At 41.0% G+C, this 144,179-nt stretch overlaps 3 protein-coding genes across 7 annotated transcripts in view; all 3 read left to right on the plus strand.

Annotated features, from left to right (window-relative positions):
* The first annotated feature begins 9,705 nt into the window (after nucleotides 1-9,705).
* ZNF81 (zinc finger protein 81) lies at nucleotides 9,706-114,060 on the plus strand. Of its 5 annotated transcripts, none has more exons than XM_032426598.1 (6): nucleotides 9,706-9,890; nucleotides 11,803-11,830; nucleotides 16,263-16,506; nucleotides 82,590-82,716; nucleotides 90,563-90,658; nucleotides 105,936-114,060. In XM_032426598.1, exons 3-6 carry the CDS (start codon nucleotides 16,420-16,422, stop codon nucleotides 107,642-107,644), a joined length of 2,019 nt encoding a protein of 672 aa, XP_032282489.1. In that variant the 5' UTR covers nucleotides 9,706-9,890; nucleotides 11,803-11,830; nucleotides 16,263-16,419; the 3' UTR covers nucleotides 107,645-114,060. The 5 variants fall into 5 exon arrangements, with proteins under 5 accessions (XP_032282489.1, XP_032282488.1, XP_032282484.1 ...); XM_032426597.1 differs by having other exon boundaries at nucleotides 9,706-9,863; XM_032426593.1 differs by lacking the exon at nucleotides 9,706-9,890 and adding an exon at nucleotides 10,128-10,216.
* LOC116645976 (calponin-1-like) lies at nucleotides 80,316-81,746 on the plus strand. The gene has a single exon (XM_032426471.1). It carries the CDS (start codon nucleotides 80,649-80,651, stop codon nucleotides 81,744-81,746), a length of 1,098 nt encoding a protein of 365 aa, XP_032282362.1. The 5' UTR covers nucleotides 80,316-80,648.
* A 24,053-nt stretch (nucleotides 114,061-138,113) lies between the features above and the next one.
* LOC116646035 overlaps nucleotides 138,114-144,179 on the plus strand; it is a 6,670-nt gene continuing 604 nt past the window's right edge. The window contains exons 1-4 of the mRNA XM_032426501.1: nucleotides 138,114-138,179; nucleotides 139,144-139,451; nucleotides 140,626-140,780; nucleotides 142,372-142,497. Coding sequence (XP_032282392.1) covers nucleotides 138,114-138,179; nucleotides 139,144-139,451; nucleotides 140,626-140,780; nucleotides 142,372-142,481 — 639 coding nt within the window. The 3' untranslated portion in view covers nucleotides 142,482-142,497. The remainder of the gene's footprint in view (nucleotides 138,180-139,143; nucleotides 139,452-140,625; nucleotides 140,781-142,371; nucleotides 142,498-144,179) is intronic.

The raw sequence follows: 144,179 nt of genomic DNA on the forward strand, positions 1-144,179 counted from the left end.
TACAATTGCATTCAATTACAACTCAGAAACGACATTTCTGGGACTCTATTCCAGGAATACACCTATACATGTTTGGAAGGTATATTGCAAGATGGCCCATTGTGGCATTGTTTGAAATAGAAAAATATAGAAAAATCCAAGTGTTCATCAGCAGGACTCAAAGAAATCAATGAAATCAAATCATCAGCATGATTCCATTCAGTAGACCCAAGAAGCATCAAGATGTAACATTAGAAGTAAGAATAAACATGGTTTCAGAGCAAGGCAAAGAAAGACCTGGGGACCAGTATGTATGACAAATTGTAACTGGGGAAGGAAACTGGAACCAATGAGTACAGGTTGTGTCTGGGGTTCTAGTAAGATGTTATGATAGTACTTACTGTCCATTAAATGCACTGATATTTCTTGTGCACTAATTGTGTGTTATGTAATGTATCTGCAAATACATTATGATGCTGGCACACGAATATAATAATTCTCGGCAAACGAACATGCAAGAGGAAGGAAAGCTCTTTACAGAACAATGTCAACTAATAATTATAGAAAGACATAGAATTAGAAAACCACCATCTGCAAACCCCAAGTTAGTCATTGTTTTAAGCAAAGATCATCAATGGATGATAAAACGATCTTGTGAATGCTTACTGAGTGTTTTGGGCTGAATTGTGTTCCCCCAAAATTCATATGTGAAGCCCTAACCCTCAGTATCTGAGAATGTGACATATTTGGAGATAGGGCCTTTGAAGAGGCGATTAAGTTACAATGATGCCCTTAGGGTGAGCACTGATCCAATCTGACTGGCGTCTTTATAAGAAGAGATTAGGATTTACAGAGAGACACCGAACATGAACATGCATAGCTGAGGAACCCTGTGAAAATGCAGCAAGGGAGGGGCCATATGCAAGCCGAGGAGAGAGGCCTCAGGACAAACCAAACCTGCCAACACCTTGTTCTTGGACTTCTAGCCTCCACAACTATGAGAAAATAATTTCTGTTATTTAAGCCACCCAATTTATAGTATTAGGCTATGGCAGCCCTAGCAAACAAATACATTGGGTGAACAGATTATTCACATGGTCCCTAAAGAATTACCCCATAGAAAAATAATGAAATACAAAAGAAAAAAGATTTCTGGGGCACCTGGGTGGTTCAGTCAGTTAAGCATCCGACTTCTGATTTCGGCTCAGGTCGTGATCTCAGGGTCATGAGATCCAGCCCCTCCAAGGGCTCTGAGCTCAGCCAGGAGCCTGCTGGAGATTCTCTCTCCCTCTCCCTCTCCCCCTCCCCGTTCTCTCTCTAAAATAAATAAATAAATCTTTAAAAAAAAAAAGAAAAGAAAAAATATTTCTTTACAATGAAGAAATTAAACTTAGCCGTTACCAAATATAAAATGCATGGAAACATGTTTCCAGACATGACTCACCGATAGGGACAAATCACCCATACAGATTTCTTTCCCAAGCTGTTTGACCTAAATCTATTCATGAGGAAACAATTAGAAATGCAGAAACATCTACGCCACAATTGGCAAACTCTCTTCAAAAATACCAAGGTCGTGACAGACAAAACAGGCTGGGAAAATGCTCTTAGATTAAAAAGAGATTAGAAAAAAAAATAATAAAAATAAAAAGAGATTAGAGACTAAAGAGATGAGATGACGTGAACGATGCCAAATGCCAGGCATGAACCCTAATAGTATTTGGGATTTTAAAAAGTTGTAAAGAAATTTGAGGGTAATTAGAAACATTTGAATTTGGGATGCACACTATTATTTTATCATTGTTAATTTCTTAAGTGTGATGAGGTTTTCGGGAGGCGTTGGGGGAGGTGATGGAACTGTCTGTAATCCGATGGTGGTGGTGGTTATACAAATCTGTACGTTTATTCAAATTAATGAACCGTACACCAAGAATTTAATTTTACTATATGATAATTTTTAAATAAAATTGAAAGTCGGAGTGCCTGGGTGGCTCAGTCAGTTAAGCGTTTGACTTTGGCTCAAGTCTTGATCTCAGGGTCCTGGATTGAGCCCCAGGTTGGGCTCCCTGCTCAGAGCGAAGTCTGCTTCTCCCTCTCCCTCTGCCCCTCCCTTCACTCATGCGTGTATGTGTGTGTGCTCGCACATGCGTGTGCATACACACGCGTGTGTGCACACACTCTCAGATAAATAAATAAAATCTTTTTTTTTTTTTTTTTTTTTTAAAGATTTTATTTATTTATTTGAGAGAGACTGAGAGAGAGAGCACATGAGAGGGGGGAGGGTCCGGAGGGTCAGAGGGAGAAGCAGACTCCCTGCCGAGCAGGGAGCCCGATGCGGGACTCGATCCAGGGACTCCAGGATCATGACCTGAGCCGAAGGCAGTCGCTTAACCAACTGAGCCACCCAGGCGCCCTAAATAAAATCTTTTTTAAAAACTGAAAATTGTATCTCGGATTTCTTAGATGTGGGAATGGGCTTGTGGCTCTGAAAAAAAAAAAAAAAAAAAGTCCTATTCTTAGGAGTGTGGAAATATACAAAGATGACCCAAATGGGGACAGAGACTACAGAGCTTTCTATAGCAAGGGAGGCAGTCAGCATCACGTATAGTGAAAAAAGGAAAGACTTCAGGTATGCCCTGTGGAAATAAATGAAGACAAACCAAATGAGAAAAGCAAAGGACATTCATTCTGAACTTGCTCTAGCAAGGAAATCAGACACTGTCACTTGCCTTTTGGCAGAGACTCAAAGGCAGACAGAGGGGGTAAAGCTTGATTGTAAAAAAAAAAAAAGGAAGGAAGGCTTCAGGTGTGTTCGAATTGGAAAGCTGTTGGCATGCGGAAGCTGTAGGCAGGCTAATAACTAGAAGCCGGGCATCCTAGGTGATTGGTTTGGGGAGCAGATTTGGTTTTCTCTGGATGGACCTGAGTTGGAAGTGGAGAGTGGGGGCAAAAAATGAGGAGGTTGGTGGTCATTGACTAAGTCCTGGCCATCTAGACCCATTGCTGCAGAGGTAATGGTTTGGCTTCTCAAGATTATTGCTATAGAAGTTGTAGGTCAGAATTCTATTGTCATAATACAGTTGACCCTTGAACAACGCTGGGCTTAGGGGCACTGCTCCCGCCAACACGCACACAGTGGAATAACTTTTGATTCCCTCCAAATTTAACTACTAATAGCCTACCGTTGACTAGAAGCCTTACTGATAATGTAAATAGTTGATTAACACATATTTTGTATGTTCTATGTATTATATACTGTATTCTTTTTTTTTTAAGATTTTTTTTTTTTAAAGATTTGATTTATTTGATAGAGAGAGACACAGAGAGAGCGGGAACACAAGCAGGGGGAGTGGGAGAGGGAGAAGCAGGCTTCCCGCTGAGCAGGGAGCCCGATGCGGGGCTCGATCCCAGGACCCTGGGATCATGACCTGAGCCGAAGGCAGACGCCTAACGACTGAGCCACCCAGGTGCCCCTATATACTGTATTCTTACAATAAAGTAAGCTAGCGAAAAGAATGGTATTAAAATCGTAAGAGAAAATGCATTAACAATACTGTACTGTATTTATCAAGAAAATTCTGCCTATAGGTGGACCTGTGCAGTTAAAACTCCTTTGTTCAAGGATCAACTCTATATGGTCTGGCCATTGTCCATTTGTATATTCAGTCCCTCAGGAGATACATGCTGAGTATTTAGCTTTTAGAGAGCATAATGTTTGCAGTTTACTGTAGAAAGGTATTATAAAACAAACATGCTGGAGTCATTTCTTTCTTTCTTTTGCTATCTATCCTTCCCCTTCCACATGAACTTTGACTAGTGGATAAGCCACAAGGCTTACAAAAACAATTCTCAGAAAGTACTGTTCTGATGGTATGGGGCTCTGTTCGGGAGAGGGGCTCAAAAACTAGAACAATCCCCTAACTGTGAGCTTCCCTTAAGGTAAAAAAAACCTATCACCTAAGCCCAAACTGCAAAGACACATATCCAACTTTCCCCTATATAAACCCTAATCATGCTTCAATCTGGGGTCAGAGGTGGGGGTGGGGTTATCTGATGCCCATCAGTTGAATATAGCCTTTAACCTCTACTTCAGTTACTTAAATAATTTTCTTTGGACATTTTATTTATTTATTTATTTATTTATTTATTTATTTATTTATTTATGACATTATTTTTAAATGATGGGGCCTGTATGTATGTACAGAAAGAGATTATGCAAATGTAGCGAAAGTTAACAGTTGTTATATCCAGGTGGAGGGCATTTGTATGTTCCTAGTACAATTCTTTCAACTTTTGTGTAGTGTAAAATTTTCCAAAAAAGTTGGGTGTAAGGGGCGCCTAGGTGGCTCAGTCGGTGAAGCATCTGCCTTCGGCTCAGGTCATGATCTCAGGGTCCTGGGATCGAGCCCCGCATCGGGCTCCCTGCTCAGCGGGGAGCCTGCTTCTCCTTCTTCCTCTGCCATTCCCTCTGCTTGTGCTCTCTGGCTCTCTCTATCTCTCTGTCAAATAAATAAATAAAATCTTTAAAAAACAAAAAAAAAACCTTAAAAAATTTGGGTGTAAAATAAATAAGCTATCATTGCCTGCTGTCTCCTGACATATGTAAATGGTTGTGGCTTTGGTCCAGAGGTCCCTGCTTAGCCATTGAACCTGATACTTTTATGAAGTTTTCCTCTACCTCTGTCAGTGGAAGACAGATAATATTTTACCATATTGTAAGATATTTTTCATCTACTGAAGGAAGAAGGCATGCAAGACAAGGCTGATGGGAAGACCGTGGATACCACTCTTTGCATTTACCTAATAGGATAAAAAGGTGCTCATCATTATGTCTTTAGCTGCAGATGTGTAAATATTCTGACCTTGCATTCTTCCTTGTTTTCAACTGGTTGCCAGCATAAATGTGAAGATTCACAACTGGCCTGCTCCAGGATTCAGGACAGTCAGTTGTAGAATTATTTTTATTTTATTTTACTTTATTTTTTTCTTTAAAGATTTTCTTTATTTATTTGTCAGAGAGAGAGAGCGCACAAGCAGGGGGATCGGCAGGCAGAGGGAGAAGCAGGTCCCCGCTGAGCAAGGAGCCCGATGCAGGACTCGATCCCAGGACCCCGGGATCATGACCTGAGCCGAAGGCAGACACTTAACCCACTGAGCCGCTCAAGCATTCCCAGTTGTAGAGTTTAAAAGGAGACTCTGATCTCTCTATTTGAAGTGGCAGCCCCCTCCCCCAATATTTCTAACTCACATTAGTGCCCCATCCACCCCCTTTAGCAGTTATCAACTATTGACAAACAGTGTTTATTGCCCTCTTCCCCACTAGGATGTTGGGCTCATGAAACTAGGAGTTTGGGGTCTGTTTTGTTTTACCCAATATCAAGTACCAAGAGCAGTGACTGGTGATCAATAAATATTTGATGGATGAACAAATAGGGTCTTAAATACTTATAAGTTCTGCATCTTTTTAGCATTTCCTGCCTTACTCCTACCAAATCAATTTTATAATTAGTTGTGTCATCCAGAGATGCCTGCAGAGTCTTTTGAAGGGAATAATCTTTTAAGACAATGACCCTGCTTGCATGTGTTTTACTGCTCTCTACATGTGTGGTACAGCTACCAAAAATAAAGCAGTCAATTACTGCACATATATGAGAAGCAGAAATCACTTCCGTATCAGCATGAACAAGTAAATGAGTGAACAGTAAATGAATAAGATCATTCTGAAAAAACAGAAGGCTACGAAGAAAACTAAGGCATGGTGAGGAGCTAGAGAGTAGTGGGGGTAGGTCGGGGAAGGAAGACATCTAAAGAAAAGACACTGGAGCAGGTATGATGATGGAGTGAGCCATGGAGCCAGAGCATCTTTGGCAGGGGCTTCAGTAAGTGTCAAGGTCATGGGCCTCCTGCCTCTCTGCTCATCCCACCACTGGATGGCGTCTCTGGGCTGGGGCTAACGATTTTCTTGCCCTACTCAGGGAAGGGATGGCACTTTTCTCCATGCAGACTTTGTCTTTTTACATTTAGATATTTACCTAACAGCTTAATTTTCCCAATTAATTTAAATAGTATTTATTTATTTTTATTTTATTTATTTCAAAGATTTTATTTATTTGAGAGAGAGAGAGAGAGAGAGCACGAGCAAGGGGGAGGGGCAGAGGGAGAGGGAGAAGCAGGCTCCCCGCTGAGCAGGGAGCCAACGCGGGGCTCGATCCCAGGACCCCAGGGTCATGACCTGAGCCGAAGGCAGACGCTCAACCGACTGAGCCACCCAGGTGCCCCTAATTTAAATAGTTTTGATAGTAAAGTTAGCACTTAATGTGCCTACCACCCTTTGTACGGCCTTGATGATAACCTGCATCTATCCATGTGGTCCCCCAATTCATTGCCCTGCCTCCCCTTAACTGAGGTAAACATCATCCTGAATCCCAAGTTCATAAACCTTTTATTTTTTAAAGTAATTTTCTTGCAATTACATACAGTCCTAAATAGTTTATGTTCTTTATGTTAGTAGCTTTTATTTTTATAAAAGTGTGTTATGCTTTATATAATCTTTCGGGAATTACAGGGGTTTTTTTCTTTAATGTTCATCCATATTGTTGAGTATTATTCTAGTTTATTCATTTTGACTCCTGTTGATGAGCATCCAGTTTTGTTTCTAGGTTTTTCTGTCGTGAACGGATTGTCAAGCATATCCTAGGTTTCAGGTGGGAATATTCCTTTTTGTTTGTTTGTTTGACAAAGAGAGGGTGTGTGGGGGGGAAGGGGTGGAGGGAGAGGGAGAGAGAGAATCTTTTATTTATTTATTTTTATTTAAAAAAAATTTTTTTTTAAGATTTTATTTATTTGTGAGAGAGAGAATGAGAGACAGAGAGCATGAGAGGGAGGAGGGTCAGAGGGAGAAGCAGACTCCCCGCTGAGCAGGGAGCCCGATGTGGGACTCGATCCCGGGACTCCGGGACCACGACCCCCGGGACCACGACCCGAGCCAAAGGCAGTTGCCCAACCAACTGAGCCACCCAGGCGCCCGAGAGAGAGAATCTTAAGCAGGCTCCATGCCCAGTACAGAGCCTGAACTCAGGGCTCGATTTCACGACCCTGAGATGATGACCTGAGCCGAAATCAAGGGTCGGATGCTTAACTGACTGAGCCAGCCAGGCGCCCTACCCTCTTTTGGATACATTCCTACGAGTGGACTGGCTGGATTGTGAGGTATGTAAATATTCACTTGTAGGAGGGAATGCCTATTTTCTAAAGCGGTGTCATAAGCACCCTATGAAGGTGCACACACGAGTTGTGTCTTTCCACAATGTCAGCTTTATTCAATCATAAAGCAAAGTTTATCACCATTATAAAGCAGGTTCGGGACTCCAAACTCAGTGACATTTCACCATGTGATTAAACCTGGCTTCTTACACAGCACACAGAGCAGGACGGAAGACCAACCACGCAACGAACAAGATAACAGAAGGGTGTAGGAAGTTAAGGAATGAAACACAAAGTCAGTCTGCGAGCATGCAATTGAGATAAGGCCTCCGCCCAATCTGGGGCCGCTCTTGGCACCTGCTGCTTCTTGCGTTCAAGCAGTGAAGGATCTCAGTTCTGTTTGGAGATCAATCGGGCACAGCTATCAGAGGCAGCTGCCTTTTCTAAGTGGTCGGACATAGAGGGGTCACGTCTGAAGAGTCTGACAGCTTGCTGCCAGAATCCTTCCCTTTTTAAAGGGATTTAATTGGTTTCGGGTCCCTGCAGACCTCCTCTGGTTCTGCTCGTTATCAGTTCTGGGGTGTCGGCTGATGCTGGTCCCGGCCATCCCTCCTAGCTGCAGTACCTTCACCTACTTGCGTCATTGCTCGACGTGGGCTCCTGCTTGACACGACAGACTCCATTTTGCTCTCTACAAGCTGTTACACTGATTCACATTCCTTCCACAGGGCAAAACGATCCTGTGGGTGCACATCCTCTTCCATACTGGGTATTGTCAGACTGAAATTTTTGTGAATTGAGTGGGTATAAAATGTCATCTCATCATGTCCTGATTTGTATTTGCCTGATAGCTAATGACTTTGAACACCTCCTCATATGCTTATTGGCTCTATCTTTCCTTCTTCTCTGAAATGGTCTAACGGGTCTATTATTTTTTTGAAATATAACTGTAGTACTATTAAGATGCTCAACAACATGAACAGTGATTCTTGAAACTCTATATAGAAGCACGTCAGACAAGCTACCAGTGATTCAATTCCTTCTTCGTTTCTTCATTCAGTAAACTCTCAGACCAGGGCTGTATATGTAGAAAGAGAATTTGGAATACTTAGAGTCCAACCCTCTAAGAAAGCAAAAAGTAGCTCGGACTATAAAAATCTACCCTGCCATTCATCAGGCTAGGAGAACAATCACAGATAAAGTCAGATGCAAAGTTATCGGGAAACATTATTTCTCCCAAGGACATGCTGCCGCTGTTAATGCCATAAAGAACTCTACTTTGAATGACTAGTGCTTTCTCAGTCACTGGGAAACTTCCTTCTCTACAATCACGGACTATCAGAAAGCTGCTATTTGAAATGGTATCAGTACAAACGAAACATCCTACTCTTGCTGGAGACTCTAAGTCACTTAGACACAAAGAAGCAGCCAGGATTTCCAACCCTGACCAGAGATAAGGGGTATCTAGACACAACATTTTATATCTATCTTAACTTTATTGTTTTCAGGAAAACAGGACTCAAGTTCACTTTGCGGTTCACATACAGCTCCATTTTGCCTTAAGGTCACCAAAACACTGCTTCATTTCTATTTGATCTGAACTTCACCATTCCTCCGAATCCTGTAACTCTATCTTTTCCTTTGTTTAGTGGTTCCATGGTTCCTCTGGTGTGTGGTCTCCCTCATTGACTGATGGATCTGTCAGACTACAAATTAGTCCCAGATGGTCTTAGGCTGAGTAGGGCACTCTTACATTCCAGATTGTGAAACTGAGCAGAGGGGATGTGATTGGACTGAGAGCATCCAGTAAGTCCATACCTGAGCCTGTGTCGGGTCCCTTCCTCACCTGAGGATTCAGAGAAACCTTCAGTGGGGTACAGAGCCTTCTGCCTGTAGGAGGACTTCTGCCTGTAGGACTCCCTGGAGGAGGTGATATTTGAACTTGGTGTTGAAGGGAAAGTAGGCATTCCCAGGTAAAGGGCAACAGGACTTCTTCCCTTTCTACCCCAGTGACACGTCCTAGAAGGGTATGGGCATCTAATATAGAAGGGAATTTCTGTATTAGAAGTAATATTAGGGACAGCAAACTGGTTGAAGGGCAGAATCAGTCTTGTCTTAAAGCTACATTTTCAAAAGGGCACTATCACAGTGCAGATTTTATTTTATGTGGAAATAAAAATAATAGTTTCCTGAAGATGCTTTTATTGACGTAATGCTTTAGATTAAGGAAAAATAAAAAAGTATTATTTGTTCATATTTTATTTCATCTGGGGTTGCTGGAGTGGGAGATAATGTAGACTATGGGAGCATTCAGACCCCGCAGCCAACCCCTACAAGCACAACAGAGGGGACTCTGACACCGACTTCCCCTTTATCCCTCAGTGCTATGTCCTAGGAGGCCTGCACACCCCCAATTTCTTCCCCTTCTTCGCTCGTGGTACGTTCCAGGAGAGCACTGTAAACCAGTCTGACTTCTCCCCCGCTTTCACATCGTGTGGTATCTGCCAGGAGAGCACAGCCGCTAGCACGTCTGCGTCTTTCCAGAGGCCCTTCAGCTTCTCTGAACATTATTACACAGATCCAGAGTACAGCTCCAAAGACCCCCTCCTCCAGGAAGACCGCCCAAAAGAACGTCGCCACCCATGCTCCCCGCCACCGAGACAGCTCCGCCGCTCTGCTCTGTGAGTTTAGAGGCTTCCTCACCCTCGGTACGGAATGGTCACTCCTCCAACATGGCGCACCCCACGGGGAAGCGCGACCTGGGCGCGGCCACGTTCCCCGCCTGGCAACGCGGCCTAGGGGCACTGAACGCCCCAGAGCACCGATTCCGTAACATTCCCATGTTGACTCTGGGCGGACAGCGGCTTCGAATGTAGTTTTGCGCGTGTGCAGGACCACGCCCCCTTCGTTCGTCGCCCCAAACCCTGAGAAGGGGCGGTGCTAGGGGGTGGTGACCGGAAGCGGCTCCGGTTCTCAGCGGTGGTTTAATAGTTGTCAGGAGGATCTCAATGCTCTGTGTCGGAGGGATGTGGAGGTGATGGGGCCCCGGGGAGCGTGAGTGTTGGGGAATTCTGTGTGGTCAGTGATGGAATCGGTTGTCTAACGGATTGGATGATTCGATCATTATTTTGCAGGCTTTCCTCTTCTCTCAACGTTAAGGTCCTGAAGTTCACTCTTAGACCCCCAAGGTTCGGTCCATTATGTTCTAAGTGAACCCTAAGAGTTGATTTTTCTTCTGCCCACGAGTTATTTAGAAGTGCGTTTTTAGTTTCCAAAAGTTTATCTTTTTAATAGATTTCTAGCCTTAGTTTTCTGTGGTCAGAAAAATGTCTACGTGAAGCTCACTCCTCGAAACAGGAGAAGACTCATGGCCTAGGCCGTGGTGAATTTTTATAAATGTTCCATATTTTAATCAAAAATAGTATTTAGTTGTTTAGTTGTCAACTGTGTCGTACAAAATTTACACTCTTTGTTGTCCTTGTCTCCTGTTCCTGAGGAGAGAGAAATTCTCCAGTGTGTTGGTGATTGGTCCGTTTCTCCTTCCTGCTGTTCGTGGTGCATTTTGAGTTCAGTGTTGTATCAAGTGTGAGACTTAGGTTGAAGCTCATCTGTTTGAATGTTCAATTACTCAAGCACCATCTGTTGAAGACTATCCTTCCTTCTTTGACTTGTTTTGCACCTTTGTGAAAAATAAATTGCACATACTTGTGTGGGGCTATTTTTAGGTTCTTTATTCTGTTCCATTGATCTATGTGTCTATTTAGTTTTATCATGAATGGGTGTTGAAATTTGTCAATACTGTATGAATTTATATGATCTTGTGATTTTTCTTCTTTAGCTTGTTAATATGGGAGAATGCACTGATTGATTTCTGAATGTTGAACCAGCCTTACATTCCTGGAATAAATCTCACTTGGTTGTGGTGTATAATTCTTTTTATATGTTGCAGGAATGGATTAGCTACTGCCTTTTTTTTTTTTTTTTTTTGAGGATTTTCTGTAACTCGGTTTATGAAAGATATTGGCCTACAGTTTTAGTTTTTTGTAGTGTTTTTGTCTGGTTTTAGTATTAGGGTAGTACTGGCCTCATAGAATGAGGTAAGAAGTATTCTCTTCTTTTGTATTTTCTGGAAGAGATTATGTAGAATTATGCTAATTTTTCCTTTAACTGGTTGAATCCTCCAGTGAAACCATCTGGGCCTGGACATTTCCTTTTGGAAGCTTTTTGATGATGGCTTCAAATTCTGTAGTAGTTATATGATTTCAGATTATCTATTTAATTTTTTTCAGAGTGTATATTTAGTAGTGGGTGAGTTGTGGAAGTTTGTGTTTTATGGAAGTTGTTGAATTTATGTGTATTTAAGTTGTTTGTGGTAATCCCTTACTTTCATTTTAATGGCTGCAGCATCTGTAGTTATATCTTGTGTTTCAGTTCTGGTATTGGTAATTCGTATCTTGTTTCTTTTTATCTTTATCAGTCTTGCCTGAGGATTACCACTTTTATCAATCTTTTCAAAGAACCAGCTTTTGGTTTCAGTGATTGTTCTGTATTGTTTATCTGTTTTCAATTTCTTTTTTTCTGTATTTACATATATATTTTATCTCAACTATTTTTTTTCAGGTGTACAATAGAGTGATTCAACAATTTGGTAAGTGTTTTCAGTTTCACTGATTTATGCTCTTACATCTATTCCTTCCTTCCTTCTGCTTGCTTTGGGTTTACTTTGTTCTTTTTCTAGTTTCTTGAGATGGGAGCTTAAATTATTGATTTAAGACCTTAATTCTTTTCTCATATAAACATTTAGTACTATAAATTTCCCTCTCGACACTGCTTTATCTTCATCCCCCAAATTTTGATCTGTTGTGTTTTTATTTTCATTTGTGACTTTTTAATTTGCCTTGAGACCACCTCTTTAATCCATGGATGATATAGAAATGTATTGTTTAATTTTCAAGTGTTTGGAGACTTTCCTGTTATCTTTCTGTTATTGATTTCTAGTTTGGTGATATTAGAGGACATATATCATATGATTTCAATTTATGGAGGTTTGTTTTATGACCCTGGGTGTGGTATGTCTTGGAGAATGTTGCATGGGTGCTTGAAGAGAATGTGTATTTTTTTTAAGATTTTATTTATCTATTTGACAGAGATCGAGGCAGCAAGAGAGGGAACGCAAGCAGGGGGAGTGGGAGAGGGAGAAGCAGGCTTCCCGCTGAGCAGGGAGCCCAATGCAGGGCTTGATCCTAGGACCCTGAGATCATGACCTGAGCTGAAGGCAGATGCTTAACGACTGAGCCACCCAGCTCCCCGAGAATGTGTATTCTGTTAGTATTGGCTGGAATGGGGTGGTATGTTTAGTTAGGCTACCCTCTTCTTGGTCCTGTGATTAAGGGAAGCAGGCATTTCTCAGAGCTTTTTCATCTCTGCCTGTTGACAGTTCTGAGTTATAAACTTCTCCAGTGTTCTGTTTGTGATATATGGGAGGAAAAGGAAACCTAGGGAACTCACCAGTGTGTTGTTCCTCAGCCCCTGAGATCCATGGGCTATTTACCTTTCCTTTCTACGTGTCAGAGTCTTACTATTTGTATTTGTTGTCTCATGTCATTTTTTTCTGGTCTCTTCTACATTTTTTGTTCTCTTCTGTTTTTTCCTGTATTAACTTTGTTAATTTACACCTTGCTAGGGAAGGTACTATTTCACATCAGTATTAAAACATGTTGCTATATACAGGTATGTATTATATCCCACAATAACTACTTTGAAACACTGCCCTGAGAAAGATTTTCCATATATATATATACGTATGTATATGTATGTATATATATACGTGTATATATATATATATATATACATACACACATATATATATGTGTATATATATATATTTTAAACTCTTCTCCTTGGAGCACCTGGGTGGCTCAGTTGGTTGTGCATCTGCCTTGGCTCAGGTCATGGTCTTGGGGTCCTGGGATCGAGCCCCGTGTTGGGCTCCCTGTTCAGTGGGAAGCCTGCTTCTCCCTCTCCCTCTGCAGCTCCCCCTGCTTGTGCTCTCTCTCTCACACACACTCTCTCTCTTAAATAAATAAATAAAATCTTAAAAAAAACCCAACTCTTCTCCTTTATCTGGTTTGCTAGGGGTTATCTATGACATTGGTCATTTCAAAGGACCAGCTCTTTGTTTTCTTTAAACCCCCTATTATATTTATTTGAATTATTTAAGATTTTATTTTTATTAATGATTAGTTTATTTGGGGGGGGGGCTTTGCCTAGTTTTGTTTTTCCTAATTCTAATGTTTTAGGCTGAATACATAGCTCTTTTTTGTTATATTTATTTTTAATTAAAATCAAACCATTTAAAGCTATAAATTTCACTCTGTATGACTTTAGTGTGTTCCATGACTTCTGGTAATAATTGTGTAGCTTCTGTATTGACTTCCCACTTTGATCTTGGGTTATTTAGGCAAGTCTTCCTTTTCTTTTAAAGATTTTATTTATTTATTTGACAGAGAGGGAGATAGCGAGAGCAGGAACACAAGCAGGGGGAGTGGGAGAGGGAGAAGCAGGCTTCCTGCCGAGCAGGGAGCCCAATGCGGGACTTGATCCCAGGACCCTGGGATCATGACCTGAGCCCAAGGCAGCCGCTTAACGACTGAGCCACCCAGGTGCCCTTGTCTTCCTTTTCTTTTAAAACAGATTTATTTAGATATACAAAATAGATTTAGATATATTCCAGTACCATAAAATTCATCCATTCAGAGCATACAGTTCAGAGGTTATTAGTACATTCACAGAGTTGTACAGTCATCACCACAATCTAATTTTAGGACATTTTCAGTACCTCTGAAAAGAAACCTTATACACCTTAGCAGACATTCCCCTTCCTGCCATCCCACACCCCCAGACTAGGCAACTACTAACCAATTTTCTGTGTCTATGTATTTACCTATTCTGAATATTTCACAGAAATGGAATCATAAAATATGTGGTCTTTTGTGACTGGCTTCTTTCACATAAGATAATGACTTCAAGGGGGGGCGCCTGGGTGGCTCAGTCATTAAGCGTCTGCCTTCAGCTCAGGTCATGATCCCAGGGTCCTGGGATCAAGCCCCGCATCGGGCTCCCTGCTCGGCAGGAAGCCTGCTTCTCCCTCTCCCACTCCCCCTGCTTGTGTTCCCTCTCTCGCTGTGTCTCTCTCTGTCAAATAAATAAATAAAATCTTTAAAAAAAAAAAAAAGATGAGTTCAAGGTTTATTCATGTTGTAGCATGTATCAATACTTCTTTTTGATTGTAAAATAATATTCCATTTTATGGATATACTAAATTTTGTTTCTCCATTTTCAGTTGATGGACATTTAGGTGATTTCCACTTTTTGGCTACTATGAATAATACTGCTGTGAATAGTTGTGTATGTAAGTTTTGGAGTGGACATGTGTTTCCATTTCTCTTGGCAAGGTACCTAGGAGTGGAATTGCTGGATCATATGGTGACTCTGTGGGTAACATTTTGAGGAACTGCCAAACTGTCAGAGTGGCTATACCATTTTCCATTTCTACCAGCAATATATGAGAGCTCCAATTTATTCACATCTCACCAATACCTGTTACTGTCTTTTTTTACCCCTTATTTTAGCCATCCTCATGGATGTGAAGTGGTCTCCTAATGAATGGAATATTTTGGTTTTGCTTTGCATTTCCGTAATGACTAATGATATTGAACGTCTTATGTTACGATCAGACCATGTAGCCTGTCAATTCCCAACATTAAAACATCTGCGAGATTTTCTTTTTTTTAAGATTTATTTATTAGAGAGAGAGAGTAAGCGAGGGGAGGGTCAGAGGGAGAGAATCTTTCAAGCAACCTCCCTACAGAGCACAGAGCCCTACATGGGGCTCGATCCCAAGACCCATGAGATCATGACCTGAGCCGGAACCAAGAGTCAGTTGCTTAACTTAAGCGACTGAGCCACCCAGGTCCCCTTACCAGATTTTCTTCATGGCCAAGTTATTTAATGGAATTCTGTACAATTTCCATGGGCATAAGGAAAGAAAGCATAGTCTCTCTTTGATATAACATCATGTTTATGTGTTTAAAATTCAGCTTGTTCATGCCTTTTATTTTATTCCTTACTTACTTTCTTGTTTCCTCTTTATCCCATTTCTTACTTCTGTTTTTCTTAATTAAGTTCCTCTTCATTTTATAAAGGATACTTCCCCTTTCCCAACAATAATGACTAAATCTGTAGTGCTTTTATTAGTTGATCAGAATAAAATTGTTTCTAAATATAGACACAGAGACACCCTCTCTTCCCTAGGTCCTGTAAAAGGAGAAACAGTTTTACCTCTGCATATTTTGAGGTAGTTAAGACATTGGAGTCTCAGGCTATTAGCATTTTCCTTATGGCCTATTTCTTCTGTTTTAAGAAACTCTACTTTTTTTTAGTTCCAAATCGCAGTCATGTTTTCAACATCTGTTAAACAGAACCATGTTTATTTTAAGCCTACCACACAAAAGGTACTGAGTATTATAGTGTTGAGAATGTAAATTTTGAAGCCAGGTAGACTGGCTTTGACTTAGTATCACTAGGCCTCTGTTTCTGTGTGCATAAAATGAAATAATAATAATTATGGCAACACATGGGTGAGAGGATCGTTGTGCAAATTAAGTGAGGTACCTCCTTCTGCATGTTACCTGATCCCTTGTAATGACAATACTTGCTAATCTGAATTAAATGTTTCCTGGGGCCAGCCTGCTGCCAAGTGCCTTATAAACGTCATCTCATTTAATTTTCACAACCCCTTGAGGTGAATAGTTTTGACTCATTTTGAAAAGAAAAGTGAAGAAGCATTTTTATATTCTCATAGCTAAAAGTTGGCAGAGCGAGAATTTAAGGCTTAAAGAATGTTTGTCCAAATGTCATGGTCTTGCTCATATTCCATTTTGATGAATGACTAGAATAGGTGTTGGCTGGACTTCGTCTATCCCACAATATCCAAGGCCAGGAACTGTACCTTGGTGCCCCCAGGAAGCATTTGTGGGGTCAATGCTAAATGACTGACCATGTGGACACTGTCTTTCCAGGTTTCTTGGAGTCTCTGTTGAACCTGTGGGCCAGACCCCACAGTGGAGGCTGCAGGAACTGTCTTCTGGCCCCAGCAGCTCAGCTCTGATTGAGTCCACGGAGCCCACTTGGCTTCAGGCTCGTGGGAGGAGCATCAGCAAGAGAGCTGGAGGGCTGATGCCCAGCAGGAACATGCCAGCCAACTGGAGCTCTCCTGGGCCATCCCTGGCTCGAGCTGTGGGGAGATGTGACAACCCCCGTGAGGTGAGGAGGAAGAGGTACCCAGGGCCAGGAATCTAGAATGAAAGATAGTAACTCATTAATTTGTATGACTTGTTCTTTAAGCAAGCAGCATAATCAGGGAAGTTTTATTGGTCATTCTTCCCTTGTGTGAATTTTCTTCTCTTGCCCATTGCTGCTTTATTTATCTTAGCTTATGGATTTCTTTATGGAAGGATAACTAACATACCATGTTATATTGTTTGCAGATGTACAACATATTTTTTTTAGAGGGGGGTTGCGGAGAGGGGCAGAGGGAAAGAGAGAATCTTAAGCAGGCTCCACGCCCGGCGTGGAGCCCAACGCGAGGCTCAGTCTTACAACCCTGTGATCATGACCTGAGCTGAAATCAAGAGTCAGACGTTTAACTGCCTGTTTAACCCAGGTGCCCCTCAGATGTGCAACATATTGATTGGAAAGTTTTATACGTTACTAAATACCACAATAAGTGTAATCACCATCTGTCACCATACGATGTTATTACAGTGTTATTGATTCTGTTGCCTAGGCTGTACCTTTCATTCCTATGACTTATTTATTTTACACCTGGAAGTTTGTACTCTTAATCCCCCTTATCTATTTTGCCATTACCCCATCGACCTCTCTTCTGGCAACCATCAGTTTGTTTTCTGTATTTAAGGATCTTTTTTCAGTTTTTTGATTTGTTTGTTTTATTTATTTTTTTATTTTTTTAAAGATTTTATTTATTTATTTGACAGAGAGAGACACAGCAAGAGAGGGAACGCAAGCAGAGGGAGTGGGAGAGGGAGAAGCAGGCTTCCCGCAGAGCAGGGAGCCCGATGCGGGGCTCGATCCCAGGACCCTGGGATCATGACCTGAGCCGAAGGCAGACGCTCAACGACTGAGCCACCCAGGCACCCCGTAAATGTGTAGATTGCTTTGGGTAGTAAAGACATTTTAATAATGTTTGTTCTTCCAATCCATGAGCATGGAATGCTTTCCCATTTCTTTGTGTCCTCTTCAATTTCCTTCCTAAGTGTTCTATAGTTTTCAGAGTACAGATCCTTTACCTCTTTGGTTAGGTTTATTCCTAGGTATCTTAGGGTTTTTGTGCAATTGTAAATGGGGTCGATTTCTTGATTTCTCTTTCTGCTGCTTCATTATTGGTGTATAGAAATGCAACAGATTTCTGTATGTTGGTTTTGTATCCTGTGACTTTACTGAATTTGTATATCAGTTCTAGCAATTTTATGGTGGAGTCTTTCAGGTTTTCTACATACAGTATCATGTTGTCTGCAAATAGTGAAAGTTTGACTTCTTCCTTGCCGATTTGGATGCCTTTTATTTCTTTTTGTTGTCTGACTGCTGAGACTAGAACTTCCAGTACTATGTTAAATAACATTGGTGAGAGTGGGCATCCCCGTCTTGTTTCTGACGTTAGGGGTTAAACTCTCAGTTTTCCCCCATTGAGGATGACGTTAGCTCTGGGTCTTTCATATATGACCTTTATGATGTTGAGGTATGTTCCTTCTACCCTACTTTCTTGAGTGTTTTTATCAAGATAGGGTGCTGTATTTTGTCACATTATTTTTCTGCATCTATTGACAGGATCATATGGTTTTTACCCTTTCGTTTTTTAATGTGGTGTATCATGTTGATTGATTTGCAGTTATTGAGCTACCCTTGCAGCCCAGGAATAAATCCCACTTGATCGTGGTGAATGATTCCTTTAAGGTACTGTTGGATTTGATTTGCTAGTATGTTGTTGAGAATTTTTGCATCCATGTTCATCAGGGATATTGGCCTGTAATTCTTTTTAGTGGGGTCTTTGGTTTTGGAATCAAGGTAATACTGGCCTTGTAGAATAAGTTTGGAAGTTTTCCTTCCATTTATATTTTTTGGGATAGTTTTTGAAGAGTAGCTATTAACTCTTCTTTAAATGTCTGGTAGAATTCCCCTGGGAAGCCATCTGGCCCTGGTTTTGTTTATTGGGAGATTTTTTGATTCCTGATTCAATTTGTTTGCTGGTTATTGGTCTGTTCAAATTTTCTCTTTCTTCCTGTTTCAGTTTTGGTTAGGAATCTATCTGTTTCTTCCAGATTGCCCAATTTGTTGGCATATAATTTTTCATAATATTCTCTTATAATTGTTTGTATTTCTGTGGTATTTGTTGTGATCCCTCCTCTCTCATTTGTGATTTTATTTGAGTCCATTCTCTTCTTTTTGACAAGTCTGGCTAGGGGTTTATCAATTTTGTTAATTCTTTGAAAGAACCAGCTCCTAGGTTCATTGATCTATTCTACCTTTTTTTTGTTTCTATATCATTTATTTCTGCTCTAATCTTTATTACTTCCCTTCTTCAGCTGGCTTTAGACTTCATTTGCCATTCTTTTTCTAGCTCCTTTAGGTGTGAGGTTAGGTTCTATATTTGAGATTTTTCTTGCTTCTGGGGGTAGGCCTGTATTGCTCTATACTTCCTTCTTAGGACTGCTTTTGCTGCAGAGGTTTTGGACTAATGTGTTTTCATTTTCATTTGGTTCCATTTATTTTTTAAATTCTTCTTTAATTTCCTGGTTAACTCATTCATTCTTTAGTAGGACGTTCTTTAACCTCCATTTATTTGTCTTCTTTCCACATTTTTTCTTGTGGTTGACTTCAAGTTTCACAGTGTTGTGGTCTGAAAATATGCATGGTACGATCTAAATCTCTTTGTACTGCTTAAGGCCTGATTTGTGACCCAGTATGTGATCTATTCTGGAGAATGTCCCATATGCACTCGAAGAGAATGTATATTTGGCTGCTTTAGGATGAAATGTTTTGAATAGATCTGTTAAGTCCATCTGGTCCAGTGTGTTATTCAAAGCCCTTCTTTCCTTGTTGATCTTCTGCTTAGATGATCTGTCCATTGCTGTAAGTGGGGTGTTAAAGTCCCCTACTGTTATTATATTATTATCAATGAGCTTCTTTATGTTTGTTATTAATTGATTTATATATTTGGGTGCTCCCAGGTTGGGGGCATAAATACTTACAATTGTTAGATCTTCGTGATGGATAGACCCCTTAATTATTATTTAATGCCCTTCTTCATCTCTTGTTACAGTCTTTGTTTTAAAATCTAGCTTGTCTGATATAAGTATGGCTACTCCAGCTTTTTTTGATGTCTATCAGCATGATAAATGGTTCCCCACTCCCTCCCTTTTAATCCGGTGGTGTCTTTGGGTCTAAAATGACTGTCTTGTTTTTTTTTTTTATCCATTCTGATACCCCATGTCTCTTGATCGGGGCATGTAGCCCATTGACATTCAGAGTGATTATTGATATATATGAATTTGTTGCCATTGTATTATTTGTTAAGTAGTTGTTTCTGGAGCTTTTCTCTTTTCCTTTCTAGTCTTTGTTGCTTTTGGTCTGTCTTTCCCACACAAAGAGTCCCCTTTAATATTTCTTGCAGGGCTGGTTTAGTGGTCTCGAACTCCTTTAGTTTTCGTTTGTCTGGGAAACTCTTTATCTCTCCTTCTGTTCTGAATGACAGCCTCGCTGGATAGAGTATTCTTGGCTGCATATTTTTCCCATTTAGCACATTGACTATATCCTGCCCCTCTCTTCTGGCCTGCCAGGTTTCCGTGGCAAGATCTGCCGCTAACCTTATTTGTCTTCCCTTACAAGTTAGGGACTTCTTTTCCCTTGCTGCTTTTAGGATTTTTTTCCTTATCTCTGTATTTTGCAAATTTTACTACAATGTGTCTTGGTGTTGGCCTGCTTTTGTTGATTTTGATGGAGTTCTCTGTGCCTTCTGGATTTGGATGTCTGTTTCCTTCCCCAGATTAAGGAAGTTTTCACCTATAATTTCTTCAAATAAACCTCTCCCCATTTTCTCTCTCTTCTTCTTCTGGGACTCCTATAATATGAATGTTATCATGCTTCATGGAGTTGCTGAGTTCCCAATTCTACATTCATGATCCAATATTTTTCTTTCCCTATTTTCAGCTTTATTATTTTCCATAATTTTATCTTCTGTATCATTTATTCATTTCCCTGCTTCTTCCATCCTTGTGGTCATTACATCCAATCCATTTCACATCTCAGTTATAGCATTTTTTATTTTGGCCTGACTACTTTTTAGGTCAAGGTTTCTCAAGCCCAGCTAGTTTCCTTATGATTGTTGCTTTGAATCCTGGGTCAGGCATATTACTTTATGTCCATTTCAATTAGATTCCTGGACGTGACCTTGTCTTGTTCTTTCTTTTGGGATGAATCCTCCATCTTGGCATTTCATCTAGGTCTCTGGTTTTTTTTTTTTAAGATTTTATTTATTTAGTTGAGACAGAGAGAGAGAGCACGAGCAGTGGGGAGGGGCAGAGGGAGAGGGAGAAGCAGACTCCCCGCTGAGTGCAGAGCCCGATGCGGGGCTCTATCCCAGGACCCTGAGATCGTGACCTGAGCTGAAAGCAGACGCTTAACTGACTGAGCCACCCAGGCGCCCCTCGATCTCTGTTTTCTTCTGTGTGTTAGGAGAGCCTGTAATGTTTCTTGCTTCCGAGAGTAATGGCTTAATGAAGAAGAGGTCATGCACTGTCTAGGGCCTGGTGCTTCAGGAAGTGTCCCTCGTGTATACTGTTTGCAGTCTGCGGCTGTGTTTTCACTGCTCTTCCCCTCCAGTCAGTCCTCTGCAGAGTTTCTCCTTGCCTGCAGTTGGGAGGGGGGGAGTGTTTGGACCTTGGCCAGAGTATGGCGAGTTTTAACTAGGTGTGCTCCAGGGTCTGCTTGTTAAAAGAGACCTGATGCTATTTCCAGTAGAGCTGAAGCTTTGCAGCACTCTGTGGTCAGGAGATGTATATGTGGGGGGGTTGTGCTGGTCTTCTGGGGGAGGGGCCTGCTGCTCTGGGTCTCAGGCACACTTGCCCTAGTAAAGAAGCACCTGCTGAGCAGAGAGGGGCGGGGCTTGGTGTAAGCGGCTCAGGCCTCCACTGTTGGCTGATGCTGATGGGCAGGGGAGAAAAATCGCACCAGTCCTCTCCCTCATCCCCGGAGAGGGGAGTTCATGCCCGTTGCTGTCTGGGAAGCCCTCACAGAAGAGCAAACACTCTCCCCTCATGTGTCCCAGGTGTCCCTCAGATCCCTGCTTTCACCCTGTCAGTGTCCGGGCTACCTGCCTGCCCGGCAGATCAGTGCACCTGTCTTTTATCCCAGGCAAGTCGGCTGAGTTCCAAAACTCCAAAGTGTAGGGACCCAGCATGGTGTGGTCCTTCACCAGTCTGCTGGGGGTGGGTCTTGATGCACTGGGGCTGGTGCCAGTTTGTCCCAAAAGGGCATTCGCACCAGTGCACAGGAGCTTGGAGTTTAGCACAAAACGCAACAAAATGCTAGTGTCCAGGTTAGCCGCGCTCAGCAGGTGTCTCTGCCCCTACGCTAAGTGGCAGGGGAGCATGTTGGTGCCTGCTGGCTCTTTTGTCCCCTGAGAGGCAAGGCCACCTCTCCCAGATGCCCTCCAAGAAGGGGAACCGTCTCTCCCAGTGTGTCCCAGGGAATCCTCAGAGCATGCTGTGAGCCCTGAGGCCTCCACCCTCCTTCTCTGCAGGAACACTGTAGCCCCTGCTGGGCTCCACACCAGCCATGGCTCAGACCTCTAAAACTCCAGTCTTTGAGCTCCACTGCTTGTAAGAACGCACAATAATCAGCCCCTCGCATTTTCCCAGTCAGTGGCTCTGGGGAAGTGTTTTCCTTGTGTGATCTCCTGTCCATTCTTTTTTTTTAAGATTTTATTTTTAAGTAATCTCTATACCCAATATGGGGCTCGAACCCATAACCCCAAGATCGAGTCACAGCCCCTACCAATGGACCCAGCCAGGAGCCCCAGGATTTCATTCTTTTTTATGGCTGAGTAATATTCCAGTGTGTGTGTGTGTGTGTGTGTGTGTGTGTGTGTGTGTACCACATCTTCTTTATCCATTCATTTATTGATGGACACTTGGGCTGCTTCCTTAATCTTAACTATTGTAAATAATGTTTCAATAAACATAGGGGTGCACATATCTTTCTGAATAAGTATTTTCATTTTCTTTGGGTACATACCCAGTAGTGGCATCCATGGATCATGGAGAGTAGTTCTATTTTTAATTTTTTGAGTAACCTCCGTACTTTCTACCACGGTGATTGCACCCATTTCCGTTCCCACCAACAGTGCACGAAGGGTCCCTTTTCTCCACAGCCTCACCCACACTTGTTATTTCTTGTCTTTTTGATTCTAGCCATTCTGACTGGTGTGAGGTGGTATCTCATTGTGGTTTTGATGGGCACTTTCCTGATAATTAGTGATGTTGAGCATCTTTTCATGTGCCAATTGGCCATCTGTATGTCTTTTTTTTGGAAAAGTATCTATTCAGGTCCTCTTCCCAATTTTTAATAGGTGATTTTGGGATTTTTTGGTGTTGAATTGTATAAATTCTTTGTATATTTTGGATATTAACCCCTTATTGGACTATTATATATTTGCCATATCCTTTCCTGTTCACTAGTTTGCCTTCTTGTTTTGTTGATGATTTCCTTTGCTGTGCAAGAACTTTTTATTTTGGTATAGTCCCAATAGTGTATTTTGCTTTTGTTTCTTTTGCCTCAGGAGACATATCCATAAATATGTTGCTAAGGGCAGTCAATGTCCAAGAGATTACTACCTGTGTTTTCTTTTAGGAGTTTTGTGGTTTCAGGTCTCACATTTAGATCTTTAATCCATTTTGAGTTTATTTTTATGTATGTTGTAAGAAAGTTGCCCATTTTCATTCCTTTGCATGTAGCTATCTAGTTTTCTGAGCACCATTTACTGAAAACAGACGGTTTTCTCCCCATTCTATGTTCTTACCTCCCTTTGTTATAAATCAGTTGACCATATAGGTGTGGGTTTATTTCTGGGCTCTCTATCCTGTTCTGTTGATCTATGTGTCTATTTTTGTGCCAGTACTATTTTGTTTTGATTACTACAGCCTTGTAGTATATATTGAAATCTGGGATTGTGATACCTCTAGCTTTGTTCTTCTTTCTCAAGGATGCTTTGACTATTTGGGGCCTTTTGTGGTTCCATGCAAAGTTTAGGATTATTTGAGTTCCATGAAAAGTACCTGGTATTTTGATAGGGATTGCCTTGAATCTGTAGCTCACTTTGGTTAATATGGACATTTTAACAATATTAATTCTTCCAGTCCATGAGCTTAGTGTGTCATTCCTTTTGTTTGTGTTATGTTCAGTTTTTTAAATCAATGTTTTATAGTTTTCAAAGTATGGATCTTTTACCTCCTTGGTAAAATTTTTTCCCAGGTACTTTATTCTTTCTGGTGCAATTATAAATGGGATTGTTTTCTCAATTTCTCCTTCTGCTACATCATTATTAGTGTATGGAAATGTAACAGATTTCTGTATATTGATTTTTATATCCTGCGACTTTACTGAATTTATCAGTTCTAGTAGTTTTTTGGTGAAGTCTTTAGGGTTTTCTGTATATGGTATGTCATCTGCAAATAGTGACATTTTACTTCTTTGGATGTCTTTTATTTCTTTTTATTGTCTGATTGCTATGGCTGGGATTTCTAGGATGTTGAATGAAAGTGGTAAGAGTGGGGGTGCCTGGGTGGCTCAGTCAGTTAAGCGTCTGCCTTCAGCTCAGGTCATAATCCCAGGGTCCTGGGTTCGAGCCCCACAGCGGGCTCCCTGCTCAGCAGGATTCTACTTCTCCTTCTCCCTCTGCTCCACCCCACTTGTACTCTCTCTCTCTCCCTCTCTCAAATAAATAAATAAAATCTTTTACAAAAAGTGGTGAGAGCAGATATCCTGTCTTGTTCCCGATCTTAGAGGAAAAGCTTTCAGGTTTTCACCATTAACTATGATGTTAGCTGTGAGTTTTTTATATATGGCCTTTATTATGTTGAAGCATGTTCCCTCTAAACCCACTTTATTGAGAGTTTTTGTTATGAATGGATGTTGTACTTCGTCAAATGCTTTTTCTGCATCTGTTGAAATGATCATATGGTTTTTACCCTTTCTCTTGTTAATGTGGTATATGACACTCACTGGTTTGTGAATATTAAACTACCATTGCATCCCTGGAATAAATTTCACTTGACTGTGGATTAGGGTTAGGGTTAGGACTTTTATTTATTTATTTTTATTTTTTTAAAGATTTTTATTTATTTATTTGTCAGAGAGAGAGAGAGCACAAGTGGGGGGAGCAGCAGAGGGAGAGGGAGAAGCAGGGTCCCCACTGAGCAGGGAGCGCGATGTGGGACTCAATCCCAGGACTCTGGGATCATGACCTGAGCTGAAAGCAGATGCTTAATGACTGAGCCACCCAGGCGTCCCAGGGTTAGGATTTTTTTAAATATATTGTTGGATTCAGTTTGCTAATATTTTGTCGAGGATTTTTGCATCTATGTTCATCAGAGATATTGGCCTGTAGTTCTCTTTTTTTGTAGTGTCGTTGTCTGGTTTTGGTATCAGGGAAGTGCTGGCCTTGTAGAATGAATTTGGAAGTTTTCCTTCCTCTTCTACTTTTTAGAATAGTTTGAAAGGAATAGTTTTATTTTTTTAAAGATTTATTTATTTATTTATTTATTTATTTGAGAGAGAGTGTGTGTGTAGGGGCGGGGGAGGTGGGGGAGAGAGAATCTTAAACAGACTCTGTGCTGAGTGTGGAGCCTGATGAGGGGCTCCATCCCATGACCTTGAGATCACAACCTGAGCCGAAACCAAGAGTTGGAAGCTTAACCGACTGCACCACCCAGGCGCCCCAGTAGTAACTCTTTTTTAAATGTTTGGTAGAATTCACCTGTGAAGCCATCTGGTTCTGGACTTTTGTTTGTTGGGAGTTTTTTGATTACTGCTTCAATTTCCTTGCTGGTTATGGGTCTGTTCAAATTTTCTGTTTCTTCCTGAATCAATTTTGGGAGATTATGTTTCTAGGAATGTATCTATTTCTTCTAGGTTGTCCAATTTGTTGGCATATAATTTTTCATAATACTCTCTTATGATCAGAGGGACACATCCTTGGGTGAGGACATAGAGTCACTGTAGGTCCATGCCTGGCCTTCTTTTATTTTACTTGCTTAAATTTCATTATACTGTTCTCCCTAAAAAATAAAAAATTATAACATAAAAAAGAATATTTCTGTGAGTTCACTTGTTATGTCTCCTTTTTCATTTCTGATTTTATTTATTTGAGTATTCTCTTCTTGATGAGATCAAGGTTTATCAATTTTGTTGATCTTTTCAAAGAAGCAGCTCTTAGTTTCATTGCCCTTTACTATTTTTTTTTTTTTTTAGTCTTTATCTCATTTATTTCTGCTCTACTATTTATTATTTCCTTCCTTCTCTAGCTTTGGGCTTTGCTTGTTCTTCTTTTTCTAGCTCCTTTAGGTGTAAGGTTGGGTTATTTATTTGAGATTTTTCTTGCTTCTTGAGATAGGCCTGTATCTCTATACACTTCCCTCTTAGAACTGTTTTTGCTGAGTCCCAAAGATTTGGAACCATTGTGTTTTCATTTTCATCTGTCTATATGTATTTTTTGATTTCCTCCTTGATTTCTTAATTGACCCATTTGTGGTTCAGGAGCATGTTGTTTATTTTTTTTTTAAGATTTTATTTATTTATTTGAGAGAGTGAGAGAGAGACAGCATGAGAGGGGGGAGGGTCAGAGGGAGAAGCAGACTCCCCACTGAGCTGGGAGCCCGATGCGGGGCTCGATCCCAGGACCCCAGGATCATGACCTGAGCCGAAGGCAGATGCTTAACCGACTGAGCCACCCAGGCACCCCCAGGAGCATGTTGTTTAGTCTCCATGTGTTTGTGTGCTTTCCAGAGTTTTTCTTCTACTTGATTTCTGGTTTCATAGCTTATGGATTTTTAAAGGTTTTTTTTTTAAATATTAGGGTTCATGACTCATTATGGTTCTTGTATATTTTTGCGAATATTTTTTGCCACTTTGTAATTTGAAATTAGTTTTTAGTTTTATGTACAAGTGGTAAAGGGTGGCAAACAGTTCTCTAAGTCGTTTTTTATTTACTTATTTATTTATTTTTAAAGATTTTATTTATTTATTTGACAGAGAGATAGAGAGCACAAGTAGGCAGAGTGGCAGGCAGAGGGAGAGGGAGAAGCAGGCTCTCCACTGAACAGGGATCCAGACGTGGGGCTCGATCCCAGGACCCCAGGATCATGACCTGAGCCGAAGGCAGCCGTTCAACCGACTGAGCCACCCAGGCGCCCCTAAGTCATCTTAACCAACTGAGCCACCCAGGCGCCCCAAGCCCCTAAGTCATCTTTTAAAAATGGCTCTTCCCTGCTTTGTTTTTTGCCAGATTCTGGCTCACTGGAGGCAAGCACTCTTAATCTCTTTAATGGATTCGATTTTTTTTTCTAAGTTTTGGCCATTATCTATTGACTTTCTGTTATGGAAGGCAGAGATTTAACTTTTCCATGCACCCCCACTAACATACATATTTGCCTATAAATATTGTTGTTTTGATCAGATTCCTCATCAGTGTTTATTACTGTGACTGTTTGTAGTTGAGTCATGTAGTATCTAGAAGCTGTGATTACTATTTCTGCACAACTCTTTCTTTTCCCTGGAATTTTTTTTTTAAGATTTTATTTATTTATTTGACAGAGAGAGCACAAGCAGGGGGAGTGGGAGAGGGAGAAGCAGGCTCCCTGCTCAGCAAGGGAACCCGATATGGATCTTGATCCCAGGACCCTGGGATCATGACCTGAGCCGAAGGCAGATGCTTAACTGACTGAGCCACCCAGGCACCCCTCTTTTCCCTGGAATTAATAATTTTCTGGCTTGGTCATTTCTTCGCTTTACTAGATACATATCAGTGATTCAACTTCAAATTCTTCACAGTTGTCTAAATCTCCTCTCTGCATATTCAAACATATTAGGTAATAATCATAATAACAATAATTATAAACACTCATGTTTACTATGTACCAGCAGTGTTATATGCACACAACAAATACTAAGTCATCTTCTTTTTTTTTTTTTTTTTTAAAGATTTTATTTATTTATTTCGCAGAGAGACACAGCAAGAGAGGGAACACAAGCAGGAAGTGGGAGAGGGAGAAGCAGGCTTCCAGCTGAGCAGGGAGCCCGATGCAGGGCTCGATCCCAGGACCCTGGGATCATGACCTGAGCCAAAGGCAGACACTTAACGACTGAGCCACCCAGGCGCCCCCTAAGTCATCTTCATAACAACCTTGAGAAGTAGGTGCCATTGTTATTCCCATTTTATAGAAGAGGAAACTGAGGCATAGAGTAAAGGTATCTGGCCCACGTTCACACAGCTAGTAATAGGTGGAGATGGTCTCAACTCTAGGCATCAATGGCCGGTCTTTGAAGTCTCTCCTGGAGCTGGTTGACTTGCTGAAGACTGGTCAGGTGGCTCTCAGCTTCACACGTAGCTATTACTGTGGTGCCTTCCCTTTGCCATCCCCCAAGAAATCCTTTTCACCTCTGTCTTGTGTCAGATCCCCTTTTTTGGGATCCTCTGTCTTCCTTCCTGTTTCCTGTGTCTTCCTCTTTCTTGATTTACCCCCTCATTTTGTGGGAGCACGTCCTCCAGTATATCCTTGAGAATGAATGCATGACAGGTAGATTTTAATGAAACTTTGTATGTTTGACAATGTCATGCAAGAATGTGTTATTTAATATATATATATATATATAATTGTGTAAATATATTTATAGAAATAAAAGAGTAATATATGCCATGGAAATATATTTACTTGACCCTGATGCTAAATTTATATTTTTGGCTGGGTGTAGAATTCTAGGTGGGAAATCATTTTTGTGCAGAATTTTAAAAGCCTAGTTTCCATTTTAGTCCTTTTCTATTCACACACACACATTTTTCTCTGCCTTCCAAAAAACTCTTATTTGGTTGTTGATATTCCATTTTAAAAAATTCTTTGTTCTACTGATTTCCATTTCTTTCTCTTTTGCTGTTGTTGCTAGTAGTTTTTTTTACAAACCATCTTCCAATTCTTCTTTTGTGTCTCTCATTATTGCTCTTATATAATTTTATTCCAAATAGCTCTTTTTGTTTTCAGAATTTTTTTTAAATTTTATTTTATTCTGTTAATATTAGTCACCATACAATACATCATTAGTTTTTGATGTAGTGATCCACGCTTCATTGTTTTCGTATAACACCCAGTGCTCCATGCAGAATTTTTTAATAGCACACTGTTTTTGTTTTTGTTTTAAGATTTATTTATTTTAGAGAGAGAGAGAGTGAATGTGGGGGAGGGGCAGAGGGAGAGAGAGAGAGAGAGAGGGAGAGAATCTCCTGCAGACTCCCCGCTTGAATGAGGAGCCTGACACAGGGCTCAATCTCACAACCCTGAGATCATGAACTGAGCCAAAATCAAGAGTCGGACGCTTAACCAACTGAGCCACCCAGGTGCCCCACATGCTGTTTTTATGTTATGGATGCACTATCTTATCACTGTAAGGATATTAGTAAGTTTTTTAGTCTAATTTTTTGAATAATGAGATAGACACATGGCTCAAAAATTTAAAAAATATACAACTATATAAAATTTAAAAATATAGAAGTATACAGTCTAAGTTATCTTTCTCCTCTCAGCTCAGTTCTCTCTAATACATTTAACCAGGTTAGTTTTCTTTATATGATTAGGGGTTTTTTATGCAAATAAAAGCAGCTGAAAACACATTCTTATTTTATCCTTTTTATTTCACAAAACCTGTTTTGTGAAATAAAATCTACACAGTGAAAAATCTACACAGAGGAAGAAGCAGACTCCCCGCTCAGCAGGGAGCCCGATGCGGGACTCGATCCCGGGACTCCAGGATCATGACCTGAGCCGAAGGCAGTCGCTTAACCAAGTGAGCCACCCAGGTGCCCCTCAATTCTGTTACTTTTGGTGAAATATAATATGAACTACAAACAATGCTGCCGTGAACATTTTTTATCATGTCCCCTCAAATACATGTGTACCCCTGTCTCTTAACTGTATACATAGTGGTGGAGTTAATGGGTCATAGATTAAGCCTATCTTTAAAAGATTTTTCTTGTAAAATACAACATACGTACAGCAAAGCGTACAAGACAGACATGTATAGCTCAGTGATTTTTCACTCTGTAGATCTAGAAAGTATCCAGAGTTAGCATTCCAGAGTCCTCCTACTCCCAAAGATAACTACTATCCTGATAAGTGATAACTACTATCACTTCCATTAAGAAGATCATAAGCCACAGAGTGGGAGAAGAGATAGACAAGACAGGACTTATACCCAGCATATATAAAGAACAACAAAACAATAAGAAAAAGCAGACTACCCAGTAGTCAGAGGCCTTATTTGAACAGACATGTAACAAAAGAAGATATCCAAATAGCTAATAAACACCTGAGATGGTGCTCAATCTCATTAGTCATCAGGGAAATGCACAATTTAAACCACAATGTAATACCACTACACTTTCACCAGAATGGCTAAAATTTAGAAGACTAAGGGGCGCCTGGGTGGCTCAGTCAGTTAAGCGTCTGCCTTTGGCTCAGGCCATGATCTCTGGGTCCCGGGATCAAGCCCTGCATTGGGCTCCTGGCTCAGCCGGGAGTCTGCTTCTCCCTCTCCCTCTGCCTCCCCCCGGGCTCATGCATGTGCTCTCTCTCTCTCTCTCTTTCTCAAATAAAAATCTTAAAAAAAATTAAGACTGACAATGCCAAGTGTTGGGAGGATGTAGAGCCGTATCAGCAGCTCGTATGCTCATGTCAGCACATACAGCTGTTGATATATTAGCTCATATCTGCAGTTCTGTGCTGCTGGTGGGGCCATAAATTGGCACAATCTCTTTGGAAAACATTTTAGCCTTCTTCATCCAGGTACGTGTAGACCACATGAAGAAACAATTCTCCTCGGAAAATACGCAACAGAAATCCTTGGCTGATATACCAGGACACATGTATAAATGCTCACTGTAACACTGTTTGTAACAGCCAGAACCTAGAAATAACTTAAATGTCCATTAATGGTAGACTGGATAAATAAGTTGAGCACAATATTGAGTGAAAGAAGCCAGACACAAAAGAATTTGTATTATTTCAATTTGCAAAAATTTTAAGACAGGCCAAACGAATCCGTATTGTACAGGGGGGTATAGGGAGGTGGTAAACTAGAAAGCAAAACAGGGAAGTGTTTACCCTCAGAGGCAGGACAGTGGTTTTCTTGATTGGTGGTGGTTGGGGGTTGGGGGTTGGGGGAGGAGAAGAGGCCTGAGGAAGGCTTCTGGGCAAGGAGCTGGCAATGTTTTGTTTCCACACCAGGGTGAGAATTAGGTAGGTATTTGCCTTGAATAATTAGTAAGCCAAGTATTTATGTTTCCTATATTTTTACATGAATATTATATCTCATAATGAAAATCTTTTGAAAAGGAAAAACATATGTACCCTCTAATTGTTTTACTAAGTTTTTAATTTTAATTCTAGTATTGTTAACATACAGTGTTATATAAGTTTCAGGTATCCAATATAGGGATTCAACAATTCTGTACATTACTCAGTGCTCATCATGATAAGTGTGCTCTTAATCCCCTTCACCTATTTCACTCATCCCACCACCCATCTCCCCTCTGGTAACCATCAGTTTGTTCTCTACAGTTGAGAGTCTATTTCTTGGTTTGTCTCTCTCCTCTCTCTTTTTTTCCTTTGCTCGTTTGTTTTGTTTCTTAAATTCTGCATATGAGTGAAGTCATAGTCATATGGTATTTGTCTTTCTCTGACTGGCTTATTTCACTTACCACTGTACTTTCTAGATCCATCCATGTTGTTGCAAATGGCAAGATTTCATTCTTTTTTATGGTGGAATAATATTCCATTATATATATATACACACACACACACCACATCTTTATCCCTTCATCTATGGATGGATACTTGGGTTGCTTTCATAATTTGGCTATTGTAAATAATGCTGCAATAAACACAGCGGTGCATGTATCTCTTTGAATTAGCGTTTTTGTATTTTGGGGGTAAATACCCAGCAGTGTGATTACTGGATCATAGGATAGTTCTATTTTTAACTTTTTGAGGAGCCCCCATCCTGTTTTCCACAGTGGCTGCACAGTTTGCATTCCCACCAACAGTGCATGACTGTACCCTCTGATTTTGACCCCAGTCTCCCATATACACTTTGCAAAGGCAGACACACACACACACACACACCCATTTTTACACTTCCAACACTTGCTTTTCTTATTTAATAACAAATCTTGGTGATCATTCAGTGTAATGAGTTACTTTTTCTTTTTTTTTAAAGACTTATTTGAGAGAGAGAGAACATGAGCATGAGCAGGGGGAGGGGCAGAGGGAAAGAATCTCGAGCAGACTCCCTGCTGAGCATGGAGCCCGACGCGGGTCTCGATTTCATGACCCTGAGATCATGACCTGAGCTAAAACCAAGAGTTGGACGCTTAACCAACTGAGCCACCCAGGCACCCCTAGTTCCTTGTTCTTTTTAAAGGCTGAACTGGAATCTTACTCCAATATATGGGTATATCAAAATATTACTACTCCCCTCTTAATAGACATTTAAGGTATTTCCAGTCTTTTGCTATTATAATGCTGCAGTGAAAGTCCTTATACATATTTCACTTAACACAAAAGGGAGTATGTTTGAAGAGAAATTTCTGCAAATGGAATTCTCAGGACAAATGATATATGCATTTTCATTTTTGATAGATACAGCAAAGTGGCCTTCCTTGTGGGTTGTATCAGTTATAGAAGAGTGCCTGTTTTTACCATACCCTGTGGAGCAGTGTCTTGTCATACTCATTTTTTCTTTTTGGCACATCAGATAGGTTAAAATATGGTATCTCGGTACAGATTTAATTTGCATTTCTATGGCCAAGGTTAAATATATTTGACTGTGTTTAAAGAGCCATTTATATTATTTTTCCTGAGCTGATATAAATTTCCTTTGCTCATTTTTCCATTGGGTTGTTGTTATTTATATATTAAGGAAAGTAGCTCTTTTATAGGGGACCCAAATATTTTTCCTCAACTTCTCATTTGTCTTTTAAATGAAAATTTTTAGTGTTTTCTCCATGCGTTTCACATAATTGTGTTTATGAATCTCTTATGTCCTCCAAGTTTTGTGTCAGAACTAGAAGGGCCTTCCCCAGTGCTCAACTATGCTTAATAAAAACTCCCGTGGTTTTTTTTTTTTTTTTTTTAGTACTTTCATGTCTTTAGTTTTATTTTTTTTATTTTTTTTTTAAATATTTATTTATTTGAGAGAGCGAGAATGAGAGAGAGAAAGATTACATGAGAGGGGGGAGGGTTAGAGGGAGAAGCAGACTCCTCGCCAAGCAGGGAGCCCGATGCGGGACTCGATCCAGGGACTCCAGGATCATGACCTGAGCCGAAGGCAGTTGCTTAACCAACTGAGCCACCCAGGCACCCCTCATGTCTTTAGTTTTAACCTTTACTTTCCTCACTATCTAGATTTTTGGTGGTGGTTGTAAAAGCCTTAGCTAGGGATCAATTTTCATTTTCTTTTTTTAAAAAGATTTATTTATTTATTTGAGAGAGAGAGATCATGCACATGTGTGAGTAGGGGAGGGGCAAAGGGAGAGGGAGGGAATCTCAGGCAGACTCCCAACTCAGGGCTCGATCTCACCACCAATGAAATCATGACCTGAGCTGAAATCATGAGTTCGACGCTTAGCCGACTGAGCCACCCATGCGCCCCTCCATTTTCATTTTCTTCAAGATGCCTACTCATCTGTCCCAACACCATTTATTGAATAACCTGTATTTTCCCCACTAACATACAATACTACAGTAGTGTATATATACATTCCAATATATAACTCTGGTTGTATTTATGGACCTTATTCTGTGCCATTGATCTAATAATAGTCATAATCGTAATGAATCACTAAATTCTACTCCTGAAGCCAATATTATACTACATGTTAACTAACTAGAATTTAAATAAAAACTTGAAACAAAAAACAAAAAATAGTAATAATAGTCCTAATCTTTATGATTCTAATTGCTCTATATTCATAACTTATTCTAATAGATTGTAGGACTAAGTCTCTGATTGCCCTTTTTCAGAAATTTACCATTTTCTTGATTGTTTTCATTTCTGTACACAATTTGTAATCAGCTTACCAAATTTTTAAAAACAAATGTCCTTGCTGCTGTCAGCGAGCTTGCATTACATTTATATTTTAAGAATCATTTGTCTCTTTATGACAGTTCAGATTTCCTGCTAAAGAATAAGGTATGTCGCCTGTACTTTTTCAAGTAATCTTTGCATTTCCCATTAGTGTGTTAATATTTTCTTCAAATAGATATATGTTTATATATTTTAAAGATTTTATGTTTTTATTAGAGAGGGAGAATGCAAGCGAGAGGAAGAGAGAGAGCACAAGCAGGGTGAGGGGCAGAGGGAGAGGGAGAAGCAGACTCCCTGCTGAGCACGGAGCCCGATGCGGGGCTTGATCCCAGGACCCTGGGATCATGACCTGAGCTGAAGGCAGACTTAAATCTTAAGGACTGAGCCACCCAGGTGCCCCATCTTCAAATATATTTTTGACATCAGTTTTTGTTTCTGTTATCTAAAGGAAAAAACGCAATGCAAATATATATGAGTGTATATTACAAATTGGAACTAAAATTACAATTATATACACAAGAGGTAGTTGGAGAGTGAGTGAAAGGAAAAACAGAAAATACTATGGTTCTCTTAGTCTTGTTTAGGAGACGGATATGGATATTGATAGAGCTTATTAAAGAAACATTCATATAATTATGGTCTTAGGCTGGAATAAGTAGGCAGAAGAATAAAATAGAATGGGTAATTTTTGAATGAGCATTAAGTGGGGAAACACCCAAAATTTGATTTGTCAAGGAGATTAAAGGAAATGAAAGGAACTATATAAATAGTAGAAATCAGTCCTAGTTTTACAGTAATGACATATTATGAATGGGTTATAATCATTCCTTAAAAGAGATTCTCAGACCAGATGGGGGAAAAAAAAAAGCAAAAACTGTCCAAGGTCAAGCATTATTTTATCAACTTTTAATTACACTTAAAATGAAAAGACCCAGGAACTGTGAAAATAAAGGGACAGAAAAATGATACACTTGGTAAACAAGAACCAATGGAAATCTGGGGTTGCATTTTTAATATCAGACCAGAGGGAATGGAAAAACATCACAAGGGATGAAGGTAAATGGTTCAAACTATTAAATACTAAGAAATATAAAAATTATCAGCACGCATATAGCTAATGATATATATCCTTAAACTATGTAAAATTAAAGCTAGCAGAAATAGTTAATTCTACCCTTAACCGTTTAAACCTACCCTTGATCATGCAAAGAAAAATAATCTAAAGCTTTGCTATAACGTAGATTATCATATTCTATAACCACAGGGAATTAAATTCAAAATAAAAAATAAAAAGCTAGCAAAAATAAATCATGTCTACAAACATTAAAATATTTTACAAGAATATGTGTTAAATAGAAAACATGTAATTTCACAAAATACTTAGAGGTTGTCTTGACTCGAGCTGCCATAACGAGATATCAGACTCGGTGGCTTAAGCAACAGAAATTTTTTTTTTCCCTCACAGTTCTGGAGGTTGGAAGTCTAAGATCCTGGTGCAGCAGGGTCGGGTTCTGGTGAGGACCCTCCTCCTGGCTTGTAGGTGGCCACCATGTCACTGTCTTCCTATGATCTCTGTGCACGCGGAGGGGGACTGTAGAGAGCAAGCAGGTTCTCTGGTATTTCTTATAAGGGCGGTTATAGGAAGGCCCCAGTCTAAATCCCATCCTGAGGGCCCCATCCTCATGACCTCACATAATCCTCATTACCTCCCAAAGGCTCCATCTCATTGGGGTTAGGGCTTCAGCATACGAATTTTAGGAGGACACAAGCCTCCAGTCCATAACAGAGGTGAACTTCAAGTGACACATTTTAAAGTTTATGCACTAAAGCAAAACTTGTGGGTAGAAGGAAAATGATAGATTTGAATGCCTTTACTTACTCCTTCCCTATTCCCACGAACTTTCCTTCCTGTTAAAAAGAAATGAGCTCTCCACTGAACCCCTTCCCCCCCTCCCATCCCTTTAGTTATCCTCTCTTTCCTATATCACCACTTTTCCCCTTCTGTGCTGGTACCTTCCCAGGGCATATAACATGCAGTAATATTTTTCATCTCAAAAAAATCTTCCCTTGACTGCTGATACACTTCCAGCCAAGGTGTTTCACTGGATAAGTAATTCCTGCAAGCTTACAAACTAAACCTTCTGCTCTGTATATGTTTAATGCCCTCTCCTGTTGGTTGGGTTTTTGGCCAAGGATTTGCTTCCTCCAACTGGGGTGGGGGGTCACTCCCCCTAAACCCGCCCCCCCCATACAGTTCTTCTCTGCAGATCCTGGGAGTCCCCATTAAGCCAACCCCTAGCCCTTAACTCTTCCTTTCTTATGCTCTAAGCCTCTGTTCCTACTACCTAGTCTACATCCTTGCCAGAATCTTGCTTTCCCGAGGGTTTCTTACACTCTCTGCTTAATGTTTTGGTACAGAAGCCTGACAAAGGGAACACCAATTACAGATCATTCTCACTTGTGAATAGTGACAGGGCAATTATAAATGAAATATCATCAAACAGAATCTAGCAGTTCCTTAAAAAAGCTTTCATTCTGAGCACATGGTTCAGTATTAAAAAATCTCTATGTAATTCACCAGTATTAACATATCATTGGAGAAAAGCGATTTGATAAAATTCAACATCTGTGTTTGATTTTAAAAAGTATCAAAGTTGAGCACTTCACACTTCAGTTCCTTACCGAAACTCACAGTAGGGATTGTCACTGATGCAATGGGGATTGATTAATAACATCCAGAATTCTTCATTTTGAATTGAGTCCTTTATCTTTATAAATTGTCTTCCTTAGTCTTGTTTAATACTTTTCCAGAATTCTCCTCTGACTGATATTAAAACAGAGACCTTGCTTCCTTTCTGTGGGCACTTCCTTATACGTTGATGATATCCAGAATTCTTTATTTTGGATTGAGTCTTTTATCTTTATGAAGTGTCTTGCTCTGTCTTATTTAATTTTTTGTTCCAGAATTCTACTCTGATTGATATTAAAATGGAGACCTTGCTTCCTTTCTGCTGGCTCTTCCTGATACACCTTTGCTCATTCTTTTTACCATCGTCTTTGTGCATTTTTCCTATACAACATTTGAAAAGGCATGTTTATATTATGCCTTCTTGTTTTCATGCTGCTTTTTAAAAATATCTTTCACTATGTGCTCTATTTTGCTTTGTTTGGGGTTCCTTCTAGTAATTTGAAAGGGTTGAATTCTTTTTTGGTTCTTTCTGTGGTTACCTTTATAACATTAATGTTATAAAAGATAATTAATATTGTAATTATTGAAACAGTGTCTGTTAACTGTCCAGTATGAATAATGACAAGATTTGTATACTGCTATTTAAAGAGTTATTTTATTTGTTGTAAGCTTTCCTTGAACTCTGAGAGCTTGTCTGTTCAATTTGTTTGGGTCAATCTAGGGACACAAATGATATGCGTATTGAATTTCCTCTCTTCCATAGTTTTGTCATTTTTTCTCTATTATATTTTATAGTCTTGATTCATTTCCACTTCACTTTGTTTACTAGTCATAATTCTTTGTTTGTCCCGTACTCTCTGGGCAGGAACTGTTAAAGACTTCATTTCTGTATTGTTTTTTTTTTCCACTTTTTTATTGAGGTCTGCCAGCATATTACACAAATTTTTAAGACAGCTCAAGCAAATGTCTTTTCAAAGTTGGTTACTTCAAATCAGAATCCAAATGAAGTCCACACATTGCATTTTTTTAAGTTTTTAATCCCAGTTAACGTACAGTGTCATATAAGTTTCAGGTGTACAATATAGTGATTCAGCACTTCCATATAACACCCAGTGCTCGTCACAAGTGTCCTCCTTAATCCCCATCCCCTGTTTCACCCATTCCCCACCCACCTCCCCTTAGTAACCATCAGTTTGTTTGCTATGATTAAGAATTTGTTTCTTTTGTTTATAAAGATTTTATTTATTTATTTGACAGAGACACAGCGAGAGAGGGAACACAAGCAGGGAGAGTGGGAGAGGGAGAAGCAGGCTTCCCACCCAGCAGGGAGCCCCATGCGGGGCTCAATCCAGGACCCTGGGATCATGACCTGAGCCACCCAGGCGCCCCAAGAGTTTGTTTCTTGGTTTGTCCCTCTCTCTTTTTCTCCCCTCTGCTCATTTGTCTTCTTTCTTCCTTCCTTCCTTCCTTCCTTCCTTTCTTTCTTAAAAAGAATTTTATTTATTTGAGAGAGAGAGAGCACTAGAGAGAGAGCAAGCACGAGTCGGGGGCAGAGGGAGAGGGAGAAGCAGGCTCCCGGCTGAGCAGGGAGCCTGATTCGGGGCTCGATCCCAGGACCCTGGGATCATGACCTGAGCCGAAGGCAGATGCTTAACCAACTGGGCCACCCAGGCGCCCCCATTTGTCTTGTTTCTTAAATTCCACATATAAGTGAAATCATATGGTATTTATCTCTCTCTGGCTTATTTCACTTAGCATCATACTCTCTAGCTCCATCCGTGTTATTACATTTTGTTCCTGTGTCTCTGTCAAGAACTGGGGAGGGTCTGAGATTTTATCCTACTTGCAAGCTAACCAGTGAGCCTGCCACAGTGGTCTGGGTGCTGGTGGAAGACTCGAGCTCCTGGGTCAGAGAAAGAGGACCTAACGCCCATGGCAATACTCGCCCGCATCTTAGCACGTGTACCAGTTCCCTCCAGGGGGACCCGAAGAGGCCCGCGTGGCATCTGCACACAGAGCGGGTTCCTTAGATTACCTGAATCTTTTATAATGAGTAGTAAGCAAACCTGTCCTTTGCCCTGGAGGATGGCACAAATGCGTTGCAAGGCTGTTTGCCTTGCGAACATCCTCGAAAAGATAGTCCGGAACAGAGGGCAGTCTGTGCCTGTGCTCACTAGGCATGCAGAAGCGGGAGAGTTCCATGGAGAATTGCCCCCCAACAGTATCCACCGGATAGCCATTGCACATCCGCAGTACCCAGTATCGTTTCTATATTGCCTTGCCTTTTGCAGATTTTCTCATGGGTACACTACTCCGTTGGCCACTCGGATTCATTTGGCGAGGGCCAAATCTGTTGTCTCCTGCAGCATTTGATTAAAGCTGTTACGCACAGGACTCCAAGTGGTAGAATGAGGCCATGCTGCAGTATTTTGCTCAACCAGGACCTCCAGGATTCCAGACTCAAGCCGCTGAACAGATCCCAGAAGTCATTAAGGTTCAGCGTACAAAGCCGGGTGCTTTTCTCCTTTAGCTGCTATCCTGACCTTTCCACTTGGCCCGAGGCACCAGTGCAGGGGCAGCCTCCCGTATTAGCAATTGCACAGATTCTGCCTTGGCCCAGTGGTGGGGCGATTCCATCATCTGTAAGAGCCCTGGACAAGTAAGGTGAGGCTGACCAGAATGCCTTCCAGGGCCAAGGTAGTATGAATGATCACCTCGGCTAAAATCAGGGACACATGTCTTACCACCTTTTCTAATTGGATGATCCCTGTTATAGGAATAACTGCCCTCAGGGTGCACATCAATATACAAGCCATTTATCCTTCTAGGAAGCTCCTCAGAGCAAACCCAGGGTAGCTTCCTTCTGGAGAGATCTCCAGAGTTATTTAAGGGCTACCTCAACCACCAGTCTCCACCTTAAACACTTGGAGGTCACTTATGACCACTCCCAAGATGCAAATCACTATGATTTTTTTTTGGAGGAGAGGCAAGTTAATGTCTGGCTTCCGCACATAAAGTACAATTCCGGGGTGTCCCCCCAAGATGAAAGTGGTGTTTACAATGGCCCTCTAAATAGGACCCCTAGCAGTCAGGGGACACAGGTTGAGATTGCCTCCAATGTCACCTGTCAGCCTCCTGATAGTCTTTAACTGTTAAAGACAAAACTGAACAAGGAAAGAAATTGAATATGTTCAGGCTGTGGCAGTGAGGAGAGCACCTCAGATCTGAAGATCAGATCGTCTCAGTAGGGTGGTTTTGCCTTTTACTCTCATAGGGAGGAGTAGACGAGTTATAGTAGGGTGATTTGCAAGTGTGATTTTTTTCTGCATTCAGGGGAAGTCTCAGCTTAAAAGAAAATATTTATCTCTGTGTCTAGCTACTTTATGTGGGACAGACAGCCAATGTCAGTTAATCATTCATGAGACAAAGAATGGGGGAGTTGGAGGGTCTGTGTTTGGCCTTTCAGCAGGTTCAACAAAAGGGGAAAGGTCTGTGTTTGGCCTTGTCACAGGTAGACCCAGGAGTCTTATGGGGGTCATGAGAACAAGTGGGCAGCAAGTCTTATCTTAAGCATACGGGGAAAGGTGTTCTTTGCCATAAGTCATTTCCAAGAGCACAAAAGGGTGAGATGGTTTCTTAACTATTGCTGTTTTCAGGGCTCAAATGGAATTCACCATTGTCAGATCCCCTCTTGTTCAAGATCACCATAAGGTTGTCCTTGAACAGTTATGTCTGGAAACAAGGCAGTATGGGAATGCCTGGGACTATACGATTGTCAATCCACATTTGGTCTCTACATGCAAAGCTGTCAGTTCCATTTTCACCTCTGTATGCAGAGTCAGTTGGAGGTGGTGTTGTTTTCAGATCTGCTGGATTATGATATGTTGTTGAATCATTTGGCAAGAGTGGCTGAATAGTAGCATTGAAGACTATGGGAAGGATGCATCCCCAACCGCAAGGCAGAAGATTATGAACAGAAGGATCAATAATCCTTGCAATATACCTCAAAGCCAGGATCCTATATTCTGGCCAGGAGAGCATGTTTCATAAGCCGTTCATATCAACCTTAGAAAGCCAAGTCCCCTTCTTGAATTTAGTGACTACCTGTCCTGTTTGGCCTGTGGTATACGTCCAAGCGCGACGAGATGTGTTGTCGGCCACGGCACAGATGCCTCCCTGACGAGGAAGGAAGTCAAGAGTCACACGATTATCCATCACGACTTGGGCCAGTGAGTTTACATTTATTTATTGTGCTCCTAAGGTAGAAGTGGGATCATTTATTACTTCCGCAAAGGTGAAGGAGAGATTTTGAACTACTTTTTTCTAGTTGTACAATTCCCTTGGTGGTGAAATGGCCCTCATAAAGAGGCGGTGCATAAAGAGAGAATTGCTGATTTCCCAGGGAAGTTCAAGAACACCCTGTAGTTGCCTCATTTTGGAGTGACTGTATAAATCTCCAAAGGGGCACGTGGTCCGCAGGTGGGGTGGTGGTTTTCAACATTTGAAGGTCCCAGCCAAGGATTGCAAAGACACAGGAAAGATTGGTGTGAGGAAGGCAGAGGTAGACTGGCAGCCACATAAAAAGTAGTATCATACGGGTCACACACAGTGTTTGCATTATTCATAAATGGTTGTGGTTAACCTTGGCCGTGGCCCCTCAGGAGGGAAGAGGCTTTGGGTAGAACTAAGCAAAGTCCATAAGGCTGATTGGAAAGTGGTAGGGGAGAAAATGGTGGTTATTCAGGGATGAAAAGCGCTCATATATATATATATATATATATATATATATATATATATATACACATATACATATGTATGTATGTTTATACCCAGTCTTGAGGAAGTGGAGTTATGGAGTTTGGAGATTTCAAGAGAAGCATCAATTATGTTGGGGGATAAGGTATATGCTGAAAGGTTGGGGTTGATGGGGTGGGGTGGTTTAAACACCAATATGGGCCATTAAGGGCAATGTTGGATCAGAGATGATTGGGTCAGAGGTCAATGGAAGAGAAGGAGAAATATAACAAAGAGGCATGATGGCAGGGGTTAAGTAATTTTAACTGAGAGAAAACCAAATTCTAATTTTGCATCAGTATAATATTTGATGCTAAAACTCTTCTTAAAAACCTTACAAATAGGATATTATGCTGAGCAAAATAAGTCAATCAGAGAAAGACATGTATCATATGATCTCACTGATATGAGGAATTCTTAATCTCAGGAAACAAACTGAGGCTTGCTGGAGTGGTGGGGGGTGGGAGGGATGGGGTGGCTGGGTGATAGACATCGGGGAGGGTATGTGCTATGGTGAGCACTGTGAATTGTGTAAGACTGTTGAATCACAGACCTGTACCTCTGAAACAAATAATACATTATATGTTAAAAAAAAGAAGATAGTAGGAAGGGAAAAATGAAGGGGGGGAAATTGGAGGGGGAGACGAACCATGAAAGACTATGGACTCTGAGAAACAAACTGAGGGTTCTAGAAGGGAGGGGGGTGAGGGGATGGGTTAGCCTGGTGATGGATATTAAGAGGGCACGTATTGAATGCAGCACTGGGTGTTATATGCAAACAGTGAATCATGGAACACTACATCAAAAACTAATGATGTAATGTGTAGTGATTAACATAACATAATAAAATAAAATAAAATAAAATCTTACAAATAAACTTATGAAACCTTAGCCAACTTTGATCACAACTAATAAAATTCCCTTTCTGTGCATTTTCTACAACTTTCTGTGTCCATTCAGGTTTTGTCCTATGTTTTCCTCTTTCTCATGCTGGAACAACCAGTCATTTTACTTTAGGACAAAATTGCTTGCTTTTTCCTTAACAAAAGCATACCCTGCATACCTTGCATACAAAGTTATCTCTCTCTGCCACTGTTGCTCCTAGTAGTCTCATTCACGTATATTGATTACAACTTTCTTTTAAAGATTTTATTTTTTCTTCCAAGATTTTATTTAAATTCAAGTTAGTTAACATACAGTGTAGTATTGGTTTCATGAGTACAGTTTAGTGATTCATCACTTACATGGAACACCCGGTGCTCATCACAACAATTGCCCTTCTTAATGTCCATCACCTGTTTAGCCCATCCTCCCACCCACCTCCCCTCCAACAGCCCTCGGTTAGTTCTCTGTAGTGAAGAGTCTCTTGTGGTTTGGTTTGTCTCCTTCTCTGTTTTCATCTTATTTTTCCTTCCCTTCCCCTATGTTCATCTGTTTTGTTTCTTAAATTGCATATATGAGTGAAATCATACGGTATCTGTCTTTCTCTGATTGACTTATTTAACTTAGCATAATACCCTCTTGCTCCATCCACGTCATTGCAAATGGCAAGATTCCATGCTGTTTATGGCTCAGTAATATTCCATTGTATATATATACCACATCTGCTTTATCCGTTCATCTGTTGATGGACATTTGGGCTCTTTCCATAATTGGCGATTATTGATAGTGCTGCTATAAACATTGGGGTGAATGTGCCCCTTTGAATCAGTATTTTTGTATCCTTCGGATAAATACCTAGTAGTGCAATTGCTGGGTCATACGGTAGTTCTATTTTTAACTTTTTGAGGAACCTCCGTACTGTTTTCCAGAGTGGCTGTACCAGCTTGCGTTCCCACCAACAGTGCACATCCTTTTTCCACATCCTCACCAACATCTGTTGTTTCCTGTGTTGTTAATCTTAGCCATTCTGAGAGGTGTGAGGTGGTATCTCACTGTGGTTTCAATTTGTATTTCCCTGATGATGAGTGATGTTGAGCATCTTTTCATGTGTCTGTTAGCCATCTGGATGTCTTCTTTGGAGAAATGTCTCTTCATGTCTTCTGCCCATTTCTTAATTGGATTATTTATTTTTGGGGTGTGGAGTTTCATAAATTCTTTATAGATTTTGGATACTAGCCCTTTATCTGATATGTCATTTGCAAATATCTTCTCCCATTCTGTAGGTTGCCTTTTAGTTTTTTTGACTGTTTCCTTTGCTGTGCAGAACTTTTTCTCTTAATGAAGTCCCAGTAGTTCATTTTTGCTTTTGTTTCCCTTGCCTCCAGGGACATGTCTAGTAAGAAGTTGCTGTGGCCAAGGTCAAAGAGGTTGCTACCTGTGTTCTCCTTTAGGATTTTTATGGATTCCTGTCTCACATTTAGGTCTTTCATCCATTTTGAGTTTATTTTTGTGGATGGTGTAAGAAAGTGGTCCAGTTTCATTCTTCTGCATGTTGCTGTCCAGTTTTCCCAGCACCATTTCTTGAAGAGACTGTCTTTTTTCCATTGGATATTCTTTCCTGCTTTGTTGAAGATTAGTTGGCCATATAGTTGTGGATCAGTTTCTGGGTTCCGTCTTCTGTTCCATTGGTCTTTGTGTCTGGTTTTGTGCCGGTACCATACTGTCTTGATCACTACAACTTTGTAATATAGCTTGAAGTACAGAATTGTGATGCCTCCAGTTTTGGTTTTCTTTTTCAACACTACTTTGGCTCTCTGGGGTCTTTCTGGTTCTATACAAATTTTAGGATTATTTGTTCTAACTCTGTGAAAAATGCCATTGGTATTTTGATAGGGATTGCATTGAATGTGTAGATTGCTTTGGGTAGTATAGACATTTTAACAATATTTGTTCTTCCAATCCATGAGCATGGAGTGTTTTTCCATTTTTTTTGGGTCATCTTCAATTTCTTTCATAAGATAGTTTTCAGAGTACAGGTCTTTTACCTCTTTGGTTAGTTTTATTCCTAAGTATCTTATGGTTTTTGGTGCAATTATAAGTGGGATCGATTCCTTGATTTCTCTTTCTGCTGCTTTATTATTGGTTGTGTAGAAATGCAACCGATTTCTGTACATTGATTTTATATCCTGCGACTTTGCTGAATTCATGTATCGGTTCTAGCAATTTTTTGGTGGAGTCTTTCGTGTTTTCTACGTAGAGTATCATGTCCCTGTGAAGAGTGAAAGTTTGACACTTCCTTGCTGATTTGGATGCCTTTTATTTCTTTTTGTTGTCTGATTGCTGAGGCTAGAACTTCCAGTACTATGTTGAACAACAGTGGTGAGAGTAGACATCCCTGTTGTGTTCCTGACTTTAGGGGAGAAGCTCTCAGTTTTTCCTCATTGAGGATGATATTCGCTGTGGGTCTTTCATATATGGTCTTCATGATGTTGAGGTATGTTCCTTCTATCCCTACTTTCTTGAGGCTTTTTATCAAGAAAAGGTGCTGTATTTTGTCAAATGCTTTTTCTGCATCTATTGAGAGGATCATATGATTCTTACCCTTTCTCTTATTAATGTGGTGTATCACGTTGATTGATTTGTGGATATTGACCCACCCCTGCAGCCCAGGAATAAATCCCACTTGATCATGGTGAATAATTCTTTTAAGGTACTGTTGGATTCAATTTGCTAGTATTTTGTTGAAAATTTTTGCATCCATGTTCATCAGGGATATTGGCCTGTAATTCTCCTTTTTAGTGGAGTCTTTGTCTGATTTTGGAATCAATAACGCTGGCCTCACAGAATGAGTTTGGAAGTTTTCCTTCCACTTCTATTTTTTGGAACAGCTTGAGAAGACTAGGTATTAACTCTTCTTTAACTGTCTGGTAGAATTCCCCTGGGAAGCCATCTGGCCCAGGACTTCTGTTTGTTGGGAGATTCTTGATTACTGATTCAACTTTTTTTTTTTTTAAAGATTTTATTTATTCAGGGATGCCTGGGTGGCTCAGGCGTTAAGCATCTGCCTTCGGCTCAGGTCATGATCCCAGGGTCCTGGGATCGAGCCCCGCATCGGGCTCCCTGCTCAGCGGGAAGCCTGCTTCTCCCTCTCCCACTCCCCCTGCTTATGTTCCCTCTCTCGCTGTCTCTCTCTCTGTCAGATAAATAAATAAAATCTTAAAAAAAAAGATTTTATTTATTCATCTGAGAGAGAGAGAGACAGAGCACACAAGCAGGGCGACAGGCAGAGGGAGAGGGAGAAGCAGGCTCCCTGCTGAGCCAACCAGGAGCCCGACGTGGGGCTTGATCCCAGGACCCGGAGATCATGACCTGAGCCGAAGACATACGCCTAATCATCTGAGCCACCCAGGCACCCCTACTGATTCAATTTCTTTGCTGGTTATGGGTCTGTTCAAATTTTTTTATTTCTTCCTGTTTCAGTTTTGGTAGTTTGTAAGTTTCTAGGAATCTATCCATTTCTTCCAGATTGCCCAATTTTTTGGAATATAATCTTTCATAGTATTCTCATAATTGTATTTCTATGGTGTTGGTTGTGATCTCTCCTCTTTTGTTCGGGATTTTATTTATTTGAGTCCATTCTCTTTTCTTTTTGCTAAGTCTGGCTCAGGGTTTATCAGTTTTTTTAATTCATTTGAAGAACCAATTCTTAGTTTCGTTAATCTGTTCTACTGGGTTTTCTTGTTTCAGTATCATTTATTTCTGCTCTTATCTTTATTATTTCCCTTCTTCTCGGGTTTTAGGCTTTATTTGCTGTTCTTTTTCCAGCTCCTTTAGGTGTAAGGTGAAGTTGTGTATTTTAGACTTCTTGTTTCTTGAGGAAGGGCTATATTGCTATATACTTCCCTCTTAGGACTGCCCTTGATGCATCCCAAAGGTTTTGGACTGTTGTATTTTCATTTTCATTTGCTTCTAAGTATTTTTCATTTCTTCTTTAATTTCCTGGCTAACCCATTCATTCTCTAGTAAGATGTTCTTTAACCTCCATGTATTTGTGGTCTTTCCACGTTTTTTCTCGTGGTTGACTTCAAGTTTCACAACGTTGTGGTCTGAAAATACGCATGATATGATCTCAGTCTTTTTGTACTTGTTGAGGCCTGATTTGTGACCCAGTATGTGATCTATTGTGGAGAATGTTCATGTGCACTCAAAAAGAATGTGTATTCTACTGCTTTAGACTGAAATGTTTTATCTGTTAAGTCCATATGGTCCAGTGTATCATTCAAAGCCATTATTTCATTGTTGATCTTCTGCTTAGATGATGTGTATTACTGTGAGTGGGGTGTTAAAGTCCCCTACTATTATTGTATTATTATCAATGAGTTTCTTTAAGTTTGTTATTAATTGTTTTATATATTTGGCTGCTCCCAAGTTGGGGGCATACATATTTACTTATAATTGTTAGATCTTCTTTTTTTTTTTTTTAAAGATTTTATTTATTTATTTGAGACAGAATGAGAGAGAGAGAGAGAGCACATGAGAGGGGGGAGGGTCAGAGGGAGAAGCAGACCCCCTGCCAAGCAGGGAGCCCGATGCGGGACTCGATCCAGGGACTCCAGGATCATGACCTGAGCCGAAGGCAGTCGCTTAACCAACTGAGCCACCCAGGCGCCCCAATTGTTAGATCTTCTTGATGGATAGACCCCTTTATTATGAATTAACGTCCTTCTTCTCTTATTACAGTCTTTAGTTTAAAATCTAGTTTGTCTGATATAAGTATGGCTACTCCAGCATTTTTTTTGATGTTCATTAGCATGATAAATGGTTCTCCACTCCCTCATTTTTAATCTGGAGGTATCTTTGGGTCTAAAATGTGTGTCTTGTTTTTTTATCCATTCTGATACCCTGTGTCTTTTGATTGGAGCATTTAGTCCATTTACATTCAGAGTAATTATTGATAGATATGAATTTTGTACCGTTGTATTACGTGTAAAGTCACTGTTCCTATAGGTTGTCTCTGTCCTTTCTAGTCTTTGTTCTTTTGTTCTCTCTTTCCCACTCAGAGGGTCCCCTTTAATTAATTTCTTGCAGAGCTGGTTTAGTGTTCACAAACTCCTTTAGTATTTTGCTTGTCTTAGAAACTTTTATCTCTCCTTCTATTCTGAATGACAGCCTTGCTGAATAAAGTATTCTTGGTTGCATATTTTTCCCATTTACCCTGGTGAATATATCATGCCACTCCTTTCTGGCCTGCCATGTTTCTGTGGACGGCTCTGCTGCTAACCTTATATGTCTACCCTTGTAGGTTAAGGACCTTTTGTCCCTAGTTGCTTTCAGAATTCTCTCTTTATCTTTGTATTTTACAAGTTTCACTTGATATGTCTTGGTGTTCACCTGTTTTTGTTGATTTTGAGGGGAGTTCTCTTTGCCTCTTGGACTTGAATGCCTGTTTCCCTCCCCAGATTAGGGAAGTTCTCAGCTATAATTTGTTCAAATAAACCTTCTGCCCCCTTTTCCCTCTCTTCTTCTATTGGGACTCCTATGATACGGATGGTTATTACACTTTATGGAATCACTGAGTTTCCTAAGTCTATATTTGTGATATAATATTTTTCTTGCCCTATTCTTTTCAGCTTCATTATTTTCCACAATTTTATCTTCTATATCACAATTCCTCTCATCTGCCTCTTCCATCCTCATTGTGATTACATCCAGTCAGTTTTGCATCTCATTTATAGTATTTTTTATTTTGGCCTGACTAGTTTTTAGGTCTTTTATCTCTGCAGCAAGGTTTCTCTGGTGTCTTCTATTCTTTTTTCAAGCCCAGCTAGTATTTTTATGACTGTTCTTCTAAATTCTTATTCATATATATTTCATATATCTGTTTTGAGCAAATCCCTGGCTGTGATTTCTTCTTGATCTTTCTTTTGGGGTGAATTCCTCCATCTTGTCATTATATCTAGGTTTCTGCCTTTTGCATGTTATGAAAGCTTGTTATGTTTCCTGCTCCTGAGAGTAATGCTATATTAAGAAGGGGTCATACACTGTCCAGGGCCTGGTGCTTCAGAAAGTGTTTCTGGTGTGTGCTGTGTGCACTCTGCTGCTGTGTTTTGGCTGCTCTTCCCCACAGATCAGTCCTCTGCAGAGTTCTTCCTTGCTTGCAGTGGGGAGTGTTTGGACCTTTAACTAGTTGTGCTTTGATTTTTTGTTAAAATAAGCCTCTTTGTCTCCTGCTTAACGTACTACCTTGCTCAAACTCAAGGAAAGTTCACTGATGATTACTGTGCTAGTAAACTCCTTGGAAGCGAAGAGTGGCTACCATCTTAAGATTTTATTTTTAAGTAATCTCTATAACCAACATGGGGCTCGAACTCACAACCCCAAGATCAAGAGTTGCATACTCCACCAACTGAGCCAGCGAGACACCTCTATTGATTACCAACTTTTAACTACAAAACTTCTATTTCAAAGAAAACTAGGAGCTGTAAATAACTGAATTGTCTGCCCCCCACCAACATTTCATAGCTGAGTAGCACATCTTATGAATATACATCTCACAGTTTTTCATAGCCATTAACAGCCTTTGTAGTACAACTTCTCACACTGGCAAAACTGAACATGTTCGTTAACAGAATCAATATATGTAGCCTCCCTGTACCGTATAAAAATAAGATGCAAAAGGTATGTAAACTTAAAGTTATGCTTAATGTTTCAGTTTTCTGTCTTAACCTTTAAATGATATAGGTATCTAATGGATATCCATTAACTTAATTTAACATAAGTCTAAGGTTATAAGTTACCTAAAGATATCGGAAACTATCTTCAAGCTAACACTACAAAACATAATTACCATTGAAGTAAAGTTTGTCAGAATGATGGTTCAATTTGGTTAAGTACAGATTTACATTTTTCATAACCTTAAACTTCTGGTAGATGTAATGCTAGCTTATGCACTCAGTAAACATGGTAAATTTAGAAAGAATATACCCAAGCAGAATAAAAATACATGTTTTTATTCGATCTCAGTTTTTGATGTAGAAAATCATTTGAAAGGAAGTTCTTAGATCACTCATGGATTTCAGTTTTTTAGTGCTATAGCTATGTCCACTCTTTTTTTTTTTCATTTTTCAAGTTTTTATTTAAATCCCAGTTAGTTAGGGACACCAGGGTGGCTCAGTTGGTTAAGCGTCTGCCTTCAACTCAGGTCATGATCCCGGGGTCCTGGGATCGAACCCTGCATTGGGCTCCCTGCTCAGTGGGGAGCCTGCTTCTCCCTCTCCCTCTGCCCCTACCCCTGCTTGTGCTCGCACTTTCTCTCTCTCTCTCAAATAAATAAATCTTTTAAAAAAATAAATTCTAATTACTTAACATACAGTGTAATATTAGTTTCAGGAGTAGAATTTAGTGATTCATCACTTACATACAACACCTACTGCTCATCACAACAAGTGCACTCCTTAATCCCCATCACCTGTTTAACCCATTTCCTCCCACCCAGCTCCCCTCCAGTAACCATCAGTTTGTTCTCTATAGTTGAGAGTCTGTTTTCTGGTTTGTGTCTCTTTTTTTCCCCTATGTTCATCTGTTTTGTTTATTAAATTCTGCATGTGAGTGAAATCATATGGTATTTGTCTTTCTCTGACTGACTTATTTCATTTATCATAATATTCTCTTGCTCCATCCACATCATTGCAAATGGCAAGATTTTGTTATTTTTATGGCTGAGTAATATTCCATTGTATATATATACACCACATCATCTTTATCCATTCATCAGTTGATGGACATCTGGGCTCTTTCCATTGTTTGGCTATTGTTGATAATGCTGCTATAAATATCAGAGTGCATATATCCCTTTGAATCAGTATTTTTGTATCCTTTGGGTAAATGCCTACTAGTGCAATTGCTAGGTTATAGGGTAGTTCTATTTTTGACTTTCTGAGGAACCTCCATTCTGTTTTCCAGAGTGGCTGCACCAGCTTGCATTCCCACCAACAGTGTAAGAGGGTTCCCCTTTCTCCACATCCTCGCCAACATCTGTTGTTTCCTGTGTTGTTTATTTTAGCCATTCTGACTGGTGTGAGGTGATACCTCATTGTGGTTTTGATTTGTATTTTCCTGATGATGAGTGATGCTGAGCATCTTTTCATGTGTCTGTTGGCCATCTGGATGTTTTCTTTGGAAAAATGTCTATTCATGTCTTCTGCCTAGCCATGTCCACCCTTAACAGGAGTAAGAGTCAGTTAGCCTCCAGGGGACTAAAAAGAAGTCAGTGATCTTGTGATTGATGGTAATTTGGAATGAAAAGTAAGGTGGCAATTGTACACAAAGTACTGATGTGCTGAGAACCTCCCCAATAATGCTGCTTGATGAACAGAGAAAGATGCTCAGTTTGTAGACTTCAATTAGATTCTTCAGGCAAACATTTTATCTAATGGAAAATGACATTACAGCCTATTGCTTTGCTTGCCCTTCTAGGCAATCTAGCAAATAGAGCAAAGGATTTCAAACATGTTTTAAAGGGTTAATTGAGTCTTTTTCCAAACATTTTGAACTATGATGCAGGGGGAGAAGTACATTTTACATGGTGACCAGTATATACACCCTGACTGTATCCACACACGTGCACACATTGTACACACACACACACACATACTAGAAACCAAAGTTTTAGAAGCAGTACCCTTTAGAAATAATGTGCTGGGATATTTTCTCTTCTTTTCTCCTCTACTCTATATCATTAAAAATAAAAACTGGTTGCAATTTAAAAAAAAAAGTATGTTTGTGTTATACTTGATGCCGGTAATGTAGAAGACATGGCTGTTTTTTATTAACTGACAATATTAAACTAGTCTCATTTGTCAAAGATTTACCTCAATTATTTGAACTTGAATCCTTAAAAATATTTGAGTTAGTTTCTGTAAGAATACTTGGTTCTGAGCACATTGAAAGTATTAGAAGTTCCAAGTTACCTAATTTGGGGGAATTTTAGGACTATTCATTTTTCCCTAGAGGTAGGAAGATATTACTTACTCATAGACACGTGAACACACATATGGACACAAATAGAGAGCTTATAGCTCCCTGGTTCATGTAAAAGAGCTGTTTTTTCCCAAGGGGCTTACTGCGGTAATGGAGCTAAGCAGAACCCTGTGCTGGGTACTGAGAGAACCTGGTAAGACAGAAGGAGGTTTAGATAGAAGGAAGTCGTGTTGCACATTATCCAGTTCCACCACAGGTATGATTAGTATATTCCGAGGGAGGGCAATAGGAGAATAAGAAGTGTTAGTAGTATAATGTGTTGCCTGGCTTCTACTAGCAAGGTGGTAGGATGTCCATGGCTCGGGGGTGATTATTTCCCCTCGCACACTGAGTCAGTTGTGGGCGCAAAGTGGGAAGGTTCCTTTGAGGAAAGCCATCAGGGAGAGGGATCTGGGGACTCTTGTTCCCTTTTGTATTGTAAGGCCAAGAAATCCCAAGTCTAGTGCCCCTCTCCTTTTCTGTAATAATGGTATCTGCGAGTGTCCCTGTCTGTGGAGGTTTTGTGGGGAACAGATTGCCCTGGTTTGTGTCCTTCTAATTATTTAAGTTGAAAAGTCATGGGTTTGCATTGTGTTGACTTGTGGAGTCCTTTATGGTGTTGAGCTAGTGTATGTATTTAGGAGAGAAGAGTAGTTCACCAGTTTACATTATGTTTTTGGATAATGTCTGTAATTTCTGGTTGTAAGCCATGAACTGTAAGTGGCCAAGGTGGGTGCGGGTTGATTGTCGAGAGCAAGACCAGAGTAATCTTTTCAAATATTTTCTAATCTGTGTCTGTAGTTAGAGATCAATTCATCTCTTTGTTGTCTCTAATCTTGTATCTTTGACTAGTAAATTTTTGAGGGGAAGACAGTGGGAATGGATTCTGAAAGTCTCTCCCCAACAGAGTGATTCAACTTCTCTGTACATTATGCTGTGCGCACCACCAGTGTAGCTCCCATCTGTCACCAGGCAACACTATTACAATTCCATTGGCTGTATTCCCTGTGCTGTGCTTTTTATTCCCCTGATCGATTCCATAACTGGAAACCTGTATCTCCCACTCACCTTCACCCACTTTGCCCATCCTCTCACTCTGCTCCCCTCTGGCAACCATCAGTTTGTTCTCTGTATTTATAGGTCTAATTCTGCCTTTTGTTTATTCATTTTTTATTAGATTCCACATATGAGTGAAAGCATATGGTATTTGTCTTTCTCTGATGGACTTCTTTCACTTAGCATAATACCCTCTGGGTCCACCCATGTTGTTGCAAATGGCATAATCTCATCCTTTTTTATAGTTGCATAATATTCCAGTGTGTATGTGTACATATATTTATATATACACAAAATCTTCCTTATCCATTTATTAATGGACATTTAGGTTGCTTCCATATCTTGGCTATTATAAATAATGCTGTAATGAACATAGGGGTACATACATCTTTTCAAATTAGTGTTTTTGTTTTCTTGGGGTAAATAGCCAGTAGTGGAATTACTGGATCATATGGTATTTCTATTTTTAATTTTTTGAGGAGCCTCCATACGGTTTTCCACAGTGGATGCACCAGCTTGAATTCCCACCAATAGTGCATGAGGGTTCCTTTTTCTCCACATCCTTGCCAACAGCTGTTATTTCTGTTTTTTGATTCTAAATGTTCTGGCAGGTATAAGGTGATATCTCATTGTAATTTTGATATGCATTTCCCCAGTGATTAGTGATGCTGAGTGTCTTTTCATGTATCTGTTGGCCATCTGTCTGTCTTCTATTCAAGTTCTCTGCCCATTTTTTAATTGGGCTGTTTGTTTTTTTGGTGTTGAATTGTATGTTTTTTAAGTATTTTGGATATTAACCCCTTACTGGATATATCATTTGCAAATATCTTCTCCCATTCAGTAGGTTACCTTTTTGTTTTGTTGATGGTTTCCTTTCCTATGCAAAACTTTTTATTTTGGTGTAGTCCTAAAAGCTTTTGTTTTTGTCTCCCTTGCCTGAAGAGAAGTATCTAGAAAAATGTTGCTACGGCTGATGTTAGAGAAATTACTGTGTTCTCTCCTTGGATTTTTATGGTTTCAGGTCTTACATTTAGGTCTTTTTTTTTAAGATTTTATTTATTTATTTGACAGAGAGAGACATAGCAAGAGAGGGAACACAAACAGGGGGAGTGGGAGAGGGAGAAGCAGGTTCCCGCGGAGCAGGGAGCCCGATGTGGGGCTCGATCCCAGGACCCTGGGATCATGACCTGAGCCGAAGGCAGACGCTTAACGACTGAGCCACCCAGGCGCCCCTACATTTAGGTCTTTAATCCATTTTGAGTTTATTTTTGTGAATGATGTTAGAAAGTGGTCCAGTTTCATTCTTCTGAAGGTAGCCGTCCAGTTTCCCCAACACCATTTATTGAAGAGACTGTCTTTGGCCCACTGTATATTCTTGCTTCCTTTGCTAGAAATTAATTGACCGTATAATTGTGGGTTTATTTCTGGGCTCTCTTCTGTTCTATTGATCTATGTGTCTTTTTGTGCTAGTGCTATAGTGTTTTGATTTCTACAGCTTTGTAGTAAATCTTGAAATCTGGGATTGTGATAACCTTCAGCATTGTTCTTCTTTCTCAAGATTGCTTTGGCCATTCAGGGTCTTTTGTGATTCTGTATGAATTTTAGGATTATTTGTTCTAGTTTTGTGGAAAATGCTATTGGTATTTTGATAGGGATTGCATTGAATCTGTAGATTGCTTTGCTCTCTGCTATGGTTTTAACTTGCATGTTAGCCTCGGAGGTATTCTGATTTTTTGAAGGTCCATCTTTGGGTCCCACTAGCAGTTTCATTAGTTGATATAAATTAGGGAACCCAGGAGACTATCCCTCACAGGCCAGTCTGAACTGATTACTAAATTCTTCTTTATTCTTACAGGGGTCTGGAAAGTTTTTAACAATAGCATGTAGATCTGAACAAGAGCAGGCCTTGTTCAGCTAGGCACTCAGGTTGTTGACCTTCCAGCACAGTTGGAGAGGGGCAGTAATCTAGGTTAGGGTGGGTATTTGGGAGCCGGAGAGTTTAACGGAGCCACAGAGGGTAGAAGAGGGGGAGTAGGGGCTGAAGTGGGGATAAAAGGAATCTACAGAATAAGGAGGAATAGTGAGTAGGGGAAAGGACTGGGGTGGCACCCATGAGAGTTCTGGTGAGGAAAGGGTTGTGAGGTTTAGTTGGGGGTGAAGCAGGAACAAGAGGGGTGGACTGGTAGTGAGAGATAGTCCTTAAGGGACTTCCCAGTTTGGGATAGATTGGATGTATTTTCTCATTTTCAACCTCTTTGTACCAAACAAAATAAGCCGACTATTGGTGAAAAGAGAGCTTAGAGCCCCAAGATTTGAGGGTGCTTCAGAAAGGAACACATTTAGGGAGATCTCAAATGCCCCAAAAGGGGACATTGGAGTTCTCAGTTGTCCTTAGTTATAAAATTAGGCTATTTTGGGAGGCAGTGAATTGTTGCCATAGCAGTGAGGCATATAATTGGCAGGACTTTTATGAAGAAGTAGAGAACTGGATTGAGAGTTTCCAATGAGTACCAAGGTTAAACAAAATCCGGCAACAAAATAAAACCAAGAGACGAATGAAAATCACATCCTTAGTGTAGAACCACGGATGGTGCCCAGAGCACAGGGTTGAGGAGCTGAACTCATCATGGGACCCGTGGATCACCAGTCAGGGAAGGAACACAGTGTGCTTGTAGTGGTCTCACTACCTGGGTGGGGAAGATGGGGTTCCTATTCAAGTCACGGCACCAAACTGTCCAAGGCAAAAACTGAACGAGCAAGAAAATCTATTTTATTCAGGCTATTGCAACTGAGAGAGCGCTTAAGATCTGATCATCAGAGTGTCTTGGCAGGGTGGTTTTGTCTTTTACTTTCACAGGGAGGAGTAGACAAATTATAGTGGGAAGATTTACGGGTGGGATTGTTTTAGCAAGCAGGGAAAGTCAAATCAGTCAGCTGAGAAAGAAATGTTTATCTTTGTGTCTGCCTAGTTTAAGAGGGACAGATTTCTCATCTCAGTTAATCATTTATGAGACAAAGAACAGGGAGTTGGAGGGTCTGTACGGGCCTTGTCCACGGGTTCAGGCCAAAGGGGAAAGGTCTGCATTTGGCCTTGTCATGGGTAAACAAGGGAGTCATTTGAGAATCTTCTGGGAGTCATGAGAAAGGAGGGACAGCCAGCCTTATCTAAGTTATATGGGAAGAATGATTTTTTTGTGGCAAGTCACTTCTTGAGGAAGAACACAAACAAGTGGGGGTATTTATTTTCTTTCTTTTTTTTTTTAAAGATTTTTCAAATTTATTTATTTGTGAGAGAGAGAGCACAAGCAGGGGAAGCGACAGGCAGAGGGAGAGGGAGAAGCAGGCTCCCCGCTGAGCAGGGAGCCCAACGTGGGGCTCGATCCCAGGACCCTGGGATCATGACCTGAGCCAAAGGCAGATGCTTCACCGACTGAGCCACGCAGGCGTCCCCAGGTGGAGGTATTTCTTAACTGTCACTATTTTCAGGGTTCAGCATTGTCAAGGGTTCTCCGTACTGTGTGGAAACTTGAGGCTAGCCCCGTGTGTCCATGTCACCAGCCACGTGGCATTCTTCTGCCTCACAGAACGACTGAGTGATGGCTAAGGGAAGTGGTTCAAGGAGACATTAGAGGTGTTGACAGCTGACAGGTGCAGGAGCTGGGGCCCCTCCCTGCTGTTTCTGGTAGACTGCTCAGCAAGATTAAGGGGAAGGTGATAACATCCTGGTTGCATGTATTGGCAGACCTGATAGTTAAATTTCAGGCCCTTGCCACAGTTTGGGGGAGGTGTACCAGGGCACTTTCCTTTGTGAGGAAGTCTCCAGAGGTGGTTCTGAAAGACAAAGATCATTAATGTCCCTCCTTTTTCTGTACCTCTTGGGGTCCTTATGTGTTTCCTCTTCAGGTTCTGTGTTGTTGCTCACCCTCTACTGACAAAAAATCATTCTGGCCTATTCTGGTAACTATAAATTCAAATCCTCCCCCCCCCCCCGAAGCGGTCTCCTATTAGTTCCCAGACTTTGCATCTGACTGGGTCAGGTGCAGGAGGGGCAAGGGCATTTTTATAAATTTACAGAGATCTGTTACATGCTGTACTTTGGCCCATGTAAGTCACTGTAGGAAGACACAGTGTGTAATGTGCTCAAACCAAGTGGCAATTATCCTTATGATCTAGGATGCTGTCAGTCCAACCAGAGAATTCAAGTGGCTGAACCAGAATTCAATTTCAATCTCTTAGGCTCCCTGCCTTCTGGCTGGGCTGCCACCCAGAGGGTTACCGAACAGTCTGGGGTTGCCGTTAGGTGAAAAAAAGAAGGTTACACTCAGGAACGTTTAAGACAGGATCCCAAATTGTCAAAATATGTCCATAGAACCCCTAACACCTTTTGTTCTGATTAGTACCCAGGGAATGCCTGAAAGATTATTCTGGGGGCAGCCATATTTATCGAACAAACTGCCTTGCTAGGGTGGATGGACCAGAAAGAGGTGGGGGAGGTAGAGTCTGAAATTCTTTTGAGTCCATTTTTGAGGAGGCCATTCCAATGATCAACAGTACCAGATGCCGCTGCAGAAGTCCATTGACTGCCTTGACTATCGGGCCATTGTTACGTGGCTTTTGCAATACAAGGTGAACCATCTTCAGGCTGCAAGAAGTGCAGAAAGCTGAAAACCTGCCGCACGTTAATTCTTTTTTTTTTTTTTTTAAGATTTTATTTATTTATTTGACACAGAGAGAGAGACAGAGAGGGAACACAAGTAGGGGGAGTGGGAGAGGGAGAAGCAGGTTTCCCCCGGAGCAGGGAGCCCGATGCGGGGCCTGATCCCGGGATTCCAGGATGACGACCCAAGCCGAAGGCAGACGCCCAACAGACTGAGCCACCCAGGCGCCCCCGCACGTTAATTCTAAGAGCCACAGTTGTGTGGCTGGGGCCAGATAAGCAGACTGAAACGGTAACACTTTAACCTGAAAAAAATGTCAACAGTGGTGCAACACCGGTGAAAGCTCTGAGAGGGGGCTTGAGGTGTGATCGAGTCAGTTTGTCATGAGCAGGCGGGGCCCAGCTTCATGGCACGTGCCCTTCCTCATCACAAGCGGTCATCTTTCAGAAGGAGTAACAAGTCTGGCACGCAATGGTAGCTTCGGCCTCAGAAAGGTAGAGTCCTGTAACGTGTGCCCTGTCTATATTGATGGATACGTTACCATGTCCAACGCCACGATGGGTGCAGAAAGCAGTGGCAGTAATCTGGGCAGAGAAGGTCTAACCAGCAGCTTGATTCCAGTGAGTGTCATCGGGGAATGGACCCTTCCCATAGGCATCTATGTGGGTGACCCAGACTGTTCCAGTTAGTAGCTGCAGTTTGTTTCCACAGTCCATGATACCAGAGAGGGCTGTCCCATCGCTCAGTCTGTAGTCTTCCAAGTGGGAGACTGAACAGCCGGACATTGGCAATAGGTCAAGGATCAATCAATATCAAAGGGAATATTAGGCAGTGTTACGAGAATAGCCTTGAGTTCTGCCTGCTGAGTGGAGCGCCCGCATCCATTTGCGGTTCTGCTGAGGTAGAACAGCTACAGGGCCCAGTGGAAACCATTAGACTCCAGCTTGGCCAAACCATTAGTGGATTAGGTCCAGGCATTTGGGGGAAACCGCTGTGAATCAAAGGCCCCATTAAGTCCAGCAGCACTTCTCCACTTGGCAGAGTGGGAAATAAATTTCCTCCAAAGGGAGAGCTGTCCCATTTTCCTATAAAGCTAAGATGCTGTTGGAGCCAGGCCAGCTGTGCTCTTGAATATACTCTTTCCTTTTGACAAGTGAGGATTTGGGGGCCGGGGGGGGGGGGTCCTTCCCATCTTGTTATTCATCAAGTTGGAATTGATCTGCCCCAAAGTGGGACTGCCAGGCTAGAGAGCTTGAAGGCCTCCATGGGTCAGGTGTTTTGTTTTGACAAGGGTCCAGTAACAAGCTTGTTGCTACCCTTTCATAAGGGGACTAGCCAGTAGCTGTGGAAGAAAGATGACAAGGCCAGAACCCCAAGGGGCTTTTCCAAGTAGAGGTTACCTCCCTTTGCTAGTGACCCCAATAGGCCAAAGTGTCAGTTCTATCAACTGTTAGCTCAATAGGCTCATTAAGCTTTGAAGACCCCGAAGGTAGGGAACAGAGAACGTGCCGCAGCCTAGACAGCATCCTACCCTGCCTGTTGGTCTGGGCCCCATTCAAAAAACATTGGTTTGCTGTTTAGCCAATATAAAGGATCAAGCAGAATGTCAAGGTAAGGCACTTCACTGTCTCCCATACCCAAAGAGTCCAGTATGGTGCTGGGCTTCCCTTTTTGGTGTTGGGTTCAAAGAAGTGGAAGTTTTCCCTTTTGCTGCAAGAAGGGTAGGGTATTGTGAATCCAGCCAGAGGTCCCAGACACTTTACTTGGTGAGTAGACCCCTGAATTTTGACAGGGTTTACCAGCCACCTCTGATGGCAAAGCCATGATAATATCACCAGCAGAGCCCTTGAGACTAAGGCTTCTGACTGGCCAACCAAGGGGACTTCATCTATGTAGTGAAAAGTTTGGACAGCGGAGGGCAGAGGCAGTCTTGCTAACTAACCCACTCACTGGTGTGAAATACCAAGGTACTCCCATTAACCCTGAGAGTACACTGCAGAAGTACTTCAAAGGGCTCGCCATGTGAATGCAGAGTGGTCTTGGTCCTTGGTGTCAAGAACTGTGAAGGGAGGGTCTGAGATCTTCCCCCTACTTGTAAGCTAACAAGTTGGCTTGCCACAGTTTCGAGTGTGGACAGAACTCAGGAGACTCCTGAGTCAGTGATGAAAGACTTTTCTCTTATAAGATTTTGTTTATTTATTTGAGAGAGAGAGAGAGAGAGGGAGCATGAGCAGGGAGGAGAGGGAGAAGCAGGTTCCCCGCGAGCAGGGAGCCGGGCGCGGAACTTGAACCCAGGACCCTGAGATCATGCCCTGAGGCAAAGGCAGACATTTAACCAACTGAGCCACCCAGGAGCCCTGATGAAAGACTTTGTTACAGAAAACGCAGTGGCCAGAATCAGCTTGGTTGCACGTTAAGGAAAAAAAATCAAAATCTCCTGGCAACCCAGGAAATCTCCACAAATGGAGAATAGAAAGAAAACCATTTTACTGAATAAGCACTGAACCAGATTGAAATGCACATCACAAGCAATTAACTAAAGACATTGCAGAGACAGAAAGAAATCTTGTCCCTTTTGTGTTGCTGAGGACAGAGTCCGTTACTTGCATGTTCTCAAGGTAAACAAACGACAACTTGTCCTTGTGAAAGAGGACTTGAAAGCACGTTTCACTCTGATTCTTTCATCCTGAATTCACCTGGCAATTGGAGTGGCCATCTGTGCTCCTTAATTGCCTCTATTCAAAGGCAAAATCAAGCTTCTGTTTCTGTGACAAGCAGGTAGTTAGAGCTTCGAGCCAGGTGCCCAGGCTAAGCTCCCAGCGTGATGCGGAGATAAGGATGCTATTTTCCTTGATGTTTACTTGTTTCCTTGATGTTTCAAGGAGATAGCTCCCAGGCCCTTAAGAAAAACATTCCTGGGTTATGATGCCACAAAAGGCTTACTTAGCCTTTTTAAAGATTTATATACATATCCAAGGGGCAGAGGAAGGATTTACAAATACCAGTTGTCTCAAAGAAATGCTCTAAGAAAAGAGAGGGAAGAAAAGGTCTTTCTCCCTTTTGACAACAGGGAAAATTAAATTTTTTTAATCCTTACAATTTCCCCTTCTTTTATAATAATACCACAATTTTGGGGCACCTGGGTGGCTCAGTGGGTTAAGCATCTGCCTTTGGCTCAGATCAAGATCCCAGGGTCCTGGGATTGAGCCCCATGGCAGGCTCCCTGCTCAGTGGGGAGTCTGCTTCTCCCTCTCCCTCTGCCCCTCCCCACCCCTCATGCTCTCTTTCTCTCTCTCAAATAAATAAATAAAATCTAAAAAAAAAAATATATAACAATTTTCTGAGTATGTCCATTGAAGTTTCTACTTTTCTCTGGGTAGTTTGCACCCACCTAAATATCCAGCAAGTCCACACAATAACAAAGCAAAGCCATTATGAAAATTTCCATAGCACGAGTGGAAAAATCAGTGTAGTATTTGCCGTAGGGAATCAACCTTTAAGTATGTTTTACCAGTAGTTAAAGCACATTCTTGATTAGCTGTGTGCAAAAATTGCCCATTCTCACAGATTACTTTTACAAACTGTTGTCTGTTGCTTGCTTTTTCAAATGATTAAGTATTGTTTTCTAATTCCTTATGAAATCTTACCCAACCCAAGCTTAAAGAGTAGCTCTCTGGAGGCCTGATAATCTAATTTTTAATGGAAGAGTTTTTTCTTGTAAGGTCCGATGAATTTCTCCTGAGTTCCTATCATTCCATAAGTAACATCACATTTACATAATTTAGCCCTTCATTAGTTCTTCTGTCTCTCCAAATAAGATTTCCCAGATGTGAAGCACAAAGACACCCATGGTCATTATGTAGTGTATTATTATGAGACACTTTTTGAAGGGTGTACATTGAATTTCCAGTGATTCATGTACTGGACCCTAATTGTTTTAAGTCTTGAGGAAAAACCCAGCCTATGGGCTATTTTTTGCATTGGTCCAAATTAATAATTATATTATTATGATGGGCACACAAACCTCCATGAATAATAGGCATCCACTTTTGTTTATCTCTCCATACTGGGAATGGAGAGAATTTGCATCCTAAAAGTAACCCAGTGATGTTAGACCTATCTTCTGCAGTCTCTGTAAATGCCAGATTTTCTTCTTTTTTTCAAGTTTTTATTTAAATTCCAGTTCATTAATGTATAGTGTAATATGAGCTATTAGTTTCAGGTGTAGAATATGGTGATTCAACACTTCCATCCAACACCCAGTGCTCATTACAAGTGCACTCCTTAATCCCCATCACTTATTTCACCCCTCCCCCCCGACCTGCCCTCTGGTAACCATCAGTTTGTTCTCTAGAGTTAAGAGTCTGTTTCTTGGTTTGCCCCTCTCTCTCTTTTTTCCCCTTTGCTCATTTGTTTTTGTTTCTGAAATTTCACATATAAGTGAAATCATATGGTGTTTGTCTTTCTCTGACTGACTTATTTCACTTATATAAATGCCAGATTTGTCTATTAATTAGATGCTTTTTACACCAGTCTTCTATCCCTTCTGGTGTAGTCATAGTCTAATATCTGTTTGTTCCTTTAAATATGAACAGTCCTGTACCTCTGAACTGTGATGCTGTCATGGAGCAATTTGATAGCTAATTGCTTCTTGACTGTAGAGACGGGTGGCTCTGAGACCTTTGTGGTGATCTTTTGTTCTATCATTAAATTATTCCGAACAGTCCAATTGCAAAATGTTCTCCATTTCCATCCTACTTGAGCTCCCGTGGCTTTTAACCATCTTGCATGGTATGATTCAATCCAGTTTGCAATTGTATTGTGTGTTTTTGTAATTCTCTCAAAGCACTAAGTTTATTATTCAAAGTCTCAATATCATAAGGGATCACTGTACCTGTGCCTATGCTTGTTCCTCCCAGGATTGTATTCTGATAAGTCTTCTTTTGCCCTTGTCTGGCCCCAAACAGGCCCCTTAAACAGATTCTATAACGGGAGGGCTCAAGGATTACATGTCTGGTTGTGAAAACTGATACTGGCCTCAGTTATCTTTTTTTTTTTAATTTTTTTATTGTTATGTTAATCACCATACATTACATCATTAGTTTTAGATGTAATGTTCCATGATTCATTGTTTGCGTATAACACCCAGTGCTCCATGCAGAACGTGCCCTCCTTAATACCCATCACCAGGCTAACCCATCCTCCTACCCCCCTCCCCTCTAGAACCCTCAGTTTGTTTTTCAGAGTCCATCGTCTCTCATGGTTCGTCTCCCCCTCCGATTCCCCCCCCCCTTGGCCTCAGTTATCTTAAGAGAAACCATCCATCTGTAATTCTGGGGGGGGAGGGCTATTAAAATAGGCTCAGGGCATTGCCATATTCTAAATATAGAAGGGAGATCTCTTTATTATATATATGCAATATATAAAAATATGGATCTTGAGGGGTCTGTTGAAAGGATTTCCACCAGTTTGGATGTAACTTCCCATCACTCTCTTTACAGCTATTAGTAGTTTTATTGAACCACACCCCTACCATAGTAAAGGTGAGAGAATAATTTGCTAGTGGGGTTACTCCTACAGTTCTCATGATTGTAGTGTAGTTAAGGGATTTCTTTGCTCTTTAAGGATCCTTTTGATCAAACCAGTTAACAGAACATTGTGTGTCAAATTTAGGGCTTGAGTATCTTGATGCCCATTAGTTACTTTACTTTGGTATTATAAAAACTTACTAATGAAGATGGTTCCATCTTTAGTCTGCCAATAATTGGGTTGTTGGAATTACAAGTCTGCATCATGTCTATTCTGGGAATACAATATGGAATCTATTGGAAATATGTAATTGTGGAGACCATTATTGGAAGTACAGAAAAAGCAGTGTAACAAATAACATGTTTGTTTTCTAGTAAAATGTGATTTTTAAAAAAGATTTTATTTATTTATTTGATAGAGAGAGACACAGTGAGAGAGGGAACACAAGCAGGGGGAGTGGGAGAGGGAGAAGCGGGCTTCCCGCTGAGCAGGGAGCCCGATGTGGGGCTCGATCCCAGGACCCTGGGATCATGACCTGAGCCGAAGGCAGACGCTTAACGACTGAGCCACCCAGGCGCCCCGTAAAATGTGATTCTTAAGTAATTGAAATAACCCTACTGTTACTAGGACAGAAAGGCAGTATATGGGAATAGTAGTAAGTTCGCTAGAATACCTTATAGAAGGGAGGAAAAAATAATTTTCGCCTCATCCTTCTAAGTTCTTGGCTGAGCCCCTTGCTGAAATACAGGTTAACAAGAGAAAAACAAAAAGAAGTTTATTAACATGTATATCTCATGTATACATCGGAGATACCCAAGGGAGAATGAGGAACACAAAGTGGTAGCTTAGAACTCTGGCTTATAGAGCATCTGCAACAAAGAACAATACATTAACGGAGAAATGACAGGACAAAAAAAAAACAGTTTTAGGATTCCAATGACACCAAACTGTGGGAAGGTAAATACATGGGAGGCAACTAATGGTAGATAAAGGCTAGTTAGTAAACTTTGTTATGTAGATGCCATCTCCAGGTTGATAGGATCTAAAGTTGTCTTCATTGATTAACTTTTTTTTCAGGTTTCTCCCAATTTATTTTTTCGTTATTTAAATTTTAGTTAACATATAGTGTAATATTGGTTTCAGGAGCAGAATTCAGTGATTCATCACTTATATACAACACCCAGTCCTCATCACAACAAGCGCCCTCTTTAATACCCATCACTCATCTAGCTCATCCCCCACTCACCTCCCTCCATCAACCCTCACTTTGTTCTCTATCATTAAGAGTCTCTTATGGTTTGTATGTTTCCCCCTTTCCTTTTTCTTTCTCCTTTCCCATATGTTCATCTGTTTTCTTTATTAAATTCCACATATGAGTGAGATCATATGGTATTTTGACTGACTTATTTTGCTTAGCATAATACACTCTAGCTCCATCCACATAGTTGCAAATGGCAAGATTCATTCTTTTTGAATGTGTGTGTATATATACATTCTTTTTGAATACACACACACACACACACCACATCTTCTTTATCCGTTCATCAGTTGATGGACATTTGGGCTCTCTCCATAGTTTGGCTATTGTTGATGATGCTGCTATAAACTTCAGGATGCATGTGCCCCTTTGAATCAGTATTTTTATATCCTTTGGGTAAATACCTAGTAGTGGAATTGCCGGGTCATAGGATAGATCTATTTTTAACTTTTTCAGGAACCTCTGTATTGTTTTCCACAGTGGCTGCACCAGTTTGCATTCCCACCAACGTCCTTGCCAACACCTGCTGTTTCTTGTGTTATTAATTTTAGCCATTCTGACAGGTGTGAGGTGGTATCTCATTGTAGCTTTGATTTGTATTTCCCTGATGATGAGTGATGTTGAGCATCTTTTCATGTGTCTGTTAGCCATCTGGATGTCTTCTTTGGAAAAGTGTCTATTCATGTCTTATGCCCATTTCATAATTGAATTATTTGTTTTTTGGATGTTGAGTTTGATACGTTCTTTATAGATTTTGGATACTAACCCTTTATCAGACATGTCATTTGCAAATATATTCTCCCGTTCCATAAGCTGGCTCCCTGCAGAGCAGGAAGCCCAATGCGGGACTCGATCACAGGACCCCGGGATCACGACCTAAGCCGAAGGCAGACGCTTAACCGACTGAGCCACCCAGGCACCCCAAGCCCTTAGTTTTTTCCGTGATTGGCGGGGCAGTAGATAGTTGGAGTCTTTTGGCCATGATACCCCCTGACGCGGTGGGTCATCTTCCAATCCTGATGGGCTTGTTCCATCAAACAAGCAAAGCCTGCTGGTTGCAGAATTCTGTGCAGCAACCGGTGCACATCCCCATGTGTGGGGTTGTAAGCTGCAAAGACACTGCCAAGTACTTGTGCAAACTTCTGTGGGTCTTCCCTGGGCACAGGAAAAGAAGGCCTTTGATGAGTAATGTTGGCAGAGTAGAAGGACATTGTTCCTCTTCCAAGTCCCAGCTTCTTAATGACATCAACTTTATGTGGTTAGGAAGGGCTGTCTGTCTTCTCACTGAATCAGGAAAAATGTAGAATTAGACGACACTCTGATATCACTTATGGGGGATATGGTATCCCCATGTTGGTATTTTTCAGCCTAGCACCTTTTTGGTTTGTCTTTTCCAAGTGACTGCCCTTGCTACTCTCTATCCTGTTGCCTTCATATGAGGACACGGTCTTTTATCCAAGTTCCCAATTATTCCCTGACTGTGTTGTTTTATCATCTCTGTTTTCCTAGCCACATGGTATGTGGGTAAGAAGGGACTCCTGGAGGTGGAGGCTAGCTGAAGCATGAAATAGAATCGGAGCTAGGGCGTGAGGCACACAGAATTCATTACTAGCTCAAAAAGTTATACCCTTGTCCCTCTTCACAGGGAAATCTGCTGATTAACAGAACTGCTTATCTCAAAGACCATAGCTTCCCTCTTAGCAGGAGTTAGTTTGAGACAGGAAGGGATAAAGATATCTAAGGGAAGGGGAGCAAGGAAGGGAGTGGGTACGGCAGAGAAAGGAGAGTTTGGTAAAGAAAAAGTGGCTTTAATTCTTTCATTTCTTCTTTGGTTTTGCTTACTCTTTCCAAATAATTTTTACCTTTTTCCCTGGAATGAGATTCATCCCAAGAACACAAATAATTCATTTGCTGAAGATGAGGTCTTTCTAAAAACCACCACAGATAAGTCAATTCACTCAAACCAAAGGCCTTATCCTCAGGCCACTGTAATACTGGATTCTCATTCCAAATAGATTCCGTTCCAAATGTTATATGGAGATACATTAGCTCTTGAAGAGAAAGACATGCAGGCAACATTCCTGGCTTACCATATTTTTCCACCATCAAAGCTAGTGGTGATCCTGATGGATTTTAGGTCCTGTATTATACATGTTTACTCAAGGATAAAATCTAGAATTGGAGAGCATGATTTGTCCAGCTAGTATTTGAAAAATGTGCAGAGCTAGAAGGGAGATATTTTATAATTCACCTTCAGCTCTGCTCAGTTCAAGATTTTTTTTTTTTTTTGGAGAGGGAGGGGTGGCTGGGGTGGCGTGGGTAGAAGCAGAGGGAGAAGGGGGAGGGTGGGGGAAAGATCTCAAGCAGACTCCGCACTGAGCGCAGAACCTGACACAGGGCTTGATCTCAAGACCCCGAGATCATGACCTGAGCGGAAACCAAGAGTCAGACGCTTAACTAACCGAGCCACCCAGGTGCCCCTCAGTTCAGGAACTTTAAGGCCATCCCATCCTTATCAGCAGATTGTTGGGGAAAATTAAAAATAAAATCTCCTGGCAATCGAGGGAATTCTTTCTACAAATGTAAAAAAAGGAAAGAGAATTTTATTTCTGAGTATTAAACCAGACTGTGATTTGCATTATGGGTAATCTGCTAAAGAGATGGCAAAGACAGAATGAAATCTCACTCTCTTTTGTAGCTGAGCAGATACAATCCATTATCTGCATGTTTTCAAGATAAATGGTAACAAGTCCTCATGAAGAGGACCTGATAGTACCATTTGCTATTCATTCTTGCATAGTTCATCCTAAATTCACCTGGTAATTGGAATGGCCATTTGTGCTAGTTAATTGCCTTCATCTAAAAGGCAAAATCAGGGGCGCCTGGGTGGCTCAGTCGGTTAAGCGACTGCCTTCGGCTCAGGTCATGATCCTGGAGTCCCGGGATCGAGTCCCACATCGGGCTCCCTGCTCGGCGGGGAGTCTGCTTCTCCCTCTGACCCTCCTCCCTCTCGTGCTCTCTGTCTCTCATTCTCTCTCTCGCAAATAAATAAATAAAATCTTTAAAAAATAAAAATAAAAATAAAAGGCAAAATCAAATTTCCCCATCTCATTGACAAGCAGATAGTACATCTTAGAGCCAGGTGCCTAGGCTAAGCTCCCAGCACAAGGGGCGGTGGGGGTGGGGGGTAGGAACACTGTCTTCCTTGATGTTTCCATTTCAAAGCAATGGCTTCCAGGCCCCTAAGAAAAACATTCCTGGGTTGTAATGCTGACAAAAGGCTGATTTAGCCTTTTTAAAGATTTACATATATATCCAAGGGGCAGAGGAAGGATTTACAAATACCAGTTTTCTTAAGGAAATGCTCTAAGGGAAGGGGGAAGGGTCTCTGTTTTGGTTACAGGGGAAGTTCCATGTTTTTATTTTTAATTTTTTTTTTAATTTAAATTCAATTAGCCAACATATACTACATCATTAGTTTTTGATGTAGTGTTCAATGATTCATTAGTTGCATATAACGCCCAGTGCTCATCAAATCATGTGCCCTCCTGAATGTCCATCACCTAGTTACCCCTACCCCCCACCCAATTCCCTTTCCGCAACCCCTCAGTTTTTTTCCCTGGAGTCAAGAATCTCTCATTGTTTGTGTCCCTCTCTGATTTCTTCCCATTCAGTTTTCTCTCCCTTCCCCTGTGGTCCTCCGTGCTATTCCTTATGTTCCACATTTGAGTGAAACCATATAATTGTCTTTCCCTGCTTGACTTATTTCACTTAGCATCATCCCCTCCAGTCCCATCCATGTCGATGTAAGTAGTAGACATTCATCCTTTCTGATGGCTGAGTAATATTCCATTGTATATATAAACCATATCTTCTTTATCCATTCATCTATGGAAGGGCATCTTGGCTCATTCCACAGTTTGGCTACTGTGGACATTGCTGCTATGAACATTGGGGTGCAGGTGCCCCTTCTTCTCACTACATCTGTATCTTTGGGGTAAATACCCAGTAGTGCAATTGCTGGGTCGTAGGGTAGCTCTATTTTTAACATCTTGAGGAGCCTCCATACTGTTTTCCAGAGTGGCTGCACCAGCTTACATTCCCACCAATAGTGTAAGAGGGTTCCCCTTTCTCCACAACCTCTCCAACATTTGTTGTTTCCTGTCTTGTTAATTTTTGCCATTTTAGCTGGTATAAGGTGGTATCTCATTGTGATTTTGATTTGTATTTCCCTGATGGTGAGTGACGTGGAGCATTTTTCCATGTTTTTAACCTTACCCCAAGCCATAGTTCTCCCAGGGGCAACTCAGGTTGTCCTTGACAGCTGTCTTCGCAGGCAGTGAGTTGCACGACAGAGCCTGGGTAATCTGCTGCTTACTAGCAGCCTGGAAGCCAGCTTCAAAGTTGCTCACCACACACACAAACCTGAGAAATGCCAGGAAACAAGCGTTTAGAGCCTTGCTTTCTTGTCTTACCCAGCAGAGCATGAGAGACCCATGGAAGAGCGTCTTCCAACTCCACTGGGACAGAAAAAAAAACTTAAGGCAGTGACTTCCCTTTGTCCTCCAGGGATTCTCTGCTGTTTCTCTTGGGCCACCCGGGAGAGGATAGGGAGATAGGTTGGGGAGCAATTTGCATGTCCCACTACCATGTCTTTACCTAGAGCAGTCCCTGAATGGGAGGGACCCCCTTTGGACTTTATGAACATTCACAGAACAAGCCCATGAAACACCATACCAGTGATGCGTTTAGCCATGGAAGCCACAATGACTGTACCCTGAATTGGCCCAAAGCCCCCCTACCCCGCACCCCCGTCACTTTACCTTCCTTTGCTCGCTAATCCGTACCAAAACCCCATCGGTTGAATTGGGTGTTCCCTTGCCCCCTTGAGATCAGATAGGATGGTCTCAGGTACCTGTCTCCAACAGAGCTTTAAAAATCTGAGCGCTCCCATCCCTGAAGTTCTCCAGAGTACTCGGGGGTATGTATGGCCTTTGGTCCCTCTTGGGAACAGAGAGCCTCTGGCCCACCCCTGATCATTTCTTCAAAGCAGCTGAGTTCAGGGTCGAAAGAGAGGAAGGGGTGAGGCATAAAGTGGGAGGGTGGATCCATGCCAGCCAGCAAGTCTTTATGTTTACCTTTGGGTTTGAACCATGGAGCGGCTACTCAGGGCTTACCCAAATGAACATCTTATGTTTTCAGGATGCACAGAGCTCTGTGTCAGGTGGCTAGGTCCTCATGTTTCAACTTCGGGGATGCCTCGATTCCATAGCCACAGCCACGTTGCTTTCTAGCTGTGCCTATTGGCTAACTCATGCTTTCCAAGGACAGTGGCACCTTTTTCTTTTTAGGATACCCACTTTAATCTGGGGGCACTCGCTGCCCATTTTCATGATAGCATAAGGGAGGAAAAAGTTTTCCTTGACCTTCTTAGGGTCCCCGGCTGGGTCTGAAAATGAAACTGACAAAGACAGATCAATAAGAGAAGAGCATGCATATTCACTTAATATAAGTTTTGTGTGACAGGGGAACCTTCATAAGGTCAGCATATTCATTGCTGGCTCCCATGGACTTCCCTCAAAGGTCCCAGGTCCCAGAGATTAGGATGTAAACATCTTTATAGTGGCGGTGGTAGGGTCATCATTCTGCCTACCAGAGAGGCCCACGAGGCCCTCATTCTTCCTTTTCCAGAAAGCCACATCTCTGGGCGAAACCATTCCTAATCACCCAAACCTCCAAAGAACTGTGAAGGGTCTGAAATTTTATCCCGTTTGCAAGCTAACAACTTAGCCTGCCACAGTTTCATGGAGGCTGGCAGAAGACATGAGACTGCTGAGTCAGAGACAAAGGACTTTTGAACACTCAGGACAGTTGTGGGAGCCACTGTGAACATTTGCCACTTCTCGAAGCCCCAGTTCCCACAGGGTGACACAAAGAGGGCCAGAGGACATGCACATGCAGTGGGTTCCATTATATGGGAGGAACCCCCAAACCTATGGACCCCAAATCTTTCATAATGAGCAGTAAGCCTGCCTGATCTTTGCCCGGAAGGAGAAATTATCTCTTTTTAAAAAAGATTTTATTTATTTATTTGACAGAGAGAGGGAGATAGAGAGCACAAGCAGGGGGAGCAGCAGAGGGAGAGGCTGAGCCTTCCTGCTGAGCCACCCAGGCACCGGACATTACCTTGAGTATAATTTATATAACCTGTCCCTTGCTCTGGAGTTGGGGGACTCTATCTTTTAAGGCTATTTGCTGTATAAACATGCTTGAAAAGACAGTTCGGCGGGGGGGGGGGGGGGCGCCTGGGTGGCTCAGTGGGTTGAGCATCTGTCTTTGGCTCAGGTCATGATCCCAGGGTCCTGGGATCAAGCCCTGAGTTAGGCTCCATGCTCAGCAGGGAGTCTGCTTCTCCCTCTGCCCCTTCCCCCAGTTCATGTGCGCTCTCTCTCTCTCTCTCTCTCTGAAGTTCAGAAAAAAGGCAGTCAGTGAGGCTGCTTGCAAGGCATGCAGAAATGTGAGACGCCTGGAGAATTGTCTCAATAGTCTCTCAAGTCCCTTTTAATTTGTAACAGGTCTGACACTTTCTCCTCCCTTGTGTTTTTCCCCTTGCTATTTATTTGCTGAAGAAACTGGGCCCTTTGCCCTGACCTAGGTCCCACAGTTTTGGAATTTGCTAATTGTATTCTGGTGGTTGTTTATTTAACAGTTCCTGTATCTCCATTTTAATTTGAACTGATAAACCTAGAGGCCTGATCAATTGAGATTTAATTTTTTTGGCAAGAATACTTCATAGGTGGTGGTGAATGCTTGCTGGAGGCATGTAATGCCTGGTTATCTCTCTCCATGTGTTCAGGGGTCATCAACCTGATCCAGATTGTAAAGTTCCTTCAGTCTTTCACCTGATAGTTTTCCACCCTTTGAAGATCTCTGCTTTTATTAGCACCTGTTAGCTGGAATACTTCTGCAAAGAATAAAGTTCCATAACCCACTATTTATCCTAAAGTGCAGTACTTAGAGGAAAGATAATCATTTTTTAGAATTTCAAAAAAGATTTTATTTATTTGAGAGAGAGAGAGAGAGCACCCACAGGCAGGGGGAGGGACAGAGGGAGAAAAACAAGCAGACTCCCTGCTGAGCGGGGAGCCTGACGTGGGACTCGATCCCAGGACCCTGAGATCATGAGCTGAAGGCAGATGCTTAACCGACTGAGCCACCCAGGTGCCCCAGAAAGATAATCATTTTAATATGAAACTCAAGTCATATCTCTTTCCTGATATATAAAACACTTCAATGGTGATCTACAGGCATACCTTGGAGATCTCTCAGGTTTGGATCCAGACCATTGCAATAAAAGGAATATTGCAATAAAGCGAGTCAAATGAATTTTTTGGATTCCCTGTGCATATAAAAGTTATGTTTACACTACACTGTAGTCTACAGAGGGTGCAATACCATTCTGTCTAAAAAAATGTACATACCTTAATTAAAAAATACTTTATTGCTAAAAAATGCTGACCATCACCTGGAGCTTTCAGTGAGTCATAATCTTTTTGCCAATGGAGGATCTTACCTCAGTGTTGATGGCTGTTGACTGATCAGGGTGGTGGATGCTGAAGGTCAGGGTTGCTGTGGCAATTTCTTAAAACAAGAGAACAATGAAGTTTGCTGTGTCGATTGACTCTTCCTTTCACAAATGATTTTTGTGTAGCATGTGATGCTGTTTGATAGCATTTTACCCACAGTAGAATTTCTTTCAAAATTGGAGTCAGTCCTCCCAAACCCTGCCACTGCTCTATCAACTAAATTTATGTCATATTCTGAACCCTTTGTTGTCATTTCAATGATCTTCACAGCATCTTCACCAGGAGTAGATTCCATCTCAAGAAGCCACTTGCTGGGGCACCTGGCTGGCTCAGTCAGTAAAGCATGTGACTCTTGATCTCGAGATCATGAGTTCACACCCTCTGGTGGGTGTAGAGCTTACGTAAAGCCATTTTCTTTGCTTATCCATAAGAAGCAGCTCCTCACCCATTAAAGTTTCATCGTGAGACTGCAATTCTCTGACATCTTCAGGCTCCACTTCTAGTTCTCTTGTGCTATTTCTCCACATCTGCAGTTACTTCCTCCACTGAAGTCTTGAACCCCTCAAGGTCATCCATGAGGGCAGGTTGGAATCAACATCTTCTTAACTCCTGTTATGTTGATATTTTGACCTCTTCCCATGAATCATGAATGTTCTTAATGGCATCTAAAATGGTGAATCCTTTCCAGAAGGTTTTCAATTTCCTTTGCCCAGATCCATCAGAGGAGTCACCATCTCTGGCAGCTATAGTCTTACAAAGTGGATTTCTTTTTTTTAAGATTTTATTTATTTGACAGAGAGAGACACCGTGAGAGAGGGATCACAAGCAGGGGGAGTGGGAGAGGGAGAAGCAGGCTCCCCGAGGAGCAGGGAGCCAGATGCAAGGCTCGATCCCAGGACCCTGGGATCATGACCTGAACCGAAGGCAGATGCTTAACGACTGAGCCACCCAGGCGCCCCGGATTTCTTAAATAGTAAGACTTGAAAGTTAAAATTACTCCTTGATCCATGGGCTGCAGAATGAATGTTGTGTTAGCAGGCGTGAGAACAGCATTAATCTCCTTGTCCATCTCCATCAGAGCTCTTGGGTGACCAGGTGCATTGTCAGTGAGCAGCCATATTTTGAAAGGAATCTTTGTTTCTAAACAGCGGGTCTCAACAGTGGGCTTAAAATATTCAGGAAACCATGTTGTAAACAGATATGCTGTCATCCGGGCTTTGTTGTTCCATTTATAGAGCACTGGCAGATTCGATTTAGCATCATTCTTTTTTTTCTTTAAGATTTTATTTATTTATTTGACAGAGAGATAGAGAGAGAGCACAAGTAGGCAGAGCGGCAGGCAGAGGGAGAGGGAGAAGCAGGCTCCCTGCTGAGCAGGGAGCCCGACGTGGGACTCGATCCCAGGACCCTGGGCTCATGACCTGAGCTGAAGGCAGCCGCTTAACCAACTGAGCCACCCAGGCGCCCCGATTTAGCATCATTCTTAAGAGTCCTGGGATTTTCAGAATGGTAAATAAGCACTGGCTTCAACCTAAAGTCACCAGCTGCATTGGCCTCTAACAGGAGAGTCAGCCTGGCCTCTGAAGCTTTGAAGCCAGGCATTGACGTCTCTCTAGCTCTGAAAGTCCCAGCTGGCATCTTCTTTCAAACAGAAGGCTGTTTCATCTACGTTAAGATGTGTTTTTTAATGTAGCCATCTTCGTGAATGCTCTCAGCTGGATCTTCGGGATACCTTGCTGCAGCCCCTCCATCAGCACTGAGCAGCCAACACCGGCGCTTTTATGTTAAGGAGACGGCTTCTTTCTTTGCACCTCATGAACCAGCCTCTGCTAGCTTCAGACCTTTCTTCTGCAGCCTCCTCACCTCTGTCAGCTTTCACAGAATTCAAGAGAGTTAGGGCCTTGCTCTGGAGTAGGCTTTGGCTTAAGGGAATGCGTTTGCTCATTTGGTCTTCTTTCCCAGACTACTACAACTTTCTCCACATCAGCAAGAAGGTTGTTTCGCTTTCTTATCATTCCTGCGTTCACTAAAGGAGCACTTTTAGTTTCCTTCAAGAACTTGTCTTTGCGTTCACAACTTGGCTAACTGGGGCAGGAGGCCTAGCTTTGGGTCTAAAGTGAGAGACATGTGAGTTTTCCTTCCACTTGAACGCTTGGAGGCCATTGTACGGTTATTAATGGGTCTGATTTCAATACTGTTGTGTCTCAGGGAATAGGGAGGCCCAGGGAGAGGGAGAGAGATGAGGGGGATGGCTGGTGAGTGGAGCAGTCAGAACACACACATTTATCAGTTAAGTTCGCTGTCTTATATGGACGTAGTTCATGGCACTGCAAAAGTTACAATAGTGACATCCAAGATCACTGATCTCAGATCACCATAACAAAGAAAATAATAATTAAAAAGTTTGAAATACTGCGAGAATTACCAAAATGTGACACAGACACAAAATGAGCAAATGCTGTTGGAAAAATGGCGCCGATAGATTTGCTCAATGCAGGGTTGCAACAGACCTTCAATTTGTTTTTGTTTTTGTTTTTTTAAAGATTTTATTTATTTATTTATTTGAGAGAGAGAGAGAGCACATGAGAGGGGGGAGGGTCAGAGGGAGAACAGATTCCCCGCTGAGCAGGGAGCCCGATGTGGGACTCGATCCCGGGCTCCAGGATCATGACCTGAGCCGAAGGCAGTCGCTTAACCAACTGAGCCACCCAGGCGCCCCACAGACCTTCAATTTGTAAAAAATGCAATTAAGTGAAGCCCGATAAAACAAGGTACGACTGTATTATGAAAAGAATTTACACTGTTTTCATGATCAGACTCTAGCTTACTTCCTGGATTTTTTTTCTTATAATCACCTGCCTGATATATTTTACAGTCTTCTCTCCTTTTTACAGAGCTATTCCTTTTTTCCTTAATTACCATGTATTTTCCTTTCTCCACACCTTTCTCTTTATCTTTCTTAGAAAATATTTTCCCCCATTTATCTCCGTCGTACTTACTTCCCCCCCCCCCAAGATTCTGTTTAAATGCTACCAACTCTAAGGACCCTAGACCTACACCTCCAGTAGAACTACTTTCTCTTTGGGGCCCACAGGGTACCCTAAATATATTTCTAACATGCACTTTTGTTTTCTGTGTTTTTTGAAACCGAGTTATATTTGAAAGACATTGAATTATATATAGTTTGATGAGTTTTGACAAATATATCTATGTAACCACCACTCAAACTAAAATACAGAACAGGTCCATCACCCTCTTGACCAGTCAATATCCTACCCCTGAGGCAGCCATTTTTAAGATTTTTAATCCCTATAGATTAGCTCTGCTTGTTCTTGATTATCATTTGGTCTGTGTTTGGCTTCTATTTCTAAACGAACAAAATATTTTGGAGAGTCATTCAGGTTGTGTCTGTCACCAGCTCTTTCCCTTTTATTGCTGAGTATTCCGTTGTATGAATATAGCACAATTTGTATATGCAGTCACCTGCCGATGAACATTTTGAATGTTTCTAGTGTTTGGTTATCATGGATAAAGCTGTTGAACATCTTTTCATATGCTTTATTGGCCATTTGTAGATCTTTTTTGGTGTCTGTTCAAGGATTTTGCCCATTTAAAAAAGTTGGATTATGTGTCTTTTTGTTATTACTTTGTAGGAGTTCTTTTTTTTTTTTTTGAACTAACATCATCGTTCTAGAATATTTTTTTTAACGATTTTATTTATTTATTTGACAGAGAGAGACACAGCGAGAGAGGGAACAGAAGCCCGGGGAGAGGGAGAAGCAGGCTTCCTGCCAAGCAGGGAGCCCGATGTGGGGCTTGATCCCAGGACCCTGGGATCATAACCTGAGCCGAAGGCAGATGCTTAACAAGACTGAGCCACCCAGGCGCCCCTAGAATATTTTTTTTATTTTATCATGTTATGTTAGTCACCATACAGCACATCATTAGTTTTTGATGTAGTGTTCCGTTGATTCATTGTTTGCGTATAACACCCAGTGCTCCATGCAGTATGTGCCCTCCCTAATACCCATGTAGGAGTTCTTTCTACGTTCTAACTATGGGTGTTTTGTGTATGTATTGCAAATATTTTCTCCCAGGCTGTGTCTTGATTTTTCATTTTCTTAATGGCATCTTTTGATGAGCAGAAGTTTTAATTTTGGTAAGGTCCCATTTATCCAAATTTTCTTTTATATTTATTGTTTTTTGTACTATGTCAAGAAATCCTTGCTTGACCCAGTGTTGCAAAGATATTCTCTTATGTTTTCTTCTATGGCACTTTTAGTTTTAGGGTTTTTGTTTGTTTGTTTTTTGTTTTTTTTTTTAGTTTTAGGGTTTTTTTTTTTTTCCTTTTTTAAAAATTGAAATATAACTACATGGCGCCTGGGTGGCTCGGTCGGTTAAAGTGTCTGCCTTCGGCCCAGGTCATGATCCCAGGGTCCTGGGATCAAGCCCCGCATCGGGCTCCCTGCTCGGCGGGGAGTCTGCTTGTCCCTCTCCCTCTGCCCCTCACCCCCACTCATGCTCTCTCTCTCTCTCTGCTCTCTCTCTCTCAGATAAATAAATAAAATCTTTAAAAAAATGAAATAGAAATATAACTAACATAAAATATCATGTTAGTTTCAGGTGTGCAGTCTTGATTCAACAATTCTATACCTTAGTCCACGCTCAGTACAATAAGTGTAGTCACCATACATTATTACAGTATCATTGACTGTATTTCCTTTGCTGTACTTTTCATCTCATGACTTATTTATTTTATAACTGTAAGTTTGTACCTCTTAATCCCCTTTATCTATTTCACCCATCTCCCCTCTCATCTCCCTTCTGGCTACTAACCAGTTTGTTCTCTATATTTAAGAGTCTGGTTTTTTGTTTGTTCATTTGTCTTGTTTTTTAGATTCCACATATAAGTGAAGTCATATGGTATTTGTATTCTCTGTCTGACTTATTTTACTTGCCATAATACCCTCTAGGTCCATCCATGTTGTCACAGATGGCAAGATCTCGTTCTTATGGCTGAGTAATACGTCATTTTATATACCTTCTTTATCCATTCATCTATCAATGGACACTTGGATTGCTTCCATCTCTTGGCCCTTGTAAATAATGCTGCAGTTAACAAAGGAGCATATATCTTTTTGAATTAGTGATTTCATTTTCTTTGGGTAAATACCCAGTAGTGGAATTGCTGGATCATATTTTTAATTTTTTGAGGAGCCTCCACATTATTTTTCCCAGTGGCTGCACCAGTTTACATTCCCACCAACAGTACACAAGGATTCCTGTTTCTCCACATCCTCACCACTTGTTATTTCTTTTTTATTCTAGCCATTCTGAAGGGTATAAGGTGATATCTCACTGTGGTTTTGATTTGCATTTCCCTGATGGTCAGTGATGTTGAGCATCTTTTCATGGATGTCTTTTTTGGAAGGATTTCTATTCTGGTCTTCTGCCTATTGATAAATCAGATTATTTGGTGGGGTTTTTTTGGAATTGAGTTTTATAAGTTCTTTATGTATTTTGGATATTAACACCTTATTGGATATATCATTTGCAAATATCTTCTCACATTCACTAGGCTGCCTTTTTGTTTTGTTGATGGTTTCCTTTGCTGTGCATAAGCTTTTTATTTTGGTGTAGTCTCAATAGTTTATGTTTGCTTTTGTTTCCCTTGCCCGAGGAGACGTATCTACAAAAAATGTTGCTTAGACTGATGTCAAAGAGATTATTGCCTATGTTTTCTTCTATGGGTTTTATGGTTTCAGGTCCCACATTTAAGTCTTTAATCCGTTTTGAATTTATTTTTGTGTATGGTGTAAGAAGGTGGCCCAGTTTCATTGTTTTGCATGTAGTTGTCCAGTTTTCTCAACACCATTTATTAAAAAGATTTTCTTTTCTCCACTATATATTTTTATCCCTTTTGTTGTAAATTAATTGACCATATAGGGGTGGGCTAATTTATGGGCTCTGTCTTCTGTTCAATTGATTTAAAGTGTCTGTTTTTATGCTAACATCATACTGTTTTGATTGTTATAGCTTTGTAATACAGTTTGAAATCTAGGTTGTGATACCTCCAGCTTTGTTCTTTCTGAAGATTGCTTTGGCTATTTAGGGTCTTTTGTGGTTCCATAAGTATTTTAGGTTTGTTCTATTTCTCTGAAAAATGCCATTGGAATTTTGACAGGGATTGCAGTGAATCTGTAGATTGCTTTTGGTAATGTAATATTTGGTAATTTGGTAATATCTTAACAGTATTAATTCTTCCTATCCATGAGCACAGAATATCTTTCTATTTACTTGTTTTATTTAGTTTCTTTCATCAATGTGTTATAATTTTCAATGTATAGTTCTTTTACCTCCTTGGATAATTTATTCCTAGGTATTTTTCTTTTTCTTTTTTTTTAACATAGGTATTTTTCTTAATGCAGTTATAAATGGGATTGTTTTCTTAATTTCTTTTTCTGGTAATTCATTATTAGTGTATAGAAACACAACAGATTTTTTTTTTAATTTTATTATATTATGTTAGTCACCATACAATACATCATTAGTTTTTGATGTGGTGATCCACGATCCATTGTTTTTGTATATTGATTTTTGTGTCCTGCAACTTCATTGAATTCATTTTTTAGTTCTAACAGATTTTTTGGTGGAGTCTTTAGGGTTTTCTATATATAATATGATGTCATCTGCAAATAGTGACAGTTTTCCATCTTCCTTTTCGATTTGGATGCCTTTTATTTCTTTTTCTTGCCTAATTGCTCTGGCTAGGACTTCCAATACTCTTGAATAAAAGTGGCAAGAATGGGCATCTTTGTCTTGTTTCTGATCTTAGAAAAGCTTTCAGCTTTCCACTGTTGATTATGATGTTAGCTGTGTGCTTGTCATATATGGTTTTTATTGTGTTGAGATACCATCTCTCTATGCCTGCTTTGCTGAGAGTTTTTATCATAAATGGATGTTGAACTTTGTTAAATGCTTTTTCTGCATCTATTGAGATGATAATATGATTTTTATCCTTTATTTTGTTAATGTGGTGTGTCACATTGATTGATTTACAGATGTTGAACCATCCTTATAGCACTGGAATCCCATTTGATCAATTTGTAGGGTTCTTTTAATGTATTGTGGAATTCATTTTGGTAATATTTTGTTGAGGATTTTTGCATCCGTATTCATTAGGGATATTTAGCTGTAATTTTCTTGTCTTGTGGTGTCCTTGTCTGGTTTTGGTATCAGGGTAATTTTGACCTTGTTAGATGAATTTCAAAGTGTTCCCTTCTCTTCTGTTTTTTGGAAGAGTTTGAGAAGGATTGATATTCTTCTTTGAATGTTTGGTGGAATTCTTAGTGAAGCGGTTTGATTCTGGACTTTTCTTTGTTGGGAGGTTTTTGATTACTGATTCAGTCTCCTTATTAGTATTCAGTCTGTTTAGATTTTCTATCTTTTCATGATTCAGTCTTGGTAGGTTGTGTGTTTCTAGGAATTTATCCACTTCTTCTAGGTCATCCAGTTTGTTCGCATATAATTGTTCATAGTAATCTAGTTGGTTATTTTTATAGTTCTTCTCAGTTGAACTATCCTATTATTCTTTCACTGTGAACATATTTTTCTTTATGTTCTTGAGCATACTTATAGATAGCTGGTTTAAAATCCTTTACTGCTAATTCCAGCATTTAAGTCAGTTCAGGGTCAGTCTCTGATTGCATTTCCTCTTGAACTTCTTTTATTTCTCTCAATACCTTTCTGTTTCTTTCTATGTTGATTATTTTCAACTGTATCTTGGTTGTTGTGAATCATATATTGTAGACATTTTGAATTCTGTTTAGTTCCCCTGAAGATCGCTGATTTTTTTTCATTTGGTTTAGCAAGCACTTAATTTGGCTGGACTCATATTGGCAACTGTCTCCTCTATGGTGTGTGGTAGCTCAAATTTAGTTAATTTATTTACTCAGCCAGAGATTAGGAAGAGTTAACACATAGATCTCAGGCACCTTTTTCTGTGTGACTTCTCCCTTGTCTTTCTGGTGGTCATGATGACTGCAAAACTCTCCTTTGATTTTTCAAGTTCAGTTAAGACTGAAGTTTTTCTAGTGGAATTGCAGTTACCCTGCATGGCATGACTAGGTCTTTTTACAAGCTAAAGGCTGTAAACTTGGTAAACCCATCCAGTGCCATCCCTTCTAATTGTCAGTTCTCTTCCAGTAAATACCTGATTTTTGTTACTCTTCAGTATCTCCAGATAGTTTTTTTTTAATATTTTGTTCAGAGTGTAGTTGTTATCTATGTGAAAGTTGGTCTGATAAAATTAATTCAGTCATACTGGAACTTGATTATTGTTAATTTTTGTATGTGGTGTAAGGTATGGGTCAAGGTTTGTTTTTTCCTCCAAAACTTATATCCATTGTTCCAGCACAATTTTTTGAAAAGACTTTTCTTTTCCCCATTGAATTACTTTGGTACATTGGTCAAAAAACAGTTGTCCATATGTGTATGGTTCTGTTTCCGGACTCTCTATTCTGCTCCATTGATATATCTGTTTGTACTTACATCAACACCACACTGAAGTATCTAAAGTATCATAGCTTTATAGTAAGACTTATCATTACATATAAATCCTCAACACTGTTCCTTGCTTTGGCTATTCTAGATCCTTTGCATAGCCATATACACTTTAACATTTCCTTGCCAGTTTTTACCAGAAAGTTGACAGATAATTGGTTGAACAAGTAGAAGACAAATGAGTATGATGATAGAAAATTTCAACAACACTCAGCCAACTTGATTTATATATTATAGAATACTACAGCCGTCAACAGCTGAATATACATTCTTTTCCAGGGACACATGAAACATTCTTCCGGATAGACCGTATGTTGAAATCATACAGAGTATATTTTCTCACCACTACAGAATTAAATTAGAAATGAGCAATAAGAAGAACCATGAGAGACGATGGACTCTGAAAAACAAACTGAGGGTTCTAGAGGGGAGGGGGGTGGGAGGATGGGTTAGCCTGGTGATGGGTATTGAGGAGGGCACGTTCTGCATGGAGCACTGGGTGTTATGCACAAACAATGAATCATGGAACACTATATCTAAAACTAATGATGTAATGTATGGGGATTAACATAACAATAAAAAAATTAAAAAAAAAAGAAATGAGCAATAAAAAGGCATGAAGAGAAAATGGTCATATTTGTGAAGAATTAATTAGAGCAAGGCCAGCTGGTGCTCTCAGCAGGGTTGAGCCGGCCCCACCGACCCCCTCCCCCTGCATGGTGTCCTCTAGCCCCCTGGGACCCGCCTACAGGGTTAGCACTGGGGGGGCAGACTGGGGAGCCTGTGGTGGGGGAAGGGGGCCTTCCTCCTTGGAGCGCTGCAGGATCCAAAGTTAAAAAAAAAGTATGCATGCTTCCTTCTAGAAGTTCTAGAACACAGGCAGATGGAGCCTTAGCTGCTGCCTCGGTCTTCAGTGCCACTGCCACTGCTGCCCACCACCAGCCAGCATGTCCTCTGCTCACTTCAACCAGGGCCCCGCCTATGGGTTGTCCGTTGAGGTCGAGAACAAGCTGGCCCAAAAGTGTGACCACAAGTGGGAGCAGGAGCTTCAAGAATGGATCGAGGGGGTGACAGGGCACCGCATCGGCAACAATTTCATGGATGGCCTCAAAGATGGCATCATTCTTTGCAAGTTCATTAGTAAGTTTCAGCCAGGCTCCATGAAGCAAGTCGGTAAGTCGACCCAAAATTGGCACCAGCTGGAAAATATTGGCAGCTGCATCAAGGCCATCACCAAGTATGGGGTGAAGTCCCCTGACATTTTTGAGGCCAACGACCTGTTTGAGAAAACCAACCACACCCAGGTGCAGTCCACCCTCCCAGCCCTGGCCAAGACGAAAGGGAATAAGGTGAATGTAGGGGTGAAGTACGCAGAGAAGCAGGAACAGAAATTTGAGCCAGAGAAGCTAAGAGAAGGGCAGAACATCATTAGGCTACAGATGGGCACCAACAGATTTGCTAGCCAGCAGGGCATGACAGCCTATGGCACCCCGTGCCACCTCTGTGACCCCAAGCTGGGCAAGGACCGGCCCCTGGACCAGGCCACCATCAGCCTGAGGATAGGCACCAACAAGGGAGCCAGGCAGGCCGGCCTGACTGCATCTGGGACCAAGCAACAGATCTTTAAGCCTGGGCTGGGTATGGAGCATTGTGACATGCTCAACATCAGCCTTCAGATGGGCAGCAACAAGGGGGCCTGGCAGCAGGGCATGACAGTGTATGGGCTGCTGTGCCAGGTTTGTGACCCCAAAAACTGCCTGACGCCTGAATACTCAGAGCTGGGCAAGCCTGCCCGCGACCACCACCCACACAACTGCTACAACTCAGCCTGGGGCCCTGGGCCCCCCAACCCTGCCTTCCCTCCAGGGAGGCCAGCTGGTGCTCTCAGCAGGGTTGAGCCGGCCCCACCGACCCCCTCCCCCTGCATGGTGTCCTCTAGCCCCCTGGGACCCGCCTACAGGGTTAGCACTGGGGGGGCAGACTGGGGAGCCTGTGGTGGGGGAAGGGGACCTTCCTCCTTGGAGCGCTGCAGGATCCAACATTGAGTAGGGTGTTCCCAACAGCACCCAAAGGACGCACTGAGCAAAGCTACCCCTAGCTGTCCCCTGACTCCCTTACAGGTGGATTCCCCCAGGACAAGAAGTTCCCCCCAAGCAGAACCCCCAGAGCCCAGGCTCGGCCTGCCCCTCCCCATTCCTGCAGTGGAAGCAAACTGCATGCCCGGAGGCCCAGTGGACACGTGGTTTGGTTTGCAGCGACTGGCATATGTGGATGGGACGGTGGCGTTTGTAATGCGAGCACTTTCTTTTTCTCTTTCACTGGAGCACAAAAAATGGCTGTAAAATTAAAACAAAATAAAAAAAATAAAAGTTATAGAACACAGACTTCCCATTAAAATGAACAACAATAAAGAAACCCCCCCCCCCAAGAAAATGAACAACAAAATAGGATCAAGGTCAAATCCTGTACAAAATTATTAAGACATGTTAAAAATGAAAGACTGGGGGCGCCTGGGTGGCTCAGTCGGTTAAGCGTCTGCCTTCGGCTCAGGTCATGATCCCAGGGTCCTGGGATCGAGCCTCCGAATCGAGCTTCCTGGCCTGCAGGGAGCCTGCTTCTCCTGCCTCTGCCTCTCTCTCTCTGCCTCTCATGAATAAATAAATAAAATCTTTAAAAAAATGAAAGACTGACTTAATGTCGTATACAACGAATAGCAAAGGTTTACGATTAGATATTTGTATGCTACACATTACATATAACTAGGTATTTAATAGGCATACTGTATAGCATATTCTGGTGAAAAAATCATTAAAAACAATTTCTTACTGATCCTCTCCCTATCCCCCGCTGCTGACCCTGTCACGTTGAACGGGACTGTGTTGTTACAGGTCTCCGTGTCATTCGAGGATGTGACTGTGGACTTCAGCAGGGAGGAGTGGCAGCACTTGGACCCTGCTCAGAGACGCCTGTACCAGGATGTGATGCTGGAGAACTACAGCCACCTGCTCTCAGTGGGTAAGCCCAGCCCTTCGGAGAAACTACGAGGAGCGTGTTATGGGTAAAACTGTATCCTCCAAGTAAACTGTGTTGAAGTCCTAACCTCAGTTAGGACTAAGCACCTCGGGATATGCTCTTTTTTGGAATTGGGGTCTTTACAGAAGTAATCAAGCTTAAACGGGGTCTTCTGGGTGGGTCCTAATCCAGTATGACCGGTGTACTTAAAATAAGGGAAATCTAGACACAGAGACAGACACACACAGAGGAAAGACAGTGTGAAGACACGTAAGGAAAAGAAGATGGCCACGCCACTGGAGTGGTGCATCTATAAGGCGACACATGCCCGAGGCCACCAGGAGGTAAGAGAGAAGCATGGACGAGTTCCTTCCCGTATTGAAGGTTCTCCTTCAAAAGGAGCATGGCCCTATTGACACCTTGATTTCAGACTTCTGGCTTCCAGAACTGTGACTCAGTGAATGTCTGTTGTTTTGAGCTGCCCAGCTTGTGGTACTTTGTTATAGCAGCCCTAGGAAACTAAGACAGATTTTTGTAATATGGAAGCGGCTTTGGAATTGGACAATGGGTAGAGGCTGGAAAGGTTTTAGGTGCTTGATAGAGAAAGCCTAGATTGCCTTGAAGAGATTCACTGGTAGAAATACGGACGTTAAGGGGGCTTTGGGTGAGGTCTCAGATGGAGTGAGGAGTGTGTTACTGGAAACTGGAGGAAAGGAGATCCTTGTTACCAAGTAGCAGAGAACTTGATTGAACTGTGTTCTGTTGGGTGAAAAGCAGAAAGCGTAAGTGATAAACTTGGATAGTTAGCTGTGGAAATTTCTAAGCAAAAGCGTTAGAGGCATGGCCTGTGCTCTCCTTGCTGCTTACAGTAAAATGTAGGAAGAAAGAGAGACATTGGAGAGGAATTGTTAGTAAGAGAAGAAGCAGAACTTGAAGATTTGGAAAATGCTCAGCCTGTCCATAGTGCGAAAACTGAGATGGACTCCGGAAAGAACACCAAAGGTATGGACAGCCAGTTGCTAAAGAGATCAGAAGTATGACCTGTGGATCCCATCAGCCATGTCAGTGGAAATGCTGCTAGCTTTGACCAAAGAGGACAGAGACAGGAAACAATGAGGGAAGGCTGTAGGGTGTCTGTTCCGCTGTGCACATGCATTAGCCTTCTGGAAGGGGGATGAATGATTCCAAGGATGGTTCTGAGGCCAGGATGGCTGCTGCTGCCAGCACAGGCCCAGAGGGCCCAGGCTGGGAAAATGGGATGCAACAGACCATCACCTCCTCAGTTCCAGAGGGCAAGCCACCGACTTGGTTACCGGCCTGAAGGGGCAGAGCCGCCACCCAGGGTCAAGGGTGTGGAGTTGCCACATCTCATCTGAGGTCACACCTCCTAACAGCATCGTGCTCTCTCGAATTCGCTCTGCAAAGTGCTTTTCAACGTTCCCTTCCAGTACTTGTTGACAATTGAGTTTGTGCCATTAGTTAGCCTTAGAAGGAGCTTGCCACCCACCTTGGACTGCATCCCCAAGCAGCACAACTCCGGGAAGACTCAGGCACAGTGCTCCTGGGCTGCTACTGACCTCACACCATCTGCAGGCTGGGCCTTGATCAGAAGGACTTGGGCCCCCTCTGAGCGGGTCTCCACCGCTTGCCATATTTCTTGTGTCCCAACACTGTGTGAGGATTCCGCACTGGGCTCTTCCATGTTCACTGACCATTACCGAAGTAGTCCTTGTTAGGTTTCCTTTCTTCCACCTATGAATATGCTTAACTTCAGTGAGCAAGTAAACTGAGACCCAGTAGCAAGCCAAAAGCTGTTTCTCAACAGGAGAGCAGTTATCCCCAGAGGATGATAGAGCTTTGCTCCCAAATCCCAAGATTTGCTCTGTGGTTCACCTAGGGGCCTGTCAAAGGCTCCATCCCCATCTGCCACCGACACTTCAAGCACCACTGGATCTGCCAGATCATATGGCCCCAGTAGCAGCTTGAATGGCACTCTGGACCTTTGCAGAGCCTTCTTTTGTTCCAGGCTCTGCTCAAAACTAGCAGTTTTTTGGATCACATGGTAAATGGGGCAGAATAACACACCCAGCTGAGGAATATATTGCCTCTGAAGTCCATAGAGGCTCAGTAGCCATTGTCCCTCTTTTTACTTGTAGGAAGAGCCAGAGGCAAAAACTTATTCTTCACTTAGAAATTTCTAGGGGTCCAGTGGGTCCATACCGCTCTACCCCTAGAAATTTCCCCAAGGTAGATGGCCCCTAAATTGTGGTCAGATTTATTTCCTACCCTCTGCCATATAAATATCTTACAGTAAGTCAAGAGTGGTTACTACTCCTCATTCATCAGGTGCAGTCAGTGTAATGTCATCAGTGTAATGGACCAACGTGATATCTTGTGGAAGGGAAAGTCAATCAGGATCCCTACAGACTAAATTATGACGTAGGGCTGGAGGGCTGATACACCTCTGAGGTAGGACAGTGAAGGTATATATATAGTTGGCCTTGTCAACTGAAAGCAAACTGCTTCTAGTAGTCTTTGATAACAGGTATTGCAAAAAAAAAAAAAACACAAAAAACCAACAACAACAACAACAAAACCAAAAAGCATAAAACAAACCCACACACTTGCCAGATCAATAGCTGTTCACCGGGTACCAAGGGATGTGTTAGTTTGTTTAAGCAGTAAACCCACATCTGGCACAGCAGCTGCTATTGGAGTTACCGCCTGGTTAAATTCGTGATGATCCACAGTCATTCTCCAAGATCTGTTTGTCCTCTGCCCAGGCCAGAGAGGTGAGTCGAATGGACATGTGGTGGGACTCACTACCCCTGCATCCTTCAGGTTCTTGGTGGTGGCATTGACCTCTGCAATTCCTACAGGAATGCAGTATTTCTTTTGGCTTACTGTTTTCCTAGTAGAGGCAGTTCTAGCGGCTTCCACTTGGCCCTTCTCACCATAATAGTCCTCACTCCACAGGTCAGGGAACCAGTATGGGTATTCTGCCAGTTGCTGAGTATCTGTATTCTAATTCTGCATTCCTGAACCTGGGAAATAACCACAGGATGGATTGGGGGGCCTGCTGGGCCCCCTGTGAGATGGAGCTAAGCTGAAAACTCAGTTGATGACTTCACTCTCATTAGCCCCTGTGCTGTCTGGTGGGCCACGGTGACATCTTGGGTCTCCTGGAATTCGTGTCAGTTCAGAACTGGTCTCCAGTAATCTTGGAAAAGCCTCGTTATGTCCTTTCCCTCCCTGCACACTCACCCTGACAAAGGGCTGTAAATCCCTTTAGGGAAGAGAAAGATTAGCAGTATACATTTTGACAGTGTAGGGGGGTCCTTCCTCAAGGGACCCAGGCTCCCCTTCATTCAAAGGGTTCTGGGTCTGTAAACTGACTCAAGTCTGAAAAATGATTGAGGAGCTGAGACTCTATGTATCATGTTAGACTTCTGTTCACTTGACCTAGAACTCTTTTCTTAATGCAGATCAATTAAGAATTTAATAGACAGCTTATCTGTTTCTTTTCTAGAGACACCATGATCAACTGGCCAACACCATGGGTCTCTGCAGGTCAGACTATTCTGATCACTGGTTTGACCCTGCTGTCCATTATAGTAACCGTGTCTACCTTGCATTTAGCAATTCACTGCCCCCATTTGGCCCCTGTCACCCCAGGATCCAACCACTCCCATGGCATTGGGGTTTCCCGATTTGTGTCCTACAGAGAAGAGCAATCACAGAGCTCTTCAAGAACACCGCCCCCCTCACAAATTTGCATGTCCCAGTCATGGTAACGAGTGTTCTCTGGACAGCGTGGGAGAGCATGTCTTACATGCTAAATCCACTCTAACATGCCAGTCTCCCCAAGCCCTTGGATACCTTTCTCTGTAGTATATAGCACTTCTCCATTTCAGTTGCATTTTGTACAAGCCACGTTTTGATCCATGTTTCAGCCAACCAAACAAAATGTTTGAGCCCTTTCTAACCCCTCAAGCAGCAACATTAAATTAAGAATCTGTGTAGTGTGCACATACCAGCACATTTGGCCTGATCGATCCAACTTTATGTCCTTTCCATTATCCCACACTCTTAAATATCTATTTGTACCTAGGTTTCCCAGCTTTCTGTCTGTATAAACCGGACAAATAATGCAGAGCTCTTGCACCTCCTCGTGGATTACACTATACCTCCCCCTTTGGGCCCTGATGAGACTTGAGTCTAGTTCTAGGTCTAGAAGCAAATAAGGGTAGTGGGGGTATGTCGTGAGAGAAATCAGCAGTACCTTGCAAGGCAAGTACCTCAGGGGAGGCCATTGTGGGGTCCTCAGGCAAAGTAGGGTTAATCTTCTCAGACGAGGGTTTCTACAGGGCTGCTTCTACTCAGAAAGAAGACTCTTCAGATCTTAGAAGTTCAGTGTCCTCATATATGTCCATTCCAAATTTCTGGATCCCATTCCTTTTCAGTCAATTCCCTTACCTTAATAGCAGACACCTGTAAGGTTGGGAATTCAATTTGTGTTGTAATGTGGCCACTCCCAGGATGAGACTCTGGGTTTGGTTTCCGGCAATATCAGCTCTGTAGCTACAGAGGTTAGGGGTTTCTTTCAGGACAGACATAGAAATTTTCAGGTCGTTTATGCAGCGCTTGAGCTGGGAAATCAAATCCCTGAGTTCATCCTTCCATCCCCCCCTCCACTTTGTCCAGCACAATTAGGAGCAACCTGGCAATCTTATTATACTTGTAAGTTTGACAAAAATTTCTAAGGTGTCAAATACAAGGTCACCCAGAACCATGCCTCTCACAAGCATTTGATTAGGAGTATCCAGTGGTGGTATTTCGCATATCTCTTTTGCCACATCACCCCATGGACTCTCAGTGTACTCTTTACTATTGGAAATAGAGTCATTAGTGCCTTCAAATCTAATCAGAGTAGGGAACCAATTCTAGAAACCCCATAACCTGTTCAGAAAACTCATTCTTAGTATTCTGTTCCTCTAGTGTCACTTTCAAAATCTGTTATGGTTCTCCAGAGAAATGGAACCAATAAGGTATGGGTATGTACATATACAGAGTACACACACACACACACACTATAAATACACACATACACACCTACCTAGAGAAAGACAGAGAGAGAGAATGAATACATATACACAGAGTCCGGGGAAGAGATTTATTTTAAGGAACTGGCTCGCCTGATTGCAGGGACCGACAAGTCTGAAATTTAAAAGGCAGGCCTGCAGGCTGGAAATTCGAGTGAGGTGATGTTGTAATCCTAAATTCGAAATCTGCAGGACAGGCCAGTAGACTGCAGAACCATTCCTTGTTCTCTTTGCCCGCAGCAAACACAACAGATTGTGGTTCTTCACCTGGTGGGGTGACCCAAAACATCATTCTTTTTTTTTTTAAGATTTTATTTATTTATTTGAGAGAGAGACAGCATGTGTGTGCATGCACGCACACATGCGCATGTGCAAGAGGGTGGGAGGAACAGAGGCAGAGGGAGAAGCAGGCTCCCCGCTGAGCAGGGAGCCCGATGCGGGGCTCAATCCCAGGACCCCGGGATCATGACCTGAGCCGATGGCAGATGCTTAACTGCCTGAGCCACCCAGGCATCCCCCCACCCCCCAAACTTCATTCTTAAAGGATCTAGGCCATTAGTAGTTCTGCCTGAATTGGATTGTTATAGTTCCTGCTGACTTTCATCACAGGGCACAGCAGTACTAAGAAATGCCCTAAGGGATTGCATGTGTTCCAGACTCTCTCTTCCTTATTTCCATTGTGGGGTAGCAGGCCAATTTCCCCTGACTAGTCAACATCAGTCACCCCAGCCAGCGCAGTAACTTCCTTCTTTGCCTTTTGATTCAGAGACATGAGGAGCCCAAAATGTCCACGTGACAGACTTAACTTCCAGTTCAGTAGAATCACTACTGTGTCTCCTGGTGGAAGCGTTCCTCCCTTTGGAACTAAGAGAACAGCAGAGCATAGGGGGCACAGGAACAGGAAACAAATATTTTGCTAGTGGACCAGTAGAGGTGGTAGTGAATGGTGCCACTCCTGCCCCGGGCCAACAGGGTGGGGCCACCACCCTGGTAGGCTTGGAGGACAGAACATTGAGCCAATAAGAATTACTCTCAGGACGCCTGGGTGGCTCAGTAGGTTGAGCCATTCATTGCCTTCGGCTCAGGTCATGATCCCAGAGTCCAGGGATCGAGTCCCACATCAGGCTCCCTACTTGGGGGGAGCCTGCTTCTCCCTCTGCCTGCCATTCCCCCTGCTTGTGCTCTCTCTCTCTCTCTCTCTGACAAATAAATAAAATCTTAAAAAAAAAAAAAAAAGAATTACTCTCAAGCCTTAAAATCTAGTGGGCTTTGTCTTGCTAGTTTTTGGACCTTCTTGGGATCTGTGATCCCTTTTTTCATTCCAATCTCTCCCTTTGGAATGGGAATGTCTGTCTTATGCCTGTCATACCATTGCATTTTGGAAGCTGATGATTTGTCTGCTTTCACAAGGTTTGTGTGGAGAGAAGCTGCCCTGAGATGACTCATACTCACATCACACCCATAACCAATTTGGGTGATTTAGATGATAAGATTTAAGACTTTGAGTTGATGTTTAGATAGATTTTGAATTTAAGACTTGATGCTGGAATGATTAAGACTTTTGGGGATATTGGGATGGGGTTAGTATATTTTGCACACGGGAAGGACATGAATTTGGTGGGGGGGGGGTGTCAGAGGGCAGAATTTTTTAATGGGTTGAATTGTGTGTCCCCCTGAAAAAAAAACATACGTGGAAATCTGAACCCCCAGTATCCCAGAATGTGACCTTATTTGGACATAGTGTCTTTATAGAGGTAATCAAGTTAAAATGAGTTCATTGGAGTGGGCCCTAATCTAATATGACTGGTGTCCTTATGAAAAAAAAGGGAAATTTGGGCATAGAAATAGATACATATATGGGGTGCCTGGGTGGCTCAGTCAGTTAAGTGTCTGCCTTCGGCTCAGGTCATAATCCCAGGGTCCTGGGATCGAGTCCTGCCTCGGGCTCCCTGGTCAGCGGGGAGCCTGCTCTCCCTCTCCTTCTCTCCCCAGCTTGTGCTCTCTCTCTCTCAAATAAATAAATAAATAAAATCTTTTTAAGAAATAAAAGAAATAGACACATATAAAGGGAAGACGATGTGAAGACACATAGGGAGAAGATGACCATGTGATTGGAGTGATGCATTTACAAGCTAAAGAAACATCAAAGAGGGGCTCCTGGGTAGCTCAGATGGTTAAGCATCTGCCTTCAGCTCAGGTCATGATCCCGGGGTCCTGGGATTGAGCCCCGCATCGGGCTCCCTGCTCTGCAGGAAGCCTGCTTCTCCCTCTCCTGCTCCCCCTGCTTGTGTTCTCTCTCTGGCTATCTCTCTCTCTGTCAAATAAATAAAATCTTTAAAAAAAATCAAAGACTGCCAGCAAACAAGCTAGAAGACTCAAGGAAGGATTCTCCCTTATATCTGCCAGAGAGAGCATGGCCCTACTAACACTTTGATTTCAGACTTGAGGCTCCAGAAGCATGAGACAATGACTTTTTACTGTTTTGAGCCACCTAGGTTTTGGTACTTTGTTACAGCCGCCCTAGGAAACAAACACAGAGCCTCTATGAGAGTATTTCCATTCTCAGCTGCTGAGTACTCTGAGCCATCTGAAGTGTGTGCTGGTGACGTCCTTGATTGGCCTGAGATCCTTCAGTCCATTAACCTCTGTGATTATTACTCTTTTCCCAATGAAATGTGGTTACTTTAAAAAAAAAAAAAAGTGGAAAGCAGTTAGCTGGACCCAATTCTATCATGTCCTATTAACAGGGTATGAAGTTCCCAAACCAGAGGTCATCTTCAAGTTGGAACAAGGAGAGGAGCCATGGATTTTGGAGAGAAAAACCCCACATCAGAGCTGTTCAGGTGAGTGAGTGCAACCTAGGCAGATGGGGGGCATGAAAACACTTTTCATTTCCTAAGAAGCGTATGCCTTTAAAATGCTATTTATTGCTACCTTCTTGGAGGATCTCAACTTTGGAAACTGCTTGAGAAGAGGTAACATTGGCCTCTTAGGTACCAGACTATTCTGTCCCTTTATATCCCTTAGTGTGATCAACTGTCTTTTTTGCCTGGCTTTCCTCTGGGAGAATTGCTGCAATTCCTCCACTCAGAATCATATGCCAGGCTTCCGCCCTGTAGATCTTGCTTCTTTGGATGTTTTCTCCTTCCATCACATTTTTATCATTCATTCCTTAAGCCCCACCCCCAGCGTCAGAGATTCTTAAAATATATACAGTCAGGTTTTAATGGGTTTGCCTTCTTTGAAAACCAGTGGGTTGCCCCACTCCTGTTCTTCTGAGGACCTTCTTGCTTTCTTCCTCATTTTCTTCTTAACTCTTTAAGATAACCAATAAACTCATCGACAACCAGCCTCACCTCCTCTTCTCTTTTCAGATTCCTCCTCTCTATCTCCCCTGCTGCCATGCCTCTCTCCCATCTCCTGACCTTGGGATCACTGTCACTTAGCATTTTTGTCTTTTAAATAAATCAACTGTGTTAAGGTATAATTTATATACAGTAAAATGTATCCATTTGAAGTGCCCCGTTTGATGAAAGTCCACACTGGTGTAATCACCACCCCAATCGTGATATGGGGAACATTCTGTCTCACAAAAATGAGTCTCTGTGCCCCTTGTAGTCCATGGGCACCACCACTTCGGCCCCAGGCAAACTACTGACAGCTGTCAGTATAGTTCTGTCACTATAGATTAGATTTGTCTTTATTAGGGTTTCATATGAGTGGAATCCTACTCTCTACACCCTTTTGGGTCTGGCTTCATTTGTTCAGTATCACGATTCTGTGATTCATCCATGTTACTGAGTATATTGCTAGTTTATTCCTTTTAAACACTGAAGACTATTCCATGATATGAATAGATTGCAATTTGTTTATCCATATACCTGTTGATGACAGGTGGTTGTTATTTGGTTATTATGAGTACAGCTTTCGTGAACATTCTGGCATGTCTTTGTGTGACCATATGTTTACACTTCCCTTGGGTAAATACCTAGGAGTGGAGTTGGTGGGTCATCTAATTGTATAAGTAAGTGTATACTCGCCTTTCTAAGAAATTGCCAAACTACCTTCCAAAGTGGCTATGTGATTTTACACTCCCAGCAGCAATACACGAGAATTTCTGTTGCTCACATCCTTGCTAACACCTGTTACCATCATTTCTTTAATTTTTGCTATTATAGTGGATGTGTAATGGTATCTCATTATGATTTTAAGTTGCACTCCTTTGACGAGTAATGATAAGTATCGTTTCGTGTGCTTATTGACCATTTGTACATTTTTGTTTGAAGTGTCTATTCAGATATTTTTCCCGTTTTTTGTTGTTGTTGTTGTTGTTGTTGTTTTTAAGATTTTATTTATTTATTTGACAGAGAGAGACACAGCGAGAGAGGGAACACAAGCAGGGGGGGTGGGAGAGGGAGAAGCAGGCTTCCCGCTGAGCGGGGAGCCTGATGTGGGGCTCGATCCCAGGACCCTGGGATCATGACCTGAGCCGAAGGCAGACGCTTAACGACTGAGCCACCCAGGCGCCCCAACCAATTGACTTTATATATGTGAACCTATTTCTGGACTCTTTATTTTGCTCAGTTGATCTATATGTCTTTCTGTTTTAAGGTTTTTCTGTTTCTTAGGTTTTAAGGAGGGCACGTATTGCATGGAACACTGGGTGTTATACGCAAACAATGAATCATGGATCACTACATCAGAAACTAATGATGTAATGTATGGTGACTAACATAACATAATAAAAAAATAAAAAATAAAATAAAATGTTGGTTTTAATATTATTCAGGCATGCTGAGACCAACAGATCCAGAGATGACTGCCATTAAAAAGATAATTTGTGGGGCACCTGGGTGGCTCAGATGGTTAAGCGTCTGCCTTCGGCTCAGGTCATGATCCCAGGGTCCTGGGATCGAGCCCCACATCGGGCTCCCTGCTCAGCGGGAAGCCTGCTTCTCCCTCTCCCGCTCCTCCCCTGCTTGTGTTCCCTCTCTGGCTGTCTCTCTCTCTGTCAAATAAATAAAATCTTTTAAAAAAACAAACAATGGATCGTGGATCACCACATCAAAAACCAATGATGTATTGTATGGTGACTAACATAACATAATAAAATTAAAATAAATAAATAAATAAAATAAAATAAAATAAAAGATAGTTTGTAATTCACAGTCCCCAAGAGGAGTAGACATGCCATACCATGCAAGGCCACAGCAAGACGCACCAGGGTCAGTCAGGAGGCCAAAGTTTTAGGGGAAAGCATGGCTAAGAGCCTTTATTGTCATTTTCATGGGGAAGAATGGGTGAAACAGAGTAAGCAGGCTGGGGAGGTTTAGGATTTGCTAGTTTTGAGTAATTTCAGTGGGGCTCCAGGGGTGTAGGGACTGTCTCTAGTTACCTGGTACCTGGCACTGAGGTGATCAGAGCAGGAGAGCGGCTTGACCTTAACAAAGGAGGAGAGGACGTGGGCTCTGGGTTGGTTGGTTTGCATATGAAAGGTGTGCTTACGGGGAACTAACTCATCTGCCATCTCTAGGAAATAACTAGTACTGAGAGAAGCAGTCTCTCCAGGATGAGGAAAGCACCAGATGGTCTGAGCGTCAACAATACAGAAAATAAGATAAGGAAGATGTGATATATATAAAATGGCATATTATTCAGCCATAAAAAAACCAAAACCTTGCCATTGGCAACAACATGGATGGAACTAGAGAGTATTATGCTAAGGGAAATAAGTCAGTCAGAGAAAGATACCTCATGATTTCACTCATATGTGGAATTTAAGAAACAAATGAACAAATGGAAAAAAGAGAGAGAGAGACAAAACAAGAAACAGACTTTTAACTATAGAGAACAAACTAATGGTTGCCAGAAGGGAGGTGGGGGGATGGGTGAAATAAGTGATGGGAGTTAAGAACACACTTATTATGATGAGCACTGAGTAACGTATAGAATTGTGGAATCACTATATCCTACCCCTGAAATGAATATAACACTGTATGTTAACTATACTGGAATTAAAATTAAAAACTTTAAAAAATAGAGAAAATATAGTTAATATACTGTCCTTTTGGCAAACTGACATTTTCTTTATCACTGTAGCTTCTGTAATGAGTCTTGAAATCAGGTAGGATAAGTTCTCCAACTTTGCCTTTTTTTTTAAATTACTTTGGCTCTTCTAGGTTATTTGCATTTCTATATAAAATTTATAAGCAGTTTGCACTTTTTTTGAAAAAGCCTGCTGGGGTTTTGTTTGGAGTTGAGTTCACTCTATAGATCAATATCAGGAGAATTGATATCTTCACAATATTGGGCCTTCTAATCCATGAGCATGGCATATTTTCTGTATTTATTTAGATGTTTGATTTCTTTCAGCTTCAGTGTAGAAGTCTTCTGCATCCTTCATTAAATTTATCCCTAAATATTTGACGCTCTTTGACAGTATTGTAAATGACATTGTTTTTTTAAATTTATTTCAGATTATTCATTGCTAGTATAAATTGCTCGTGATTGATTTTTGTACATTGACTTTGTATCCTGAGGCATTTGTACATCCACCTATTAGTTTTCTTGTAGGTTCTTTGAGGTTTTGCATGTAAGTAATCATTATCACGTTAAAGACACTTTTTCCTTTCCAATTTCATGCTTTTTATTTCTTTTCCTTTTCTTACTTCACTAACATCTTCAGTGTGATGTTGAATAGAAGTGGTGAGTGTGGGCATGCTTGCCTTGTTCCCAATATTAGGGATAAAAAATGCATAGCATTATATATGATATTTTTTGAAGCTGCCCTTTATCAGGTTATAGAAGTTCTTTTTTAATTCTAGCTTGTTGAAGAGGTTTATTTTTAAATCATGGTTATGTGTTGAATTTTGTCAAATCCTTTTTCTTCATCTTATTAGAGTAATCATATGAGTTGTTGCTTTTATTTTGTTAATATATGAGTTTATGTGTTGATTTTCAAATGTTAAATTAACCTTGTATTTCTGAGATAAAATACTAGTTGATTATGATATATAACCCTTATTATATATTGTTGGATTATATTTACTGATATTTTGTTTGAAAGTATTTGCATTTTTCATGAGTGATACTGGTTGTAGTTTTCTTTTTCTGCAATGTCTTTGTCAGGTTTTGGTATTAGGATTATGCTGGCCATGTAAATGAGTTGTGAAGTGTTCCCTTTTCTGTTTTCTGAAATAGTTTGTGTAAGATTGTTATTTCTTCTTTTACTGTTTCATGGAATTCACCAGTGAAACCATCTGGGCCCGGAATTTTCTTGATGGGGAAGTTGTAATAACAAATTCAATTTCTGTCATAGACATAGGGTTATTCAGATTTTCTCTTTCATCTTTTGTCAGAGATAGTAAATTGTATTTTTCAAGGAATTTGTCTATTTACGTTGTCTAATTCTGTTGTAGTCTGAGAATACACTGTGTGATTTCTGTGAATGGTCTATCTAGGGGAATATTCCATGTGTCTCTGAAGAAAATGTATATTCAGCTATTGATGGGTGTTGTGTTCTGTAGTGTATAAATCAAGTTGGTTGCATGTTGTTGAAATCTATTGCTTTACTGAATTGTGTTCTACTTGTTCAATCAATTATTTGTAATTTTAGGGGATAAAAACTGACAAAGAGATTTTAAAGTTTTTATGGATATGAAAAGGCTCTAGAATAGCCAACATAGTCTTGAAAAAGGAGAAAAAGTGTTAAGATTTACTGTAAAGCTACAACAATCCAGATAGTGTGGTTTTGATATAAGGACAAACAGATATATAAATGGAATAGAAGAAGAGAGAGTCCAAAAATAGACCCACACATATATGGACAACTGAGTTTTGACAAAGGTACAGATACAATTCAGTGGGGGAAAGGAATTTTGTTTTTGAACAAATTGTGCTGGGACAAATGGATATCAGTACTGGAGGAAAAATGCCCTTGACCCATATATACCTCACATCATATATAAATATAACTGAGTTTAATATGATTGAATTGTTTCTATTAGACCAACCTATCTAACAGATATAAACTGTTAACTATGAAAAATACACTTTCAAAACTACTGAAAGAAAGACAAATGCCACATGATTTCACTCATATGTGGAATTTAAGAAAACAGATGAACATATGGAAAGGGGGGACAAAAGAGAGTGAGCAAATCATAAGAGACTTTCAACGATAGAGAACAAACTGAGGATTGATGGAGGGAGGTGTGTGGGGGATGGGTAAATGGGTGATGGGTATCAAGGAGGGCACTTGTTATGATGAGCACTGGGTGTTGTATATAAGTGATCTATCACTAAATTCCGCTCCTGAAACCAATATTACACTATATGTTAACTAACTGGAATTTAAATAAAAATTTTGGGGAAAAAAACTACTGAAGAGACTGGATAGTGACTAAAGGAACATTTTTCTGGGTCATCTTATATTGATTAATTTTGGATTGTTATCCCAAATATTATCAGGGGTATGTTTTAGTAACACCATTTTCTGTTATATGCTCCCGTGTTTTTGTCATAGTAGGCAGTTAAGTAGGTTAGACTCAACCTGGAGATGCTATCTCATAGCATATCTCTGGTCAGACTTGTTCTAACTTCTAACTCTTCAAAACGTGCCTGCTTTTGTTCACTCTACCAGTACATGTTTTGTTTTGTTTCTCTAGAGAATATGGTTACTGTCTGATTAAGGACTTTTTTTTAGGAGCTTCTCCATACTAGAGGTGGAACTCTTACAATTGATTCTTGTACATTGATCCTGTATTCTGAAACCTTGCTAAATTCACGTATTAATTCTAGTGAGTATTTTTGTGAAGTCCTTAAAATTTTTTTTGCATAAATTACCATGTCTTTTTATCATTTCCTTTATAGTCTGCATGCCCTTTATTTTTATTTTATCTTGAGGGCAAAAGCTTTCAGTCTTTCAGCACTGAGTAATATTAGCTGTGGTTTTCCTTAGATGTCCTTTATTAATTTGTAGCAATTTCTTGCTATTCTTAGTTTGATGAAAGTCTTTAACATGAATGGATATTAGATTTTCCAGATGCTTTTTTGCATTTATTGTGATGAACATTTTATTCTGCTGATATGGTGAATTTCACAGATTTTCAGATGTTAAACTGACTTTGCCTTACTGGGGATAAACCTTACTTGATCATGATTATTATCTTTTTTATGTATTTCTTGAATCAGTTTGCTAATATTTGGTAAGGATTTTTGTCTCTATGTTTAAATGAGGTATTAGTCTTTAGTTTTGGGGGATATTTTGCTTAAAATATCTTTGATTTTAGTATCATGTTAATGCTAGCCTCATAAAATGAGCTGGGAAATCTCATGCCTGCTCTATTTTCTGAAAGAGTTTGTGTAAAATTGCTATATTTGCTAGGATTTTTTAATGTTCACTCCTCTGTTTTGTGATTTTTATGTAAGATTGCTTTAAACTTTATGATTTTTATTTAAATATATGGTGAAATATACCAGTGAACTCATAATGGGTCTGAAGTTTTCCTTGTGGGATTACCTTTAATTTCAAATTCGGTGTCTTTAATAGATATGGAAATATTCAGATTTTCAATTTCTTCTTGTATTGATTTCTTTGAGTTTATACATTTTATCTATGTTATCAAATTTTTGGCATGTGGTTGTTTCATAATATTCCTCTATCATTGTTTTAATGTCTGTAGTATCTTCCACAATGTACCCTTTCTCTGAAATTGATAAAACTTCAGTTCAACAGGAATATATTAAAAATCTATATTTTTATGCACTTAATAACATAGCTTCAAAATATATAAACTAAACATTGACAATGCTGAGAGACAAAATGCATAATCATAGTTGAAGATTTTAACATACCTATCTCTATAACTGATTTTTGTCTTTACAGACATAAGAATCTTTAAAGATACAGATTTGAGGGGCACCTAGGTGGCTCAGTTGGTTGAGCGTCCAAGTTTTGATTTTGGCTCAGGTCATGGTCTCAGGGTTGTGGGATTGAGCCCCACGTTGGGCTCTGCACTCAGTCCGAAGTCTGCTTGAGATTCTCTCTCTCTCTCTCCCTCTGCCTTTCCCCCTCCCACACATGCTCTCTCTCTAAAATAAATAAATAAATCTTAAAAAAAGATTTGAACATGATAAACCAATGTGACCTAATTGACATACCACAGGTCACTACATCCCACAACTGTAGAATATACATTTTTTTCAAGTGCATATGGCACACTGAGCAAAATAGACCTGATTTTAGGGTCTATTGCTAATTGCAACAGATTTCAAAGGATTGAAATTGTATGTTAAATGTTCTCTAATTACTGTTGAAATAATTAAAACTGAACAGAAAGACAACCAGAAAATATCCAAATGTTTGGAAAGTAAGCAACACACATGCAAATATCCCATAAGTCAAAGAAGAAACCACAATGGAATTAGAAAATATTTTGAGCAGAATGATAATGAAAATATGTCACATCAGAACTTGTGGGATGAAACTGAAGCACTACTCAGATAGAAATGTATTGCTTTATACATACCTACCAGAAAATTGGAAATTTTTAAAATTACTGATCTAAGTTTGCAACTCAAGACATAAAATAATGAAAACTAACAAGGCCAGAAGTTGGTTCTTTGAAAAGATTAATACAATTGATAAATCTCTAACAAGACTAATCAAGAAAAAGAAAGAGGAAACAGATTATTAATGCCATGCATGAAAAAAGAAACATTATAAATCCTACAGATACTAAAAGGATATTAAAAAGATATTATTACCAACTGTATGCCAGTAAATTTGGTAATTGAGATTAAATGGACACAGTCCTAAAAGAACACAAATTACAAGAAATACCACAAAAAGAAAGAAAAAAATCTTAGGGGCGCCTGGGTGGCTTAGTCGTTAAGCGTCTGCCTTCGGCTCAGGTCATGATCCCAGGGTCTGGGGATCGAGCCCCGTATCAGGCTCCCTGCTCTGTGGGAAGCCTGCTTCTCCCACTCCCCCTGCTTGTGTTCCCTCTCTCACTGTGTCTCTCTCTGTCAAATAAATAAATAAAATCTTTAAAAAAAAAAAAAAAGAAAAAAACCTTAGTAGTCTTTTTATCTATTGAAAAGATTTTATTTATTTAAATATGTTTATTATATTTAATAATAATATATATTAATATATTATATATTAATATAATATTTATATATTAATATATTTATATTTAAATATTTTATTTGTTTAAATATATTTATTATAGCCTGGGTGGCTCAGTTGGTTGAGCATCTGCCTTCAGCTCATGTCGTGATCCTGGCATCCTAGGATCAAGCCCCTCATCGGGCTCCCTGCTCAGCGAGGAGCCTGCTTCTCCCTCTCCCTCTGCCGCTCCCCCTGCTTATGCTCTCTCATTCTCACTCTCTCTCAAATAAATAAATAAATAAATAAAATCTTAAAAAAAAAAGAAAATATTAATTTATAATTTAAAATCTTTCTGCAGGGGCACCTGGGTGGTTCAGTCAGTTAAGTGTCCGACTCTCGGTTTCCATTCGGGTCCTGATCACAGGGTCAAGGGATCAAGCCCCACGTCAGGCTCCACACTCAGTGCAGTCTGTTTGAGATTCTCTTTCTCTCTCTCTCTGCCTCTGCCCCTCCCCCTGCATGCGCACTCGCACTCTGTCTCTCTCTCTCATAATTAAATAAACAAAATCTTTAAAATAAAATAAAATTTTTCTACAAACAAGCTCCCAGCCCACATGGCTTCATTGGTGAATTCTTCCTGTTATTTAAGAAATAAGGGCCACCTGGATGGCTCAGTCGTTAAGAGTCTGCCTGGGCTCAGGTCATGATCCCAGGGTCCTGGGATCGAGCTCCACATCGGGCTCCCTGCTCCGTGGGAAGCTTGCTTCTCCCTCTCCCACTCCCTCTGTTGTGTTCCCTCTCTCGCCGTGTCTCTCTGTGTCAAATAAATAAAATCTTTTAAAAAAATAGAGAAGAAATAATACCAATATTATTCAAGTTCTTTTGGAGACAAAAAGAGAGAGAGAATACTTCCCATCTCATTTGATAGTAAGTGGAACTGTATTAGAATGAAGAATTACGCTTCTTCAAAAGATATTAAGAAAGTGAATAGGAAGCCACTAACTGGGAGAAGATCATTGCAATACATAGATTTGATAAATGACTTCTATTCAGAATATATAAAGAACTCTTAGAAATCAAAAAGAGAAAGTCAGACAACCGAGTAGTAAAAGAAATGGGTAAGAGACATGAACAGGTACTTTATTTTATTTTATTTTTTAATTTTTTTTAAAGATTTTATTTATTTATTTGACACAGAGAGAGAGCGAAAGAGGGAACACAAGCAGGGGGAGTGGGAGAAGGAGAAGCAGGCTTCCCGCTGAGCAGGGAGGCCGATGCAGGGCTCGATCCCAGAACCCTGGGACCATGACCCGAGCTGAAGGCAGATGCCCAATGACTGAGCCACCCAGGCGCCCCTGAACAGGTACTTTTAAAAAGAGGTATCCAAATAAATGGTCATTACGTATATGAAAAGGTGCTGTACATCACTACTTACCCGGGAAATGAAAATTAAACCACAATGGAACAACCCTACACAGATACATACACACAAAAGAATGGATACAATTAGAAAGACTTACAATATCAAGTGTTAATGAGTATTTGGAGCAACTGGAATTTACATACATTGATGGTAGGAATGTAAATACTTTCAACCACTTCGGGAAACCGGCAGTACCTATTGATGCTAAATGTACAGCTATCCTGTATCCCAGAAATGCCACTCCTAGGCATTTACTTAAGAGAAATGAATATATATGTCCACTAAAAGAAATGTACAGAATGTTCATATCAGCATTAGCATAATTGCCAAAAACATGAAACACCCCAAGTGTCCATCAACAGGAGAATGGATGAATGTTGTGCTATTTTCTTACAATATGATAATACACAGCAATGAAAAAGAAAGAGCTACTGACACACACAAGAACTTGGATGAATCTCAAAAAAATTATTGAACAGAAAAGCCACATATGCAGATGAATACATGCTATATATATAGCTCAACTTACATAAAGTTCAAGGACAAGAAAAACTAATCTATGGTGATAAATGATGAGTGGTCTATGATCAGAGTGGTGGTTATCTCTGAGAGTCAGTGATTGGGAAGAGCTGCAAGGGAACTTTCTGGGACAATTAAAATGTTTTATATTTTCACCTAGGTGGTGGTTACATGGGTATATACATATAAAAAAATCATTGAGCTCTACAGTTAAGATCTGCATTTTACTATGTAGAAATTATACCTCAATTTTTTAAAAACAAAGAATTTCTTAAACACGTCATCTTATGAGCCTATGAGATTATTCCTTGGGAATATTTATATAGAAATGGTATTACTTGATCATTGGGATATACATGCAGTACACAAGTGCCCATTTCATTATATCTATGTCAACACTTGGAATTATCCATATTTCTTATTTTGTGGCCCATCTAATGAATATAAAATGGTATTGTTTCTTGCTTTCTTTTTTTTTAAAGATTTTATTTATTTGAGAGAGAGCACGAGAGAGAGAGCATAAGAGAGAGAGCACGAGTGGGGGGCAGAGGGAGAAGCAGACTCCCCACTGAGCAGGGAGCCCAATGTGGGGCTCGATCCCAGGACCCTGAGGTCATGACCTGAGCTGAAGGCAGACCCTTAACTGACTGAGCCACCTGGGTGCCCCGTTTCTTGCTCTTTCTAATATCAATTATCCATTTGGGTTTCCCCTTCTGTGAATTGCTTGTTCCTATTATTTTATCTTTTCTAACTATATAGTTTTTTTTTCTCCTTGATTTGCACCTAATTTGCTCATTTCCTTTTCCATAGAGGCTTTACCCCCACTGAGATGCCCCTGGTTATGGGTGTTATTTACTATCTTCTGGATATTTGTTTCTATAGTAATTAACTCAGAAGAGTCTTCCGTTCTGAACGCTTAAGCTTTTTATTTGTATTCTGATGACTTCTATATTGACACCACTAGTTGCTATATTGTAACTGGATTCTAGTACCAGATTTACCTGCATATTAGACAATTACCATAGAATATTCTACTTTATTCATCCTTACTTAGTATGTGAAGAATTGGCATCATCATTGCCCAAATCAGGAATCCGCATGTTACAAATTTTGTCAGATTCTCCTGTTTCTTGTTTCTTCCCTCTTAGTTATCTTCTTTTACTAATTACTCTGCAATTCCCTTTTTTTTTTTTTTTTGAAGAATACTATTCAGATATGCTCTCATCTTAATTCCTAGTAGCATCACCCAAAAGCAGATCTGTATTTTCTTATGCTTGGATTATTCTATAGTTCCTAATGAGATTTGCAGATTCTGTTCTTCTGTCTAGTTCATCCTAAATGCTCCTGATAGATTTCATTACCTAAAACATTGCATTTACCTTTGTCATTGGCTTTATGAAGTAAACTTATAATTATTCCATATTATATAACACATGACCAGTGTGGCCCATGTATTTCCAGTTCAAGTTGTATCCGTACAGTTCCTTAATTCATGCGTTCCTCACATTTTCACCTTGTCTTTAATGCCTACCATAGATGAAGTTCGTCTCTGCATCTAGGATCTGTATTATCTTGTGTTCTGCCTATCCAGGTAATAGATACTTCCATTTTGTTTCATTTCAGGTTATCATCTATTCCATGAAATGGCAAATTTATTGCCCTTCTCCATTTCTGTTCCCCTGCCTCTCAGATGCTTCTGCCCCTAGTAATTTTTGAAAGTCCCTGAAAGTAAGGGCCTCTATCTTATTTTCAGTGTTTGAACACTAAGCATGAAGGAAATACTTAACAATATTAACTCACTGAATTTGTGGGGGATAAGAATATAAGAGGATTTTGCTATATTTCAGAGGGATTTTTAAAAACTCTACTGAGAGATTTCAGCAGAACATAGATTGTAATTGGAAAGGAAAGACAGTGGCATCAAATAATAAAAGTTTACTGCTTGTGCATTGTATTTCTATTATGATATAAATCTATTAAAATGATTAGCAAAATGAATAGCACAGAAGGTGTCTGCTTTTGAAATTTAGGGGAAAGAGTCTCAGTAGCAATATGATCAGATTAATTTTCAAAGTAAAAGGCTCAAACTGCTTAATGAAGCATAAATATGTTTTTAAATGGCACAAAAGAAAATGCTAAGGCTAAATGGAGGAAGAGGGCATGAACGTGTCTTTTGATTTGAGAATAAATGGGACTTTTAGAGCCATTTTTGTGAGTGGCAAATAGAATGTAAGCTTGCACACACAGCTGTTATCTAGACTGTTGACTCTCCATTTATGTACTGTTCCTTGAATCTGTGGGCTCAGGAAAGGTGTAGAGAAGCTTATTATTGCAAGAGCAGAGTTTTTACAATGAAAATTGGTATTGGTGATCTAAACATTGTCCAATACAGCAGGGGTTTAGAAGTTAATTTAATTATTTATAAGTTATACTTTCTATAGGTATATTTATAAGTTAAAGTGAAAAGCAGAACCACTTCTGAAACCATGCCTAAGAATCCAGTGCTTAATATCTACAGAATAAATTAAAGCCAAGTACGGGAGAATAAAAATGCAACTTAAGAGTAAGAGGCTGAGATTTTGGATGGGATATATATCCAGAATAAAGTATCAAAGCGACCAACAGGGGAAAACTGGGTTTGATGACTCACAGCATTCTCACTATCTAAAATCTCTTGCTGGGGCGCCTGGGTGGCTCAGTTGGTGAAGCGTCTGCCTTCGGCTCAGGTCATGATCCCAGGGTCCTGGGATTGAGTCCCACGTGGGGCTCCTTGCTCAGCGGGGAGCATGCTTCTCCCTCTCCTTCTGCCTGCCACTGCCCCTGCTTGTGTGCACTCTCTCTCTCTCAAATAAATAAATAAAATCTGTTTTAAAAATAAAATCTCTTGCTGATGAAATTATGTATATTTTTTCCATTTTAAAATTATCGAGAATCTATGTCTCATGCATTATACTGGTAATGGAAACATCTGTGATTCCCACTCTGGGTGAAAATAGTGTATTAATTATGTTAGAGCTTATTTGCAGTAACAGATTATAAGATATAGTGACTTAAATGCTAAAGAATTTTACTTCTCTCTTATATAAAGTTTCTAATATCACAGGTCTTTGGAAAACCTCATTGCTCACGTTTATTCCAGAATCCAGGTTCCTTCCATTACATAACCCCATCATCTCTTGGGTTTTTTTTTTTTTCCTGTGGCATCTGCATGTTTGTATCTGTGTTATTGCCAAGTCCAGATTTTAGTAAGCAAGAAGGTAGAAGAGGGTATAGAGAAAACATGGCTACTGTCTCAATGCTCTGGCTTGAAAGTGGCACCCATCATTTTCTCTCACATTCTGTTGATGAGAACATTGTCACATGGCCATACCAATTTTCAGAGGAGGCTGAGAAATGTTATATGACTGGGCAGCCATATGCCTGAGCACTACTCTGTTAATGCAAAAGAATGATGAAACAGATTCTAGTGGACAGCTTTCAACCTACCACAGATAGCTTGTCTTCTCTCTGATTTTATGCTTCTTGTTAGATGTATATATTTTTAGGGCCAAGAAAACAATTATACCTAGATGGAGAGTTGGAGTATAGATATCTGTTTATTGTTTGTATAGGACAGGATGGCTATGACTACAGTATTTTTCCTATAGACATGAATAAATTAGTTTTTTCTTGGTTTTATTGAGATATAATTGACATACATCTCTGTATAAGTTTAAGGTGTACTGCATAATGACTTGACTTAAATACATTGTGAAATGATTACCACAATAAGCCTAGTTAAAATCCATCTCATAAAGATACCAAAAAAACAAAAAGTATTTTTTCCTTGTAATGAGAACTTCTAGAATCTACTATGTTAGCAAATTAAAGATTTTTTATTTATTTATTTGAGAGAGAGAATGAGAGAGAGCAAGCACATGAGGGGGGGAGGGTCAGAGGGAGAAGCAGACTCCCTGCCGAGCAGGGAGCCCGATGCGGGACTCGATCCAGGGACTCCAGGATCATGACCTGAGCCGAAGGCAGTCGCTTAACCAACTGAGCCACCCAGGCGCCCTATGTTGGCAAATTAAATTGGTTTTTTGATCATATTGATTTGGTATTGTTGCTAACAAGCAAAAAGGAGCAAGGGTAGTGAGGATTTAGAATCAACGGAGGACTGGGTGTTAATACGAAAACAATCGTGGATCACTACATCAAAAACTAATGATGGATTGTATGGTGACTAACATAACATAATAAAATTTAAATAAAAGCTAATATGAGGGGCACCTGGGTGGCTCAGTCGTTAAGCGTCTGCCTTCAGCTCAGGTCATGGTCCCAGAGTCCTGGGATCGATCCCCGCATCGGGCTCCCTGCTCCGCGGGAAGCCTGCTTCTCCCTCTCCCACTCCCCCTGCTTGTGTTCCTGCTCTCGCTGTGTCTCTCTCTCTCAAATAAATAAATAAAATCTTAAAAAAAAAAAAAAGCTAATGTGAACTTAGACTCTGAATCACCCCCTTCAAACCTAGTCTCTCCACATATATTTTCCCTTAAAACCTTTGTCTTTTTAATCTTCAGTCCCCCCTACTTTATATCTTTATATCCATCCTATTTTATATCCTACCAAAATAGAACTAGATTGCTTATGTTGAACTCCAGTCTTCAACACTTAATAACTATGTTTTAGGGCAAATTATATAAATAACCGTTCTGAGCTTCACTTTCCTTATCTATAATAGGTAGATAGTAATAGATAATACCTCAGAGGTATTGAAAGGATTGAGTAGGGGTGTGTGTGTGTGTGTGTGTGTGTGTGTGTGTGTGTGAATACATATATATACATACACATATGTATGTATACATATATGTATATATATTTCTTAGAGCAATGCCTGGAACATCATAGATATTATGCAGGAACTTGGCACATGATAAATGCTGTATGTGTATCTCTTGTCATCATTGTGGCCATCATCATCATATTTACTGGTTTCCCCCTGTGTTCAATTTGGATTAGCTTATATGTAACTTTTAATCCTCTGTTATCTATTCTTTGTGTCAATTTTACTTTTTCTTTCTCTTTTTAGATGGGAGGTTTGGGATTAAGACCTCACAAAAAAGAATTTCTGGAAAAGCTTCATTTCATAGTGAAATGGAGGGTGAAGATACAAGAGATGATTCATTGTATTCCATTTTAGAAGAACTGTGGCAAGATTCTGAACAGATAAAAAGATATCAGGAAAAACAGAGCAAACCTCTGAGTCATGCTGCTTTCATCAATAAGAAAGTACTGAATACAGAGTGGGATTTTGAATACAAAGACAGTGGAAAATTTGTTCATCCAAGCCCAAATCATATTCCTTCACAGAAAAGACCCCATAAATGTGACTCATTTGGGAAGAGTTTTAGGCATAATTTGGACATACATATTCCTAGTAAAAACAATGCAACAAAGAACTTTGATAAAAATACTGGACATGGTCAAGTTTTCACACAGAGCTCTTCTTATACTAACCATGAAAGTACTCATACAGGAGTGCAATTCTGTGAAAGTAATCAGTGTGGAAAAGTCCTCAGTCTCAAACAAGCATTCAGTCACAATCTGAAACTTCCTGTTGGGGAGAAAGCAGATATGTGTTCTGAATTTGGGAAGATACTCACCCAGAAGTCACACCTCTTTGCATCTCAGAGAATCCACACTATGGAAAAACCTCATGAACTTAGCAAATGTGTAGATGTGTTTACACAGAAGCCACTACTCAGTATATATCTGAGAGTTCATAGAGATGAAAAACTGTATATATGTACTGAATGTGGGAAGGCATTCATCCAGAATTCAGAATTAATTGTGCATAAGAAAACTCATACTAGAGAAAAACCCTATAAATGCAATGAATGTGGAAAATCATTTTTCCAGGTGTCCTCTCTACTTAGGCATCAGACAACTCACACTGGAGAAAAACTCTATGAATGCAGTGAATGTGGGAAAGGCTTCTCCCTGAACTCAGCCCTCAATGTACATCAGAAAATTCATACTGGAGAGAGACACCACAAATGCGGTGAGTGTGGGAAAGCCTTTACCCAAAAATCAACACTCAGGATGCATCAGAGAATTCATACAGGGGAGAGATCTTACATATGTACTGAATGTGGGCAGGCCTTCATCCAGAAGGCGCACTTGATTGCCCATCAAAGAATCCATACTGGAGAGAAGCCTTATGAATGCAGTGACTGTGGGAAATCTTTCCCTTCTAAGTCACAACTCCAGATGCATAAGCGAATTCACACAGGAGAGAAACCCTATATATGCACTGAATGTGGGAAGGCCTTTACCAACAGGTCAAATCTCAATACTCACCAGAAATCTCATACTGGAGAGAAGTCTTATATATGTGCTGAATGTGGAAAGGCCTTCACTGACAGGTCAAATTTCAATAAACACCAGACAATTCATACCGGAGAGAAACCCTATGTTTGTGCTGATTGTGGGAGGGCCTTCATCCAGAAGTCAGAGTTAATTACACATCAGAGAATTCATACTACAGAGAAGCCTTATAAATGTCCTGAGTGTGAGAAATCCTTCTCCAAGAAACCACATCTCAAAGTACATCAGCGAATTCACACAGGAGAGAAACCATACATGTGTGCAGAATGTGGGAAGGCCTTCACTGACAGGTCAAATTTCAATAAACACCAGACAATTCATACTGGAGATAAACCCTATAAATGCAGTGACTGTGGAAAGGGCTTCACTCAGAAATCGGTCCTGAGTATGCATCGCAATATTCATACATGAGAGTAACCCTTTTTCTTACAAGTGAGAAAGCCTTATCACAGAAGTCAGGTCCAAGTGTGTGTCGTAAAATCCATCCAAGACAGATCCTATATGAATACACTGCATGATAAAAAGCATCCATCAGCCTCTCTCCCTGAGATAAGAAAAATTATTCAAAAGAGACCCTCTAAGAATGCATTGAATAAAAGGGACTTTTCATATTTGCATGGCCTCACAAAATATAATAGAATTCATACTGGGAAAAATGCTATCAGTTTGATGCATTCAGAAAAGCCTCCCTATAGAAAGTATTATAAGGCAAATTGTTACCAAATTCTTTATAGATGTGGTGAGCAAAGGTATGTAAATGACAGTCATGTTTACTGTGTCATATTAAGCAAGGTAAAGTGGCAACAAAATGAAAGGAAGAACAACAAAATAATGTATTTGATGTGTAGACCTACTCTCAGTTCTGTAGGGTGTTTGTGACAGAACACATTACACAACAGGAAGAATCATTGAATTGAAATTCTTTTTGGAATTTAATATAATTGTGTCTGTCCAATATCTTTCCTATTGAATCCTCCTGTGAATCCACAGTTTGAAAGTCATTATGGTTTTATATATACACACATCTGCAGATACAATCTCACTTGAACACATAAATATAATCCTATAATTCATGCTGGTTTCCACGACATTGTTTATCTTCTTTCCTTGTGGTGCAATGCAAAATAGCCACAGACCTCTCCCATCCTTTGCTATGTTACTCTTTTTTTTTTTCTTTGATTAAGAGGTAGAGCTCTCTCTACTCCTTGACTCTGAGCTTGGCCATGTGATTTGCTTTGGCCAATGTACATTAGCAAAGAGATTCAAGAGGCTGGAGAAAAATCTGCCTTGAGGCTTATCTTCTCTTGCTGCTCTCTGGAATTCTGAGAACTTCATGTGAGGAAACTCAAGAGTCTTCTGCTGGGGGATGAGAAACCACACGGAACAGAGATGGGCCAGCACAGATAAGTCCTCTTAGAACAACTGCCAGGCAGGAGAGTGAGACCTTCCTCAACCTCCAGCCCCTGCCAAACTGGCCCACACCGAAAGAGCCATACCAGTTACCCCAGCCAACCTGAAGAATTATGAGATACATAAAATGATTATTGTTTTAAGCTACTAAGACCTAAAAGGGTATACTCGTCGGCGGGGGGTGGGGAGGGTGGATTATACAAAACATAAGACGTGGCATTAGCTCTGGGCCTGGGTGGCAGGTGGAGACTGGAAACAATGAGGAAAACTGTTAAGAAAGGCTGGAAAAGATGGCAGCTCATGTTATTTACTAGGGAAAAGAATAGCAAAACAGCATGCTCTGTGAGAAGATAGAGAATATACCAAATGAACTTGTGGAGAATGTTGGAAATATCAATTTGCTTCTTTTTAGCTGCATACGGTGAGGTACCAAAAGAGAAATGAACTAAGGAAATAACTTCCATTTACAAGCAGAATTCAGAAGAAATACCAAAAAAGCCAGGACTTGCTGGGTTGGAAAATAACTATTTCTCACACATCTCCAAGTCTCTCCAGCCATCAAAATATTCTCACGGTGAAAAATGGTCTCAGGGTAGAGATCAAATCATGGATGCGGCTATAACACCCTTTGTTAAAATGTGTGAAATATTTAAGTTGGTGTTTGGGAGACTCTCTCAGCTAAACCAAAAGGCTTCTAAAAACTTCATGACATTGTCTGTCCAGTAGCCTGAGGCATTGCTAAAGTAGAGAGGGGCCTGTTGTAAAAAGAATTGTCAATGTGGCATTTGGGGCATGGACTAAATACAAACGAGATTCACAGAACCACCTATAAAGTCTCTAATAGAGTTTTACTACCTCCGGGTTGGACTTAAAGGAATTGAAACAGTCTAAAATGAAAAGCAGCCTTGGACTACCTTCTCTAACTTCTATGAACATGAAGCAAACAGAGAAAGTTACTCAGCTGCCATTTCTTATGGGAAAAGAAGGATGTCTCAGAGAGAAGACCCAAGAACAATATATTAAAATGGACTGGGAAGCTATTCCCAGGTAGAACTGTAACCCAGTCAAGAAACATCTGCCCCTGGAGCAGGGAGACCTGACAACATTTGTTCTGTGCGACTTCAGAATTGTTATGGAACAGTGACTAAGATGTGCCTCTTGTTCCTCCCTTCTTTTAAATGAGAGTATCTACTGCAGTTCACAGTCCCTGTCTCACCAGTGTGTGTGTGTGTGTGTGTATGGGGGGGTGATGGTCATATAACTTGTCATTTAGCTCACAGGTCGCTGGATCAAGAACCTAAGAAATTGCACCCAAGGAGCTTCAGCCACATCTGAACCTGATACAGAAGACCTGAGGTCCTGGATTTGAGCCTGATGCCCTAATTTGGGATGACATTTGGAGGTCTTGGAATGAGGGTGAACATAATTTGCATGGTGTGGTAACATAATAATTAATGACCAGAAGATAGATTGTGTTAGATAGAAAATGTTACAAATTTCTATCCTCTCTATATGTGTGTCCCTTTTCAATATTTTGCTTTGTGTTTCAGTTCGGGTAATTTCTATTAACCTATCTTCAGGTTCACGAATTTTAACCCCTACCCTGTTCAATCTGTTTAACTGCTACTTCTGTTAGGGCTACTGATGAACCCATTAAAGGCATTCTTCATCTCAGTTATGTTTTCTTTATTTCTGGTATTTCCATTTGACTCTTACAGTTTTCATTTTTCTGCTGAAATTCCCCATCTGTTCATACCTGTTGTTCACATTTCCCACCATCCTCTCTAACACATTAATCATTGTTAATTTCAGTTCCCTACTTGATAATACTAACAACTGGGTCAGCTGAGTCTGGATTTTTTTATTGCTCTGTCTCTTAATGGTGGACTGTTTATTCTTGCTGTTTTGCATCTAATCATTTTTGGCTGAATGTCAGATGTTGTATGGAGGAGAGTAGAAACTGAGGTAAATATTTATTCCTGGAAATAGTTATGACTGCTCTTCTGATAAATCGTTAAGGGGGGAGGGGGTGAGTCCATCTAGTCAGAATTTGGGCTGGGTTTAGGTTTTGTTGTTGCTGTGGTACTTTCATTGTACCATAGACTTCACATTTCTCAAATATTACCTTGGGCTTAGGGTAGGCACTGGTTTTCCAGATAATTTTTCTCAATATTCTTGTACCACCCTTGCCTTTAGGCCTTTCCTGTGTTCCTGCATCTCAGGGAGGATCTCTCTCCATGCCCGTGTCTCTCCCTTAGTAGTAGACTGCTGTTATTACTTGGGTCTTGGTGACCTAATGAGTAGGGGTCAGGAGTTGTCCTGGGCCAACCCCAGTTTTAGGCAGGGACTTGTATCCCTAGGTCTTGAGGGTGGAGTTTTTTTTTTTTCAGTGATCCTGCCCCTCCCCATTGGTAAACGGCCTTTAGTGGTCTCAGCTCAGGATAATTACCCGCCCTTCCCCCATGAATGGAAGATTTTTTTTTTTCCTTTTCCTTTTTCTCTAGCCACAGCAGATCTGCACGTGTATCCTGGGGGTGACTGGGTTTGCATCACTTCCCCTAGTGGTTTAAGGCTTTTGTTCTGTAAGGAAGTAGGGTCCCATTGGGGCTTTGTGCCATTTCTCTATCAGCAGCTGTCCCCTTGCAGGCCTGCACCACTGAGAGAGGCTTTCTCCAGTCTCCTTCCCTACCCCCATTATTTCTGGTGAGCATCCAGTGGAGGTCTGTAGCAAAGAGCCTGCAAGTGAAGGCCGACTATCCTTAGGTCTCCAGTTCTCAGGGGTTCTATATTCTCATACTATCCCACACTCAGCCTTTAAAGCTTCATTAAAACTTCTTGCTGAAATGCTGCTATGGTGGACCCATCTTCCTTCTTGCTTTGCCACAGGTGACTCAGTGACAACTTCCTATCTCCTTTGAGGCACTTGTCTTATACATCAAGCTAATTGGTTGCTCTATGGTCTTAGTTCTTTGATGAGTTCAAGAAAAGTTATGATTTTGTAGATTGCCCATATTTTTTTCTTATTATAAGAATGGGAGCTATGCTCTTTCCAGATGTCTACATCCCAGGCAGAAGACAGAAGTCTGGATGGTCTCCTTTGGCCATTAACATCAGAATATATGCCCCCGTTTCAATGTGACTCTTCCACTTCACCCATCAGGAGATGGAGTCCATTTCTCCAACCCTTAAAACTGGGCGTGGCCATTTCTTTGGCCAATGGGACATTAGCAAATATGACACAAGCAGGTGTTTGAGAAGTGCTTACACATTGAGGTTTGCCCACTTTTGCTCCTCTTTGGAATCCTAAGGACAAGTGTGAAAAGGCCCGGGTTGTGCTATTAGATGATGAGAGACTTCATGGAGCAGTGATGGAATAGAGATGAACCATCCCAGTTGAGGTTCCCTACACCAGCCAGATTTTCATCTGCCAGACATGCAAATGAAGCTATACTAGCCATCCAAGCCTGGTCAAGCCCACTGTGGTCAGTAGCATCTGAGATGACCCTGCAATGATCCCCATTTCCTGGTATCCACACCTTTGTATAATCCCCTCCTCGAGCTTGGGCTGGATTTAGTGACTTGGTTCTAGTAAATAGAATGAAGCTGAGGTAATGGGATGTCACTTCCAGGGTTAGGTTACAGAGAAACTGTGGCTTCTGTTTCGGGTACTCTCTCAGATGGCTCACCCTAGGGGAAGCCAGCTGCCATCTCATGAGGCAGGTCTATGGAGAGACCCATGTGAGTGAGTTTGGGAGCATATGCTCCCAGGCTAGCCTTCAGATGAGACCATAGCCCTAAATGACAACTTGGCTGCAACCTTATGAAGACCTTCAGCCAGAGACACCCTTCTGAGCCTCACCTGAATTCCTGACTCACAGAAACTGTGAGATAATAAACACTTGTTGTTTTAAGCTGCTAAATTTTAGGGTAACCTCTTACATAGTTACAGATTAGTAATACACTGGTGCAGAGTAGAAAAGCTCTGCCATCCATCCCACCCATCCCAGACAACTCATAGAATCATGGATTAAGTATTGATTGTTTTAAGCACTAAGTTTTGGGTGGCTTGTTACCCAGGAAAAAAGCTAACTAATACATTTATTATTTATTGAATTTCCTCCTCCACTATTCATCTCCAACAGATAACCAATACTAATCAACTACTATGAACACTTTCATGTTTTAATCTGTGCTTTTAATTATATATAGACATACATATGTTCCCATGCTTATAATCAGATAGAAGCTATATAAGGATTGTTTTCTTCCTTGAATTTCAAATATGGGATCATGTCATACAACTATCTCTGCATCTTGCTTTATTACTCAACAACTATTTTGAATGGTTGCATGATAGTTCATAGGGATGGATATGCAATAATTTATTCAACCTTTTTCCTATTAAGATTTATACACACACCCCTTTTTTTTTTTAACTTTTTTTGTCACTAGGAGCAATGCTGTTAAAAATATTAAGAGGTAGTTTGCATAGTGGTTAGGTAGATGGGCTCAGGAACCAGTCTTGCTAAGGTTTTAGTCCTGGCTCTACTAGTTACTGGCTATGTTACCTTAGGCAGGTTAGTTAACCTTTTTGTCCTAATTTCTTCAGCAGTAAAGGACATTCACACTAGTACGTATCTCCTAGATTTGATATGAAAAGTGTATTAGCTGCTCAGGGCAACTCTAACAAAGCACCACAACTTGAGTGGCTCAGAACAACAGAAATTGCTTGGTCTCACAGTTACGGAGGCCAGAAGTCTGAAATCAAGGAGTCAGCAGGGCCATATTCCCTCGGAAAGCTCTAGGAAAGGAACTGTTCCATGCCTCTCTCCTAGTTTCTGGTAGCCTCAGGCATTCCTTGGCATTAGATGCATTACTCTAATCACATGGCCATTTTCTCCCTGTGTATCTTCACATTGTGTTCCCTTTGCATGTCTGTCTCTGTGTCTAATTTTCCCCCTTTTTGTAAGGACACAGATCATATTGAATTAAGCCCACCCTAATGGCCTCATTTTAACTTGAACACTTCTATAAAGACTCTATTTCCAAATAAGTTTACATTCTGAGATACTGGGGGTTAGAACTTGGACATATCTTTTTTGGGGGGGGACACAGTTACCCATAACAAGAAGTTAATGCATTTGTTTGTATAAAGCACTTAGAACTATGCATGAAAAGCAGGTCTCAATGAATATTAGATGTACCCCACTTCCTGTACCCTTTAATTCTCTGTGCTTGGCCAGGATATGAGAGCTTGTTTGTGGTATCTTAGTCTCATCTAATTACCTAAAGAAAATGTATTGGGTAACTGGAAAAGCAGGCCTAGGACCAAGGTTTGTGCTACCAACATTTGAGGACCCGGCCAAGAGGGATTCATCTACAGAGGATAATAGGAAGGAGCAGCCAGAGAGGTAAAAACATACCAGGTGAGCAAGAGGCTCACAGAAGACAGTGTTGGAAACACTGTGGAAGCAGTGTTTTACTGGGGGAATTGTCCAGACTGGAGCTCAATTCGTATGAAGATGGAAAACTGGTTCTTGGAATTTGTGACAAGGAGGTCACTGTTAAATGTGATGAGTGTTATTTTAGAAGTGAATTTAACTAAAGAAAAAAAACTGAGCAAACCTGAAGGAATTTCTGAACTCAAGTAATGTTACTTCACCACAAAACTTTTTCTTTCGATAGGAAAATATTAGATCATTGGGCTGTATTACTCTATTGTTGTCTGGGTTACACTAAGAAATGCATTTTCAAGAATCCTATTTGACTCCAGGTTAGAGTTGGCCAGAAATAGAGACCATGAGATTTGAGAGGTCAAAGTGAAGGAACAACCATTACTCTACAAGTTTAAGATTAGACACAGTGAAGGACAGATGCAGAGGTACCCAGAAAGTTTTACTTTTTCCTCACTCTCTTCCATTCTATGTTCAGCCCTTCTTTGTATCTCCCAGCACTGCTGACCACCAGTGGTCCCAGGCACCATAAGATGCTTGGCTGAGGCCCACAAAGGCAACAGCTTTTCATAGACTTCTCTATAAGCTCTCCCTTGACAGTCTGAATTCAGCAGCTGGATGTGCCTGGCTTCTCAGATTTTCCTGCAAGCTGGGACTTATTCACCACCCATGCCAGTGTTTCAAAAGGGTGGTTTAGTGACTTCTCTAATCTTCCAACTCCCCTTTCCATACCTTTACTTTCCCAGCTACTCCCACAGTTGTGCATGGTCAAATTCATATAAAAAATTCCTTATTCCATAATATTTATAGAATCCACTTACCTGATTGAACCCTGCTTGGTAAGTTACTTCCTTTTCCTGAGAATCCTGGTAAATGTTGCTCTTTTAAAATTGAGTGATGCCATTGAGAAGTCTTAGACTAATCCCCTCTCTTTTTTTTTCTTGTACCTCTCTGCCATATAATTCTTTTTTGTGCACGAAGTTAAGGATTTTAGAAGCATATGCCTTGGTCTTGATTTTTTAATTAATTTTATGTTACAGTGAGCTGTTTCAATCATGATTCAAGCCTTTCATTTCAGTGAAGTTTTAGTTTATAAACTTTTTTTCTGATGCATTTTTTTCTGATCCATTTCTTCTCTTCTTCAAGGACATCAATTATTGCATATATAATATGTCTGTCATCTTCTGCATTTCATACCGTCTACATTCATTTCATATCATTATTCTTTTTAGCTGTGAGTGATTGTCCCTAGCCTCCTATTTCAAAGATAGTTCTCCATGAATCTCTCATGTTTCTCATTGTCTGGACATTAACAGCCAATGTGCTCACATTTATTTATATTCCTGGGCAGTAAAGATAGAGAATGTTTTTCTCCCTGGAGAAATTCCCAGAAAAGATCTGCCTACATTCCAGTATGATAAAGATAATGTTTCTCTCTCTGAAGAGGAGGATGGGCAATAAAATGATAAAGCACATTTTAATTATGCAAATTTCTAATCATGTAGAAGTATTGAAAGAACAGCACAGTGAACACACATGTATAACTTTCAACTAGACTCAACAATGTATACGTAAATTTTTTCCTGAAAAATTGATGGTAAGTTATAGACATAGCGTTACACTCATAAATACTTGAACATCTGTTTCCTAAAAATAAGGACATTCTCCCACAAAACTGGATTATCAGTATCAACCTAATTTTATGATATCTCATAGCCAGTCTATTTTCAGATTTCTCCCATTGTCCTCAAAATATATTTTACAGCTTTATTGAGGTATAATTAGCACACGGCAAGTAGAATTTGATGAGTTTTGACATAAATATGCACCTTTAAAACCATCATTACAATAGAAATAATGAACATACTCATCACCCCCAGAAGTTTCCTTATACCTCTTGTCATCCAGTTGTCCCTCCCTACACCGTTCCCCCCATCCACAGGCAACCACTGATCTGTTTCCAGTCATTATAGATTAGTTCCATTTTCTACAATTTTGTATAAATGGAATCATACCATAGGCACTCTTGTTTGGCTTCTTTCATTTAGCATAATTATTTTGTGATTTATTTGTGTTGCTATAGGCATCTATATTCATTCCTTTTTATTACTAAGTGGAATTTCATTGTGTGTGTGTGTGTGTGTGTGTGTGTATATATATATATATATATCAAATTTGTTTATCCATTCATGTGTTGATTAAAATGTATTGTTTCTATTACAAATAAAACTGACGTGAACATTTATATATAAGTCTTTGTGTGGACATAGCTTTCATTTATCTTGTATAAATATTTAGGAATGAATGGTTTGGTCATGTGGTGAGTGTATATTTAACTTTTTAAGAAACTGCTAAACTGTTTTCCAAAGTGGTGTACCAATTTTATATTCCCACCAGCAGTATATAAGTGTTCCATTTGCTTCATATCTTTGCCCTCATTGAGTATGATTATTCCTATTAATTTTAGCCATTTTAGTGGGAGTGAAGTAGTATCTCACTGTGGTTTTAATGTACACTCTCCTAATAACTAATGCTGTTGAGAATCTTGTGCTTTTTTGCCATCTATATATCATCTTGGTTGATGTTTCCCTTAAAATACTTTGCCCATTTTTAAATTGGGCTGTTTGTCTTGTTATTGAGTTGTAAGAGTCCTTTATATATCCTAGATATAAATCCTTTGTTAGATATATATTTTGCAAACATTTTCTCCCAGGTTTGCCTTTTCATTTGAATAACAGAAGAGCAAAAGTTTTTAATTTTAATAATTCCAGTTCATTTATACTTTCTTTTATAGCTCATGCATTTTGAGTATGGTTAAGAAATTTTTGTAAAACTCAAGGTCACTAAGATTTTATCTTATGCTTTCATCTAGACATTTTATAATATTGACTCTTTTGATTCTATGATCCATTTTGATTTAACTTTCTATATGGTCTTAGGAAAAGATTTAAATTCATTTTGTTTTGCATATGGCTGTTCAGTTGTTCTAGAACCATTTGTTGAAAAAGATTGCCTTGTCATCTCTGTAAAAAATCAGTTGGTGGTATTTCTTGAAGTACTTCGGTTCTGTTTTTCTGTCTTAGTGCCAGTACCACTCCTGGTATTGTGGTAGCTTCTGTATTACTATAGCATTACTGCTTACTATAGCTTCATAATAAGTCAAAGTCAGTGTAAGTCCTCCAACTTTATTCTTCTTTTCTTCTTGTCCACAGTTGTTTTTGCTATTGTAGGTCTTTTGAAATCCATATAAATTTTAGAATCAGTTTGTTGGTTACTATAAAAAAAAAGCCTGCTTGGGTTTTGATTGGGATTGAATTGAATCTATAGATCTATTTGGAAATAATTGACATTTTAACAACATTGAGCTTGCAGATCCATGAACAGGGTATATCCTTCCATTTATTTCATTATAAAATGACTATTCTGGTAAAAAAAAAATTTTTATATTATAATAGCCACTCCATTTTTTCTTTTGATTAATTTTAGCAAGTATATATTTTCCCATTAAATGTATATAGTCTGTAGCCCTCCAGAGGCTGAGCTGATACCACATGGCCCAAAGCCCCTACCATAAATTATATTGTTAGTATAGACTGTCCAGCGTGGCTCAAGCCTTCAGGTAAACAGATTCTCTTATCAAACAAGACACTCTAAAGGCTGAAGTTACCTCCTAGGAGCCAGGGCAAAGGGCCAAACCTTTCTTTGGGCAAGGTTAATCCTTTACTAAGCTTTTTCTATTCCAGGATCCAATCCAGGATACCACATTCCTTTTAGATGTCATGTTTCCTTAGTCTCCTCGTCTGTGACAGCTTCTTGGTCTTTCTTTGTCTTTCATGGGCTTGACACTTTTGAAGAGTAGTCATGTATCTTGTGTTTGTCTGATGTTTTATCATAAACAGATGATGAGGTTATGAGGTCATGTGCCCTTCTCATTGCATTATTTCAGGGATAGATGATATCAACATGACTTTTTAGTGGTGATATTAACCTTGGTTACTGTGCTGTAGTGGTATCTCCCAAGTTTCTCTGTTATAAAGTTACTATTTTCCTCTTTCCATACTCTTCATTAGAAATGAGTCAAAGTCCTCAATACTAAAGGAGAAGGGGGATTAAGCTCCACATTCTGGATGGAGGGGTATCAAAGAGTTCATGGTCATATTAAAACCACCACAAGGGAATTACTTCGAGGTTATGCAAATGTCCTGTTTCTCCTTAAAGTTTTACTCAGTAATTTTAGCATTCGTCAGTGGATCTTCCCTTCATTGATACTGCTATCTTGTTCCAATAGTGATTTTCTGTTTCCCTCATTGCTTCTACATTTATCTTTTTTTAAAAAAAGATTTTATTTATTTGACAATGAGAGAGAGAGAGCACAAGCAGGGGGAGCGGCAGGGAGAAGGAGAGACAGGCTCCCCACTGAGCAGAGAGCCCGACGCGGGGCTCGATCCCAGGACCCTGGGGATCATGACCTGAGCTGAAGGCAGACGCTTAACCGACTGAGCCACCCAGGCACCTCGCTTCTACATTTATGAATTGGGATTCTTCTGTAAGAAAGATTTGCCCTTTCCATCCTCCATTTATTTATTTATTCAATTATTTATTTATATCAATATGAATGAATGGACATTTATTTTATTCTTTGTGTTATATTCCAATACTGCATTTTTTAGGTTGCACAAATGGTTACAGGTTTAGCCATTAGGTCTTTGAGGTTGGCTCCTGCATCCCTCTGACATGCCCCCATCTTTTTACTGTAGAGGAGGGCACTTCCTTATTTACTAGAACTATAGGATGGTCCAGGCTCATCTTGTATTTTCCCTATTCCAGATCTAGAATCAGCTATTAATTTCTCCAATGAGATCTGGTTCCTTTGCTGGAAAGCGGCATTAGAAACCAAACTCTTGGTAGTAAGTGTGTTCATTGCTGCTGGTGTATCACTGTAGTGGCGTCAAAGAGCGAGGAAACACCCATATATATCCTAACCCATGGATACATACATATGTATTTTTACTTCTTTACCTGTATCTATTTTTAAATAAACATGAGTTTATACTGATATTTCTGACTCAAACCCAGTACCACAGGGTCCTTTAGCCTTCTCCCCGTCCTTGCTTATTTGTACTTCTTTCTCTGGCAAGAAAGAAAAACAGTTAACTCCATTTGTGTGGGCCAATTTTAGCGTTTTCTATATTGTTCTCCATTCTCTATCCTGTTCCATCAGGTCTGTGTTTCTTGCACTTTGTCGATACCACACTGTCTTGATAACAGGCTCCACAGTGAGTCTTGAAATTAAGTCATGCAAATACTCCAGCTTTGTTTTATTTTTCAGAACTGTTTTGGCTATTCTTGCTCCTTTATTTTACCATATTAATTTTATTTTTTTAAATATTTTTATTTATTTATTTGACAGAGACAGTGAGAGAGGGAACACAAGCAGGGGAAGTGGGAGAGGGAGAAGCAGGCATCCGAGCCTGATGCGGGGCTCGGTCAAACCTGAGCTGAAGGCAGACGCTTAATCGACTGAGCCACCCGGGCACCCCTACCATATTAATTTTAGAATTATTTTGTTGGTATCTAAAAAAAGGGAGGTTTGCTGGGAATTAGACTGGAATTACATTGTATCTATAGATCAAATTGGGGAGAATTGGCATCTTGATTTTTTGAGTCTTACAATCCTTGAGCGTGGTCTATCTTCCCATTTATTTATTTATTCTTTAAAAAGGGAAAGAGGGGGGCGGGGACAGTGGCAGAGGGAGAGAAAGAATTTTAAGCAGGCTCCACGCCCAGTGCAGAGTCTGACACAGGGCTCGATCTCACAACCCTGAGACCGTGACCTGAGCCGAAATCAAGAGTCAGAGGCTTAACCAACTGAGCCACCCAGGCACCCCCCCCCCATTTATTTAGATGATGATTGATTTCTTTCGTTGATGTTTTTTACTTTTCAGTATACAGATCCCATACATATTTTGTTAGCTATCTACCTAAGTAGTTCATTTTTGTGGTGATATTGTATGTGTTATATTTTTAAATTTCAAATTCCTATTGTCCATAACTGGTATATAGAATATAATTGACTTTCATATATTGACAGTGTATCCTGAAACTTTACTAAACTCACTAATTCTAGTTGTAGATTTTTAAATTATTCCTACATAGACAACAATTGTTGTCTGGAAATAGAGTTTTCTTTCTTTCTAATCAGAATGCCTCGTCTTTCTTTTTCTTATCTAACAGCACTATCTAGGACTTCCAGCAGAATGTTGAATAGAAGTAGTCAGAGAGGACATTCTTGCCTTTTTTTCTGATCTTAGGAAGAAAGCATGCAATTTCTCACCATTCAGTATGATGTAACTTGTAGGTTTTATGTAGATGCCATTTGTTAGGTTAAGGAATTTCCATTATATTCCTAGTTTGCTTTGAACTTCTATAATAAATGGATATTTAATTTCATAAAATGCTTTCTCTGCATCTACTGAGATGATTATATGGCTTGACTTACTTGGTCTGTTAATATGGTAAATTAAAATGATTGATTTTCATATGTTGAAACAGCCTTGCACTCCTGGCATGAATCCTCATTGTTATGATGCGTGAGATAATACATATGTGTGTAATCTCTTTTATAAGTCTCCTGTATGTTTTCTATATCTTTTAATAAATTTAAATATATAAAACATACTTACATATATATAGCTAATATTTTTTAAAGATTTATTTATTTAAGGGGCACCTGGGTGGCTCAGTCGTTAAGCGTTTGCCTTTGGCTCAGGTCATGATCCCAGGGTCCTGGGATCGGGCCCCGCATCCGGCTCCCTGCTCCGCGGGAAGCCTGCTTCTCCCTCTCCCACTCCCCCTGCTTGTGTTCTCTCTGTCAAATAAATAAAATCTTTGGGAAAAAAAAAGATTTATTTATTTAAGAGAGAGAGCAGGGGAGAGGGGCATTGGGAGAGTGAGTCTTAAGCAGACTCCGTGCTGGGCACAGAGCCCAGTGTAGGGCTCGATCCCACAACCCTGAGATCACGACCTGAGCCAAAACTGAGAGTCGGACGCTTAACTGACTGCACCACCCAGGTGCCCCTATATAACTAATATTTTAGTGACTTTTGTGTCATGTTTGTGAGAGATACTGGTCTTCAGATTTCTTTTTCTGTCATATCCTTTTCTGATTTTAGTATTTGGTAATGCTGGCCTAATAAAATGAGTTGGGAAGTGTTCCCTGCTTTTTTTTTTTCTGAAAGAAATTATGTATTCTGAAACGTTGGCAAGGATATTGGAGAAATTGGGAACTTAAATGCCTTGCTTATGGGAATGTAAAATTGAACCACCTCTGTGGAAAATAGTTTGGCAGTTCCTCAATAAGTTACACATAGAATTATCATAGGATCCAGCAATTGTACTTATAGATGTATACCTAAAATAGTTGAAAACATGTGTTCGAATAAAAGCTTGTACACAGATATTCATAGAGGCACTATTCACAATAGCTGAAAGGTGGAAATAACCCAAGTGTCTATCAGCTGATGAGTAGATAAACAAAATGTGGTATATTCACACCATGCAATATTATTCAGCCATAAAAAGGAATGAAGCATGGATGCATGCCACAGTATAAACTTTGAAAACATTATGCTACATGAAAGAAGCCAGATAAAAAGGCCACATATTGTATGATTCCATTTAAAGGAAATAACCAGAATAGGCAAATCTGTAGAGACAGAAAGTAGTAGTTGTTGCCAGGGGCTGGTGGAAGAGTGGGATGAGGGGTGACTGCTTAATAGATAGGGGGTTTCCTTGTGTGGTGATGAAAATATTCTGGAACTAGATAGTGGTGATGGTTGTTCAACACTGTGAATATACTAAATGCCACCATATTGTACATTTTAAAATGGATAACATGATGAATTTTATGTTATGTATATTTTACCACAAAAAAGTGGATCATAGACCTAAATGTGAAACATTAAGATATAAAACTTCTAGAAGTAAACATGGAAGAAAAGCTTGTAATCTTGGGTTAGCAAAGATTTCTTAGATATGACATGAAACCCACAGTCCAGTAAAAAAAAAAAGATAAATTAGACTTCATCAAACAAACTGTTCTTCTTGGAAGAATAACAAGCCAAAGACTAGAAAATAATTTCAAAACACATAATCTAACTTGTATCTGGAATATGTTAAAAAAAAACTCTCAAAAGTTTATAATAAGACTTTATAACAACACATAAAAATGGACAAAAGACTTGAACAGACACTTGACCAAATAAAAGGGCAAAAAAGCACACAAAAATTTGTCATTAGGAAAATGCAAACTAAAACCACAATGAAATACCCCTACACACCTATTAAAATGACTAAAACAAAAAAAGGGTGATAATAACAACTGCTTCAAAAAATATGGACCAACTAGACCTTTAATACATTATATAGTTTCATATAAAATTAAACATACACTTTCATATAAAATTAGTTTCATATAAAATTAAACAGCAATCTCACTCTTAGGTATTCACCCAAGATAAATAAACTTATGTTCACACTAAAACCTATATGTAAATGTTTAAGCAGCTTCATTCATAATTGCCAAAAGCTGGAAACAACTCATATGTTCTTCAACTGGTGTATCATGACTGTGGTAGTGGATACAGGACTCTGCATTTGTCAAAACCCATAGAAATGTATACCACAAAATGTGAATTTTATAATACATAAATTTTTTAAATGGATGCGGGGAGGGGACCCAAAATGGAACACTAACTTTTAAATATGAACCTAATTACTTTACAAATTAACAACACTACACTGAAGGGGGTGGGGAAGAAAAGACATAACCTACATAACTTGGAAAACAGCGTTTTCACTGGATATTAGTGAAAGGAACTGAACGTAAATACCATACTGTAATTAATAAATTTGTTTCTCCCAGGGATGGGTTAGCAATTTTGAAGCCTCTTTATGTGAATACTATAGTTGAACAAATAAGTAAATATACTGTAGTTAATGAGAGCCAGATTTCTCACTGTGAGTGAAAGAAGTTATAATTAAGGAAAAGGGTAAGGGTGGAATGAGCTCTGTGGTGTTGGGTTGGAATCAGAGGCTGGGAGGTAGGTAAGTACGTAGGTAGGTAAGTAGGTAGATGGAAGACAGAGGGAGAAAGAGAAAGAAAGGAAAGAAAGTAGGAAGGGGGAGAGAGAGAGAGGAAGGAAGGAAGGCAGGCAGGCAGGCAGGCAAAATGTATGTGGCATGAGTTAATACATTCATATATTTCCAAGTCTCCAAGTTACCTAAGAGGGCCTAGAAGCAATAATAGCCCAGTGAATACCAATGAGCATACATAGCAACCAGATCCATGTTTCTAAGTATTTTCTAATAAAAGGAACTAGAGTTCCTCGAAAAAGTAGTTGAACTGGGGCAGGGAAGATAGAAAATGAGCTGGAGTGTCTTGTAGTCCCAGAAATTAAGGAAGTACTCAAAAAAAAAAAAAAAAAAAGATGTGGACATATCAAACGGGTACCATAGCCAACCTGAAAGAGCTTGCAATGGCCAACAATTTGAAACAGAAAATAATGATACTATTAGATTATAACCCATAGAATAAATTGATATAAATAACTAACTGAATACATAAATGAGGGGAGAGGGACAACTCTTGCTTACAGAATAATTCTAGTTAATAAATATGAAAGGAATGAGGACATTAGAAAAGCACTATTAGAACACCACTGAAGGGATGCCTGGGTGGCTCAGTGGGTTAAGCGTCTGCCTTTGGCTCTGGTCATGATCCCGGAGTCCTGGGATCGAGTCCTGAATCAGACTCCCTCCTCAGTGGGGAGCCTGCTTCCCCCTCTCCCTCTGCTCCCCTGGTCCTGCTCTCTCACTCTCTCTCTCTATCTCAAATAAATAAATAAAATCTTTTAAAAAAGAACACCACTGAAATAATTGTTGCAGACAAGATCCACCCATGGGTGCTAAAATTAGTAGGTGAAAGATTGATAAGAAAGAGTGTACCTCCCAAGATATTAACTACAAAGGGAAAAACAGTAACTTTATGGTTAGAAACCTGGCAGACACCCCTGGGTTAACCAGCTGATCGAAGTTAACCTCACCAGTAAAATGACATAGATGGTACGTGCCTCTGAATATGCAGCACTGAGAAAGACGCTTCGGTAGCATTTTTGCTACACTTCTGTAGGAAAGGGTAGTATTTTTGTCAAAAACGTGTAACCTCAATAAAGGCCATATATGAAAAACTCACAGCTAACGTCATCTTTAATGGAGAAAAACTGAGAGCTTTTCTAAGACCAGGATGTCCATTCTCACCCCTTCTATTTAACTCAGTCCTGGAAGTCCTAGCCTCAGCAGTCAGAAAACAGAAATGAAAGGAATCAAATCAGTAAGGAAGAAGTAAAACTGTCACGATTTGCAGATGACATGATACTCTATATAGAAAACCCAAGAGACTCCACCAAAAAAACTGCTAGAACTGATAAAGGAATTCAGCAAAGTCGCAGGATACAAAATCAATGTGCAGAAATCTGTTGCATTTCTATACACCAGTAATGAAGCAGCAGAAAGAGAAATTAAGAAAACAATCCCATTTACAATTGCACCAAAAATAATAAGATACCTAGGAATAAACCTAACCAAAGAGGTGAAAGACCTGTACTCTGAAACTATAAAACATTGATGAAAGAAATTAAAAACAACACAAAGAAATGGAAAGAATTTCTGTGCTCATGGACTGGAAAAATGAACATCGTTAAAATGTCTATACTACAGAAAGCTATCTACACATTTCATGCAACCCCTATGAAAATAACAACAGCATTTTTCAGAGACTAGAACAAAAAATCCTAAAATTTGTATGAAACCACAAAAGACCCCAAATAGCCAAAGCAATCTTGAAAAATTGTTTGAAAAGCAATTGCTTAAAAAAGCTAGTGGCATCACAGTTCTGGACTTCAAATTATATTACAAAACTGTAGTAATCTAAACAGTATGGTACGCCACAAGAATAGAAAAGAATAGAAAATCCAGAAATAAACCCACAATTACATGGTCAATTAATCTTCAACAAAGCAAGAAAGAATATCCAGTGGGGAAAAGACAGTCTCTTCAACAAATGGTGCTGGGAAAACTGGGCAGCAAATGTAATAGAACGAATCTGGATCACTTTCTTATACCATACACAAAAATAAATTCAAAGTGGATTAAAGGCCTAAATGTGAGACCTGAAATCATAAAAATCCTAGAAGAGAGCACAGGCAGTAATTTCTTTGACATTGGCTGTCGCAACTTCTTTCTAGATATGTCTCCTGAGAAAAAGGAAACAAAAGCAAAAATAAACTATTGGGATTTCATCAAAATAAAAAGCTTTTGCACAGTGAAGGGAGCAACCAACAAAACTAAAAGGCAGCCTATGGAATGGGAGAAGATATTTGCAAATGACATATCTGATAAAGGGTTAGTATCCAAAATATATAAAGAACTTATAAAATTCAACACCAAAAAAATAATAATCCAATTTAAAAATGGGCAAAAAATAAAAATAAAAAATGGGCCGAAGACATTCAGACATTTTTCCAAAGAAGACATCCAGGTGGCCAACAGACACAGGAAAAGATGCTCCACATCACTCATCATCAGGGAAATACAATGAGATATCACCTCACACCAGTCAGAATGGCTAAAATTAACAACACATGAAACAACAGGTATTGGTGAGGATGGGGAGAAAGGGGAACCCTCTTACACTGTTGGGAATGCAAACTGGTGCAGCCATTCTGGAAAACAGTATGGAGGTTCCTCAAAAAGTTAAAAATAGACCTATCCTATGACCCGGCAATTGCACTACTAGGTATTTACCCAAAGGACACAAAAATACTAATTTGAAGGGAAAAAATGCACCTCGATGTTCATAGCAGCATTATCAACAATAGCCAAATTATAGAAAGAGCTCAAATGTCCATCAACTGATGGATGAATAAAGACGATGCGGTATAAAAAGCGGGGGCGGTGCCTAGGTGGTTCAGTTAGTTAAGCGTCTGATTCTTAATCTCAGCTCAGGTCTTGATTTCAGGGTTGTGAGTTCAAGCCCTGCATTGGGCTCCATACTGGGTATTTACCAGAAGAAAATGAAAACATTAATTTGAAAGGATACACGCACCCCTATGTTTATTGCAGCATTATTTATGGTAGCCAAATTATGGAAACAGCCCGAGTGTCCATTGATTGATGAATGGATAAAGAAGATATGGTGTGTGTGTGTGTACCTAACTATATATACACATATATACGTATATATGTGTGTGTGTGTATATATACATATATATATATGTAATGGGATATTACTCAGCCATAAAAAAGAATGAAATCTTGCCATTTTCAACAACATGGATGGAGCTAGAGAATATAATACTAAGCGAAATAAGCCAGTCCGACAAAGACAAATACCATATGATTTCACACATACATGAAATTTAAGATACAAAACAAACAAAGAGAAAAAAGAGACAAACCAAAAAACAGACTCTTAACTATAGAGGACAAACAGGGAGGTGGGGGGATGGGTGAAATAGGTGATGGGGATTAAAAATACACTTATCTTGATGAGTACTAAATAATATATGGAATTGTTGAATCATATATTGTACACCTGAAACTAATATAATACTGTATATTAACTACACTGTAATCAATCAGCTTCAGTAGAAACAGAAAGAATTTAAAAAATTAAAAGTGCATGAGGACTGAAAAGAATAAAAAATTTAAAAAGTCTATTAAATAATAAAATATGGAAAAATTATATTATAGTATTGTTTGTACTACTAGAAGGCTAATAATAACTCAATTGTCCATCAATAGAAAAAATATGGTAATATGCACATTGGAATACATTGAAATAATGAAACCATGTATATATTTATAGATAGATCTTTAGAATATATTGAGATAAGAAAACCAAACTAGGTATGGAACAGTATATATGGTAGGCTAAATTGTGTGTGAGAAAGGGGGTTAAATAAAAATATATATTGGTATTGCTTACATTTGCATAAAGAAAACAAAGTAAACCAACAAGCGAATTAAATAAATTTTTACTAAAACATAGACATGTGTGTGTAAGTGTGTGTGTATGTGCACATACACGCACATGGGTGGGAGTGAAACTTCTTAATTTATATATTTTTATATCCCTTTGATTTCTGAACCATGTAAATTTATTACCAATTCATGAATTACCTATTCATAAAAAATAAAATAAAAACATAACCCTGGAGGGACACCTGGGTGGCTCAGTCGGTGAAGCGTCTGCCTTCGGCTCAGGTCATAATCCCAGGGTCCTGAGATCGAGTCCCACATCGGGGTCCCTGCTCAGCGGGGAGCTTGCTTCTCCTTCTCCCCGTTCCTGCTCTCTCTCCCTCACTCTCTCTCTGTCAAATAAATAAATAAAATCTTAAAAAAAAAAAAGACATAACCCTGGCGGAGAGAAGAAGCTGTTTGAATTCTGAACACACTCCCTACTGTCAGTTTCCCACTCAGGTAGGTTACAGGTGTAAGTTCTACAGAGGATTAAACAGCAAGAATTGTTCGCATGAGCAGCCCCACCCAGGCCACGGCTCCCTGTTGTTGGATTTCCTGCTGTTTGTGGAGAAACAAAACTCTAACAGAGAGGGGGCCGTTGTGTCCAGCGCCCCAGCATCAGTGTTCATTCCTCTCCTGGAGCGGTTTAGAGCCCCTCCCCATCCTGACATGCCTCTGAGAATTAAGACCGGTAAATGCTCCCTGAAATGCAGCCTTGGCACCTACTAGAGGTAGATGGCAAGCCAGGCTGGAGGAAATCATGCCTCAACTTCCTCTCTGTGTTCCTCCCAAGCCCCCAGTATGGACTGCGCATTCTTGCAGACCTCTGCTATGCTCCTGGTTCTGTCCATGACCATTCATGCTTGTTACCTGCTGCACTCCAAGTCCCTTTAATGTGACTTGGACTTGTGTAAGTCTGGATAGACTCCTGAAAATTCCCTACCATGGGTGTCACAACAGGAAGTTCTAGAAGGGCCATAAATACCACCTCTCAAAATGGCCGAGTGGGAGGAGCTTGGGAAGTGGTTCTATATACTCTGTCTTCTGGAGATTTTGAAATGAAGAAATCTTGAATCTGTGAATGCCTGACCCATTTATGCCTCTGCAGTGTTTTGGCTCACTTATTGGTCAAACCCTTCATCACCACGGCAATATGGTATTACCTGTAAACTTCAGAGCTATCTGCCTACCTTTTTTTCATACCTGTCTCCCCACCAGAACACAGTCACCTCAACTCTGTTCTTGTGCAGGGAGTAAGGTGGATCCCTGGGGACCTTCTTATGTGAACTTCAGTGTAGCCAGATAAAGAAAAAAGATAGAATTGGAATTCAACATTGTCAACCTCTAATGAATTAATGGATCTAGGGAGTGATTACCAACAGGTGATACTATTACAACAAGAGAAATGACTGGTCAATGTGTGCCTTCTGTAATGATCTTCTGTGTTGTGGTCTTGCCAAAGAAAGAAAAATAGAATTTGCATGTGATCAAACCCTAAGTATAATTATCAATTTACAGGAAATTAAAAATATAAAAGAACATGTTTGACAACATCATGGAGATGTAATCAGCAAAATCCAGACCATGGTAAATAGTGCAGAAAAAATGGCCTGGGTTTTGCAACAACAACAAATAAAATGTAAGAAAAGCCATTATAGAGGAGACTCTATAGATTAAATACACTTAAAGAATTATTAGCCATTTACAGTGTATATACCTTTCAGGGTGTAGACCTTATGGTGATCTCACAATTCCTGACAGCTGGTATTCATGCCCTTTATAATTACCTCTTTGTGAGTGTGGACAGAACCTGTGACTTGCTTCTAGTCAATAGAATATGGCAAAGGTGAGGGGATTTTGCACCTGTAGTTAAGGTCTCAGATCAATTGATTTTGAGTTAATCAAAGGGGATATTACCCCTGGTGTGCCTGCTTAATCAAGTTAAAAACTTTAAAAGAGGGACTGGGCTCTCCCTGAGGTCAGACTCTCTGTGGCTAGCTTTGAAGAAATAAGATGCCATGAAGTAAGTGACCAAACTTCACAAGCTCATCCAAAAAATAGAAGAGGGGGAATGCTTCCCAACTCATTGTGTAAGGCTAGTATTACCCTAATATCAAAACTAGACAAAGATATCACAAGAAAATAAAACTACAGACCAATAACTTTTATGAATATTCTCAAAAAATTCTTAACAAAATACTAGCTAAGCAAATCCAGCAACATAAAAAAAGTATTATACACCATGACCAGGTGAGATTTTTTTTTAAGATTTTATTTATTTATTTGACAGAGAGAGACACAGCGAGAGAGGGAACACAAGCAGGGGCAGTGGGAGGGAGAAGCAGGCCTCCCACAGATGCGGGGCTCAATCCCAGGACCCTGGGATCATGACCTGAGCCGAAGGCAGACGCTCAACCAACTGAGCCACCCAGGCGCCCCTGACCAGGTGAGATTCTATTCCAGAAATGCAAGTTTGGTTTAACACGTGAAAATCAATTAATGTAACAAATACACAGTATTAATAGAGTAAAAGATTTAAAACCATATGATCATCTCAATAGACACAGAAAAAGCATCTGATAAAATCCAACACCCTTTCAGGATAAAAACATTCAAAAACTAGGATGAGAAGGGGACTTTCTCAGCATGATCAGATTATCTATGAAAAACCCACAGTTACCATCACACTTAATGGTGAAAGTCTGCTCTCTCCCTAAGATCAGGAACAAGACAAGGATGTCTATTCTCACCACTTACATTCAACATTGTACCGGAAGTTATAGCCAGGGAAATTAGGCAAGAAAAAGAAATAAAATTGGGGCACCTGGGTGGCTCAGTTGGTTGGGCATCTGCCTTCGGCTCAGGTTGTGATCCTGGGGTCCTGGGATCAAGCCCCCTGTCAGGCTCTCTGCACAGCAAGGAGTCTGCCTCTCCCCCAACTCGTGCTCTCTCTCTCTCACTCACTCTTTCTCTTTCTCAGATAAATAAAAAAATCTTTAAAAAAAGGAAAAGAAATAAAATGCTGCCGATTGGAAAGGAATGAGTAAAAATCTTTACTTTCATATGACATGATTTTTTTATATAAAATCCAAAGGGATCCACACACACACAAAAAAAACCCTATTGGAACTAATAAACTTTTTTAGCAATGTGGCAGGATATAACCTTATCATATTATTGCTGGTTCCCTGTGGTCTCTGCTGCCTAAGTAAAAACAAAGCTCTCTTGTATTCTTTTCCTTGAACATAGCTAGCTACTGCTCTGAATTTAATCAATTGCTGGATCTGTCATCTTCCACTCAATTCCGTTGATGAAATTCAATAGCTGTTCCTTCGAAAACTTCAGAAGGTCATATTCCTCCTATAAGTCCTTTCTGGTACTTAATGGTCACATTATTAATTTAAACCTCCAGGCTTGTAAGAATTGTACCCTAACCCCAAGTCCACAAAATGCTGCTGAGGTCACTACAAATATTGGCAGATTCCAGTCCACCCAGAGTGGGCCACATCGAGATGAGGCCAGATGTGATAGTCAAACTGTTACCATCAAAGGCATTCCAGCCTGCTTTGCAGAAACTGTTTAACTGACTTTGTCTACCATAAGGGACACAACATTGGTTTATTCCTGTTGTAACAAATGATACTTACGCCTCTGCTGCAATTTATGCCCCAATGGGGTACCACTTCTTTTTTTTTTTTAAGATTTTATTTATTTATTTGACAAATAGACACAGCGAGAGCAGGAACACAAGCAGGGGGAGTGGGAGAGGGAGAAGCAGGCTTCCCGCTGAGCAAGGAGCCCGATGCAGGGCTCTATCCCAGGACCCTGGGATCATGACCTGAGCGGAAGGCAGACGCTTAACCGACTGAGCCACCCAGGCGCCCCTATTTTTTGAATTTTAATTCCAGTATTGTTAACATACAGTGTTGTGTTAGTTTCAGGTGTACAACATAGTGATTCAACAAGTCTATCCATTGCACAGTGCTCCTTATGATAAATGTACTCTTTAGTCCCCTCCTTGACACTTTTTAAAGTGAAGCAAGTAAATTTGAAAACTGAGGTTTTGCTTACCTGCATGCATGGATCTGTTCCTAATTGATACCAAAGACTTTCCATGAGCTAAGAGATAGACCAACACACACATGGGACACATCCAAACAGTACTGAAGAGGCTTTGAAGATAAAACTGCAACCTATAACAAACTGAGGGTTCTAGAGGGGAGGGGGTGGGGGGATGGGTTAGCCTGGTGATGGGTATTAAGGAGGGCACGTTCTGCATGGAGCACTGGGTGTTATACACAAACAATGAATCATGGAACACTACATCAAAAACTAATGATGTAATGTATGGTGACTAACAACATAATAAAAAAAAAAAGAAGGCTGCTCAGAACCAGCAGCCTGACCCCAATCAGACTGATTGCTGCTATGGACTGACTGTGTCCCCCCAATGTTTATATGTTGAAACCCTAACACCCAATGTGATGGTATTAAGATGTGGGGTCTTTGGGAGGTGCTTGGGCTTGGATGAGATCGTGAGGGTGGAGTCCCCTTGATGGGATTGGTGCTTTTATTTAAAAAGACTAGAGTGCTTATGCTCTACCTCTTCTCTCCCATTCTCCCACCCTCCAACATTGTTAAGGAAGTGTTTCAAGTAGAAGGGAAATGATAACAGAGGGATACTTGGAACATCAGGAATGAAGGAAGAGGAACAAACTTAGTGAAATGGCTAGGTACAGACTCTATTCTCTTGAGTTCTTTAAGACGTGGATTGTGATTGAAAGTAAAATCAAAACACTGTCTAGTAGGGGTTTTATGTATATAGTTGTAGCATCCTGGATCCAATCAGGAACACCAACAGAGTGGCCAAGGATACGGAAGTTAGTATGGACCAGCCATCTAATAGATTTTTATGTATTTATTTATTTGAGAGAGAGAGAGGGAGAGAAAGAGCACAAGCAGGGGGAGCGGGAGGCAGAGGGAGAGGGAGAAGTAGGCTTCCCGCTGAGCAGGGAGCCTGATGTAGGACTCGATCCCAGGACCCTGGAATCACGACCTGAGCCGAAGGCAGACGCTTAACCAACTGAGCCACCCAGGCGCCCCTGGATCAGCCATCGAAACAGAAGCCACGCACTCTTCTTCAAGGCTATGGAAGAATGACCCTGAAGGTGTTTCAGAGATCCTCAGGGCTGTCACCGCCACCACAGGCCCAGAGTGCCGGGCCCTGTGGCCCAGAGCAGTTTCAAAGGGTGGGACTACATGAGTGGGGCCAGCTCAGAGAGCTGCACTGTGAACAGTATCCGGTAGGGGTGACACTGCCCCCCAAAGGGCCCACAGGGTGGAACATTGAGCCACAGAGGATTATTCTCCAGCTTTAAAGTTTACTGTTGTTTGCCCTGTTGGGTTTGGGACTTACTTGGGACCATTACCCCTTTCTTCCTTCCTATTTCTCCCTTTTGGAATGGGAATGTCTATTGTATGCCTGCCCCACCCTTGTGTTTTGGAAGCCCCTAACTTGTTTGGTTTCACAGGTTCACAGCTGGAGAGGAATTTGCCTCAGGAAGAATCATATTCTGAGTCTCACCCATGCCTGATTTAGGTGATATTTACATGAGACTTTGGACTTAGACTGTAGAGTGATGCTGGAATGAGTTAAGACTTTGGGGGCTATCGGGATGGAATGCATGCATTTTGCATGTGAGAAGGACATGGACTTTGGAGGACAAGGGGCAGAAGGCTACGGACTGAATGTTTGTGTCCCCTCAAAATGCATATGTTGAAACCAATCCCCAAGGTGTCTGATTTGGAGGTGGAGCCTTTGGAAGGTAATTAGGTCATGAGGGTGAACTTGTCATGAATGGGATTAGTTCCCTTACAAAAGTGACCTCAGAGGGCTCCCTTGCCCTTTGATGGAGGACAGCGTGAGAAGACTGCCATCTATGAAGGAGGAAATAAAGCTCTCACCTGAGGAAGAATCTTGTGAACACCTTGACCTTGGACTTCCCAGCCACCAGAACTGTGAGAAATAAATTTCTGTTGTTTATGAGCCACCTAGCCTATGATATTCTGTTATAGCAGCCTGTTAAAAAACAAAAATTCAACCAACCAAGTTTGAAGATCTAACTAGCTTTATTAAGTGCCTTGTGCATGGGGCAACATCCCATCTAGCAAGTAGAAGGGACCTCTGAGGAGTTGTACAAAATGGAAGGTTTTTTTTTAAGATTTTATTTATTTTTCTTGACAGAGACACAGCAAGAGAGGGAACACAAGCAGGGAGAGGGAGAGAGAGAAGCAGGCCTCCCGCTGAGCAGGGAGCCCGATGCGGGGCTCGATCCCAGGACCCTGGGATCATGACCTGAGCCGAAGGCAGACACTTAACGACTAAGCCACCCAGGCGCCCCAAAATGGAAGGTTTTCATAAGAAGGAGAGTGGGTCAAGAAAGTTAGTAGCAAAAGAAAAGATAGGCTTGTTCCAAGCAAGGTCACCTTCCCTTAGGTGGAAGGACAAGGGGTCTTTAGGTGGATTACCTCATCTTCCTTTGGGGGATGTAGAGGGTTCATGTGACACATTACCCTATTGGTACTGATCAGAAAATTCCTGGTTGACAGGTTAAGACTTAACATTTCTGGGGGAGGGTTAAACTGCAATTACGTTAGCCCTGGTTTGTTGACTCGGCCTGGCCCAAGCGCTGGGTTTTTGTGTTGAACAAGCCTGAACTGGGGCACCTGGCTGGCTCAGTCAGAAGAGCATGCAATGCTTGATCTCAGGGTTGTGAGTTCAAACCCCACATGGGGTGTAAAGATTACATAAATAAATTAAAAAAAAAAAACTAAACTGACTAAAACACCAATCCAGGACAAACTTGAAGGAGTTCAGACCTTGTTGGAGAAGGTGTGTGTCTACCACCAGGAGAGCAGAAAAGTTGGCTGCTTTGGCCAGACTTGCGCTGGTCTGAAGTTTCAAACAGGCAACTCTTTGGAGTGGAGGCAGAGGTAAGTGATCAGCAGCTGACAGTGTGGGCACGCAGTGGGAATCTGGGTGCTGAGGAGGAGAACAAAGGCAAAAGAAATGAGATAAAATTAAAGTTCCTTACAATTTGCAGCCCATTGATAAATACCCGAGAGAGGCAGAGTATGACAATCGTCAAGAAGGTCACAACTGTCTTCATGTTAATGCTTTGCTACAGGCAAAGAGCAACCTTAGCTTGACGATATCCAGACCTCCAGAATCCAGTAAGTCTTCTTTAACATACAAAAGTCCTTTTGGAAACTTCCTTGATCTCTACACCTCCCCCAACTTAAAAGTATCTATAATTGCTCCTCACAATCCCAGTGCAGCTCTTCCTGCCCACCCTCCTGTCCCCCATGCTTTAATAAAAACACCTTTTTGCACTGAAAACGTCTCAAGGATTTCTTTCTTGATGGCCACTCCGGGCCCAGAGCACATCAGGCGCCAGCAGGGGCAAAAGGCCTTCAGAGCACAGGCGTTATGAACGACTCTTCCTGGTCCCTTGTACAGCAGGTGGGTTTTGCATGGCCAAGGAACGTGCGGTGGGGGGTTGCAGAGCAGGAGATCTGTGCTGAGAGGGCTGTGGGCAGGTTTTTGCCAGGCTGAGGCTGCGAGGTCACAGAGAGATGGTGTTCTGGACCTGAGACTCGGGCAGGTTCCACTGGATGTCCTCAAAACCCACAGGGAAGACTCCTTCTTTCCCCTACACCAGAAATTGTAGGAAGCATCGTCCTCCTGGCGTGTGAGTGAGTGCCCTCTACTGAGAAATCTTAACATTACGCTCACTTCAAAGGAGAAATGCTTGAAGGAAGTTGGCTGTTGATCATAAAGTATATATTGAAGAGTGCGTTCACAGCTGAGAGGCAACAAATTGATAAATGACACGTGGATGTAAAACATCTAGCGATAATAATACAAAGGGGAAAGCTTTCTACATTCCACATGAAGTTTTATTATTTTTTTAAAGATTGTATTTATTTATATGCCAGAGAGAGAGAGCACAAGCACGGGGAGCGGCAGGCAGAGGGAGAGGGAGAAGCAGGCTCCCCGCTGAGCAGGGAGCCCGATGCGGGGCTCGATCCCAGGATCCTGGGATCATGACCTGAGCCGAAGGCAGATGCTTAACCGACGGAGCCACCCAGGTGTCCCTCACATGAAATTTTAAAATATGAATTCTAATCAGCCCCTGAAAAGTTAATATATATTTAAATCATAGAGATACTACTAAAAATATATATTAAAAGGGATATAGTAAAAAATGTATTTAGACAAAATAATGCTGAAAATATTTAAATAATTGAAAAGAAGGCAGGAGAAAGAGAGAAAAAAACAGAGGAAACAATCAGGAAAGTAATAATAGGTGCCTGTGCTATGAATTGTGCAAGACTGTTGAATCTCAGATCTGTACCTCTGAAACAAATAATGCAATATATGTTAAGAAAGAAAAAAAGAAGAAGAATGTAGCAGGAGGGGAAGAATGAAGGGGGGGAAATCGGAGGGGGAGAAGAACCATGAGAGACGATGGACTCTGAAAAACAAACTGAGGGCTCTAGAGGGGAGGGGGGTGGGAGGATGGGTTAGCCTGGTGATGGGTATTGAGGAGGGCACGTTCTGCATGGAGCACTGGGTGTTATGCACAAACAATGAATCATGGAACACTATATCTAAAACTAATGATGTAATGTATGGGGATTAACATAACAATAAAAAATTAAAAAAATAAAAATAAAAATAAAATCTTGAACCAAAAAAAAAATAAATAAATAATAGGTGCCTGCGTGGCTCAGCGGTTAAGCGTCTGCCTTCTGCTCAGGTCATGATCCCAGGGTCCTGGGATTGAGCCCCATGTCGGGCTCCCCGCTCAGTGGGGAGTCTGCTTCTCCCTCTGCCCCTGGCCTTGCTTGTGCTCTCTCACTCTCACTCTGCGTGCCCTCTCTCTCTTAAATAAATAAATAAATAAAATCTTTAATTAGAAAAAGAAAAGTAATAAATTATAAGACATAAATCCAAATATTAATAATTACATTAAATGTAAATACCCTACAAATTTTAGTATTATTGGTGATAGTTCTGTGAAAAATGCTGTTGGTATTTTGCTGGGGATTACATTAAATCTGTAGATTGCTTTGGGTAGTATAGACATTTCAACAATATTTGTTCTTCCAATCCGTGAGCATGGAATATCGTTCCATTTGTTTGTGATGAGGAGCAGAAGGCAAGCTGAGGGCAAAGCACAAGCTAACACCCCCCTCCTCCCTCCCACCCAAGGTGGGATGTGTGTGACTTTCCTCAGGCACTCCTGGCTGCCTGAGAACAAAGGAAAGAGAAAACCAAATGGTTAACTGATGGAGATCACAGTCATGCAGGACAAGAGTCTCCATCAGTTTGCAACTGTCTTAATGATTTACAAGAAAAAAAAAAGCAATCTCCAGAAACCTATAGACTCAATTTCCTGGAGCCCTATCATCACCCTCCTCTCCATAGGATAGAAAATCTTATATAATCAGTCAATCCTCACAACCCCAGTGCAGCTCTTTCTGCCCATGGCTCCTGTCCGCATGCTTTAATATAACCACTTGGTGCACCAAGGAGGCCTCAAGAATTCCTTCTTGGTCATCGGCTCCGGACCCCACAACTCCAAACCACATCATCAGGGTGGAGGAATGTTGTACCTACATTCCCATAGACTCACTGGGATCTTTAACATTACTAAAAATATCAGAGAACCAAACAAGCAAATCAATATATTTGGTATTTTTGCTAGTGCACCAACATCTGATATCTGCATGCTTTTCAGATTAGAAATGGGATCTGCTCTTTTCGTTTAACTTGGGTAAACTTGGCTCCTGACTTACAAGTGGACTACACATTCTATCATCATTCTTCCAGCATTTGTCTATATTACAGTGTTCAAATGTGGGACCTCCGGAGTCTTGAATACTGGTATGCAGCCACTGTCCTGTCTGATGATCCAACACTAAGCTGCTGTTGAAGCAATGTGAAGAATGTACATTTATCCAACCACAAACTGTGTTCTCCAAACCATCATTAGATGAGTGGAAGCCAGACAATGGTTAAGATCTGAATTTCACAGAATAATGTTCTATGGTTGACCTCACCTGCCCTTGGCTAAAAGGAAGAGTAAAAGAGTGAAAACCTCTCTGGGATAGAAAGAGTGAAAATCAGCTCAGAGTGAGAAAGAAAAAGGCAGCCTTGCTATTAATTGGGCTGGGGTGACGGGCACAGATAAAGACAAGTGCAAAGTTAACAGGAAATACTGTTTCTCCCAGTCATACAGGAGCTGTAAAATACCAAAAAGACACCATCTTCCCGTTACTACTGCTTTCTTATCAATGACCCCAGAGCCACTTTGCTATTTTCATCTATTACTGGGGACTTCCAACAACTGTTAAGATGCCCCTGCCATTACATACATAGGGGTGCACCCACGTCCCCATCCCGCACATACTCCAGCTTCACTCCTGCCTTGGAGTCCACCTGTGCGTCCCGCCTTCTCTATTTGAAATCCACTGAATCCCGCCCCGCTGCCAGGCACGCTCCGAACCCATAGGATCCGCACACAGCTCTCACAGTCGCCATTGGTCCTAGCCCTACTCGAACACTAATCTAGAGTCCTCCGCCATCCCGTCCAATTCTATAAAGCACGGCCCTGCTCCTTTCCCCATTGGCCAGTTTGGTTCCACTCAGGTTCGCCCCATCCACACGGTAAAGGTAGTGCTCGGGTACTGGAGCAGTGGGAGTCTCAGGTGCGAGTCTATTCTCGGGACTAAGAAGGCTACAACTTGGGCGGTCTTTCTACGTGGAGGGCGGGGCCTGCGGGGAGATCTACACGGTGGGCGAAACCGGTGGGGCGTTGTACGTGAAGGGAGGGGTGTGTGGGGTGGTCTACGTTGTGGGCGGAGCGAGCATGACGTTCTACGTGAAGGGCGGGACGGTCAACGTGGTGGGAGGGGCGTGTGGACCGCTCTACGTGGTGGGAGGGACATGTGGGTGGTTCTACTTTGGAGACGGGGTGTGTGTGTGGTGGGGGAGTACTACGTGCGGGCGGAGCGAGCGGAGCGTGGGGGCGGTCTAACGTAGTGGGCGGGGCTGCGAAGTCGTTCTGCGTGTGGGTGGGGCTAGTGGCCCGCTCTACGTGGTGGGCGGGGCGAATGGCCCGCTCTACGTGGTGGGCGGGACATGTGGGTGGTTCTACGTAGGGGAGGGGGGCGTTCTACGTGTGGGCGGAGCGAGCGGGGTGTTATACGAAGGGGCGGGGCCAGAGGGGCGTTCTACGTGGAGGGTGGGGCGTAGGGGCGATCAACGTAGTGCGTGGGGCTGCGAAGTCGTTCGACGTGGTGGGTGGGGCGAATGGCCCGCTCTACGTGTTGGGCGAGACATGTGGGTCTACGTGGGGGGCGGGCTGTGGAGGGCGTTCTACGTGAGGGCGGGGCAAACGCGGCAATTTAACGTGGTGGGCGGGACATGTGGGTGGTTCTACGTGGAGGGCGGGGTGGGGGTGGGGCAGTTACATGAGGGCGGGGCGAGCGGGGCATTTTTACGTGAAGGCGGGGCGTGTGGGGCGGTCTAACGTAGTGGGCAGGGCGTGTGAAGGCGTTGTACGTGTGGGCGGGGCGAGTGGCGCGCTCTACGTGGTGGGCAGGACCTGTGAGTTCTACGTGAAGGGTGGGGTGTGGGGGCGTTCTACGTGAGGGCGGGGCGAGTGGGGTGGTCTAACGTGGTGGGCGGGGCATAGGCGCATTCTGCGTGGTGGGCGGGACATGCGGGGTATTCCGTAGGGGGGGCGGGGCGTGCAGGACTTTCTACATGGAGGGCGGGGCGTGTAGGGGAGGTGTCTGTGGAGGAAGCTTCGTTCAGAGAATTCTACGTGGAGGGCGGGGCGTCACGTAAGGGGCGGGAAGTCCAGGGGCATTCTCACGGGGGTGGGGCCTTCATAGGCTCCCCACAGGCCCCACACGCCCTGCGCACTACGGTTTCTCGCAACCCACCAAACGGGTGGGGGGGCTTCCTTGTGGGCGTGTCTTTCGGGGCGGGAGCTGCGCCTACTTGCGCGGTGGTTGCGGCTTTACCTAGCCTTTGAGTTCGAGCTGTGGACAGACCGAGTCGCTGAAGTTTGTGGTTTGTGTAAACTTGGCTATTTGTTGTTTTCTTTTCCTATCCGTGCATCAGAAGATGGTAGCTGTAGCTACCTCGTGACTGGTGCAGAGCGTTCCAAGCTAGGCTGTGAGCGTACTAAAACGGAACGGTAGGTTTTCTAAGGCAAGAAAGGGGCATCCTGATTCAGGGCATGTAGGCAGGTGCTAACAGAAATAATATCTACAGTTAACATTCAGCCCTTAGATGCTAGCACTGTGCTAAGTGCTTTACTTTCTTCAGTTTTTTTTTAATCTGCTAAAAAGGTACCAAGTGAGTACTATTATTATCCCCATTTTATCAGTCCAAGGAGGGCGATGCATGACACAGTCTTCCAGGTGCTGGGCCTCTGCTGAGCTCTTTCCCCTCCTATGTCACGGCCTCTTGCTTGCACTCTTGGGATGGTGGAGTGCTCTCCCAAAGGATGAACTTGTCTTGGCACTGTGGCAATTCCTCCTGCGGCTGTGAAGGGGGTGGCCTGGCTGTGGGGACTGCACAAGAACAAGAGCTGCATGAATTATAAGGTCAGCCAGACCTGGTGGTACTCCCATGATACAGTAAGGCCATAGTACCTCGGCCCCTCCCAGGCCCAACTCAGACCCACCATAGAGCACTGTATGGACCTCCAACATTTACCTGTGTTATTTCATTTTCTGACCCAGAAAATGGATGCACTGAGCACTCCCCCTAACACTATCAATTACTCCATTAACTTTGTTTTTCTTGATTTTGGACTTGCCCCAGCTCTTGTCAACACACTTGGGGTGGGGATCTGGGGTCAAGTCAGAAGTCAGTCCCCCTCTAAAAAAAAGTCACCTCCTACCCCTGCCTTCCTAGGGACCTGGTGGCTGTCAGGTCCTGTGCCCCTCAAGGATTCCGCTAGGCGTCTGGGCTGGACTTTCACTGGTCTCAGCTGGGTCTGCGCCCACCCTGCTGCTTTCCGGAAATCTGTTGTGCTTTCATGACATCTATTCCCTTTGTCCACATGGTGAGTTTATACATTAAAAAGAGCATTTGTTTACAGTTAATTTTGTGTCTTAGGAAAAAACGAATTTAGATGCTTGTGGTCAGTCCACCACATTTAATTGGAAAATTCACCTTGTGTTCTCATACTTTAAAAACCTCTAGATTTAATTATGTTTCCTTTCTCATTCCTGATTCTGTTTATTTTCATCTTAATTTTATCTTAATCAAATTTGAGGGGTCTATAGAGTCCTTTCAGTGGTGTTTTGGTTTTGAGACAGGGAAACTAAACATCTATTATTACCTTAAATCCTCTGTTGCAGACTCTTCATTCCCAGGTGTTTGCAGTTACCTACCACGTTTATCCAGCACCTGTGCCCTGTCCCTCCTGATGTGACCACCTGGAAATGCCTTTTCCCAATCAGCCTGAGGGACACGATGCACCTTTCAAAACCGCTCTTCCACAGCTTCGCAGCATGTAAGTGTCGAGGTTTCCTCCACGAGGTGTTGCAGGGTTGCGGGGTTCTTGTCTCACGGAGTCCAAGAATGAATCTCGCGGACAAAAGGGTGAAGTGAAGTGAAAGCTTATTAAGTGAAGGTGAGAACAGAAAGGAAAGAAAAAAAGCTCTCTAGAGTGAGAGGGGTCCCGAATGGGTTGCCACTGAGGGCTTTTATGGTCCCTCTTTTATAGAAAACAGACCAGGGAACTTGGTAACTATCTTGTCTATAACATTTAAGACAAACAAGGTGGATTTGTTATGCTCTTTTCTCTCTGGTTAATATCTTGTCTATAACATTTCTCCACATCTGGGATTTCTGTGAGCCTGGTTAAGTAGCCCCCTCCCTGTCTCTCCCTACCTAGCCACGCCTGTCCCTTACTCACTGGCTATAAACCCCTTGAGGACAGGAAATGTGTATTCTGCATTTCTGTGCCCCCAAACACCCAGGAAAACCCCAGCTATATAACAGGAGTTCAAAAAAGTTCTGTTCTGGGGCACCCGGGTGGCTCAGTCGTTATGCGTCTGCCTTCAGCTCAGGTCATGATCCCAGGATCCTGGGATCAAGCCCCACATCGGGCTCCCCTTGCTTGTGTTCTCTTTTTCTCTCTCCCTCTTCTCTCTCTCTCTCTCTCTCATTCTCACTGTGCCTCTCTGTCAAATAAATAAAATCTTTAAAAAAAAAAAAAACCCGGGGCGCCTGGGTGGCTCAGTTGTTGAGCATCTGCCTTCGGCTCAGGTCATGATCCCGGGGTCCTGGGATCGAGCCCCGCATCGGGCTCCTTGCTCTGCAGGAAGCCTGCTTCTCCCTCTCCCACTCCCCCTGCTTGTGTTCCTTCTCTCGCTGTGTCTCTCGCTGTCAAATAAATAAATAAAATCTTTAAAAAAAAAAAAAAAAAAAACCCAAAGTTTTGTTCTATGAATACTCAGTGGTGTGGGATTCGTTACGTTATTTTTTTTTAATTGGGAAGCTTTAATACGGTGGATAACTTGCCATAAGCATCTGTTGTGCAGTCGGTCTTGCAAGTAGATCTATACAAGGGCATAAATAATTGCATAGCATGATGAATTTCGCAAAAAAAAAAAAATCCACCTAACCATTATGCATTTCAAGAAACAGAACCTATCCTGTGTCAAAGCCCTCTAGCCAAAGACCACCAGGGACCCAAGTGTGGTTGAGCATGTTGGATTTATTACTCAGTGCAGCGAGGGAGAATGCACACAGTGTGGTGTCTCAGTAAGGGGGTGTTATAAAAGACTTGGAGGATGCGGGCCTCTGGTAGGTGATTTGGGGGGAGGATTGGAGAAGCCAATGTGGATCTAGATTGGGTGCTGGCAGGAAGCAAGGGTATTGGAAACCTATATGGTGGAGGGAATGAAGAGAGACAAACTAATTGGTAGAGAAGCACGGGTTACTGATATGAGTGGACAAAGGGGGGTGTTTGATCATTTTTTGTGGTTTGGACAAGGTTTATGTCTTTGTTTGTAGTCAGCCATGATGAGAGATTTTGTCTTGATCCATCACTGTCATAGAGTGATTTGGTCTGTTTTTCTTCTGTGAGATTATTCCAGTTCAACAGGTGAACACCAAGGCCCAGCTGTGTCAGGCCAGCTCCCTGGCCTCCGGGGCTGCCCTGTTCTCACCAGCATTCGAGAATTTGCCTCCTGTCTACCACCAGTGACCACACCCCCTCAAAGGTAACCATTATCCTGAGTTCTCTCAGGCTAGCTTAGTTGTGTCTGTGTTTGAACTTTAAATGGTATCATGTGGTATGTGCTCTTTTTAAGTCAGCCTTCCAGCCAGCATTTTTATCTGGCTTTATCTTTATGAGATATCTTTTTTATTATTAAATTTTTTCTTGTTATGTTAATCACCATACCTTACATCATTAGTTTTTGATGTAGTGTTCCATGATTCACTGTTTGCGTATAACACCCAGTGCTCCATTCAGTACGTGCCCTCTTTAATATCCATCACCAGGCTAACCCATTCTCCCACCCCCCTCCCCTCTAGAACCCTCAGTTTGTTTCTCAGAGTCCATCGTCTCTCATGGTTCATCTCCCCCTCCGAGAGATATCTTTATGAGATTCACCCACATTGTTGCATCTACCTGTAGTTCATTTCCATTTCATTCGAGTATTCCATTCTATAGATGTACCACAGGACCTTCATCCATTCTACTACGGATTGACCTTTTTTCTTACTTGAGGTTTAATTGACATCACATTATATCAGTCGCAGGTGTACCGCATAGTGATTTGACCTTTGCCTACATTGCGAAATGATCACGATAAGTCTAGTTAACGTCCGTTACCATCCACAGCTGCAAAAAATTCTTGTGATGAAAACTTTGAAGATCTACTCTGTTGGCAACTTTCGAATATGAATTCTTTATGTATTTCGGATATTAACCCCTTATCAAACATATGAGTTGCACATATTTTCTCCCCTTCAGTAGGTTGCCTTTCCATTTTGTTGATGGTTTCTTTTGCTGTGCGGAAGCATTTTAGTGTGATGTCCCACTTGTTTGGTTTTGCGTTTGTTGTCTTGTCTTTTGCTATCAGGCATTGGGGTGGCCACACTGAGTTCTGTTTGCTTGTGAGTTGTGCATACCTGTGAGATATGCTAATCTCCAGCCCATTCGGTGGCATGGAAATGGGGGCAGGTTCAAAGTTAACCAGATTCTTCTGCCCTCATTTATTCCAAAAAAAAAAAAAAATTTTTTTTTTTGGTTGGGGCAGAGATTATCAAAACGGGAGAACCCCAGTGGGGGAAGGTACATTTCAAGAGAGAGTCAGGAGCCCTGGTTCAGCTGCCCCTCCGCACCAAGGAATTCTTCCTAAGTGAAACCCTGAAGGACCTAGGGTGTGAGGAGACAAATTCCGTCACAGATGGACTGCAAAAAAAGAAACCGAATACTCTTTACAAATTTATATCTCAAATTGTATTCTGTTTGTTCTAGAGGGCAATGGTTACTTGGGTCGAATGTATGGAGAAGTTATTTTATTTTAAATGTTTATACCCCAAATAATGCTTCTCGTGTAATACGGGCTTGACAGAGGCAGAAACCAGGGGCACGCCGTCAGTACCGAATATTCCCTTTACAGCCAACATTAGCCGTCGTGGGGGGGGCAGGGCAGGAGCCCATAAAGGGGCCCAACAATGTCTACCCCACTCATACAAAAAAGCAAAAAGAAAAAGAGCAAGATTTTTTAAAAAGATTTTATTTATTTGAGAGCGAGAGAGAACGAGCGGGGTCGGGAGGGAGGGGCAGAGGGAGAGAGAGAGAGAGAAGCAGACTCCCTGCTGAGCAGGGAGCCCAATGCAGGGTTCGATCCCAGAACCCTGGGATCACGACTTGAGCCGAAGGCTTAACCGA

The sequence above is a fragment of the Phoca vitulina genome, unplaced genomic scaffold, assembly GCF_004348235.1.
Source record: "Phoca vitulina isolate PV1807 unplaced genomic scaffold, GSC_HSeal_1.0 scaffold35, whole genome shotgun sequence".
NCBI classification, from domain to species: domain Eukaryota; kingdom Metazoa; phylum Chordata; class Mammalia; order Carnivora; family Phocidae; genus Phoca; species Phoca vitulina.

Coding starts and splice junctions, on each gene's coding strand:
- ZNF81 (XM_032426598.1), top strand. CDS start 16,420: ATGCCCAGCAGGAACATGCCAGCCAACTGGAGCTCTCCTGGGCCATCC. Junction 16,507..82,589: donor GATGTGACAACCCCCGTGAG/GTGAGGAGGAAG, acceptor GTGTTGTTACAG/GTCTCCGTGTCATTCGAGGA. Junction 82,717..90,562: donor CAGCCACCTGCTCTCAGTGG/GTAAGCCCAGCC, acceptor TCCTATTAACAG/GGTATGAAGTTCCCAAACCA.
- LOC116645976 (XM_032426471.1), top strand. CDS start 80,649: ATGTCCTCTGCTCACTTCAACCAGGGCCCCGCCTATGGGTTGTCCGTT.